Below are 144,179 nucleotides of genomic sequence, written 5' to 3'. Positions count from 1 at the left end.
TACCCGCCACCGGTAATCTAGCTTAATTACCCGCCACCTGTAACCTACCTTAATTACCCGCCATCGGTAATCTAGCTTAATTACCCGCCAACGGTAGTCTAGCTTAATTACCCGCCATCGGTAGTCTAGCTTAATTACCCGTCATCGGTAATGTAGCTTAATTACCCGCCAACGGTAATCTGGCTTAATTACCCGCCAACGGTAATCTACCTTAATTACCCGCCACCGGTAATCTAGCTTAATTACCCGCCACCGGTAATCTAGCTTAATTACCCGCCATCGGTAATCTATCTTAATTACCCGCCATCGGTAATCTAGCTTAATTACCCGCCATCGGTAGTCTAGCTTAATTACCCGTCATCGGTAATCTAGCTTAATTACCCGCCAACGGAAATCTAGCTTAATTACCCGCCAACGGTAATCTAACTTAATTACCCGCCACCGGTAATCTAGCTTAATTACCCGCCACCGGTAATCTAGCTTAATTACCCGTCATCGGTAATCTAGCTTAATTACCCGCCAACGGTAATCTAGCTTAATTACCCGCCAACGGTAATCTAGGTTAATTAACCGCCAACGGTAATCTAGCTTAATTACCCGCCAACGGTAATCTAACTTAATTACCCGCCATCGGTAATCTAGCTTAACTACCCGCCATCGGTAATCTAGCTTAATTACCCGCCATCGGTAATCTAGTTTAATTACCCGCCATCGGTAATCTAGCTTATATTACCCACCACCGGTAATCTAGCTTATTTACCCGCCATCGGTAATCTAGCTTAATTACCCGCCATCGGTAATCTAGCTTAATTACCCGCCACCGGAAATCTAGCTTAATTACCCGCCACCGGTAATCTAGCTTAATTACCCGCCACCTGTAACCTACCTTAATTACCCGCCATCGGTAATCTAGCTTAATTACCCGCCAACGGTAGTCTAGCTTAATTACCCGCCATCGGTAGTCTAGCTTAATTACCCGTCATCGGTAATCTAGCTTAATTACCCGCCAACGGTAATCTGGCTTAATTACCCGCCAACAGTAATCTACCTTAATTACCCGCCAACGGTAATCTACCTTAATTACCCGCCACCGGTAATCTAGCTTAATTACCCGCCACCGGTAATCTAGCTTAATTACCCGCCATCGGTAATCTATCTTAATTACCCGCCATCGGTAATCTAGCTTAATTACCCGCCATCGGTAGTCTAGCTTAATTACCCGTCATCGGTAATCTAGCTTAATTACCCGCCAACGGAAATCTAGCTTAATTACCCGCCAACGGTAATCTACCTTAATTCCCCGCCACCGGTAATCTAGCTTAATTACCCGCCACCGGTAATCTAGCTTAATTACCCGCCACCGGTAATCTAGCTTAATTACCCGCCATCGGTAATCTAGCTTAATTATCCGCCATCGGTAATCTAGCTTAATTACCCGCCAACGGTAATCTAGCTTAATTACCCGCCAACGGTAATCTAGCTTAATTACCCACCACCGGTAATCTAGCTTAATTACCCGCCATCGGTAACCTAGCTTAATTACCCGCCATCGGTAATCTAGCTTAATTACCCGCCACCGGAAATCTAGCTTAATTACCCGCCACCGGTAATCTAGCTTAATTACCCGCCACCTGTAACCTACCTTAATTACCCGCCATCGGTAATCTAGCTTAATTACCCTCAACGGTAGTCTAGCTTAATTACCCGCCATCGGTAGTCTAGCTTAATTACCCGTCATCGGTAATCTAGCTTAATTACCCGCCAACGGTAATCTGGCTTAATTACCCGCCAACGGTAATCTACCTTAATAACCCGCCACCGGTAATCTAGCTTAATTACCCGCCACCGGTAATCTAGCTTAATTACTAGCCATCGGTAATCTATCTTAATTACCCGCCATCGGTAATCTAGCTTAATTACCTGCCATCGGTAGTCTAGCTTAATTACCCGTCATCGGTAATCTAGCTTAATTACCCGCCAACGGAAATCTAGCTTAATTACCCGCCATCGGTAATCTAGCTTAATTATCCGCCATCGGTAATCTAGCTTAATTACCCGCCAACGGTAATCTAGCTTAATTACCCGCCAACGGTAATCTAACTTAATTACCCGCCATCGGTAATCTAGCTTAATTACCCGCCATCGGTAATCTAGCTTAATTACCCGCCATCGGTAATCTAGTTTAATTACCCGCCATCGGTAATCTAGCTTATATTACCCACCACCGGTAATCTAGCTTAATTACCCGCCATCGGTAATCTAGCTTAATTACCCGCCATCGGTAATCTAGCTTAATTACCCGCCACCGGAAATCTAGCTTAATTACCCGCCACCGGTAATCTAGCTTAATTACCCGCCACCTGTAACCTACCTTAATTACCCGCCAACGGTAATCTAGCTTAATTACCCGTCAACGGTAGTCTAGCTTAATTACCCGCCATCGGTAGTCTAGCTTAACTACCCGTCATCGGTAATCTAGCTTAATTACCCGCCAACGGTAATCTGGCTTAATTACCCGCCAACGGTAATCTACCTTAATTACCCGCCAACGGTAATCTGGCTTAATTACCCGCCAACGGTAATCTACCTTAATTACCCGCCACCGGTAATCTAGCTTAATTACCCGCCACCGGTAATCTAGCTTAATTACCCGCCATCGGCAATCTAGCTTAATTACCCGCCAACGGTAATCTAGCTTAATTACCCGCCAACGGTAATCTAGCTTAATTACCCGCCATCAGTAATCTAGCTTAATTACCCGCCATCGGTAATCTACCTTAATTACCCGCCACCGGTAATCTAGCTTAATTACCCGCCACCGGTAATCTAGCTTAATTACCCGCCATCGGTAATCTATCTTAATTACCCGCCATCGGTAATCTAGCTTAATTACCCGCCATCGGTAGTCTAGCTTAATTACCCGTCATCGGTAATCTAGCTTAATTACCCGCCAACGGAAATCTAGCTTAATTACCCGCCAACGGTAATCTACCTTAATTCCCCGCCACCGGTAATCTAGCTTAATTACCCGCCACCGGTAATCTAGCTTAATTACCCGCCACCGGTAATCTAGCTTAATTACCCGCCATCGGTAATCTAGCTTAATTATCCGCCATCGGTAATCTAGCTTAATTACCCGCCAACGGTAATCTAGCTTAATTACCCGCCAACGGTAATCTAGCTTAATTACCCACCACCGGTAATCTAGCTTAATTACCCGCCATCGGTAACCTAGCTTAATTACCCGCCATCGGTAATCTAGCTTAATTACCCGCCACCGGAAATCTAGCTTAATTACCCGCCACCGGTAATCTAGCTTAATTACCCGCCACCTGTAACCTACCTTAATTACCCGCCATCGGTAATCTAGCTTAATTACCCGCCAACGGTAGTCTAGCTTAATTACCCGCCATCGGTAGTCTAGCTTAATTACCCGTCATCGGTAATCTAGCTTAATTACCCGCCAACGGTAATCTGGCTTAATTACCCGCCAACGGTAATCTACCTTAATAACCCGCCACCGGTAATCTAGCTTAATTACCCGCCACCGGTAATCTAGCTTAAATACTAGCCATCGGTAATCTATCTTAATTACCCGCCATCGGTAATCTAGCTTAATTACCCGCCATCGGTAGTCTAGCTTAATTACCCGTCATCGGTAATCTAGCTTAATTACCCGCCAACGGAAATCTAGCTTAATTACCCGCCAACGGTAATCTACCTTAATTACCCGCCACCGGTAATCTAGCTTAATTTCCCGCCACCGGTAATCTAGCTTAATTACCCGCCACCGGTAATCTAGCTTAATTACCCGCCATCGGTAATCTAGCTTAATTATCCGCCATCGGTAATCTAGCTTAATTACCCGCCAACGGTAATCTAGCTTAATTACCCGCCAACGGTAATCTAGCTTAATTACCCGCCAACGGTAATCTAACTTAATTACCCGCCATCGGTAATCTAGCTTAATTACCCGCCATCGGTAATCTAGCTTAATTACCCGCCATCGGTAATCTAGTTTAATTACCCGCCATCGGTAATCTAGCTTATATTACCCACCACCGGTAATCTAGCTTAATTACCCGCCATCGGTAATCTAGCTTAATTACCCGCCATCGGTAATCTAGCTTAATTACCCGCCACCGGAAATCTAGCTTAATTACCCGCCACCGGTAATCTAGCTTAATTACCCGCCACCTGTAACCTACCTTAATTACCCGCCAACGGTAATCTAGCTTAATTACCCGTCAACGGTAGTCTAGCTTAATTACCCGCCATCGGTAGTCTAGCTTAACTACCCGTCATCGGTAATCTAGCTTAATTACCCGCCAACGGTAATCTGGCTTAATTACCCGCCAACGGTAATCTACCTTAATTACCCGCCAACGGTAATCTGGCTTAATTACCCGCCAACGGTAATCTACCTTAATTACCCGCCACCGGTAATCTAGCTTAATTACCCGCCACCGGTAATCTAGCTTAATTACCCGCCATCGGCAATCTAGCTTAATTACCCGCCAACGGTAATCTAGCTTAATTACCCGCCAACGGTAATCTAGCTTAATTACCCGCCATCAGTAATCTAGCTTAATTACCCGCCATCGGTAATCTAGTTTAATTACCCGCCATCGGTAATCTAGCTTATATTACCCACCACCGGTAATCTAGCTTAATTACCCGCCATCTTTAATCTAGCTTAATTACCCGCCATCGGTAATCTAGCTTAATTACCTGCCATCGGTAATCTAGCTTAATTACCCGCCACCGGAAATCTAGCTTAATTACCCGCCACCGGTAATCTAGCTTAATTACCCGCCACCTGTAACCTACCTTAATTACCCGCCATCGGTAATCTAGCTTAATTACCCGCCAACGGTAGTCTAGCTTAATTACCCGCCATCGGTAGTCTAGCTTAATTACCCGTTATCGGTAATCTAGCTTAATTACCCGCCAACGGTAATCTAGCTTAATTACCCGCCAACGGTAATCTAACTTAATTACCCGCCACCGGTAATCTAGCTTAATTACCCGCCACCGGTAATCTAGCTTAATTACCCGCCATCGGTAATCTATCTTAATTACCCGCCATCGGTAATCTAGCTTAATTACCCGCCATCGGTAGTCTAGCTTAATTACCCGTCATCGGTAATCTACCTTAATTACCCGCCAACGGAAATCTAGCTTAATTATCCGCCATCGGAAATCTAGCTTAATTACCCGCCAACGGTAATCTAGCTTAATTACCCGCCAACGGTAATCTAACTTAATTACCCGCCACCGGTAATCTAGCTTAATTACCCGCCACCGGTAATCTAGCTTAATTACCCGCCAACGATAATCTAGCTTAATTACCCGCCATCGGTAATCTAGCTTAATTACCCGCCACCGGAAATCTAGCTTAATTACCCGCCACCGGTAATCTAGCTTAATTACCCGCCACCTGTAATCTAGCTTAATTACCCGCCATCGGTAATCTAGCTTAATTACCCGCCAACGGTAGTCTAGCTTAATTACCCGCCATCGGTAGTCTAGCTTAATTACCCGTTATCGGTAATCTAGCTTAATTACCCGCCAACGGTAATCTAGCTTAATTACCCGCCATCGGTAATCTAGCTTAATTACCCGCCACCGGAAATCTAGCTTAATTACCCGCCATCGGTAATCTAGCTTAATTACCCGCCACCTGTAACCTACCTTAATTACCCGCCAACGGTAATCTAGCTTAATTACCCGTCAACGGTAGTCTAGCTTAATTACCCGCCATCGGTAGTCTAGCTTAACTACCCGTCATCGGTAATCTAGCTTAATTACCCGCCAACGGTAATCTGGCTTAATTACCCGCCAACGGTAATCTACCTTAATTACCCGCCAACGGTAATCTGGCTTAATTACCCGCCAACGGTAATCTACCTTAATTACCCGCCACCGGTAATCTAGCTTAATTACCCGCCACCGGTAATCTAGCTTAATTACCCGCCATCGGCAATCTAGCTTAATTACCCGCCAACGGTAATCTAGCTTAATTACCCGCCAACGGTAATCTAGCTTAATTACCCGCCATCAGTAATCTAGCTTAATTACCCGCCATCGGTAATCTAGTTTAATTACCCGCCATCGGTAATCTAGCTTATATTACCCACCACCGGTAATCTAGCTTAATTACCCGCCATCGGTAATCTAGCTTAATTACCCGCCATCGGTAATCTAGCTTAATTACCTGCCATCGGTAATCTAGCTTAATTACCCGCCACCGGAAATCTAGCTTAATTACCCGCCACCGGTAATCTAGCTTAATTACCCGCCACCTGTAACCTACCTTAATTACCCGCCATCGGTAATCTAGCTTAATTACCCGCCAACGGTAGTCTAGCTTAATTACCCGCCATCGGTAGTCTAGCTTAATTACCCGTTATCGGTAATCTAGCTTAATTACCCGCCAACGGTAATCTAGCTTAATTACCCGCCAACGGTAATCTAACTTAATTACCCGCCACCGGTAATCTAGCTTAATTACCCGCCACCGGTAATCTAGCTTAATTACCCGCCATCGGTAATCTATCTTAATTACCCGCCATCGGTAATCTAGCTTAATTACCCGCCATCGGTAGTCTAGCTTAATTACCCGTCATCGGTAATCTAGCTTAATTACCCGCCAACGGAAATCTAGCTTAATTACCCGCCAACGGTAATCTACCTTAATTACCCGCCACCGGTAATCTAGCTTAATTACCCGCCACCGGTAATCTAGCTTAATTACCCACCACCGGTAATCTAGCTTAATTACCCGCCATCGGTAATCTAGCTTAATTATCCGCCATCGGTAATCTAGCTTAATTACCCGCCAACGGTAATCTAGCTTAATTACCCGCCAACGGTAATCTAGCTTAATTACCCGCCAACGGTAATCTAACTTAATTACCCGCCACCGGTAATCTAGCTTAATTACCCGCCACCGGTAATCTAGCTTAATTACCCGCCAACGATAATCTAGCTTAATTACCCGCCATCGGTAATCTAGCTTAATTACCCGCCACCGGAAATCTAGCTTAATTACCCGCCACCGGTAATCTAGCTTAATTACCCGCCACCTGTAATCTAGCTTAATTACCCGCCATCGGTAATCTAGCTTAATTACCCGCCAACGGTAGTCTAGCTTAATTACCCGCCATCGGTAGTCTAGCTTAATTACCCGTTATCGGTAATCTAGCTTAATTACCCGCCAACGGTAATCTGGCTTAATTTACCGCCAACGGTAATCTAGCTTAATTACCCGCCAACGGTAGTCTAGCTTAATTACCCGCCATCGGTAGTCTAGCTTAATTACCCGTCATCGGTAATCTAGCTTAATTACCCGCCAACGGTAATCTGGCTTAATTACCCACCAACGGTAATCTAGCTTAATTACCCGCCACCGGTAATCTAGCTTAATTACCCGCCATCGGTAATCTAGCTTAATTACCCGCCATCGGTAATCTAGCTTAATTACCCGCCATCGGTAATCTAGCTTAATTACCCGCCATCGGTAATCTAGTTTAATTACCCGCCATCGGTAATCTAGCTTATATTACCCACCACCGGTAATCTAGCTTAATTACCCGCCAACGGTAATCTAGCTTAATTACCCGCCAACGGTAATCTAGCTTAATTACCCGCCACCTGTAATCTAGCTTAATTACCCGCCATCGGCAATCTAGCTTAATTACCCGCCAACGGTAATCTAGCTTAATTACCCGCCAACGGTAATCTAGCTTAATTACCCGCCACCTGTAATCTAGCTTAATTACCCGCCACCTGTAATCTAGCTTAATTACCCGCCACCGGTAATCTAGCTTAATTACTTGTCACCGGTAATCTAGCTTAATTACCCGCCACCGGTAATCTAGCTTAATTACCCGCCATCGGTAATCTAGCTTGATTACCCGCCATCGGTAGTCTAGCTTAATTACCCGCCATCGGTAGTCTAGCTTAACTACCCGTCATCGGTAATCTAGCTTAATTACCCGCCAACGGTAATCTGGCTTAATTACCCGCCAACGGTAATCTACCTTAATTACCCGCCAACGGTAATCTGGCTTAATTACCCGCCAACGGTAATCTACCTTAATTACCCGCCACCGGTAATCTAGCTTAATTACCCGCCACCGGTAATCTAGCTTAATTACCCGCCATCGGCAATCTAGCTTAATTACCCGCCAACGGTAATCTAGCTTAATTACCCGCCAACGGTAATCTAGCTTAATTACCCGCCATCAGTAATCTAGCTTAATTACCCGCCATCGGTAATCTAGTTTAATTACCCGCCATCGGTAATCTAGCTTATATTACCCACCACCGGTAATCTAGCTTAATTACCCGCCACCGGTAATCTAGCTTAATTACCCGCCACCGGTAATCTAGCTTAATTACCCGCCAACGGTAGTCTAGCTTAATTACCCGCCATCGGTAGTCTAGCTTAATTACCCGTTATCGGTAATCTAGCTTAATTACCCGCCAACGGTAATCTAGCTTAATTACCCGCCAACGGTAATCTAACTTAATTACCCGCCACCGGTAATCTAGCTTAATTACCCGCCACCGGTAATCTAGCTTAATTAAACGCCATCGGTAATCTATCTTAATTACCCGCCATCGGTAATCTAGCTTAATTACCCGCCATCGGTAGTCTAGCTTAATTACCCGTCATCGGTAATCTAGCTTAATTACCCGCCAACGGAAATCTAGCTTAATTACCCGCCAACGGTAATCTACCTTAATTACCCGCCACCGGTAATCTAGCTTAATTACCCGCCACCGGTAATCTAGCTTAATTACCCACCACCGGTAATCTAGCTTAATTACCCGCCATCGGTAATCTAGCTTAATTATCCGCCATCGGTAATCTAGCTTAATTACCCGCCAACGGTAATCTAGCTTAATTACCCTCCAACGGTAATCTAGCTTAATTACCCGCCAACGGTAAACTAACTTAATTACCCGCCACCGGTAATCTAGCTTAATTACCCGCCACCGGTAATCTAGCTTAATTACCCGCCAACGATAATCTAGCTTAATTACCCGCCATCGGTAATCTAGCTTAATTACCCGCCACCGGAAATCTAGCTTAATTACCCGCCACCGGTAATCTAGCTTAATTACCCGCCACCTGTAATCTAGCTTAATTACCCGCCATCGGTAATCTAGCTTAATTACCCGCCAACGGTAGTCTAGCTTAATTACCCGCCATCGGTAGTCTAGCTTAATTACCCGTTATCGGTAATCTAGCTTAATTACCCGCCAACGGTAATCTGGCTTAATTTACCGCCAACGGTAATCTAGCTTAATTACCCGCCAACGGTAGTCTAGCTTAATTACCCGCCATCGGTAGTCTAGCTTAATTACCCGTCATCGGTAATCTAGCTTAATTACCCGCCAACGGTAATCTGGCTTAATTACCCACCAACGGTAATCTAGCTTAATTACCCGCCACCGGTAATCTAGCTTAATTACCCGCCACCGGTAATCTAGCTTAATTACCGGCCATCGGTAATCTAGCTTAATTACCCGCCATCGGTAATCTAGCTTAATTACCCGCCATCGGTAATCTAGTTTAATTACCCGCCATCGGTAATCTAGCTTATATTACCCACCACCGGTAATCTAGCTTAATTACCCGCCAACGGTAATCTAGCTTAATTACCCGCCAACGGTAATCTAGCTTAATTACCCGCCACCTGTAATCTAGCTTAATTACCCGCCATCGGCAATCTAGCTTAATTACCCGCCAACGGTAATCTAGCTTAATTACCCGCCAACGGTAATCTAGCTTAATTACCCGCCACCTGTAATCTAGCTTAATTACCCGCCACCTGTAATCTAGCTTAATTACCCGCCACCGGTAATCTAGCTTAATTACTCGTCACCGGTAATCTAGCTTAATTACCCGCCACCGGTAATCTAGCTTAATTACCCGCCATCGGTAATCTAGCTTGATTACCCGCCATCGGTAGTCTAGCTTAATTACCCGCCATCGGTAGTCTAGCTTAACTACCCGTCATCGGTAATCTAGCTTAATTACCCGCCAACGGTAATCTGGCTTAATTACCCGCCAACGGTAATCTACCTTAATTACCCGCCAACGGTAATCTGGCTTAATTACCCGCCAACGGTAATCTACCTTAATTACCCGCCACCGGTAATCTAGCTTAATTACCCGCCACCGGTAATCTAGCTTAATTACCCGCCATCGGCAATCTAGCTTAATTACCCGCCAACGGTAATCTAGCTTAATTACCCGCCAACGGTAATCTAGCTTAATTACCCGCCATCAGTAATCTAGCTTAATTACCCGCCATCGGTAATCTAGTTTAATTACCCGCCATCGGTAATCTAGCTTATATTACCCACCACCGGTAATCTAGCTTAATTACCCGCCATCGGTAATCTAGCTTAATTACCCGCCATCGGTAATCTAGCTTAATTACCTGCCATCGGTAATCTAGCTTAATTACCCGCCACCGGAAATCTAGCTTAATTACCCGCCACCGGTAATCTAGCTTAATTACCCGCCACCTGTAACCTACCTTAATTACCCGCCATCGGTAATCTAGCTTAATTACCCGCCAACGGTAGTCTAGCTTAATTACCCGCCATCGGTAGTCTAGCTTAATTACCCGTTATCGGTAATCTAGCTTAATTACCCGCCAACGGTAATCTAGCTTAATTACCCGCCAACGGTAATCTAACTTAATTACCCGCCACCGGTAATCTAGCTTAATTACCCGCCACCGGTAATCTAGCTTAATTACCCGCCATCGGTAATCTATCTTAATTACCCGCCATCGGTAATCTAGCTTAATTACCCGCCATCGGTAGTCTAGCTTAATTACCCGTCATCGGTAATCTAGCTTAATTACCCGCCAACGGAAATCTAGCTTAATTACCCGCCAACGGTAATCTACCTTAATTACCCGCCACCGGTAATCTAGCTTAATTACCCGCCACCGGTAATCTAGCTTAATTACCCACCACCGGTAATCTAGCTTAATTACCCGCCATCGGTAATCTAGCTTAATTATCCGCCATCGGTAATCTAGCTTAATTACCCGCCAACGGTAATCTAGCTTAATTACCCGCCAACGGTAATCTAGCTTAATTACCCGCCAACGGTAATCTAACTTAATTACCCGCCACCGGTAATCTAGCTTAATTACCCGCCACCGGTAATCTAGCTTAATTACCCGCCAACGATAATCTAGCTTAATTACCCGCCATCGGTAATCTAGCTTAATTACCCGCCACCGGAAATCTAGCTTAATTACCCGCCACCGGTAATCTAGCTTAATTACCCGCCACCTGTAATCTAGCTTAATTACCCGCCATCGGTAATCTAGCTTAATTACCCGCCAACGGTAGTCTAGCTTAATTACCCGCCATCGGTAGTCTAGCTTAATTACCCGTTATCGGTAATCTAGCTTAATTACCCGCCAACGGTAATCTGGCTTAATTTACCGCCAACGGTAATCTAGCTTAATTACCCGCCAACGGTAGTCTAGCTTAATTACCCGCCATCGGTAGTCTAGCTTAATTACCCGTCATCGGTAATCTAGCTTAATTACCCGCCAACGGTAATCTGGCTTAATTACCCACCAACGGTAATCTAGCTTAATTACCCGCCACCGGTAATCTAGCTTAATTACCCGCCACCGGTAATCTAGCTTAATTACCCGCCATCGGTAATCTAGCTTAATTACCCGCCATCGGTAATCTAGTTTAATTACCCGCCATCGGTAATCTAGCTTATATTACCCACCACCGGTAATCTAGCTTAATTACCCGCCAACGGTAATCTAGCTTAATTACCCGCCAACGGTAATCTAGCTTAATTACCCGCCACCTGTAATCTAGCTTAATTACCCGCCATCGGCAATCTAGCTTAATTACCCGCCAACGGTAATCTAGCTTAATTTCCCGCCAACGGTAATCTAGCTTAATTACCCGCCACCTGTAATCTAGCTTAATTACCCGCCACCTGTAATCTAGCTTAATTACCCGCCACCGGTAATCTAGCTTAATTACTCGTCACCGGTAATCTAGCTTAATTACCCGCCACCGGTAATCTAGCTTAATTACCCGCCATCGGTAATCTAGCTTGATTACCCGCCATCGGTAGTCTAGCTTAATTACCCGTCATCGGTAATCTAGCTTAATTACCCGCCAACGGAAATCTAGCTTAATTACCCGCCAACGGTAATCTACCTTAATTACCCGCCACCGGTAATCTAGCTTAATTACCCGCCACCGGTAATCTAGCTTAATTACCCGCCACCGGTAATCTAGCTTAATTACCCGCCATCGGTAATCTAGCTTAATTATCCGCCATCGGTAATCTAGCTTAATTACCCGCCAACGGTAATCTAGCTTAATTACCCGCCAACGGTAATCTAGCTTAATTACCCGCCAACGGTAATCTAGCTTGATTACCCGCCATCGGTAGTCTAGCTTAATTACCCGCCATCGGTAGTCTAGCTTAACTACCCGTCATCGGTAATCTAGCTTAATTACCCGCCAACGGTAATCTGGCTTAATTACCCGCCAACGGTAATCTACCTTAATTACCCGCCAACGGTAATCTGGCTTAATTACCCGCCAACGGTAATCTACCTTAATTACCCGCCACCGGTAATCTAGCTTAATTACCCGCCACCGGTAATCTAGCTTAATTACCCGCCATCGGCAATCTAGCTTAATTACCCGCCAACGGTAATCTAGCTTAATTACCCGCCAACGGTAATCTAGCTTAATTACCCGCCATCAGTAATCTAGCTTAATTACCCGCCATCGGTAATCTAGTTTAATTACCCGCCATCGGTAATCTAGCTTATATTACCCACCACCGGTAATCTAGCTTAATTACCCGCCATCGGTAATCTAGCTTAATTACCCGCCATCGGTAATCTAGCTTAATTACCTGCCATCGGTAATCTAGCTTAATTACCCGCCACCGGAAATCTAGCTTAATTACCCGCCACCGGTAATCTAGCTTAATTACCCGCCACCTGTAACCTACCTTAATTACCCGCCATCGGTAATCTAGCTTAATTACCCGCCAACGGTAGTCTAGCTTAATTACCCGCCATCGGTAGTCTAGCTTAATTACCCGTTATCGGTAATCTAGCTTAATTACCCGCCAACGGTAATCTAGCTTAATTACCCGCCAACGGTAATCTAACTTAATTACCCGCCACCGGTAATCTAGCTTAATTACCCGCCACCGGTAATCTAGCTTAATTACCCGCCATCGGTAATCTATCTTAATTACCCGCCATCGGTAATCTAGCTTAATTACCCGCCATCGGTAGTCTAGCTTAATTACCCGCCATCGGTAATCTAGCTTAATTACCCGCCAACGGTAATCTAGCTTAATTACCCGCCAACGGTAATCTAGCTTAATTACCCGCCAACGGTAATCTAACTTAATTACCCGCCACCGGTAATCTAGCTTAATTACCCGCCACCGGTAATCTAGCTTAATTACCCGCCAACGATAATCTAGCTTAATTACCCGCCATCGGTAATCTAGCTTAATTACCCGCCACCGGAAATCTAGCTTAATTACCCGCCACCGGTAATCTAGCTTAATTACCCGCCACCTGTAATCTAGCTTAATTACCCGCCATCGGTAATCTAGCTTAATTACCCGCCAACGGTAGTCTAGCTTAATTACCCGCCATCGGTAGTCTAGCTTAATTACCCGTTATCGGTAATCTAGCTTAATTACCCGCCAACGGTAATCTGGCTTAATTTACCGCCAACGGTAATCTAGCTTAATTACCCGCCAACGGTAGTCTAGCTTAATTACCCGCCATCGGTAGTCTAGCTTAATTACCCGTCATCGGTAATCTAGCTTAATTACCCGCCAACGGTAATCTGGCTTAATTACCCACCAACGGTAATCTAGCTTAATTACCCGCCACCGGTAATCTAGCTTAATTACCCGCCACCGGTAATCTAGCTTAATTACCCGCCATCGGTAATCTAGCTTAATTACCCGCCATCGGTAATCTAGTTTAATTACCCGCCATCGGTAATCTAGCTTATATTACCCACCACCGGTAATCTAGCTTAATTACCCGCCAACGGTAATCTAGCTTAATTACCCGCCAACGGTAATCTAGCTTAATTACCCGCCACCTGTAATCTAGCTTAATTACCCGCCATCGGCAATCTAGCTTAATTACCCGCCAACGGTAATCTAGCTTAATTTCCCGCCAACGGTAATCTAGCTTAATTACCCGCCACCTGTAATCTAGCTTAATTACCCGCCACCTGTAATCTAGCTTAATTACCCGCCACCGGTAATCTAGCTTAATTACTCGTCACCGGTAATCTAGCTTAATTACCCGCCACCGGTAATCTAGCTTAATTACCCGCCATCGGTAATCTAGCTTGATTACCCGCCATCGGTAGTCTAGCTTAATTACCCGTCATCGGTAATCTAGCTTAATTACCCGCCAACGGAAATCTAGCTTAATTACCCGCCAACGGTAATCTACCTTAATTACCCGCCACCGGTAATCTAGCTTAATTACCCGCCACCGGTAATCTAGCTTAATTACCCGCCACCGGTAATCTAGCTTAATTACCCGCCATCGGTAATCTAGCTTAATTATCCGCCATCGGTAATCTAGCTTAATTACCCGCCAACGGTAATCTAGCTTAATTACCCGCCAACGGTAATCTAGCTTAATTACCCGCCAACGGTAATCTAACTTAATTACCCGCCACCGGTAATCTAGCTTAATTACCCGCCAACGGTAATCTAGCTTAATTACCCGCCACCGGTAATCTAGCTTAATTACCCGCCACCGGTAATCTAGCTTAATTACCCGTCATCGGTAATCTAGCTTAATTACCCGTCATCGGTAATCTGGCTTAATTACCCGCCAACGGTAGTCTAGCTTAATTACCCGCCATCGGTAGTCTAGCTTAATTACCCGTCATCGGTAGTCTAGCTTAATTACCCGCCACCGGTAATCTAGCTTAATTACCTGCCAACGGTAATCTAGCTTAATTACCCGACAACGGTAATCTAGCTTAATTACCCGCCACCGGAAATCTAGTTTAATTACCCGCCACCGGTAATCTAGCTTAATTACCCGCCACCTGTAACCTACCTTAATTACCCGCCATCGGTAATCTATCTACCTTAATTACCCGCCACCGGTAATCTAGCTTAATTACCCGCCATCGGTAATCTAGCTTAATTACCCACCATCGGTAATCTAGCTTAATTACCCGCCATCGGTAATCTAGTTTAATTACCCGCCATCGGTAATCTAGCTTATATTACCCGCCAACGGTAATCTAGCTTAATTACCCGCCAACGGTAATCTAGCTTAATTACCCGCCACCTGTAATCTAGCTTAATTACCCGCCATCGGCAATCTAGCTTAATTACCCGCCAACGGTAATCTAGCTTAATTACCCGCCAACGGTAATCTAGCTTAATTACCCGCCACCTGTAATCTAGCTTAATTACCCGCCACCTGTAATCTAGCTTAATTACCCGCCACCGGTAATCTAGCTTAATTACTCGTCACCTGTAATCTAGCTTAATTACCCGCCAACGGTAATCTAGCTTAATTACCCGCCAACGGTAATCTAGCTTAATTACCCGCCATCGGTAATCTAGCTTAATTACCCGCCATCGGTAATCTAGTTTAATTACCCGCCATCGGTAATCTAGCTTATATTACCCACCACCGGTAATCTAGCTTAATTACCCGCCATCGGTAATCTAGCTTAATTACCCGCCATCGGTAATCTAGCTTAATTACCCGCCACCGGAAATCTAGCTTAATTACCCGCCACCGGTAATCTAGCTTAATTACCCGCCACCGGTAATCTAGCTTAATTACCCGCCACCGGTAATCTAGCTTAATTACCCGCCATCGGCAATCTAGCTTAATTACCCGCCAACGGTAATCTAGCTTAATTACCCGCCAACGGTAATCTAGCTTAATTACCCGCCATCAGTAATCTAGCTTAATTACCCGCCATCGGTAATCTAGTTTAATTACCCGCCATCGGTAATCTAGCTTATATTACCCACCACCGGTAATCTAGCTTAATTACCCGCCATCGGTAATCTAGCTTAATTACCCGCCATCGGTAATCTAGCTTAATTACCCGCCATCGGTAATCTAGCTTAATTACCCGCCACCGGAAATCTAGCTTAATTACCCGCCACCGGTAATCTAGCTTAATTACCCGCCACCTGTAACCTACCTTAATTACCCGCCATCGGTAATCTAGCTTAATTACCCGCCAACGGTAGTCTAGCTTAATTACCCGCCATCGGTAGTCTAGCTTAATTACCCGTTATCGGTAATCTAGCTTAATTACCCGCCAACGGTAATCTAGCTTAATTACCCGCCAACGGTAATCTAACTTAATTACCCGCCACCGGTAATCTAGCTTAATTACCCGTCATCGGTAATCTAGCTTAATTACCCGCCAACGGAAATCTAGCTTAATTACCCGCCAACGGTAATCTACCTTAATTACCCGCCACCGGTAATCTAGCTTAATTACCCGCCACCGGTAATCTAGCTTAATTACCCACCACCGGTAATCTAGCTTAATTACCCGCCATCGGTAATCTAGCTTAATTATCCGCCATCGGTAATCTAGCTTAATTACTCGCCAACGGTAATCTAGCTTAATTACCCGCCAACGGTAATCTAGCTTAATTACCCGTCAACGGTAATCTAACTTAATTACCCGCCACCGGTAATCTAGCTTAATTACCCGCCACCGGTAATCTAGCTTAATTACCCGCCAACGATAATCTAGCTTAATTACCCGCCATCGGTAATCTAGCTTAATTACCCGCCACCGGAAATCTAGCTTAATTACCCGCCACCGGTAATCTAGCTTAATTACCCGCCACCTGTAATCTAGCTTAATTACCCGCCATCGGTAATCTAGCTTAATTACCCGCCAACGGTAGTCTAGCTTAATTACCCGCCATCGGTAGTCTAGGTTAATTACCCGTTATCGGTAATCTAGCTTAATTACCCGCCAACGGTAATCTGGCTTAATTACCCGCCAACGGTAATCTAGCTTAATTACCCGCCAACGGTAGTCTAGCTTAATTACACGCCATCGGTAGTCTAGCTTAATTACCCGTCATCGGTAATCTAGCTTAATTACCCGCCAACGGTAATCTGGCTTAATTACCCGCCAACGGTAATCTAGCTTAATTACCCGCCACCGGTAATCTAGCTTAATTACCCGCCACCGGTAATCTAGCTTAATTACCCGCCATCGGTAATCTAGCTTAATTACCCGCCATCGGTAATCTAGCTTAATTACCCGCCATCGGTAATCTAGTTTAATTACCCGCCATCGGTAATCTAGCTTATATTACCCACCACCGGTAATCTAGCTTAATTACCCGCCAACGGTAATCTAGTTTAATTACCCGCCAACGGTAATCTAGCTTAATTACCCGCCACCGGTAATCTAGCTTAATTACCCGCCACCGGTAATCTAGCTTAATTACCCGTCATCGGTAATCTAGCTTAATTACCCGTCATCGGTAATCTGGCTTAATTACCCGCCAACGGTAGTCTAGCTTAATTACCCGCCATCGGTAGTCTAGCTTAATTACCCGTCATCGGTAGTCTAGCTTAATTACCCGCCAACGGTAATCTGGCTTAATTACCCGCCAACGGTAATCTACCTTAATTACCCGCCACCGGTAATCTAGCTTAATTACCCGCCACCGGTAATCTAGCTTAATTACGCGCCATCGGTAATCTAGCTTAATTACCCGCCATCGGTAATCTAGCTTAAATACCCGCCATCGGTAATCTAGTTTAATTACCCGCCCTCGGTAATCTAGCTTATATTACCCACCACCGGTAATCTAGCTTAATTACCCGCCAACGGTAATCTAGCTTAATTACCCGCCACCTGTAATCTAGCTTAATTACCCGCCATCGGCAATCTAGCTTAATTACCCGCCAACGGTAATCTAGCTTAATTACCCGTCAACGGTAATCTAGCTTAATTACCCGCCACCTGTAATCTAGCTTAATTACCCGCCACCTGTAATCTAGCTTAATTACCCGCCACCGGTAATCTAGCTTAATTACTCGTCACCTGTAATCTACCTTAATTACCCGCCATCGGTAATCTAGCTTAATTATCCACCATCGGTAATCTAGCTTAATTACCCGCCAACGGTAATCTAGCTTAATTACCCGCCAACGGTAATCTAGCTTAATTACCCGCCACCGGTAATCTAGCTTAATTACCCGCCACCGGTAATCTAGCTTAATTACCTGCCAACGGTAATCTAGCTTAATTACCCGACAACGGTAATCTAGCTTAATTACCCGCCACCGGAAATCTAGCTTAATTACCCGCCACCGGTAATCTAGCTTAATTACCCGCCATCGGCAATCTAGCTTAATTACCCGCCAACGGTAATCTAGCTTAATTACCCGCCAACGGTAATCTAGCTTAATTACCCGCCACCTGTAATCTAGCTTAATTACCCGCCACCTGTAATCTAGCTTAATTACCCGCCACCGGTAATCTAGCTTAATTACTCGTCACCTGTAATCTAGCTTAATTACCCGCCATCGGTAATCTAGCTTAATTATCCACCATCGGTAATCTAGCTTAATTACCCGCCAACGGTAATCTAGCTTAATTACCCGCCAACGGTAATCTAGCTTAATTACCCGCCATCGGTAATCTAGCTTAATTACCCGCCATCGGTAATCTAGTTTAATTACCCGCCATCGGTAATCTAGCTTAATTACCCGCCATCGGTAATCTAGCTTAATTACCCGCCACCGGAAATCTAGCTTAATTACCCGCCACCGGTAATCTAGCTTAATTACCCGCCACCTGTAACCTACCTTAATTACCCGCCATCGGTAATCTAGCTTAATTACCCGCCAACGGTAGTCTAGCTTAATTACCCGCCAACGGTAGTCTAGCTTAATTACCCGCCATCGGTAGTCTAGCTTAATTACCCGCCAACGGAAATCTAGCTTAATTACCCGCCAACGGTAATCTACCTTAATTACCCGCCACCGGTAATCTAGCTTAATTACCCGCCACCGGTAATCTAGCTTAATTACCCGCCACCGGTAATCTAGCTTAATTACCCGCCATCGGTAATCTAGCTTAATTATCCGCCATCGGTAATCTAGCTTAATTACCCGCCAACGGTAATCTAGCTTAATTACCCGCCACCGGTAATCTAGCTTAATTACCCGCCACCGGTAATCTAGCTTAATTACCCGTCATCGGTAATCTAGCTTAATTACCCGTCATCGGTAATCTGGCTTAATTACCCGCCAACGGTAGTCTAGCTTAATTACCCGCCATCGGTAGTCTAGCTTAATTACCCGTCATCGGTAGTCTAGCTTAATTACCCGCCAACGGTAATCTGGCTTAATTACCCGCCAACGGTAATCTACCTTAATTACCCGCCACCGGTAATCTAGCTTAATTACGCGCCATCGGTAATCTAGCTTAATTACCCGCCATCGGTAATCTAGCTTAATTACCCGCCATCGTTAATCTAGTTTAATTACCCGCCATCGGTAATCTAGCTTATATTACCCACCACCGGTAATCTAGCTTAATTACCCGCCAACGGTAATCTAGCTTAATTACCCGCCACCTGTAATCTAGCTTAATTACCCGCCATCGGCAATCTAGCTTAATTACCCGCCAACGGTAATCTAGTTTAATTACCCGTCAACGGTAATCTAGCTTAATTACCCGCCACCTGTAATCTAGCTTAATTACCCGCCACCTGTAATCTAGCTTAATTACCCGCCACCGGTAATCTAGCTTAATTACTCGTCACCTGTAATCTAGCTTAATTACCCGCCATCGGTAATCTAGCTTAATTATCCACCATCGGTAATCTAGCTTAATTACCCGCCAACGGTAATCTAGCTTAATTACCCGCCAACGGTAATCTAGCTTAATTACCCGCCACCGGTAATCTAGCTTAATTACCTGCCAACGGTAATCTAGCTTAATTACCCGACAACGGTAATCTAGCTTAATTACCCGCCACCGGAAATCTAGCTTAATTACCCGCCACCGGTAATCTAGCTTAATTACCCGCCACCTGTAACCTACCTTAATTACCCGCCATCGGTAATCTAGCTTAATTACCCGCCATCGGTAATCTAGCTTAATTACCCGCCAACGGTAGTCTAGCTTAATTACCCGCCATCGGTAGTCTAGCTTAATTACCCGTTATCGGTAATCTAGCTTAATTACCCGCCAACGGTAATCTAGCTTAATTACCCGCCAACGGTAATCTAACTTAATTACCCGCCACCGGTAATCTAGCTTAATTACCCGCCACCGGTAATCTAGCTTAATTACCCGCCATCGGTAATCTATCTTAATTACCCGCCATCGGTAATCTAGCTTAATTACCCGCCATCGGTAGTCTAGCTTAATTACCCGTCATCGGTAATCTAGCTTAATTACCCGCCAACGGAAATCTAGCTTAATTACCCGCCAACGGTAATCTACCTTAATTACCCGCCACCGGTAATCTAGCTTAATTACCCGCCACCGGTAATCTAGCTTAATTACCCACCACCGGTAATCTAGCTTAATTACCCGCCATCGGTAATCTAGCTTAATTATCCGCCATCGGTAATCTAGCTTAATTACCCGCCAACGGTAATCTAGCTTAATTACCCGCCAACGGTAATCTAGCTTAATTACCCGTCAACGGTAATCTAACTTAATTACCCGCCACCGGTAATCTAGCTTAATTACCCGCCACCGGTAATCTAGCTTAATTACCCGCCAACGATAATCTAGCTTAATTACCCGCCATCGGTAATCTAGCTTAATTACCCGCCACCGGAAATCTAGCTTAATTACCCGCCACCGGTAATCTAGCTTAATTACCCGCCACCTGTAATCTAGCTTAATTACCCGCCATCGGTAATCTAGCTTAATTACCCGCCAACGGTAGTCTAGCTTAATTACCCGCCATCGGTAGTCTAGCTTAATTACCCGTTATCGGTAATCTAGCTTAATTACCCGCCAACGGTAATCTGGCTTAATTACCCGCCAACGGTAATCTAGCTTAATTACCCGCCAACGGTAGTCTAGCTTAATTACCCGCCATCGGTAGTCTAGCTTAATTACCCGTCATCGGTAATCTAGCTTAATTACCCGCCAACGGTAATCTGGCTTAATTACCCGCCAACGGTAATCTAGCTTAATTACCCGCCACCGGTAATCTAGCTTAATTACCCGCCACCGGTAATCTAGCTTAATTACCCGCCATCGGTAATCTAGCTTAATTACCCGCCATCGGTAATCTAGCTTAATTACCCGCCATCGGTAATCTAGTTTAATTACCCGCCATCGGTAATCTAGCTTATATTACCCACCACCGGTAATCTAGCTTAATTACCCGCCAACGGTAATCTAGCTTAATTACCCGAAAACGGTAATCTAGCTTAATTACCCGCCACCTGTAATCTAGCTTAATTACCCGCCATCGGCAATCTAGCTTAATTACCCGCCAACGGTAATCTAGCTTAATTACCCGCCAACGGTAATCTAGCTTAATTACCCGCCACCTGTAATCTAGCTTAATTACCCGCCACCGGTAATCTAGCTTAATTACTCGTCACCGGTAATCTAGCTTAATTACCCGCCACCGGTAATCTAGCTTAATTACCCGCCATCGGTAATCTAGCTTGATTACCCGCCATCGGTAGTCTAGCTTAATTACCCGTCATCGGTAATCTAGCTTAATTACCCGCCAACGGAAATCTAGCTTAATTACCCGCCAACGGTAATCTACCTTAATTACCCGCCACCGGTAATCTAGCTTAATTACCCGCCACCGGTAATCTAGCTTAATTACCCGCCACCGGTAATCTAGCTTAATTACCCGCCATCGGTAATCTAGCTTAATTATCCGCCATCGGTAATCTAGCTTAATTACCCGCCAACGGTAATCTAGCTTAATTACCCGCCAACGGTAATCTAGCTTAATTACCCGCCAACGGTAATCTAACTTAATTACCCGCCACCGGTAATCTAGCTTAATTACCCGCCAACGGTAATCTAGCTTAATTACCCGCCACCGGTAATCTAGCTTAATTACCCGCCACCGGTAATCTAGCTTAATTACCCGTCATCGGTAATCTAGCTTAATTACCCGTCATCGGTAATCTGGCTTAATTACCCGCCAACGGTAGTCTAGCTTAATTACCCGCCATCGGTAGTCTAGCTTAATTACCCGTCATCGGTAGTCTAGCTTAATTACCCGCCACCGGTAATCTAGCTTAATTACCTGCCAACGGTAATCTAGCTTAATTACCCGACAACGGTAATCTAGCTTAATTACCCGCCACCGGAAATCTAGTTTAATTACCCGCCACCGGTAATCTAGCTTAATTACCCGCCACCTGTAACCTACCTTAATTACCCGCCATCGGTAATCTATCTACCTTAATTACCCGCCACCGGTAATCTAGCTTAATTACCCGCCACCGGTAATCTAGCTTAATTACCCGCCACCGGTAATCTAGCTTAATTACCCGCCATCGGTAATCTAGCTTAATTATCCGCCATCGGTAATCTAGCTTAATTACCCGCCAACGGTAATCTAGCTTAATTACCCGCCAACGGTAATCTAGCTTAATTACCCGCCAACGGTAATCTAACTTAATTACCCGCCACCGGTAATCTAGCTTAATTACCCGCCACCGGTAATCTAGCTTAATTACCCGCCAACGATAATCTAGCTTAATTACCCGCCATCGGTAATCTAGCTTAATTACCCGCCACCGGAAATCTAGCTTAATTACCCGCCACCGGTAATCTAGCTTAATTACCCGCCACCTGTAATCTAGCTTAATTACCCGCCATCGGTAATCTAGCTTAATTACCCGCCAACGGTAGTCTAGCTTAATTACCCGCCATCGGTAGTCTAGCTTAATTACCCGTTATCGGTAATCTAGCTTTATTCCCCGCCAACGGTAATCTGGCTTAATTACCCGCCGACGGTAATCTAGCTTAATTACCCGCCAACGGTAGTCTAGCTTAATTACCCGCCATCGGTAGTCTAGCTTAATTACCCGTTATCGGTAATCTAGCTTAATTACCCGCCAACGGTAATCTGGCTTAATTACCCGCCAACGGTAATCTAGCTTAATTACCCGCCAACGGTAGTCTAGCTTAATTACCCGCCATCGGTAGTCTAGCTTAATTACCCGTCATCGGTAATCTAGCTTAATTACCCGCCAACGGTAATCTGGCTTAATTACCCGCCAACGGTAATCTAGCTTAATTACCCGCCACCGGTAATCTAGCTTAATTACCCGCCACCGGTAATCTAGCTTAATTACCCGCCATCGGTAATCTAGCTTAATTACCCGCCATCGGTAATCTAGCTTAATTACCCGCCATCGGTAATCTAGTTTAATTACCCGCCATCGGTAATCTAGCTTATATTACCCACCACCGGTAATCTAGCTTAATTACCCGCCAACGGTAATCTAGCTTAATTACCCGCCAACGGTAATCTAGCTTAATTACCCGCCACCTGTAATCTAGCTTAATTACCCGCCATCGGCAATCTAGCTTAATTACCCGCCAACGGTAATCTAGCTTAATTACCCGCCAACGGTAATCTAGCTTAATTACCCGCCACCTGTAATCTAGCTTAATTACCCGCCACCTGTAATCTAGCTTAATTACCCGCCACCGGTAATCTAGCTTAATTACTCGTCACCGGTAATCTAGCTTAATTACCCGCCACCGGTAATCTAGCTTAATTACCCGCCATCGGTAATCTAGCTTGATTACCCGCCATCGGTAGTCTAGCTTAATTACCCGTCATCGGTAATCTAGCTTAATTACCCGCCAACGGAAATCTAGCTTAATTACCCGCCAACGGTAATCTACCTTAATTACCCGCCACCGGTAATCTAGCTTAATTACCCGCCACCGGTAATCTAGCTTAATTACCCGCCACCGGTAATCTAGCTTAATTACCCGCCATCGGTAATCTAGCTTAATTATCCGCCATCGGTAATCTAGCTTAATTACCCGCCAACGGTAATCTAGCTTAATTACCCGCCAACGGTAATCTAGCTTAATTACCCGCCAACGGTAATCTAACTTAATTACCCGCCACCGGTAATCTAGCTTAATTACCCGCCACCGGTAATCTAGCTTAATTACCCGCCAACGATAATCTAGCTTAATTACCCGCCATCGGTAATCTAGCTTAATTACCCGCCACCGGAAATCTAGCTTAATTACCCGCCACCGGTAATCTAGCTTAATTACCCGCCACCTGTAATCTAGCTTAATTACCCGCCATCGGTAATCTAGCTTAATTACCCGCCAACGGTAGTCTAGCTTAATTACCCGCCATCGGTAGTCTAGCTTAATTACCCGTTATCGGTAATCTAGCTTAATTCCCCGCCAACGGTAATCTGGCTTAATTACCCGCCAACGGTAATCTAGCTTAATTACCCGCCAACGGTAGTCTAGCTTAATTACCCGCCATCGGTAGTCTAGCTTAATTACCCGTTATCGGTAATCTAGCTTAATTACCCGCCAACGGTAATCTGGCTTAATTACCCGCCAACGGTAATCTAGCTTAATTACCCGCCAACGGTAGTCTAGCTTAATTACCCGCCATCGGTAGTCTAGCTTAATTACCCGTCATCGGTAATCTAGCTTAATTACCCGCCAACGGTAATCTGGCTTAATTACCCGCCAACGGTAATCTAGCTTAATTACCCGCCACCGGTAATCTAGCTTAATTACCCGCCACCGGTAATCTAGCTTAATTACCCGCCATCGGTAATCTAGCTTAATTACCCGCCATCGGTAATCTAGCTTAATTACCCGCCATCGGTAATCTAGTTTAATTACCCGCCATCGGTAATCTAGCTTATATTACCCACCACCGGTAATCTAGCTTAATTACCCGCCAACGGTAATCTAGCTTAATTACCCGCCAACGGTAATCTAGCTTAATTACCCGCCACCTGTAATCTAGCTTAATTACCCGCCATCGGCAATCTAGCTTAATTACCCGCCAACGGTAATCTAGCTTAATTACCCGCCAACGGTAATCTAGCTTAATTACCCGCCACCTGTAATCTAGCTTAATTACCCGCCACCTGTAATATAGCTTAATTACCCGCCACCGGTAATCTAGCTTAATTACTCGTCACCGGTAATCTAGCTTAATTACCCGCCACCGGTAATCTAGCTTAATTACCCGCCATCGGTAATCTAGCTTGATTACCCGCCATCGGTAGTCTAGCTTAATTACCCGTCATCGGTAATCTAGCTTAATTACCCGCCAACGGAAATCTAGCTTAATTACCCGCCAACGGTAATCTACCTTAATTACCCGCCACCGGTAATCTAGCTTAATTACCCGCCACCGGTAATCTAGCTTAATTACCCGCCACCGGTAATCTAGCTTAATTACCCGTCATCGGTAATCTAGCTTAATTACCCGTCATCGGTAATCTGGCTTAATTACCCGCCAACGGTAGTCTAGCTTAATTACCCGCCATCGGTAGTCTAGCTTAATTACCCGTCATCGGTAGTCTAGCTTAATTACCTGCCAACGGTAATCTAGCTTAATTACCCGACAACGGTAATCTAGCTTAATTACCCGCCACCGGAAATCTAGTTTAATTACCCGCCACCGGTAATCTAGCTTAATTACCCGCCACCTGTAACCTACCTTAATTACCCGCCATCGGTAATCTATCTACCTTAATTACCCGCCACCGGTAATCTAGCTTAATTACCCGCCACCGGTAATCTAGCTTAATTACCCGCCACCGGTAATCTAGCTTAATTACCCGCCATCGGTAATCTAGCTTAATTATCCGCCATCGGTAATCTAGCTTAATTACCCGCCACCTGTAACCTACCTTAATTACCCGCCATCGGTAATCTATCTACCTTAATTACCCGCCACCGGTAATCTAGCTTAATTACCCGCCACCGGTAATCTAGCTTAATTACCCGCCACCGGTAATCTAGCTTAATTACCCGCCAACGGTAATCTAGCTTAATTACCCGCCAACGGTAATCTAGCTTAATTACCCGCCAACGGTAATCTAACTTAATTACCCGCCACCGGTAATCTAGCTTAATTACCCGCCACCGGTAATCTAGCTTAATTACCCGCCAACGATAATCTAGCTTAATTACCCGCCATCGGTAATCTAGCTTAATTACCCGCCACCGGAAATCTAGCTTAATTACCCGCCACCGGTAATCTAGCTTAATTACCCGCCACCTGTAATCTAGCTTAATTACCCGCCATCGGTAATCTAGCTTAATTACCCGCCAACGGTAGTCTAGCTTAATTACCCGCCATCGGTAGTCTAGCTTAATTACCCGTTATCGGTAATCTAGCTTAATTCCCCGCCAACGGTAATCTGGCTTAATTACCCGCCAACGGTAATCTAGCTTAATTACCCGCCAACGGTAGTCTAGCTTAATTACCCGCCATCGGTAGTCTAGCTTAATTACCCGTCATCGGTAATCTAGCTTAATTACCCGCCAACGGTAATCTGGCTTAATTACCCGCCAACGGTGATCTACCTTAATTACCCGCCACCGGTAATCTAGCTTAATTACCCGCCACCGGTAATCTAGCTTAATTACCCGCCATCGGTAATCTAGCTTAATTACCCGCCATCGGTAATCTAGCTTAATTACCCGCCATCGGTAATCTAGTTTAATTACCCGCCATCAGTAATCTAGCTTATATTACCCACCACCGGTAATCTAGCTTAATTACCCGCCAACGGTAATCTAGCTTAATTACCCGCCAACGGTAATCTAGCTTAATTACCCGCCACCTGTAATCTAGCTTAATTACCCGCCATCGGCAATCTAGCTTAATTACCCGCCAACGGTAATCTAGCTTAATTACCCGCCAACGGTAATCTAGCTTAATTACCCGCCACCTGTAATCTAGCTTAATTACCCGCCACCGGTAATCTAGCTTAATTACTCGTCACCGGTAATCTAGCTTAATTACCCGCCACCGGTAATCTAGCTTAATTACCCGCCATCGGTAATCTAGCTTGATTACCCGCCATCGGTAGTCTAGCTTAATTACCCGTCATCGGTAATCTACCTTAATTACCCGCCAACGGAAATCTAGCTTAATTACCCGCCAACGGTAATCTACCTTAATTACCCGCCACCGGTAATCTAGCTTAATTACCCGCCACCGGTAATCTAGCTTAATTACCCGCCACCGGTAATCTAGCTTAATTACCCGCCATCGGTAATCTAGCTTAATTATCCGCCATCGGTAATCTAGCTTAATTACCCGCCAACGGTAATCTAGCTTAATTACCCGCCAACGGTAATCTAGCTTAATTACCCGCCAACGGTAATCTAACTTAATTACCCGCCACCGGTAATCTAGCTTAATTACCCGCCAACGGTATTCTAGCTTAATTACCCGCCACCGGTAATCTAGCTTAATTACCCGCCACCGGTAATCTAGCTTAATTACCCGTCATCGGTAATCTAGCTTAATTACCCGTCATCGGTAATCTGGCTTAATTACCCGCCAACGGTAGTCTAGCTTAATTACCCGCCATCGGTAGTCTAGCTTAATTACCCGTCATCGGTAGTCTAGCTTAATTACCCGCCAACGGTAGTCTAGCTTAATTACCCGCCATCGGTAGTCTAGCTTAATTACCCGAAAACGGTAATCTAGCTTAATTACCCGCCAACGGTAATCTAGCTTAATTACCCGCCAACGGTAATCTAACTTAATTACCCGCCACCGGTAATCTAGCTTAATTACCCGCCACCGGTAATCTAGCTTAATTACCCGCCATCGGTAATCTAGCTTAATTACCCGCCATCGGTAATCTAGCTTAATTACTCGCCATCGGTAATCTAGTTTAATTACCCGCCATCAGTAATCTAGCTTATATTACCCACCACCGGTAATCTAGCTTAATTACCCGCCAACGGTAATCTAGCTTAATTACCCGCCAACGGTAATCTAGCTTAATTACCCGCCACCTGTAATCTAGCTTAATTACCCGCCATCGGCAATCTAGCTTAATTACCCGCCAACGGTAATCTAGCTTAATTACCCGCCAACGGTAATCTAGCTTAATTACCCGCCACCTGTAATCTAGCTTAATTACCCGCCACCGGTAATCTAGCTTAATTACTCGTCACCGGTAATCTAGCTTAATTACCCGCCACCGGTAATCTAGCTTAATTACCCGCCATCGGTAATCTAGCTTGATTACCCGCCATCGGTAGTCTAGCTTAATTACCCGTCATTGGTAATCTACCTTAATTACCCGCCAACGGAAATCTAGCTTAATTACCCGCCAACGGTAATCTACCTTAATTACCCGCCACCGGTAATCTAGCTTAATTACCCGCCACCGGTAATCTAGCTTAATTACCCGCCACCGGTAATCTAGCTTAATTACCCGCCATCGGTAATCTAGCTTAATTATCCGCCATCGGTAATCTAGCTTAATTACCCGCCAACGGTAATCTAGCTTAATTACCCGCCAACGGTAATCTAGCTTAATTACCCGCCAACGGTAATCTAACTTAATTACCCGCCACCGGTAATCTAGCTTAATTACCCGCCAACGGTAATCTAGCTTAATTACCCGCCACCGGTAATCTAGCTTAATTACCCGCCACCGGTAATCTAGCTTAATTACCCGTCATCGGTAATCTAGCTTAATTACCCGTCATCGGTAATCTGGCTTAATTACCCGCCAACGGTAGTCTAGCTTAATTACCCGCCATCGGTAGTCTAGCTTAATTACCCGTCATCGGTAGTCTAGCTTAATTACCCGCCAACGGTAGTCTAGCTTAATTACCCGCCATCGGTAGTCTAGCTTAATTACCCGTTATCGGTAATCTAGCTTAATTCCCCGCCAACGGTAATCTGGCTTAATTACCCGCCAACGGTAATCTACCTTAATTACCCGCCAACGGTAGTCTAGCTTAATTACCCGCCATCGGTAGTCTAGCTTAATTACCCGTTATCGGTAATCTAGCTTAATTACCCGCCAACGGTAATCTGGCTTAATTACCCGCCAACGGTAATCTAGCTTAATTACCCGCCAACGGTAGTCTAGCTTAATTACCCGCCATCGGTAGTCTAGCTTAATTACCCGTCATCGGTAATCTAGCTTAATTACCCGCCAACGGTAATCTGGCTTAATTACCCGCCAACGGTAATCTAGCTTAATTACCCGCCACCGGTAATCTAGCTTAATTACCCGCCACCGGTAATCTAGCTTAATTACCCGCCATCGGTAATCTAGCTTAATTACCCGCCATCGGTAATCTAGCTTAATTACCCGCCATCGGTAATCTAGTTTAATTACCCGCCATCGGTAATCTAGCTTATATTACCCACCACCGGTAATCTAGCTTAATTTCCCGCCAACGGTAATCTAGCTTAATTACCCGCCAACGGTAATCTAGCTTAATTACCCGCCACCTGTAATCTAGCTTAATTACCCGCCATCGGCAATCTAGCTTAATTACCCGCCACCGGTAATCTAGCTTAATTACTCGTCACCGGTAATCTAGCTTAATTACCCGCCACCGGTAATCTAGCTTAATTACCCGCCATCGGTAATCTAGCTTGATTACCCGCCATCGGTAGTCTAGCTTAATTACCCGTCATCGGTAATCTAGCTTAATTACCCGCCAACGGAAATCTAGCTTAATTACCCGCCAACGGTAATCTACCTTAATTACCCGCCACCGGTAATCTAGCTTAATTACCCGCCACCGGTAATCTAGCTTAATTACCCGCCACCGGTAATCTAGCTTAATTACCCGCCATCGGTAATCTAGCTTAATTATCCGCCATCGGTAATCTAGCTTAATTACCCGCCAACGGTAATCTAGCTTAATTACCCGCCAACGGTAATCTAGCTTAATTACCCGCCAACGGTAATCTAACTTAATTACCCGCCACCGGTAATCTAGCTTAATTACCCGCCAACGGTAATCTAGCTTAATTACCCGCCACCGGTAATCTAGCTTAATTACCCGCCACCGGTAATCTAGCTTAATTACCCGTCATCGGTAATCTAGCTTAATTACCCGTCATCGGTAATCTGGCTTAATTACCCGCCAACGGTAGTCTAGCTTAATTACCCGCCATCGGTAGTCTAGCTTAATTACCCGTCATCGGTAGTCTAGCTTAATTACCCGCCACCGGTAATCTAGCTTAATTACCTGCCAACGGTAATCTAGCTTAATTACCCGACAACGGTAATCTAGCTTAATTACCCGCCACCGGAAATCTAGTTTAATTACCCGCCACCGGTAATCTAGCTTAATTACCCGCCACCTGTAACCTACCTTAATTACCCGCCATCGGTAATCTATCTACCTTAATTACCCGCCACCGGTAATCTAGCTTAATTACCCGCCACCGGTAATCTAGCTTAATTACCCGCCACCGGTAATCTAGCTTAATTACCCGCCATCGGTAATCTAGCTTAATTATCCGCCATCGGTAATCTAGCTTAATTACCCGCCACCTGTAACCTACCTTAATTACCCGCCATCGGTAATCTATCTACCTTAATTACCCGCCACCGGTAATCTAGCTTAATTACCCGCCACCGGTAATCTAGCTTAATTACCCGCCACCGGTAATCTAGCTTAATTACCCGCCAACGGTAATCTAGCTTAATTACCCGCCAACGGTAATCTAGCTTAATTACCCGCCAACGGTAATCTAACTTAATTACCCGCCACCGGTAATCTAGCTTAATTACCCGCCACCGGTAATCTAGCTTAATTACCCGCCAACGATAATCTAGCTTAATTACCCGCCATCGGTAATCTAGCTTAATTACCCGCCACCGGAAATCTAGCTTAATTACCCGCCACCGGTAATCTAGCTTAATTACCCGCCACCTGTAATCTAGCTTAATTACCCGCCATCGGTAATCTAGCTTAATTACCCGCCAACGGTAGTCTAGCTTAATTACCCGCCATCGGTAGTCTAGCTTAATTACCCGTTATCGGTAATCTAGCTTAATTCCCCGCTAACGGTAATCTGGCTTAATTACCCGCCAACGGTAATCTAGCTTAATTACCCGCCAACGGTAGTCTAGCTTAATTACCCGCCATCGGTAGTCTAGCTTAATTACCCGTCATCGGTAATCTAGCTTAATTACCCGCCAACGGTAATCTGGCTTAATTACCCGCCAACGGTGATCTACCTTAATTACCCGCCACCGGTAATCTAGCTTAATTACCCGCCACCGGTAATCTAGCTTAATTACCCGCCATCGGTAATCTAGCTTAATTACCCGCCATCGGTAATCTAGCTTAATTACCCGCCATCGGTAATCTAGTTTAATTACCCGCCATCAGTAATCTAGCTTATATTACCCACCACCGGTAATCTAGCTTAATTACCCGCCAACGGTAATCTAGCTTAATTACCCGCCAACGGTAATCTAGCTTAATTACCCGCCACCTGTAATCTAGCTTAATTACCCGCCATCGGCAATCTAGCTTAATTACCCGCCAACGGTAATCTAGCTTAATTACCCGCCAACGGTAATCTAGCTTAATTACCCGCCACCTGTAATCTAGCTTAATTACCCGCCACCGGTAATCTAGCTTAATTACTCGTCACCGGTAATCTAGCTTAATTACCCGCCACCGGTAATCTAGCTTAATTACCCGCCATCGGTAATCTAGCTTGATTACCCGCCATCGGTAGTCTAGCTTAATTACCCGTCATCGGTAATCTACCTTAATTACCCGCCAACGGAAATCTAGCTTAATTACCCGCCAACGGTAATCTACCTTAATTACCCGCCACCGGTAATCTAGCTTAATTACCCGCCACCGGTAATCTAGCTTAATTACCCGCCACCGGTAATCTAGCTTAATTACCCGCCATCGGTAATCTAGCTTAATTATCCGCCATCGGTAATCTAGCTTAATTACCCGCCAACGGTAATCTAGCTTAATTACCCGCCAACGGTAATCTAGCTTAATTACCCGCCAACGGTAATCTAACTTAATTACCCGCCACCGGTAATCTAGCTTAATTACCCGCCAACGGTAATCTAGCTTAATTACCCGCCACCGGTAATCTAGCTTAATTACCCGCCACCGGTAATCTAGCTTAATTACCCGTCATCGGTAATCTAGCTTAATTACCCGTCATCGGTAATCTGGCTTAATTACCCGCCAACGGTAGTCTAGCTTAATTACCCGCCATCGGTAGTCTAGCTTAATTACCCGTCATCGGTAGTCTAGCTTAATTACCCGCCAACGGTAGTCTAGCTTAATTACCCGCCATCGGTAGTCTAGCTTAATTACCCGCCAACGGTAATCTAGCTTAATTACCCGCCAACGGTAATCTAGCTTAATTACCCGCCAACGGTAATCTAACTTAATTACCCGCCACCGGTAATCTAGCTTAATTACCCGCCACCGGTAATCTAGCTTAATTACCCGCCATCGGTAATCTAGCTTAATTACCCGCCATCGGTAATCTAGCTTAATTACCCGCCATCGGTAATCTAGTTTAATTACCCGCCATCAGTAATCTAGCTTATATTACCCACCACCGGTAATCTAGCTTAATTACCCGCCAACGGTAATCTAGCTTAATTACCCGCCAACGGTAATCTAGCTTAATTACCCGCCACCTGTAATCTAGCTTAATTACCCGCCATCGGCAATCTAGCTTAATTACCCGCCAACGGTAATCTAGCTTAATTACCCGCCAACGGTAATCTAGCTTAATTACCCGCCACCTGTAATCTAGCTTAATTACCCGCCACCGGTAATCTAGCTTAATTACTCGTCACCGGTAATCTAGCTTAATTACCCGCCACCGGTAATCTAGCTTAATTACCCGCCATCGGTAATCTAGCTTGATTACCCGCCATCGGTAGTCTAGCTTAATTACCCGTCATTGGTAATCTACCTTAATTACCCGCCAACGGAAATCTAGCTTAATTACCCGCCAACGGTAATCTACCTTAATTACCCGCCACCGGTAATCTAGCTTAATTACCCGCCACCGGTAATCTAGCTTAATTACCCGCCACCGGTAATCTAGCTTAATTACCCGCCATCGGTAATCTAGCTTAATTATCCGCCATCGGTAATCTAGCTTAATTACCCGCCAACGGTAATCTAGCTTAATTACCCGCCAACGGTAATCTAGCTTAATTACCCGCCAACGGTAATCTAACTTAATTACCCGCCACCGGTAATCTAGCTTAATTACCCGCCAACGGTAATCTAGCTTAATTACCCGCCACCGGTAATCTAGCTTAATTACCCGCCACCGGTAATCTAGCTTAATTACCCGTCATCGGTAATCTAGCTTAATTACCCGTCATCGGTAATCTGGCTTAATTACCCGCCAACGGTAGTCTAGCTTAATTACCCGCCATCGGTAGTCTAGCTTAATTACCCGTCATCGGTAGTCTAGCTTAATTACCCGCCAACGGTAGTCTAGCTTAATTACCCGCCATCGGTAGTCTTGCTTAATTACCCGTTATCGGTAATCTAGCTTAATTCCCCGCCAACGGTAATCTGGCTTAATTACCCGCCAACGGTAATCTAGCTTAATTACCCGCCAACGGTAGTCTAGCTTAATTACCCGCCATCGGTAGTCTAGCTTAATTACCCGTTATCGGTAATCTAGCTTAATTACCCGCCAACGGTAATCTGGCTTAATTACCCGCCAACGGTAATCTAGCTTAATTACCCGCCAACGGTAGTCTAGCTTAATTACCCGCCATCGGTAGTCTAGCTTAATTACCCGTCATCGGTAATCTAGCTTAATTACCCGCCAACGGTAATCTGGCTTAATTACCCGCCAACGGTAATCTAGCTTAATTACCCGCCACCGGTAATCTAGCTTAATTACCCGCCACCGGTAATCTAGCTTAATTACCCGCCATCGGTAATCTAGCTTAATTACCCGCCATCGGTAATCTAGCTTAATTACCCGCCATCGGTAATCTAGTTTAATTACCCGCCATCGGTAATCTAGCTTATATTACCCACCACCGGTAATCTAGCTTAATTACCCGCCAACGGTAATCTAGCTTAATTACCCGCCAACTGTAATCTAGCTTAATTACCCGCCACCTGTAATCTAGCTTAATTACCCGCCATCGGCAATCTAGCTTAATTACCCGCCACCGGTAATCTAGCTTAATTACTCGTCACCGGTAATCTAGCTTAATTACCCGCCACCGGTAATCTAGCTTAATTACCCGCCATCGGTAATCTAGCTTGATTACCCGCCATCGGTAGTCTAGCTTAATTACCCGTCATCGGTAATCTAGCTTAATTACCCGCCAACGGAAATCTAGCTTAATTACCCGCCAACGGTAATCTACCTTAATTACCCGCCACCGGTAATCTAGCTTAATTACCCGCCACCGGTAATCTAGCTTAATTACCCGCCACCGGTAATCTAGCTTAATTACCCGCCATCGGTAATCTAGCTTAATTATCCGCCATCGGTAATCTAGCTTAATTACCCGCCAACGGTAATCTAGCTTAATTACCCGCCAACGGTAATCTAGCTTAATTACCCGCCAACGGTAATCTAACTTAATTACCCGCCACCGGTAATCTAGCTTAATTACCCGCCAACGGTAATCTAGCTTAATTACCCGCCACCGGTAATCTAGCTTAATTACCCGCCACCGGTAATCTAGCTTAATTACCCGTCATCGGTAATCTAGCTTAATTACCCGTCATCGGTAATCTGGCTTAATTACCCGCCAACGGTAGTCTAGCTTAATTACCCGCCATCGGTAGTCTAGCTTAATTACCCGTCATCGGTAGTCTAGCTTAATTACCCGCCACCGGTAATCTAGCTTAATTACCTGCCAACGGTAATCTAGCTTAATTACCCGACAACGGTAATCTAGCTTAATTACCCGCCACCGGAAATCTAGTTTAATTACCCGCCACCGGTAATCTAGCTTAATTACCCGCCACCTGTAACCTACCTTAATTACCCGCCATCGGTAATCTATCTACCTTAATTACCCGCCACCGGTAATCTAGCTTAATTACCCGCCACCGGTAATCTAGCTTAATTACCCGCCACCGGTAATCTAGCTTAATTACCCGCCATCGGTAATCTAGCTTAATTATCCGCCATCGGTAATCTAGCTTAATTACCCGCCAACGGTAATCTAGCTTAATTACCCGCCAACGGTAATCTAGCTTAATTACCCGCCAACGGTAATCTAACTTAATTACCCGCCACCGGTAATCTAGCTTAATTACCCGCCACCGGTAATCTAGCTTAATTACCCGCCAACGATAATCTAGCTTAATTACCCGCCATCGGTAATCTAGCTTAATTACCCGCCACCGGAAATCTAGCTTAATTACCCGCCACCGGTAATCTAGCTTAATTACCCGCCACCTGTAATCTAGCTTAATTACCCGCCATCGGTAATCTAGCTTAATTACCCGCCAACGGTAGTCTAGCTTAATTACCCGCCATCGGTAGTCTAGCTTAATTACCCGTTATCGGTAATCTAGCTTAATTCCCCGCCAACGGTAATCTGGCTTAATTACCCGCCAACGGTAATCTAGCTTAATTACCCGCCAACGGTAGTCTAGCTTAATTACCCGCCATCGGTAGTCTAGCTTAATTACCCGTCATCGGTAATCTAGCTTAATTACCCGCCAACGGTAATCTGGCTTAATTACCCACCAACGGTGATCTACCTTAATTACCCGCCACCGGTAATCTAGCTTAATTACCCGCCACCGGTAATCTAGCTTAATTACCCGCCATCGGTAATCTAGCTTAATTACCCGCCATCGGTAATCTAGCTTAATTACCCGCCATCGGTAATCTAGTTTAATTACCCGCCATCAGTAATCTAGCTTATATTACCCACCACCGGTAATATAGCTTAATTACCCGCCAACGGTAATCTAGCTTAATTACCCGCCAACGGTAATCTAGCTTAATTACCCGCCACCTGTAATCTAGCTTAATTACCCGCCATCGGCAATCTAGCTTAATTACCCGCCAACGGTAATCTAGCTTAATTACCCGCCAACGGTAATCTAGCTTAATTACCCGCCACCTGTAATCTAGCTTAATTACCCGCCACCGGTAATCTAGCTTAATTACTCGTCACCGGTAATCTAGCTTAATTACCCGCCACCGGTAATCTAGCTTAATTACCCGCCATCGGTAATCTAGCTTGATTACCCGCCATCGGTAGTCTAGCTTAATTACCCGTCATCGGTAATCTACCTTAATTACCCGCCAACGGAAATCTAGCTTAATTACCCGCCAACGGTAATCTACCTTAATTACCCGCCACCGGTAATCTAGCTTAATTACCCGCCACCGGTAATCTAGCTTAATTACCCGCCACCGGTAATCTAGCTTAATTACCCGCCATCGGTAATCTAGCTTAATTATCCGCCATCGGTAATCTAGCTTAATTACCCGCCAACGGTAATCTAGCTTAATTACCCGCCAACGGTAATCTAGCTTAATTACCCGCCAACGGTAATCTAACTTAATTACCCGCCACCGGTAATCTAGCTTAATTACCCGCCAACGGTAATCTAGCTTAATTACCCGCCACCGGTAATCTAGCTTAATTACCCGCCACCGGTAATCTAGCTTAATTACCCGTCATCGGTAATCTAGCTTAATTACCCGTCATCGGTAATCTGGCTTAATTACCCGCCAACGGTAGTCTAGCTTAATTACCCGCCATCGGTAGTCTAGCTTAATTACCCGTCATCGGTAGTCTAGCTTAATTACCCGCCAACGGTAGTCTAGCTTAATTACCCGCCATCGGTAGTCTAGCTTAATTACCCGCCAACGGTAATCTAGCTTAATTACCCGCCAACGGTAATCTAGTTTAATTACCCGCCAACGGTAATCTAACTTAATTACCCGCCACCGGTAATCTAGCTTAATTACCCGCCACCGGTAATCTAGCTTAATTACCCGCCATCGGTAATCTAGCTTAATTACCCGCCATCGGTAATCTAGCTTAATTACCCGCCATCGGTAATCTAGTTTAATTACCCGCCATCAGTAATCTAGCTTATATTACCCACCACCGGTAATCTAGCTTAATTACCCGCCAACGGTAATCTAGCTTAATTACCCGCCAACGGTAATCTAGCTTAATTACCCGCCACCTGTAATCTAGCTTAATTACCCGCCATCGGCAATCTAGCTTAATTACCCGCCAACGGTAATCTAGCTTAATTACCCGCCAACGGTAATCTAGCTTAATTACCCGCCACCTGTAATCTAGCTTAATTACCCGCCACCGGTAATCTAGCTTAATTACTCGTCACCGGTAATCTAGCTTAATTACCCGCCACCGGTAATCTAGCTTAATTACCCGCCATCGGTAATCTAGCTTGATTACCCGCCATCGGTAGTCTAGCTTAATTACCCGTCATCGGTAATCTACCTTAATTACCCGCCAACGGAAATCTAGCTTAATTACCCGCCAACGGTAATCTACCTTAATTACCCGCCACCGGTAATCTAGCTTAATTACCCGCCACCGGTAATCTAGCTTAATTACCCGCCACCGGTAATCTAGCTTAATTACCCGCCATCGGTAATCTAGCTTAATTATCCGCCATCGGTAATCTAGCTTAATTACCCGCCAACGGTAATCTAGCTTAATTACCCGCCAACGGTAATCTAGCTTAATTACCCGCCAACGGTAATCTAACTTAATTACCCGCCACCGGTAATCTAGCTTAATTACCCGCCAACGGTAATCTAGCTTAATTACCCGCCACCGGTAATCTAGCTTAATTACCCGCCACCGGTAATCTAGCTTAATTACCCGTCATCGGTAATCTAGCTTAATTACCCGTCATCAGTAATCTGGCTTAATTACCCGCCAACGGTAGTCTAGCTTAATTACCCGCCATCGGTAGTCTAGCTTAATTACCCGTCATCGGTAGTCTAGCTTAATTACCCGCCAACGGTAGTCTAGCTTAATTACCCGCCATCGGTAGTCTAGCTTAATTACCCGTTATCGGTAATCTAGCTTAATTCCCCGCCAACGGTAATCTGGCTTAATTACCCGCCAACGGTAATCTAGCTTAATTACCCGCCAACGGTAGTCTAGCTTAATTACCCGCCATCGGTAGTCTAGCTTAATTACCCGTTATCGGTAATCTAGCTTAATTACCCGCCAACGGTAATCTGGCTTAATTACCCGCCAACGGTAATCTAGCTTAATTACCCGCCAACGGTAGTCTAGCTTAATTACCCGCCATCGGTAGTCTAGCTTAATTACCCGTCATCGGTAATCTAGCTTAATTACCCGCCAACGGTAATCTGGCTTAATTACCCGCCAACGGTAATCTAGCTTAATTACCCGCCACCGGTAATCTAGCTTAATTACCCGCCACCGGTAATCTAGCTTAATTACCCGCCATCGGTAATCTAGCTTAATTACCCGCCATCGGTAATCTAGCTTAATTACCCGCCATCGGTAATCTAGTTTAATTACCCGCCATCGGTAATCTAGCTTATATTACCCACCACCGGTAATCTAGCTTAATTACCCGCCAACGGTAATCTAGCTTAATTACCCGCCAACGGTAATCTAGCTTAATTACCCGCCAACGGTAATCTAGCTTAATTACCCGCCAACGGTAATCTAACTTAATTACCCGCCACCGGTAATCTAGCTTAATTACCCGCCACCTGTAACCTACCTTAATTACCCGCCATCGGTAATCTATCTACCTTAATTACCCGCCACCGGTAATCTAGCTTAATTACCCGCCACCGGTAATCTAGCTTAATTACCCGCCACCGGTAATCTAGCTTAATTACCCGCCATCGGTAATCTAGCTTAATTATCCGCCATCGGTAATCTAGCTTAATTACCCGCCAACGGTAATCTAGCTTAATTACCCGCCAACGGTAATCTAGCTTAATTACCCGCCAACGGTAATCTAACTTAATTACCCGCCACCGGTAATCTAGCTTAATTACCCGCCACCGGTAATCTAGCTTAATTACCCGCCAACGATAATCTAGCTTAATTACCCGCCATCGGTAATCTAGCTTAATTACCCGCCACCGGAAATCTAGCTTAATTACCCGCCACCGGTAATCTAGCTTAATTACCCGCCACCTGTAATCTAGCTTAATTACCCGCCATCGGTAATCTAGCTTAATTACCCGCCAACGGTAGTCTAGCTTAATTACCCGCCATCGGTAGTCTAGCTTAATTACCCGTTATCGGTAATCTAGCTTAATTCCCCGCCAACGGTAATCTGGCTTAATTACCCGCCAACGGTAATCTAGCTTAATTACCCGCCAACGGTAGTCTAGCTTAATTACCCGCCATCGGTAGTCTAGCTTAATTACCCGTCATCGGTAATCTAGCTTAATTACCCGCCAACGGTAATCTGGCTTAATTACCCGCCAACGGTGATCTACCTTAATTACCCGCCACCGGTAATCTAGCTTAATTACCCGCCACCGGTAATCTAGCTTAATTACCCGCCATCGGTAATCTAGCTTAATTACCCGCCATCGGTAATCTAGCTTAATTACCCGCCATCGGTAATCTAGTTTAATTACCCGCCATCAGTAATCTAGCTTATATTACCCACCACCGGTAATCTAGCTTAATTACCTGCCAACGGTAATCTAGCTTAATTACCCGCCAACGGTAATCTAGCTTAATTACCCGCCACCTGTAATCTAGCTTAATTACCCGCCATCGGCAATCTAGCTTAATTACCCGCCAACGGTAATCTAGCTTAATTACCCGCCAACGGTAATCTAGCTTAATTACCCGCCACCTGTAATCTAGCTTAATTACCCGCCACCGGTAATCTAGCTTAATTACTCGTCACCGGTAATCTAGCTTAATTACCCGCCACCGGTAATCTAGCTTAATTACCCGCCATCGGTAATCTAGCTTGATTACCCGCCATCGGTAGTCTAGCTTAATTACCCGTCATCGGTAATCTACCTTAATTACCCGCCAACGGAAATCTAGCTTAATTACCCGCCAACGGTAATCTACCTTAATTACCCGCCACCGGTAATCTAGCTTAATTACCCGCCACCGGTAATCTAGCTTAATTACCCGCCACCGGTAATCTAGCTTAATTACCCGCCATCGGTAATCTAGCTTAATTATCCGCCATCGGTAATCTAGCTTAATTACCCGCCAACGGTAATCTAGCTTAATTACCCGCCAACGGTAATCTAGCTTAATTACCCGCCAACGGTAATCTAACTTAATTACCCGCCACCGGTAATCTAGCTTAATTACCCGCCAACGGTAATCTAGCTTAATTACCCGCCACCGGTAATCTAGCTTAATTACCCGCCACCGGTAATCTAGCTTAATTACCCGTCATCGGTAATCTAGCTTAATTACCCGTCATCGGTAATCTGGCTTAATTACCCGCCAACGGTAGTCTAGCTTAATTACCCGCCATCGGTAGTCTAGCTTAATTACCCGTCATCGGTAGTCTAGCTTAATTACCCGCCACCGGTAATCTAGCTTAATTACCTGCCAACGGTAATCTAGCTTAATTACCCGACAACGGTAATCTAGCTTAATTACCCGCCACCGGAAATCTAGTTTAATTACCCGCCACCGGTAATCTAGCTTAATTACCCGCCACCTGTAACCTACCTTAATTACCCGCCATCGGTAATCTATCTACCTTAATTACCCGCCACCGGTAATCTAGCTTAATTACCCGCCACCGGTAATCTAGCTTAATTACCCGCCACCGGTAATCTAGCTTAATTACCCGCCATCGGTAATCTAGCTTAATTATCCGCCATCGGTAATCTAGCTTAATTACCCGCCAACGGTAATCTAGCTTAATTACCCACCAACGGTAATCTAGCTTAATTACCCGCCAACGGTAATCTAACTTAATTACCCGCCACCGGTAATCTAGCTTAATTACCCGCCACCGGTAATCTAGCTTAATTACCCGCCAACGATAATCTAGCTTAATTACCCGCCATCGGTAATCTAGCTTAATTACCCGCCACCGGAAATCTAGCTTAATTACCCGCCACCGGTAATCTAGCTTAATTACCCGCCACCTGTAATCTAGCTTAATTACCCGCCATCGGTAATCTAGCTTAATTACCCGCCAACGGTAGTCTAGGTTAATTACCCGCCATCGGTAGTCTAGCTTAATTACCCGTTATCGGTAATCTAGCTTAATTCCCCGCCAACGGTAATCTGGCTTAATTACCCGCCAACGGTAATCTAGCTTAATTACCCGCCAACGGTAGTCTAGCTTAATTACCCGCCATCGGTAGTCTAGCTTAATTACCCGTCATCGGTAATCTAGCTTAATTACCCGCCAACGGTAATCTGGCTTAATTACCCGCCAACGGTGATCTACCTTAATTACCCGCCACCGGTAATCTAGCTTAATTACCCGCCACCGGTAATCTAGCTTAATTACCCGCCATCGGTAATCTAGCTTAATTACCCGCCATCGGTAATCTAGCTTAATTACCCGCCATCGGTAATCTAGTTTAATTACCCGCCATCAGTAATCTAGCTTATATTACCCACCACCGGTAATCTAGCTTAATTACCCGCCAACGGTAATCTAGCTTAATTACCCGCCAACGGTAATCTAGCTTAATTACCCGCCACCTGTAATCTAGCTTAATTACCCGCCATCGGCAATCTAGCTTAATTACCCGCCAACGGTAATCTAGCTTAATTACCCGCCAACGGTAATCTAGCTTAATTACCCGCCACCTGTAATCTAGCTTAATTACCCGCCACCTGTAATCTAGCTTAATTACCCGCCACCGGTAATCTAGCTTAATTACTCGTCACCTGTAATCTAGCTTAATTACCCGCCATCGGTAATCTAGCTTAATTATCCACCATCGGTAATCTAGCTTAATTACCCGCCAACGGTAATCTAGCTTAATTACCCGCCAACGGTAATCTAGCTTAATTACCCGCCATCGGTAATCTAGCTTAATTACCCGCCATCGGTAATCTAGTTTAATTACCCGCCATCGGTAATCTAGCTTATATTACCCACCACCGGTAATCTAGCTTAATTACCCGCCATCGGTAATCTAGCTTAATTACCCGCCATCGGTTATCTAGCTTAATTACCCGCCACCGGAAATCTAGCTTAATTACCCGCCACCGGTAATCTAGCTTAATTACCCGCCACCTGTAACCTACCTTAATTACCCGCCATCGGTAATCTAGCTTAATTACCCGCCAACGGTAGTCTAGCTTAATTACCCGCCAACGGTAGTCTAGCTTAATTACCCGCCATCGGTAGTCTAGCTTAATTACCCGCCAACGGAAATCTAGCTTAATTACCCGCCAACGGTAATCTACCTTAATTACCCGCCACCGGTAATCTAGCTTAATTACCCGCCACCGGTAATCTAGCTTAATTACCCGCCACCGGTAATCTAGCTTAATTACCCGCCATCGGTAATCTAGCTTAATTACCCGCCACCTGTAATCTAGCTTAATTACCCGCCACCTGTAATCTAGCTTAATTACCCGCCACCGGTAATCTAGCTTAATTACTCGTCACCTGTAATCTAGCTTAATTACCCGCCATCGGTAATCTAGCTTAATTATCCACCATCGGTAATCTAGCTTAATTACCCGCCAACGGTAATCTAGCTTAATTACCCGCCAACGGTAATCTAGCTTAATTACCCGCCACCGGTAATCTAGCTTAATTACCCGCCACCGGTAATCTAGCTTAATTACCTGCCAACGGTAATCTAGCTTAATTACCCGACAACGGTAATCTAGCTTAATTACCCGCCACCGGTAATCTAGCTTAATTACCTGCCAACGGTAATCTAGCTTAATTACCCGACAACGGTAATCTAGCTTAATTACCCGCCACCGGAAATCTAGCTTAATTACCCGCCACCGGTAACCTAGCTTAATTACCCGCCACCCGTAACCTACCTTAATTACCCGCCATCGGTAATCTAGCTTAATTCCCCGCCAACGGTAGTCTAGCTTAATTACCCGCCATCGGTAGTCTAGCTGAATTACCCGTCATCGGTAATCTAGCTTAATTACCCGCCAACGGTAATCTGGCTTAATTACCCGCCAACGGTAATCTAACTTAATTACCCGCCACCGGTAATCTAGCTTAATTACCCGCCACCGGTAATCTAGCTTAATTACCCGCCATCGGTAATCTATCTTAATTACCCGCCATCGGTAATCTAGCTTAATTACCCGCCATCGGTAGTCTAGCTTAATTACCCGTCATCGGTAATCTAGCTTAATTACCCGCCAACGGAAATCTAGCTTAATTACCCGCCACCGGTAATCTAGCTTAATTACCCGCCACCGGTAATCTAGCTTAATTACCCGCCACCGGTAATCTAGCTTAATTACCCGCCATCGTTAATCTAGCTTAATTACCCGCCACCGGTAATCTAGCTTAATTACGCGCCATCGGTAATCTAGCTTAATTACCCGCCATCGGTAATCTAGCTTAATTACCCGCCATCGGTAATCTAGTTTAATTACCCGCCATCGGTAATCTAGCTTATATTACCCACCACCGGTAATCTAGCTTAATTACCCGCCAACGGTAATCTAGCTTAATTACCCGCCACCTGTAATCTAGCTTAATTACCCGCCATCGGCAATCTAGCTTAATTACCCGCCAACGGTAATCTAGCTTAATTACCCGCCAACGGTAATCTAGCTTAATTACCCGCCACCTGTAATCTAGCTTAATTACCCGCCACCTGTAATCTAGCTTAATTACCCGCCACCGGTAATCTAGCTTAATTTCTCGTCACCTGTAATCTAGCTTAATTACCCGCCATCGGTAATCTAGCTTAATTATCCACCATCGGTAATCTAGCTTAATTACCCGCCAACGGTAATCTAGCTTAATTACCCGCCAACGGTAATCTAGCTTAATTACCCGCCACCGGTAATCTAGCTTAATTACCCGCCACCGGTAATCTAGCTTAATTACCTGCCAACGGTAATCTAGCTTAATTACCCGACAACGGTAATCTAGCTTAATTACCCGCCATTGGTAATCTAGCTTAATTACCCGCCACAGGTAATCTAGCTTAATTATCCGCCACCTGTAATCTAGCTTAATTACCCGCCAACGGTAATCTAGCTTAATTACCCGCCACCTGTACATGCGTAAGTTGGCTCGAAAATATAGTTCACTTATTTCTTTATTTTCATGTCGTCTGCTATAGTTTAATTCCAAGGCTTAATATAATCTAGTCATTTAGGTAGTCGGGAATCGGCACATTTGTCAAAATGTCAGATTGGAATTTAGCAAACATTTTAGAAAGCTACGAAAAGGATGACTTTTTCCTGATTGATAAAGACGGAAAACTTAAAGGTGCAATAGAATGCATGAAAAACAATATCAATATTCAACTTAACGAAACTTGAAAATTCCACGACGATTGAACCGAAAGAGGGCTAAAGAACAACCGTTAAGCCTAGTTAAGCAGCCGATTTCTCAATAGTATTCCCCACTATCCCCAGGAGCAGCTACCATCGCGAACTACTTTCCGCTTGTCACGTGACATTTACTATGACCTAATATATTTCTGATTCGATTGGTAGTTGAAAACGAGGCTCACCAACCACCCATTTGTGTCCCCCCTTGCTTCTCATTTTACACGAATACCGTTGCTAAAGGCTGGAAAGGTTTAAAGTTCTTCACTTTCTGATCTATGCTCTTTTGGTAACAACAAAGTTTCGCCGTAAAGCTCAGCGGATTCATACACCGCTTAACTCCCAAAGAAATAGTTACCCCATTTCTTAGCGCCCACGAGCATTAACTTACACACTTCCGGTTTAGCACTATTTCTATCTTGTGATTTTGAGAGCGAAAATGGCTCACGTCTGCTTCTGTCGGAACGGTGCAAATTAAGCCTTGGCTAAGAAGTTGGCTTTTAGTCGGGGTTTCTAGTTTTCTACAAATCATTTAAACGATCGTCAATGATGTTTTGTTGTGATAGGTGTGAGTGAGAATTCCGTGGTTAAATTAAAACGGTTTGGATAAATTTATTCCCAGTATCTTTAATATAAGGATTGCAACGTGTTTCTACGTCCACCATATCGCCACTTTTCTTTTCGACGGAGGTCCCAGCCAACGGAAGTTTTGGAACGAAAACCAAGGAGCATAGATGCCACTACGATATACTGTAAGGTTGTATGTCCATAAACAGGCCAATCCATTCTATGCGCAACGACATAATCTTGTTGTTCGCGATTTTTACCATTAGCTCTATGGCCAGATTCATACTCCCCCCCGAAGGGGGCTTATTATGAACTCCTGATTCCACTAAATCGGGAGTATCGCATTGTTGTCCACTTTGCTTTTTAACCACTGGCGCAATTTCGGAAAAAAATATTTAACCACGAAAATAGAGATGAGAATGACATTTTCGATCTCTAGAAATCGCTATATACAGAATTTGTGGGTGGTGTCAAAATATAAGCAGACGAAGTTTCTCAATAAAGTATGCGAGGATGGTACTAGAGGCTAAAGCTACGATCCGACGTTCTTAGTACATAAATCCGTTTTTGTATTGATTTATTAAAATTAAGCATTTTGTGATTATTTGAAACTACATGAACGATTTGTTTAGTGCATGCCAGAGAATTCTTTAACCGATTCCATCCTTACCGAATTCACCTACACCAAGCGTTAACAGGGGATGACTATCTTAGGCGTCAGTTCTTTTGTATGGCAATGCGGTTCCTCGATGAAGAAAACCCAGGTTTCCTTAGCAGGATTATGTTCTCTCACGAAGCTACATTCCATCGAGATGGAACAGTCAACCGACATAACCTTCACTATTGGTCGCAGCAAAATCCTCACTGGCTTCGGGAGCATTAGCATCAGGTGCGTTGGAAAACCAATGTGTGGGTTGGCATCATTGGCGACAGAATCATTGGGCCATTCTTTTTTGACGAGAACATCACCGGGCAACATTACTAGGAGTTTTTGCGTCAAGCATTTACTGATGCCATTAATGATTTACCATTGGCAGTAGTGAGGGATATGTGGTTCCAACAGGATGGCGCGCCACCGCACTTCGCCGTACCCGTAAGAGAGTGGCTGAATAACGAGTTCCCTAAACGATGGATTGGTAGGGGTGGACCAACGCCCTTGCCTCCATGGTCTCCTGACCTAACTCCGTTAGATTTCTTCCTTTGGGGCAACTGAACCAGATTCACCCGACGACCTTAAAGCCAGAATAGGAATCGCCATTGCCAACATCACCCCAGGAAAGCTTCGCCACGCCCGCGAATCAATGGCCAGTAGACTTGAAGAATGTCTACATCCGGAAGGTAGACACATCGAACATTTGCGCTGAAGGACATTAATTTCCTGTTTGTTGCAGGATTAATCTTGCAACATTTATGATATCTTAAAAAAACTAATTTTTCATTAACATTATTTGTATTGATTTCTTTCAAATTCTCATTTTTGTGATAATTTGAAACTACATGAACGATTTGTTTAGTGCATGCCAGAGATTTCTTTAATTTAATTGCCATGAGTCTGGAAAATGGAATACAATTAATTTCGTCATTGATCTCGAGATTTTTTATAAAATGTCCGAAAAATGTGGGCACTCTGATCTTTTCCACCCTGTATGTCAGTGTTCAAGTCCGGAGTAACCGAATTCGCCAAGACCTTTGTAGATCCTTTCGATTTTAACTTTGAACTCGGCAACTGGTTTCCGTGGGTCAGTACGAAACCGGATTTGTGTTATATAGGACAACATTCCATCCTCGAAACACTCATGGCAACACCCATTAGTCCTCGAATTTCCAAACAATGTGAGAAATCTTTGAATAATGGGTATGAAATATGTTTAAATCTCTTGATTTTGTAATATAATTATAATGCTCTTCATAAGTATGAGTCTAAAGAGTGTTTGCAACGACAATTTATTAAGAGGGGAAATTCAGACTCAGACAAAATGCGCGTAGTCCCCCGTTCCTAAAACGATACTGTGGCGTTCCACGGATACCATTGTTAGTGCTTCCCCCTCACGACAAGAGAGCGTATATTCTCACGCATGCGTTTAAGCCTCCTTGCTCTAGACTCATAAGCTTGATTATAGTTTTGAATATCCCTCGTTTCCAACAACGATCACGTGAGGCTCGCCTTTACCAACGGCTTGCGCGTCGAAGTTGCGCGCCACTGTAAGTGGTATCTGCCTCGTTTTTTACCTCCCCTCTTATGCATCATCCTTGGGGTTTGCTACCAGCAAGTTTACTTTCTGCCAGAGTATTTCTCGTAGAAGGATATCTCCAGCTATGTTGCAGATTCGACACAAACACAAACCATAGATTAGTGTATGGCATAAGGGTATGCTGCTATTCGGTTAGGTTTGTATGGAAAAACCTTTAAAGGAAGGTGGCGCAAAAGTCTCTATAACTTAAGGCTCTTTCAGACGATCCAACTTTTGGCTCAGCTCGATGGATCAAAAGTTGGCGGTATTCTCTTTTTCCTTATCAAATATCCTTTCGATTACGAACAAAATCATTTTAGTATGAATTTGGTTTAATATAATCATCACTGATAATTTTGGCCTTAAAATAAATTCTTTAACAAAAACAATTACAGTTTTTTTATATTATACAAACTTTTTTTAATTAGTATTCACATTAAAATCTTTCTAGTGCGGTTTGATGAACTTAGTGATAGTTTCGACAAAGCACTTTCAACGGTTATTTTCAGTTACAATTTTTTATTAACAAACATGATAATTTGTAGATTAAATTATAAGCATTAGTATTCGCAACAAAATCGTTCTATTAACGTCTGATTTATAAACAAACATGATAATTTGTAGATTAAATAATAAGCATTAGTATTCGCAACAAAATCGTTCTATTAACGTCTGATTGCTCAAATAACCCTTAATAATAAATTGGACCAGGCAGTTTGTAAGGTTCTTTTCACATACAATTTTTGACAAACCAAAATTATTATTTGAAGTTTAAATTTGCCTGTAAGCATTCTTTATAATTTATTTATCTGTTAATTTTAACTTATAATAAGAGTAATCAAATACTTACCATGACTAATCTTAATAGTTTCTTAAATAAATAAAATACGTTGACGTTGCAAAGCCACCTAAGTATTGTTCTAAATGCTATTAATAAATTTAAATCTAATTCCGCACGCGAAAAAGGGCGGAAAGGCACCCAGCCAGCCTGCCAGCAAGGGTCAGGCGAATACTTTTTCAACTCGAAGCGCAAAAGCAAAAACACAAATAATATCATATGAAGGTCAAGTATCATTTTTTTCCACTTGTTGATAAATAATATCAGGAGAAAATAGCATTTTCTCCTGATAATATCAATGCCAAAATTGTAAATTCAGTATTCAATCACAATATATTTAGATCTAATGGTCCAAATGTAATGAAACTTTAATGAGAGATTGATACAATGTATTATATCTAAAAATGGTTGAAAACTGTCAAATTAATTAGCTTTGTCAAAATGATAAATTAAGTACTTTCAGGCCCTTTCCAAGATTAAACATATCGCTTACACATGGCACTAAAAATCCTGTAACTAAACCAAATTACAGGCCATAAAGCTTACAACACACCTAAATGGGAATGTTCAGAAGAGCCCTTGTGTTTCTACCAAGTAAACGTTACTATGTAAACGCAACGCAATTTTAAGAGTAGAAAAATCATGATTAAGAAACTAACTGTAAGGGTGGGGGAAAAGTATCACGATATCAGTTACTGTTGGTTAAAAAACCAGGATTTACTTGAGATATAGTTTTATATTATACTTGGTTGTCAAGGAGGTCCAAGAAGAAAAAAGCTTCCTCGCAGCGGTACTATGCTTTTTCGATGACATTCTGAAGCTTCTTGCGAGGTAGACCTTACATTTTCATGCAATAATTTTTTATCAGTATCATTTGGTAACGAACGCAGAACGTTCTCATTATATGTTATTCAACTGATCAGGTTTCGCAAGACCTGCCCTTCTGCACGTTTACAAATCTAAGAATATTGGTTCAAGAGGTCTTGGTTTTATAATCTATTAACTCTCTAAAAGGCCTGTTTTGGACAAGGATGGGGATGGTTTTTTTTCTTGGAAAATGGTTGTAAGTACTGAATTGTGGTTTAAATACTGAATTTACAATTTTTACATTAGAAATTCATTTTTATTAAAATATTTATCCTATTTAATATAATAGAATAGATTGTAACACACCTCAAGGTAAAATTTCAGGACATTTGGATCAGTAGATCCGAAGATATCATCAGTTTGGCCTTGGATAATAATTTTTACACAAAAAAGCTTTAATCTTTCTTAGTATAATTAAACACATTGAAACACACGTCTCACTACAATTTAAGGTCATTTGGATCAATAGGACGAAGGAAGGATCTGGCAAAAACCAACCTCCTCCCATAAAACTTAATGTTAATTTTCGGTTCCTTTGAATTTTCTTCAAAAGTCGTGCTTATACATGTAAATCGAATTCTTTGAACTGGAGGAGTAGTTATAAGGAAAAATGGGGGTGGAATGCTCTGAGAGTTGGAATGAAGGCTAGTTATCTAAGTCAGATCTAGGCTCTATTTAGCGCCATCATGTCGGCCTAATTTTAATACATATGCCAAAGTAATTTTAAACTGTTTTGCTCATACATAAAATTTACAATTAAAAAACTAAATTTAATAGATAGTTAACAATGCATAAATATTTCTTCCAAACTGTTGCTAAAATAGTAGTGTACGTAGATGACGCTACAATAGGGAAACGCCGGTAGGTGTAACATGGACAAAGCAATACTGCATTGGTTCGTCCATGGGTGTAGGCATAGAAAAACGTCTGAAATCTGCAAGGAAGTGAGTTCGAAGATAGTTTGTGCAAATTTTGAAATTTGGTTCATAACTGTTGCGTTTACGAATGGGATGATGATATTGATATTGTTTCTTGATGTCTAGATAATTGTTTTCCTTCTGGTCAATCTGGTGAGAGAAACAAGTACATTTATTTCTGAACTCATTACTTAATGTGAAGTTGTAGTATAAGGTTTTTAATTATCATGTTAACAGTGCTTATTTTGATTGCGTTTATAAAAATAATATTGAACTTTTTTTCTTAAAGTTAGTGATCATAAGTGATGATTAGTAATTGATTACTCTTATTAGTTAAAATTAAGAGTTTCTTAAATAAATTATTATTAACGTTTATAGGTAAATTTAAACTTGAAACGATATTTTGTCTTTGGAAAATATGTAACTGAAAAGAACCCAATTAAGATTTAATTAAATAAATTATCATTATCGTTTTTAGGTAAATTTAAACTTGAAATGATAATTTTTCATTGTCAAAATTTGTTACTGAAAAGTGAAAAGAACCTTACAAAGTGCTTGTGCTTCGTAAAATTTATTATTAGGCTTATTTGAGTAATCAAACATTAATAGAAAGATTTTATTGCGAATGCCAATACTTAAAATTAAACATCAAATTATCATTTTTGATTGTCCAAAATTGTAACGCGCTTAAAGAGAAAAAATAAAATTTTAGACTTTAGCTTATCTAATCCCAAAACCTAAATTCCCAAATTAAATGTACAGGTATAGTTAACCTCAAAAATGTGTCTGTCTAGAAGCACTTGCAAATTAATTTAATTAACTTACAATATAAATATATATTTATTTAATTATTTAGAACACTTACAGAGATGGTAATATCATAAACTTGCTTAGTTACAGAGGTTTCCCTGATACACTCTCCAGAGACTACGGTATTAATTTCTTTTGGTTTACAAATCAAATATCTCTTACTTTAAAAAGGTGTTTAGTTTTTATTATATTTCAGACTTTCCAGCTCTTCCCTAACGATTGCCAACATGGCTTTCTGCCGGGAAAGAGTGTGGACACTAACCTTGCGGTTTTCATGGATTTCGTGTCAATAGTAGAGCCTTTGGCAGTATAAAATTTTTCGATCGTCATTGAAGGGAAAAAGAAAGGGAGAGGATTGTGGTGAAGTTGATATTTTTCGTTCGTCTACTGAAAAGGAAGGGAATTATGATAGGTTAAGCCATATACCCGCCCTTAAATATTCCTCTCACCCGTCGACAATAAGAGTTTCACGCTCCCCTATTTCAACATTCAAAGAAATCGAGGGAAATTTTGAAAGCAAAAGCAAGTATTTACTGACGTTCTTTTTTGAATGGTCTTAAGACACCGGGATATTACAATTATTGGGTGTTTTACCGAATTCTTTCTCTTTCAAACTCTTCCGGCCGTAAGTTCATGTTAGAAACTTATAAGATGCGAAAATTATGCGTGGGCATAAGTCTGTGTCATAAACTAAAACTTTCTGTACGTGTATTAATTGAGCGTTCAGTACGTAATGTTAGAAATTTATAAGAAGCGATAAGTATGCATCGGCTTAAGTCTATGTTGTAAACTCATCGAGGGGATAATCACTAAAACTATCTGTTCTTCGATTCGCCGGAAAATTGAAATTACGGCATAAGTAAATTAACTAAATTTATACGGGTAATAATTTCATCACCGTTTAGGGTAGCGCATCGAGGGGCTATTCACTCTGATTTTATGCACGGTAAATCATTTAAGCATTGTAAAAGATAGCGCTATTCACTCATTGGGTAAGGTATAGAGGGGTTATCCACTCATTAGGGTAGGTATAGAGGGGCTATTCACTCGTACGATGTGGCTACTATTACGAGCCCTTGGGTCGCCTTGAGGAGGGGCTTATATAGCTTTCATTCTGTAAAAAAAGCATACCATAATGGCGCTAGGGGCGGAGTTAAGCCCGAATTGCCAAGTCCCTATGAACAGGGGATTGTCGACTATCACTCGAGCACCAGAGGCGGATTTAATTAGGTATATTTCTTCTTGGTATAAAATATTGTCCTTGGTTAATATTCGTTACACTTTATTATTAGTGGTTTTCTTTTTATTTCCTTCTACACCATCCGAGTAAGTTACATATTGTGGTTATTTTCTTACTCTTTCATTACATGGATAGGAGGAGGATTTCTGTACATTGCCGCAATAGTCACCGTTTCCAATGTAAGCATTTATCCGAAAAGTGGGTCTTCATTATCAAAAATATCTTTAATTTTGGTTATGTCGATGGCGTATAGTTTTTACACATTCAATATTCAACACAAACACATGCAGTTAGTTCATGAGTTAATAATATGTTAGCTCCCTATAAGTTGCTCAGACAATTAATTTTTATACTCCAGCGTTTTCTCCCGCGCCGCCGGCTTCCCAAATATATGCGACGCTCTGCGGCCGCCACGTGAACGAAAATCTTAATTACTCTTCTTTCCGGTTTTTCCCCGAACGCGCGTGTAGTGGAAGCTAGCCAATGATATCGGAGCTATTTAAGCAGCCGAATATTTCGCTCAGTAGCCTCGGTTAAGAAAACAGTTAAGAGATCAGTGGATTGGATTTAGCTGGTTTCAAGTCACAATAACAACTCATATTTTTAGCATTCTTTATCAAGATCGGCAAATTGCATTGAGTTCCTGCATTTTTTTGCCTCAGTACTGACACAAACGCCATGATTTAATGTTAAATTGTTAAAACATAAACATTCACGACTAAAACACTACCTTTAGTAGCAGCCGACGACTCGAGGTCGAGGAGCCGTACGAGCGGGATCTTTTTTTTCGACAAGAGAGGGCGCAACATTCGGATTTTTTCCCGCGCGGGCGAAATGAGAAGAAATCGCTGGATACATTACGCCTATGCAGCCTGAGTAACTTATAGGGAGCTAACATATTATTAACTCATGGTTAGTTCCATTAATTGAGAATAGTACCGAAACCCATCCTTTTTAGCCACATCGTTTTGATGAACATCTACGATGTGGGTCTTAGTTTGACCTGTCATGTTGTTGTTGTTGTCGCTGGTGGTGGGCGGTGTCGTTGTCGTGAAAGATTTTTCGTTCATCATTGAAGGGAGAGTGGATGGGAGAGAATTGTGGTGAGGTGATATTTTCCTTTCGTGTATTTTAAGAGGAAGGGGATTATAATAGTAAGTATAACCATAATCGAGCGTTAAGTACGTAATCAGTTTAGCACACTTAAAGGTAACTCGATCATCGAGGGGTAATCACTAAATTTTTCTGTGCTGATATTAAGGGTTACATGTGTGTAATCATTTTAGCAATGTTAAGGGTTGCGCATCGAAGGGCTACTCACTCAAAATTTCTCTTTGTGTCGCACTATTACAATTATAACAAAAATAAATTTATTGAAGTAAGCATTACGGGTAATCAATTTAGCACAGTTAAAAGTAGCGCATCGAGGAGCTATTCACATAAATTTTATGTACGCCTGTTAAGTAGGGTACGATGTGGCTGTTATTACAAGCCCTTGGGTCGACTTGTTACAAATATTTTCTCCCTACTAAATTCAAATTGGCTTTGTGTCATGTTAGGCTATTTTCGAAACGGAATTAAGTTTTTCAATTCTCTCTGATGAATTTTTAGTGGTTTCCTAAAAAATTCGGAACCGTTTTCGGCGTAGTTAGCTCAGGATATGGACTCGGAGGTATAATTTGGATTGAAATTCAGACATCATTAATTAACCCTAGTAATATATTACTAAACAAAACCTCGTCAAATCAAGGGTATATATTCTTAATTAAAACAAAATAATTTAAAACAACTAATTTAAAAACGAAAACTGTTTTCAGGTATTTTATTGATTACACACTGTTAGATCGGGTTCCAAATGTATTACGGGAGACTGCGCTTATAGTTTTCGTTTTAAGTGCATGTGGATCTATGCTTTTATTTAATAACGAAACTTCGAAGGTAATAAACTTTAATATTAATAATTGATTTGACTTAATATGACAATTCTTGATATCGTTTCAGATCAAGTCGGACACGGATAAGGACGTCGTCCAAGAGTCATTTGCAACATACTTGAGACGGAGGGAACTTTACATACTTTGGCTAATAAGTTTCTTCCTGACACTTCCGACCATTTATATTTTCGCCTACTTGAAGGTGAAATTTTTATTATTAAATAGACGTAGAAATCTTAATGACTAAATTAATTTTTTTTTTCAACTTGCACCACAGGCACCTGGCGTTGCAAGTCAGCCTATTATTAATTTTGCGGTTGCCATTTTTGAAAATGGCTTCAAATTAAAAACATAAAGCAAATATATAGAATATTATCATGTACAGTACTAAATATTAGTGAAATCAGTTGAAACGCGTGAACTTTATTCCATTAAAAAATTATATTTACATTTCTGGTCGCCATTTTCAAAGATGGCCACGGATTGGGAAAAAAACTTTGTTTTGAAAAACGTCTCGGCAAATTTTCAGCCTTCTGGGTAAAGCGGTTTGGGCTGGGCTTTCATTGTCAATCAGTCAGTTAGTTGTATTGTATATATAAATGATGAGTTACAAGAAAATCCTTTCCATTTGAAATCTATTGTTTCTCTTTGATCTTTGTTTTGATTTCTTTGCTGATGTAATAAAAAAATGCATATCCTCTTTACCTCTGTGCCCCTTGAAATATTCCCTGCACGTTCTTTCCTTTCCTCGTTCCATGGAAGGGATTCGAATGAGGCTTGTTATTAAATCTTCCTTTTAAATAGATAAATTCTTGATCTTTGTATTTTTAGTCTTTTGGTCTACACGTTTTTAATGACGATCATCGAATGACTTATCTTGTATCTTTCGCCTCAATTGGAGTGATATTGGGGAAAATTGTTATTCGCATAATTGCTGATAAAACATCCTACAAGGTGAGCACCGCTTCACATTACTAAAGCAGGAGGCTACTTGATTAACTATGTCTAATCGCAATTTTGTTTTCTTTACAGGTTGCTCTTGTTGTGATTTGATTATGTTTGGGGCCTTTCATTCAAATGCTCACATTCTGCGCATACCTTTCTTCGGTACCTTTCGTAGTGACATTTTCTTTCTGTGGTTTTGTGGCATTCTCGGCGGCCAGTAGTACTTTTGCTGTATTTCCTATGTGTGCAGTTGCACTGTTTGGTCAAGCTCATTCCGGAAAGGTTTCAGGTCTTTTATTAACTTCGCAGGTGATGTGAAACATTGTGAAAACGATTCCTTGACATTTGGTTCACAGAAATATTTAATGTTATTGCTAAATTGTATGGTTTTTAGCTTCTTGGCAGCCTTGTATCAAGCGCAATAAGCGATCCTTTGCAAGCCATATTAGGATGGAATTGGATGTTCTTTCTGCAGTTGGCGTTTTCTATTACAGGTATGTCGTTAAAATAACCAGGGTTTTTTAATTTAATAAATCGATTTACTTCGGAGTTTAGAAGTGTACGTAGACAAATTCCAAACAAATAGAGACCATTACCATATCGGTTTTGTAATTTTTCGAATAGTTTGGAATACATCGGCTATGAAATTAAATTTGGTTATTTCTCATTTCTACTAAGCTAATAAATTTCATGTTCTAGGCCATGTTGGAATAGGGATTGTGTAAAAAATTCAGTTTTTAAGGACAGCGAAGCAAAAACTCGTTTAAGATAATTTCTGGGCTTTTAACAGCGAAATAAAACTACGATTTCATTATTTATAATTTCAGTACTTTTTTACAACTGAAAGTTCAGCTTTAACGACATTAGTAGATATTATGACTATTTTCTTCAGTCAATACTACATAGTTTATCTTAAAATTGAAGACATTCAAAAACTGACCACAAAAAAGCAGGCTCGTAATAATAAACAAGAATTTCAGCTAAAAATTATTATTGAGAATATATAGAAAATGCGCCCTTACTTAATAACATACCCATTCTTTACATAACTCACTGAACTGACAACTTCCGTTTATTTTCTTTTTTTCCTGAAATTTTCAGCACTGTTCATCACCATATTCCTTCCTGGTAAAACGAAAGATACCAAATCAACCATCGAGAACTTAGAAATTCCGGAAGCCAGTGTTACGTTGAAAAAATATATTCAAAAATCCTACAGTTCCAATGATTGTACAACAGATAAAGTTAAAAGTGATAACAAGTCTGGTGGTCAAACCAGCGTAATTCCAGTCGATTGAAGAATGGTAGAATCTACTTTAAGGTCTATGATATTTATAACTGTACTTTGAATTTAAACCTCCATTTAAGAGCTCGGAAAATAATCTCAGTTTTTTTATTGAACATACACGGCGAAGTTCTTTACTTAGCAATTGAATTTTTATAGCAATTCATAATTAATAAAAAATGTCTTAGTGGACAAAGACTAGAAAAAGTAAACGATAAGAAAAGAAAATGGAATGACCGAAATAACAGATAATAAATATTTTCAGTTTAAAGATATGATTATCCTGATTCTCCCCCATTTCACCCAAAAACAGTTTCCCCAATTCCCCTTTCTCCCAAACTCATTTGTCCCAAAATATTTTTCCCCCAAAACCGAAACATTGGTTATTAATTTCCCTTACAATATCCTCTCGATCCGTGCCTTGCACTGCTTTAATAAACTCGGCGCGTAATTATGACTTTTTTTTAAATAGTACACTTAAATATTGTACTATTCTTCAGGCTGTATCAGTTTACAATTCTCTTACCAGGATAAGAAAATAATTCGAGAAAGGTTTTTATTTCGGAAGTAGATAATTGTAAACAGTTATTTTTGGAGAAGGCATATTATAATTTGAGAAAGGTTATTTTATTTCGGAAGAAGATAATTGTAAACAGTTATTTTTTGGAAAAGGCATATTATAATTTGAGAAAGGTTATTTTATTTCGGAAGAAGATAATTGGAAACAGTTATTTTTTGGAAAAGGCATATTATAATTTGAGAAAGGTTATTTTATTTCGGAAGAAGATAATTGGAAACAGTTATTTTTTGGAAAAGGCATATTATAATTTGAGAAAGGTTCTTTTATTCGGAAGAAGATAATTGTAAACATTAATGTTTTTGGAAAAGGCGTAACATTGTTAAACCATTTCCAAAATATTACTAACCTAACCTAACCTAACCTAGCCTAGCCTAACCCAACCCAAGGCTAATTTTTTCTAGGTCTTTTTTATTTCTAAAGGCTAAAATTAAATCTCAACTTATGGGCTTGGGGGAAATGGGAAAAAAAACTTTTGGGCGAAATGGGACAAAAAATCTTTTGGGCGAAATACTGCTTTTGGGTGTTATGGGATTGGGGAAAATGGGAACATACCGATTATCCTATGAAAACATTAACATGTAGAAAAATGGGCCAAGCCTCGCTCGATACTGATATAACTTGCTTGAAAATACTTAACTTCGTTTTATCACCAAAATTACATTTGCATTGTTTTTGAAAGACAGATTATTCATTCTATACGTATATCCTTTTTGTTATTAACAGTATTCGCATGTAAAATATCCGAGTATGGATAGGGGTCATTTTCAAACGTTTCTCCACCCTGGTTTCTCTTTTCGAACTATAAGCGAAACCGTTGTTTCTTTATCTTTCATCATGACTGTCATCTTAAACGTCGCTTTAGGATTCCTTGGTTCTGCGCCTGCATTTATACGGCAATGATTCCATTTGGTTTCCATTTTTTTGTGTCGACGATTCAAAATGTTTTATAAATAAATCTTTAAAATTTTGATAAATGATATTATTAAGAAAAAACCATTCGTATAATATTACGTGTTTTGAGAACTGTTTTAAAGGTTCTGGTTGAATTAATTTGGTATGACGTCGACTTGCTGTTTTATGAGGGACATTTTGTAGAGGAAACGTAAACGGACACCGACAAATGGTGGGCCGTGAATTAATTTCACTATTGGGTTTACTTTCCCCTATTAAAACGTATTGTAGTTCAAATTAAACGATACCATCCTTTAAAATATCACTAACTAGGAACTATTTCTTTCGAGGACTGCACTGGGAATCTAGCGGAAATATAAACGATGTCCCATGTATTTGCTATATAGTAAAGCTTTGACATGAACCATTTCGAATACAATGCAAAATTTCAAGATGAAACTTTTTATGCAAATGTAATTTCGGCGAAAAAAACGAAGATAAGTATTTTTTCAAATAATTGATGTTTTATAATCATGTTTTAAAACCTAAAATTTTTAATATATATATTATAATATATTTTTATATAATGTCATTTCTTCTCTTATCGTTTACTTTTTCTAGTCTTTGTCCACTAAGATATATTTTTCTACAAATATCAGCTCTTTCAGTCTTCATTTTAATTAAGATTGTTAAGAAACTGTTTTACATTTTTTAAATTTGCACTAATTAGAAACATATATAAAGGGGACCGTAACTTTTGCTCAATTAGAAAAATTGTTATTAAATGAATGAATCTATACGGTTGCAGTTGTGTTGAAATGAGAGCAATTAAATATGTGTCTTTGATATTAGCTCTGATAATTTCAGAAACTCAATAAAAAATAGTGTGTTATATATTTAACCAGAATTGATGTTAATTAATTTAACAATAAAGCGTTATAAAATAAAAAGCCTCCTCTTAAAATTCAGAACCACGACCCATAAGCGTAAGTTTGAAACAATGTTTGGTAACGTCAACTTGCGTCTAAGAAACCTTTATTCCCAATAACTTCAGAAAGTTTGACTTCTTTGAGAAGGCTTAGTAGCAGAACCGCTGAACAGCGTGTTCCATATTTAACATAAACGAAAATTAATATCATTTGATCGTTGGTATGTTGAAAATTAAGAAAACATGTTAGAGATCCATGTTAGAGAGCAATGGCTTTTACCTTTAATATAGAATTTGAATTTAAATAATGCAAATGTAAAATGTTATTAAATGAAAGAATCTATACCGTTCTGTTTGTCGTTATTTCCCTTGAAAAGTTATCGCCAACGTTTAATCTGCGAAGGTTTCATCATTAAGGTGTAAAATTTACCTCTACAGCTTATTAATATGACCCAGCTCTCACAGATAACAATGTAGTAATTGATATATCTACCAGTAAGATTAATAAATAATTTGTTTATAATTTTTTTGAACCTACCGACAGTATTCGTAATGTCTGGCATTTATCCCAAATAACAGAAGCTGGTGTTGCGTAGAACACCAACATAACGTTATTTTGACAAAGGCTTAGTGAAATTGCTTAATATAAAATATTCTGGTGATTTTTAGGATTGAAAGTAATTCTAGTAAATTTCAAAGACGTTTTTCTTACGAAAATAATAAAAGTCAGCGTGAGCTTCAACAACATGTTTTTCTAGCTTAAGGGCCTCTCACGGTGTGAATCAAGACAAAAACGACGCAAGTCCAACATAAAAAATTAGGTGTAAATTGCGTGTCTCTAACAGTGGTAAAACGCCGTAACTCCAATACCCAAAACAACGTAAGTCGAAGTATGTGTTAACAATGATAAAAATCAATACTTAAACTTAATTTTTCTTAATGAAACTATGGGAAGGCACATCCATGAACTGTTATCTTTCATTTAAGATGGTTCCCAAACGTAACAAACGAATAGTTTTCTTAGTACACGATCCCAATGGAAGGTCACTTTTCCAAAAATTCCCATATCACCTCTATGGAAAAATAGAGTATTTTTCACCAAATGTCGAATTCATTTTATGGATTCTAAAACCACCCTGATCTAATTTTTTTATAGGAAACATTTTTGCACGGATCTCTATGAAATTTTAACCACGCATTAAGGGACCAGATTTCAGTTCAGTGGAAGTTTTTCAAAGCAGTAAACATAATACGAAAAAATTTACAGCCAATCAGAAAACCATCCTTATACATTAGCGGCAGTATCAAGTCTTATCTAAGAGAGCTACCGCTCTCTCAGAATTATACAAGGAATCCACACAGCATATATCCTGTAGTATTTTTGAACGTTTCTAGGTAGATTTTGAGGGAAGAGCTAAACTAAGCATTATGTATGACAATTTTACCTCGCCTTGTGGAACCCCAGATCTAAGACATTCAAATTCCCGGTAACTGCCGTTAAGGGAAACTTGTTGATTGAGATTCCCCAAGAACGATTTGAACCAATTTATTGCATTGGGGCTAATTTTGCAATTTCGTAAACTAGAGGGCAGCGTGGCTTGTTTCTGGATTTATTCGAACAATAAAGAAAAGATTAGCGTAGACTTTTTTCGAGAGGTATTTTTGATTGAACACAACATCGACGGATTTTTTAATCATTCGGATATTTTATAGATCCTCTATAAGTTTCGTCTATGGGTCGAAAAAGACGTCAAGGTATTTTTTGGGGGGAAAATGACGCTTCTTGGCTCTGGGTGGAACCAGGAATACATATAGCTAATTGGAATCATTGTGTAGCCATTTTTTCAACGTATTTATAGGTAGAGCTGGAGACTGGACAAAACATTATGTATGACCAATTTTACCTCACGAATAATCTATCCTTCGCCTTGTGAGTGTCTAGAAACTTGCGTTGCTCCCAGGCCCGTAGCCAGAAAAGTTACACAGAGGGGGCAGTATCTTTCTGCGAGGGGGCATGGTAAATGAAAATTTTTTATAGAATAACATAAATATCAAACGCAAAATCCAGATAGTTTAAAACTTGCGTTTCGAACATTGGTCCCACACTGCAATAAAGAATCTTCAGTCCCTTTCACTTTGCCATAAAATTCATACTTACATCAGTTGTCCGAACTCTGGTACTATTGGATTGCTACTCATCCAAGATGTAGTGTAAACGATGTGTAAGTAGTCGAAGCCAATCTCGTGTTTCGAAAAGTAAAGTCCTCCTTTGTCCGCGAAGAGCTGTCTAGTTTCAGCATCAGCGGTCAAGACTTCTCCCAAGAGCCAAGTCAGGTATCTGTCTGATATGATCAGAACTTCTTCTCCAGAAATAATAGGAACGTATCCATCAAACATTATATAATCCGCAATACTTTTGAAAATGTTTTCCACATGGATCGCGTCTAGCCATTTCTGAACAACTGGATCCTTGGCGCCTAAATGCGAACCGATGACGTCAAGGAAATAGAGGACATAACATTTAAAAGAAATTTCACCAAAGCTTGAAGATATTCTAAAGTTCCACTGCCTTCGATCATAACAGGTGGAATTCCCGATTTGATCAAGTCAGAGAGAGTGTCGATGCAATCGTAACTCTCGGTCGTGAACTCGGTTCGCAAGAAACAACCCAAGAAAAAGAGAATGAAAGTAACTCCGACAAGCCACGACGAGGCAAGCAGACGACAAGTAATATGGGTTAGAACGGTGGAAATAGCTATAGAAAATATTTTCCAACTCAGCTACCACTATTGGTGGGTTGAGGTACTATCAAGTTCCTTTTAAGATAAAATCTGACGATAATGAAAGCGACAACCCCGGCCACCACCACCACTACTACTACTACTACTACTACTACTACTACTACTACTACTACTACTACTACTACTACTACTACTACTACTACTACTACTACTACTATGACGGCTCGGGTCAAACTAAGAGCCTACCGTATTCTACGATGTGGCTAAAAAGTGAGGTTCATCTTTGAATGCTTAGGCGTACATAGCCCCGACACCAAAAACGGATTTATGTAAGAAGAACGTTGAACGTAGCAAATTCACTACCCATCCTCGCATACTTTATTGAGAAACTTCGTCTGCTTATATTTTGACTCCACCCACAAATTCTGTATATAGAAAATGTCATTTTTATCTCTATTTTCGTGGTTAAATATTTTTTTCCGAAATTGCGCCAGTGGTAAAAAAGCAAAGTGGACAACAATACAATATAACTCCCGATTTAGTGGAATTAAGTTTTAAAGATAAGAATATAAATAATTGATGTTTCTTTTTTTAAGTTTCTAGTTTTTCTTTCTTTGTACTAAAATTATTATTGTAGTACAATTATAAGTTATTATTATTATTTCGCATTGTTGTACACTTTGCTTTTAACCACTGGCGTAATTTCGGAAAAAAATATTTAATAAGAATGATATTTTCGATCTCTAGAAGTTACAATATACAGAATTTGTGGGTGGAGTCAAAATATAAGCAGACGAAGTTTCTCAATAAAGTATGCGAGGTTGGTACTAGAGGCTAAAGCTACGATCCGACGTTCTTAGTGCATAAATCCGTTTTTGCCCACACTGTGGTGGTACGCTTCAACGTTCAAATTTGATCAGAACACTATTGTTCAAAATTGAACGCACGCATATTCATATTTGATCGGTGCGTAAGAGGTTAGTATATCGTGAAAATTTATGCCGAAAACGTTCAAATTTAATTGGAAAATTAAACGTTTAATATTGTATGTTTATGCAATCATTATTGAAAAACATTGGATAGTTTGATCAATCGTTCATAATAAATTGCTTACGTTCAAAATTGAGCAGTTCACCATTTAAAATTACATGGTGGAAAAGCGCATGATGAAGCATTGAAATTTTATTTTGAATAGAGAAACTTGATTTCAAATTTCGTTACTGAATGCCTTATGGTAGGCCATACTATATTAAATGTAGTCACTGATAAGGAAAAAATCTAATGTGTTTAAAGCTTGTACATCTTCTGAGGGCAGGTGAACTTCAAACACGTAAACATTTATCGTTGGTTGTGTTAAATAATAATTCAATTATATGAAGAGAGACTGTAGGCCTACTTAAGGAAAGTGTTCATTATTAAGTTCTCTCCGATTATAACGGAGTATGAATTACATTATCAAACCATGGATTTCGTATAGAAGGCTAGAAGCTTACGCTTCATGGATTATCACTAACCTTAAAACACGCACCACATTTATTCCTCGTCTGAAAAGGCGCGAACTGGTTTGTGACATGGAATTTGAGGCTAATTCAGAGGAGGAGGGTATTAGTAGCACGCACGCTGAAAGAAAAATACACACACCAAATATTGAGAACGCTCGTTGGATACCAACCTAATTATGAATAAACCATTGCTATACTATTAACGGCAGTAGATAATCATTAAATATTAATTAAATATGCATGGTCTCGGAAAATAAATAGGAAGATACTATTCCACTTGAATCTGAGAAGTTTTATTTTGGTTTCCGCACTTTTTCGCGAATTCGAAAGAGCTTAGAAAGAAAGACACGCGTATTTGATTTGATATGAAGTTTTACAAATACAAATTATTAGAAAAAATTTATTAGAATGGAAAATAACACTTTACAGCCAAGTTAAGACTTGTGTATATACAAATTCAAAAACAAGTGTTATTGCTTTTGCACAGATAAAATTTCCAAAAATGTCTTTTAAACTCCAAATTTAATTAAAAATGTGTAATTGCTACGGAAAATTAATCTATTATTTTAAAGAAAACCCCGAAGTTATAATGGAAATTGTATTATCTCATTTACTGTAATCCGGGATTCATGTAATTTGAAAAGCAGGAATAGAGAACAGGGTAATTTTTGCACGCATAAAAGTTTACTACCCCCTTCTCGGGACGTGAGCGGGTCATGAATGAAGAGGCGGGTCGTAGCGACAGAGGTAAAAAGGAACCAGGTTTTTTTCGACGTGCCCGTCAACAAGGTCATCAAAACGTAGTTTAAGTGAGCCAATGAGATGACTTAAAATTTTCGTTACGTATGAGTCGGACTAATCGTTCTCTATTCCTGCTCCTAAAATTACATGGATTACTGCTGTAATTATTACTTAATGCATTTCCGTCTCAAGACAATGTTAATATTTCAGCATTTTCTAAAATTAAAAATGAAGAATTGCGAGTGATAAAATCATTATCACACGATGTTAATCAAATTGAATCGGACTAGTTAATATTGCCATTGGGAGTCTAATTGGAAATGCATCGCATGTACAGTAATTTATTTTTTTTCTTTTACATTTGGTAGGTTTTTTATAATATTCAGTTAAAATTCAATATATAATATTGCAAGAAGAAATTGAAATTAAAAAGAAAGTATTGTTTTCTGGCAGCTTTACCTTTTCTTCAGTCCTATAACAGGTCGCTCCAATCACAGCCTGCCCTCTTTCTTGTCTCTCGTGAAAATACTGTATTCACGATGTTTCTGAGTAGCGCTTATTCTCTAGTCCAGATTTTTTTCAAGGCAGTTATTAAATACGTTTTGAACATAAACGGCGCTACATAATTTCGTTGATTTACAACTGTATGCGCGTCGGCAAGCAGAATGGGTATGCCCTTAACGTATTAGCGACTTTCTACGTTTCCTATGTTAATCCTTTTCTGTCTACCGAGCTTGCATTAGTATGGAGAGCGACGCGTGAACTGAACCATGGCTGAGATGGTCACAATTTCTATACGGTGTGGGACAGAACACTAAATACTAATGTGGATAATTTTTGAATGAAGACACTCCACTTCGTTAAAACGAACGGAGCTGAAACATATCGAAACAATTTTTAAAGAATGACAATTTGAAATTATGAAAATAAAAGGGTTAAAAAATATCAAAACTATTAATTGTCCACGGACAATGCGACGACTTAATTGTAACGTTAAAATTGATTGAATTAAATATTTATCATTATATATTTAATTTGAATTTCCGTGGAGGTAACAAACCTATTCAACCCCTAAGTCATGGTTTAGATAACGTTTGTTCAAAACAAGAAGTAGAACTTGAACGATTTTTTTTTTTGAACTCCATCCATAAATGGTTTTCTCCTTTATACCAAGAACGTATTTATGTAGGAAGAACTTGGAACGTAGCAAATTCCCTACCCATCCTCGACTACTTTGTATGTTTTGATGGGAGTGGCTTATAATTTCAAAACTCGCGCTCTCCATCTATCGGCTTTATTCTCGTGTATTTTGGGCTTTAAATATAGATATTGCATAAACTAATTAAATAATAATAATAACTTAGAAATGCACTAAAATAATATTTTTAGTACAAAGAAAGAAAAACCAGATACTTAAAGTAATATTTGATGAAACATCAATTAAATATATTCTTAACTTTAAAACTTGATTCCACTAAATCGGGAGTTATATCGCATTGTTGTCCATTTTGCTTTTTTACCAGGCGCAATTTCGAAATAAATAATTATTTAACCACGAAACTAGACGTAAAGCTATGATCCGACGTTCTTAGTACATAAATGCGTTTTTGTTTATACTTTATATTGCCCATGATACTGAATTTAGTACCGATTGAGCCATGGTTAATTTAAGGAGGTCTAATGGCTATCGCGCATTTGCTTTGTGCTCTTTATTCCCAACCAGAAACTATTAGCTCAACTATTCAAATTAATAGCAGTCGACTTGTAATTAACTGTCAAATGCTGTCATGTGGTAGACCAACAGACCACGAAATATTGGTTGCCTGAAGATTGCAAAATATTTCCTAGCGCATCTTGTCAGTTGACCAACATTCATTTTAGCCTCATACGCTGTAACGCTGCAATGAAAGCTAATGGGGCATTTTCGTCTTTAGCTCGGGTTCAGAAACAAAACGTAAAGAACCACAGGAAGGCGTCACCGAATGACCATAAAATTGTCTCACAAAAAACTAAATCTGACTGAAGTTATTATTTTTTGGATGAAATTGGAGCGTATTTAATTTCTTAAGATAATTAAAAATAATTTTCATTGGAGTGATTAAACTTTGGAAAAGTTTGATAATAAATGCTTGTGGTTCACATTTACATGCAATAATAAGGCATGAGTATTTTAGTTTTTTTTTGTCGTTTCAAAAATGCTATAAAACATTCATTATCATATATTATATTTTTATATGAAATAGTCGAAAACCTTTTTTTTTTCATTTAAACATTATACACTTTGATAAATTTATGCGGATATAAAATGTTTCAGTTTAAAATCTTCTTTTTGTAATATAGTTTTTGAAATAGGAGTATATATTTTAAGTACAGTACAGGTTTCAAAAGTATAATAATAGAGGAACCCGAAACTTATATATAAGTATTCATAAAAACATTAAACATGTACAGTTCATTAAACAAGTCAAAATCTCATGAAGGCCTATTCTTATCCATCTTTACTGTTCCGTGCATTTGACCAGAAGTGAATGCGTTTGTCTGAAGAAAAGACCAATACCTCTTCTTTTTAATTAAGTTTTATGTGTAATTTCTTCATTCTATAGAGCCTTTTCTTGGAAAACATATTTTGAACTGATCCCTGAGGAAGTGATCCTTTTCAGACAAATTTTGCATTGAAATTTCTTAAACCTAAAAAGTTTTGTGCCATTCTTTAAATAAAAGTGCTGTTTTCTAAAGCCAAGCGTTAAGTAAACATTATAATTTCAAAAAAAAATCATATTTATTTTATTTTTTGCTGTGTAACAGGCATCAACATTTAAAGGGAGGGTGAAGTTGAAACTCAAGTGATTTTTATCGAATCCTCTACTAATTATAAGATCATTCTACATAGTGAAATAACCAGGAAATACCTCCGAATGATTTTAAAATTAAAATTAGGTTCAGATTTTATGGATAATTTGAAATAAGGAACTCCGACGAAACGCGTAACGCCCTACCTTCTTGTTAACAAAATCCTCGTGGCACGCTCTATGCCGAATGAATTTAAGAGCTAGATTTGATAAAATTTGCTCGCGATATGACAATCCTGTCACGAGACGTAGAACGTGCAACGGAAATTTTGTTAACAGGAAGGCAGGGCGTTATGCGATTGCTTGGAGGTCCTTATTTCAAATTATCCTTAAAATCTGGACCTAATTTGAATTTTCAAAATCATTCGGTGACGTATCCAGGATGTTTCACTTAGCAAGATTGGTCTTGTAATAAGTAGAAGAATATATAAAGAATCATTTGATTTTTCTCTTCACCCTCCCTTTAAGAACTTTAAAATTTGTATTGCTTAAAGAACTTCCAACAAGCTTTCGTCATAAACCACTTATCGATGGTGAAATGGTTCTGCATTTCTATGCAAACTAAAGTTACTGACAGTCAACTTCCAGCATAAACTGCTTTCATTTAAAAGCTAAAATTCGCAGGGAAATTACTTGCAAGTACTAGGTACTCATGTGAAAATATTTTCCACTTTGATACCACATTGAATATTATCGGAGGCTACTATGTTTCTTAGTTTAAATGTCGTATACAGCCAAAGGCAGGGAATTCTTATTGAAGTATACTTTTTGTTTTTATGTCTATATACTTTTGCTTAGCTTTGTGGGTCAGTTAACTCAAACTCAATCCCGTCGACTTCCTAGAGACAATAGTTTAAGCTAAACTGTATCCGAGACTTGCTTTATATGTTGCCAATATCTTTAAAAAAAAACAAAACTTTTTCACGGCCATTTGCTTCTAGGATTCGATATTCTAAGCCAAGGACATTGCTAAGCTTTCTTGTGCTATACAGTTTACTTAGCTTTTATTAAATTCACTTCTGGTTTCCGATACTACTGTCAACCAATGTACAAAATTTACAATAGGAAAATGCGTATACATAAGATATTTTCAAAACACGTTACCATACCAAAAAGTATTTAAGTAAAAACATCACTCTAAAATGTACACCACATTAATATATTTCGTTATTTTTAAAAATAAAACATGGTAATATTATTGAATATTTCCCCTGACACTTTAAAACGTTTTACGTATGTGCGCACGAATTTGTGTCAATGTTTACTATTATCAGACCACTTGATGGTTTAATTACATTGTGCAAAATGCATTGCATAGATGAAGCACCAATAAACGATAAAGATTAAACTTCATAACACAAGTCGGTTTTACTACAGAAAACCACAAATATTTTATATATAGAACTATAATAGGTTTAGGCACCATTTACTAATATAAAAGACCAGTCTATTGCATCTTATAAACTAGTTTACTTTAGAACAACACCAAAATAATTAACATACTGAAAAATCACATATATAATAAATTGATAATTCAAACAATAGAATACGCTAGCTTGTCTAAATTGGTCTTGTTACCACACATTGCAATCTTGGCCGGTTTGAAAACTACAACCAATAATACTTTTGGTTCGCACATAGATTGACTCGAGTTCTGTGCCTTGTACAACCAAGTCTCTAAGACTACGGTCGTAGTGTCCATACCTGTCACGAAGGCGTTGAGCGTAAATATTACAATCCACGGAAAGATATATATTAAGATCATCATAATATATACGTGCAATATTAATCTCAACAACACAATTCGTATGATAAAATGCTTTCGCTTTCTGACTTCTGCTACTGTTCTATGTTAAATGCAACAAACAGGACCTGAAACACCTAAATTCTTTATGAAATTATACTCGAAGCGCCAAACCCTTTATACTTTGAAGTTTACTAACGGCTTGTAAGAGATAAAAAATCCGTTTTTCAATTACGGTCTCTATATAACCATAAGATTTTAAGATATGTTCCATAATTATGACACTAGCTGCACTTCGTACTGCTAGAATGAGAGCTAGTTCGAGAACGACGCTAGAATTGACTACACGTGGCTTCGGAGTCCATCTTCGTATCTAGTATGTAGACAGCACCTCACTGGGCGTCGCTTTACAAGAATCTAGTTTTCCCTACTTCCCTACATGACAAGGTCTCAGTAACCAGTGACAAGCTTATGGAACATATCTTATGAACCAAATGAATTGAACCACTCTCGCACGCCATTTATATCACTTCTGGAGTTTTAAAAATGTGTTTAAAAATTGTTCAGCTTAAATTTTAAGCCTGTATCAACTACAAGTATATAATATAGTCGTCACGTTTCTATTGCACGCATTTTTTGAGACTGTAAATCGTCTACATTATCTTTGAAATTCAAATTACTTTTTATATAGACTGATATTTCTTTTAGATAAGACCGACTTAGGGAATATCAGCACACGATCCCTAATCCATTCAATAAGGACCTGTATTTCAGAAAAATATTAACTCACAATTTTATCTATAGTAAAACAGCACAATGTGGTCAATTCAAAATCTAAAGTAAAGAATCAACTAGGAACGTTGAACATATGGAGTTCATAGCACATGAAACCCTTATTTTTCGAAAAAATACTATTACTGAATGTTGCTTACACTACAATCGTAGAACTCGTTTCTATAGTACCAGTACCCTAATATATTTATTTATAACCACTGTTAATTAATAGTCATACTTCTGGTTAGTATATTATGTCTATTACAATAAAGCTATAATTCTACAATAAAGTTAGGTTAATGTTAGACATTTACATTCAAATTTACCTATAAACACTTAATAAAATGAAAGTTTTCAATGATATTTGGATAAAGGCCTTCGTACATTAGGTGAGATTCCAGTATCATATCATAAGTACCCAGGGGTAATTATGGTACTTATGATCATATATTGTTAAGAAAACTGTAAACTTGGGTTTCTCAATGTTGTGACCATGGTTTACTTGAGTATATTGAACAACATTCAAAGGAAGGTAAAGAAATGTCATAAAGGTAACCACAAAGTGGCTTCTTTACCGCGCATTGTCTGTGGGACTAAGGTTCAGGGAAGAACCACTTGAAATTAAAATACATTATAATACATTTGAAAGACTTCAGCAGCCTGTTTTTAAAGTTTAAGAAATATTTTGCATTTTGGAAAGTTCAGTTTGTCGAGGCTCGACATTTTAAATATTTATAAATAACGTTACAAAGGGCGTGTACGGACAAACACCACTTAAAAGAAAAACAAGAAGACTGACTTCAACATAATGTACAGTTATTGGTTACGAGGATTTTACAAGGTGTGTTTTTCTAGTTTTACCTTTATAAGTTTCGGATAAAACTGGTTTAACTTAAATCTAAATAATTAGATGCCTTTTTGCCCTTTTTCTCTAATTAAAATTGTATCCTATGAAAATTATGGTCATCAGCTCCATAATAAATTATATTTGCCAGTTATGTTTTGAATAAGGCATTTTTGAGATTTATATTTTCTTTGTCAAGGCAACTTTCGCTTTTTGTACGTTTTAATGAGGGAATGATATAGTAGAAATTATTTTTAACCGACAAATCTTAAAACGCTGATCACAGCCATGGTATGACAAAGGTTCAGTTCAGAATTTTTTTGGTTGTGAAATTTTAATTTGCAAAACCAAACTTCAGCAACTTTACACGAGAAGCCTTACTCCGTTCATAATTTACAAGTTTGTAATAAACTGGACAAAACCGTTGTCATGTGATGGGTGATGTCGATTTTTAACTTTTACATATAAAAACATCTGGACCCAATGTTTCAAATAAACCTTTTACCTTGGGTTCCTTACAATTCCTTTGGAATCTTGGAAAACTCATTTAAGGTTAGGTTAGGGTAGAATTAGTGACTTTAAATTAACAAAGCTAATCAATATAAATATATTTTGGATTAAGGAACAACTGGGAGAAGTGTATCTTTAAAAACCGAGACGGATTATTGTGGAATTAGATTGGGACAAAAACGTGGACAAATCTGTCGCAAGAAACTTTTTTATGGATTGTCAGTTTGGAATATTAAATAATTTCAAAAAGGAAAGCCACTTTTAAATACTTCCCAATGATTATTTGACACAATAGCTTTGTCACCCATAACAATTGCTATTACTCTTAAACGAATCTAACTTAGTTTCCTCCTAATGGGAAAACTAACCAGAAGTATTTTGGCACTTTTTGAGTTATTTGTATGAGTTAATCTTTTAGAAGGCTTGTTTCCCAATGTGTTTGGATGATTTTATCGATGGTGTTCAGCGGTTGCTCGGAAGTGATGATATATCTTTAATCGCCTGTAGTATTCGCTTAATGTGACCAACTTTTGTAATTCCGAGCTCCTAAAAATAAATAAAGTGTTCATGCATATGGTGTTATATGGACTTTACGTAGAGCTCGGCATTATCTATCCATTATCTTTATCCATACTCGAAAATTATCCACAGAACTCACGTGTTAAATCGTATTATGCCCATATCTTTATTTATAAGCAATCAGTTATCCACCAATTTGTGGATAATGGATAGAAAATGCCAAGCTCTAACTTTACGACAAACGCAAACTATTTAATATATAATTCTTTCGTTTTAGTTTACAATTAACGTGTTTTGAGTTCTTATCGGCTGGAATATATGCCATTACTTTTTGACTCTGCAAATAACATCTGAATCATTGCAAACTAATCCCAAGATTTTATAATTGGCTAGTCACTTCTTCTAAAGAGCCTAGCCATTGTTCCCAGAATTTCACCCGGTGCTACAGTCCGGGATCAGACCCAGGATCCTATTGCTGCGAGGCGAAAGCGCTAACCGCTACACCACCCCACCTTGTGACTTGGTGTAATGTGAGTCTTGAAAACATTTTACATATGGGTAAGACGTACCTTTAAATCTCTTCTTTCTAGGTCGAGAAGTTCAGCACCGTGAATATCGTGCTTAATAAAGTTATCTTTGTACTCAAACATACGAATGGAATCCAGCCATTCAACTACTTCGGATATCCCCCACAACTGAATGGGCATTTCACTCGGAGTTCCACAGCCAGCGGCCCCTCCACAATTTCCACTGCTGGGTGATATTCCACTACACGATGGTCCTGGAACGCCACCACTGCTGTTACTGCTTCTTCTAACACTAGTTACTTGCGTTGAATCGCCACCTGAACTACTCTTAATCGTTGACTTTGACTGTTTCTTGAACTTCAACTTAAACAACACACCACGGTGCTGGGAATACTTTTTCTGATCCTATAAGACAAAAAATCCCACATACGAACATCAGGTACAAATACAACTTAAGCAAGTTGGGAAACAAAAATTAATCTCTACGAGTCGAGACTAAAGGCTATCCACCCACTTAAGATGTTTTTTTGAATAAGTAAATAAATATAATTGAAATTAATTACTTTAATCGTCAGTAATTTACCTTAATTACCAAGGTTTCGCACCATTAAGATTTCCTGTTCTTATTTTTTGTCAAGAACCCTGTAATTTAATCTTACCTCCTCTTCTGTTCCATGGAATACCACGACTCCTTGGGATTCAGAGCATTTTTTCATTTCATTTTCAACGCTGTTAAGTAAGGCAAGTAATCTGTCACTTGAAGTTGATGCACATTCCTGTCGAATACAACTTGCGTATTAGTGACAATAAAAAAAATTAATACGTACATATTAGAATACTTGCCGTTTCGTCAATCTTTTCTTGAATGAACTTGGAAGTTCCCCAGAAGAGGTTTCTAACACTTGCTACGAAATAGCTGACCTCTTGTCGAGAAACAACCTGTAAAGACTAGAAACACGAGATAAAATTCATTTCCCACTGCATGGAACATTACATTGGAGGTTGGCCTATGTGCTTATGAAAATATGGAATTTTTCAAATTAGAACGATTAATAGGTAAAGCCACTCTGTCATCTCGGCTAATTATTCGCATTCATAATAAATAAAGCACTATTATCATCGGTAATATTGCAAGTGTTTTTTATCTTAATGTTCACCCTTCAAAACCGCGAATCATTTAACGTATATTCTTAATATCCCACCACCCGGACATAAAAATTCTAAGAAAATTAGAAAAAGATTATGAGGACTATCATGCTACAACATTCACGCATGAAATAATTGAAAACACGATTAGCATGGTTGCGTTAAATTAAAAGTTGTTTTCTTAAGTAAATTAAAACACTGTAGTTCTGTTATGCTTTTCAGGAATCAAGTTCATTCAAATGAGTCCGACGTACCGTTATTGAGTTGGGTTTGAAGGTTAATTAGTTTTGTGTCTACATTTTTAATTATTTCAGGGGCAGTGCTACAAATCAATATAGATCCTAACAAGTTTCAATTGTAATTTAGTTTAAATGGAAAATAGTAAATTAGTTGATTTAGAAATAATATTATGTTATCGTGAGCTGAAATTATCGAAATTTTAAATATTTACCCCTTCTGTGACTTTACCACTCGGAAATAGCTTGTCCATGTAGTTGAGGGTCTGAAGCGCTAATGGAATGAGTTCGTGTTCAACCAGCAAGTTAGAACCAGCCATGCTTTTTAAACTATAAATATAATCATCGTCCCAACTATTACTAAATGCTGTATAATGTCGGTGCCTTACTTTTATACAATAGTAGGTTACCGAAAATATGAGAGAATATTCTTCTAGGGGATTGTTGCAGGCTTATTATACGAGAACAGCGCGCTACTTCAAAGTGCTACAAACCCGACGTTGCTCAAGGAAATCATTCACCTTAAAATACTCTAATACGTACAACCAACCTTGCTGATAAAAATTCACTAAAGCTAAAAGATCTCGGCTAGCTAGGCCTAACTGACTCACGAAGATAGCGTTATCACTCACCTAGCGGCGGAAGCTAGGCTAAATGATGAACACCCCGAAAAAGATCATTCTCGATAAAAAAACTTCTTTCGGTAATAGTTTTCTGCAATAAACTTACTTTTTCACAAGCGAGGCAGTCACGTGAACAAAACTGACCAAGTGTTGCAGTTCGTCTTCCGCTAGCGGCAAGGCTGGTAAGGAACGATTTGGATTGCCAGTTCTCTGACGTTCTTGCCACGTTTTCAGGTGGCTCTCTAATTGCTACAAATCATTAATAAACTATAATTTTTAACTATGTAACTTACCGCCAAACTAATATGTTACGCAAATGAGAAAAAGCTAATATATAATACAGTACATACTCTGTTACGACATAGAACTTGGGTTCTGTTTTTGTGAACTAAACAAATGTAGCCCGGAGGTTGAATCCAAGCTTCACCATCCACCTGTACTGGAACGCCTTCATCTCCCAGTATAGTTATCTTAACAGATCGGCACTGTAAAGCATTAGAGACGATTATTTTTTCAGAGGTATCATAACATTTCAAAAATACAGAAGTATCATCATGTCAATAATATCTGAAGATTTTATACGAAGGGTTTTCATCAGTGGTGTGCGAGTACTCGTTAAGTTCGAGTAACAACATATACTCGAGAAAGGTTCGAGTAGCTTTTTAACTTCACAAATACTCGACAAATTTTCGAATCCAATTGGGGCTTATAACTTTAGCAGACAATGAGCTCGTGAACATTTATTTTGAAAATAACCTGCTTAATGTTTAATTATTCTCTATCTTTTGAACTACTTTAATATTAGATAATTAAACAGTTTCTTTATTTTCAAGAAATTTGAATAATTTATTAATTATTAATACTCGACAAGTTAATATTTAAGACTAAATATAATTACTCGAAAAAAACCAAATTTCACCTATCTCGAAATAACTTTTGATACTCGGATCGGTAGTCGATATGAAATTAGTTTTGATACTCGGACTCGGCTCGAAACCAAAACAACGGGACTGGCACACCACCCGTTTTCATATCAACAATGTCGAAAACATGCTTTAAATCAAAAAATACCTGAGCTATTCTATGGTGTTGTAAATTTATAACACGAGATGCTGCCATTTGAACCGTCCCAAAAACAGCAAGAACTTCTAATATTTTATCATCGAATGTTGGTACGTAGAAAACCTTAAAATTATTAGATTATGTTTTAGATTAAGTTACACACTTTGGTACTACTAAGGATTTAAAGCAAATGTCGGCTCCTGTTAGAATGAAAGTGTTTGTATTTTGTAATATGAAATTACGTATTACATACTTCTCCTTCTTTTGGATTTCCCCAAAAATTAGATCCTCCACCGTAACTGAAAAGCAGAGTTGGTTCATATGATTTAATATACGAGTATGAAACCATCATTAATGTTATTACAAATATAATACCTTGGTATATTTAGCACGACGATACCTTGTAATGAGGGTAGCGAGATGCGGTACCCATCACACTCCAGTTGTACTTTCTGTTCTAAATTTTTGAAAGTTCTCTGAAGAAGTTCTTTTCCTCCAAGAACTCCGTACCACATTAGATTTTTAGTTCTTGATCTTTGATATTAATTACGTTATATCAGAAAGGGATAATAGAAGAAGGATGACACTCTGCATCCTCTTAGTACTTTAGTTATGTAACGTCATTCTTCCCAGGCGAAGAAATCCTTTTAGTTTGCTTTCAAGCTCATAAAGTTCAAATGGGCATAGCACCGTAAGGTGAATTTTATAATTGTTTAGCACTAAACCCAGCAATCATGACACAAACCTTGATTGTTATGACGTGGGACAAAAATCCAAAAGCGCGTCGTGCCAAATAGTTAAACGCTTATAGAGTTATGACGAGGGAACTATTTATCGCGTATGTGATTCGGTTTAGTAACCTTGCTCCAAATGTTAATTCCGATGTTGGGAAGAATGATGTTACACTTACCCCGCTTTGTGGTAAAGTTCTCTTGAAAGGAAGTGTTATGTACTTCTGGTTATTTTAAAATTACCAACCTGCACTTTTCTGGATGTTCTTCCCTTTTATTGTGGAACTCTAAAGTTATTTTTGCGTCAAGACCAATGCCGAAATAATTATTCATCACGCATTTCTCTTCAAAACCATCCCTGTTACAAAAAGGAAACTCTGTTAACACGTAGTAGATGAAGCAAGAAAGCGGCATTCTAGTTGTTTCCTACAATTATCATCGCTTTAAAAAGTTAAAATTATACTTACAAGCAAGTTTCTTCTACGTTCATAAGCGGTGAAGCTGCAGCGCAGAGTACGTCGGAGTTGGCCAACAAAACCTTTCCAATGAGACTATCTTTGTTTAAATTTGGCCACATAGGCAGTGATACCAATGGATTAATAATAGGGAAGTCTTTTTTCTCTGGATCTTCAGCCTCTGAAAGTCGCCTTTTGCTTCCCTCTTTTTGAGAAGGGTAAGGAGGAACACCCAATCCATAGGAACTTAATTGAAGGCCAATATGACCCATTTTCTTCAAAGTTGAGCCACTACTTATTCGTCTTGTGGCCTTTGGTGATTGAGGTGCCTCTGAAAAATTCAAATGAATGTAAGTACATAGAAGTATATTAAAGGAACATTATATCTTAAAAGAACGGCTTTTTTCTAAATATAAAAGGAATTAAATATTAAAATAAATAATCTCTTGCTACAAATTAGTTAGCGTTTAACTAGTCTTAAAAACGAGGACTAGTGCGACATTCGCCATTGTTTTAATGGCGTCTGCGCGTCTGCAAAATGGAACCACTTACCCCTTACCTCTCTCAGACTGAGAGAATCCAACCTATCCCGTAGGGGTAAGTGGTTCGATGTAGCAGACCCCACTAAACCAATGGCGTTGCAGCAGTCCTCGTTTTTAAGACTAATTAAATGCTAATTTTTTGTAATAAGAGATCATTTACTTTTTTATATATTTTTCCTTTTATATTTAGAAAATGGCCGTTCTTTTAAGGTATAATGTCATGTCAGACTCTGAACTTTTCCTTCATTATAAAAGGCAATATCATTTGTTTCACTGAGACGAAAAAATACCTTTAGGTTTGTGAACCGGGCTTCTTTTTTCTCCACGCTCTATTTCAGAGTCAGTAGGAACTGAGGAATGAATGTTAGGTGTAGAAGGACAGAGGATATCAGTTGTTAAGCTAATAGAAAGGCCAGTATCTGATGGAATGGGGGAAGAACAGGGCGTATATGCCGGAGATGGTGTTAATCCTAGAAATGGTCTTGGTGAAGGGCATGGTGAACTGTCAGCACTCGCACCGCCTATGATTGTTGGCAGAGTAACCTGTCATAAAGAAAGCGTATCTCGTTTCGGATATTTCGTAGTAATTGTGATTTTATAAGAATTTATTCTTAAATAGGAGATTTTTTATATCAAATGAAGGAAGAAAATATATTCTTCACTCAATAACGTCAAAGTCGACACAAGTTCAAAATTTCTTTTTCGTATATTATAGCAAAAGTGTATAGAATTAAAACAAAAAGTACACTTCATAAACAATTCCCTGCCTTTGGCTGTAGACGACACGTAAACTGAGAAACAAACTTCCCTCCTCTTAACCCACTACACGAATTAAACAATCAGGGTCCTCGGGGAAGAGCTTCTCGACGTCATCGGTATGTAGTATATGGTGCTGGCGACCCCAACGTTAATTTTCGGTACTAGAGCTAGCCTCTACTACTTAATGAGCCTATTCACGGCTTGTACGCTGTGCCACGGTCGGGAAGGTAATCTTACGCAGAGGGGGGTCGTCAATATTCCGAATTAAAGGAGGGCTCCTCATATTACACGGCGCGAGCAAGTTTCAACGAAGTTTACTTTTTGTTTTAATATCAATATACGTTTTGATAATAGCTAAAAATTTATAGCCCCTTGCAATTACGGTACATTATAAAGCGTATAGAAAGTGCATGTTCTTGAAATGTTTTCAAAAAGTAATCTTTATCTGAAATGTTTTGAAACCAAGTGATCTACCTGTAAAGTGTCTTTCAATGGAGCGCCGACGCTCTGTCCCATTGGTGTTCCCCATGGGTTCCAACATGGCAAGGCTGACGATTCATTATCATCACATGATGTTGTCTTAAATACCGGCAGAGAGTCCAACGGCGGCGTTTTCAGTGAATCCGCGGTTTCTTCGGATGGATTGTTATCAGGTTCAATGACTATATTTGGCATATTACCCGCCTGTTGTTGGTCTTCACGTTCTTGCGTTTGGGCATTCTGTTCATCCACGGCTGAAATAAATTTGCATAGAAGTATAAATGTAGAGATTTATAACTTTAGCAATATTGTAATTATAAAGCACCTTTTTCGGTATGTTCAATTATTTGTCGAACTGCTTTTTTCAAGCTGTTCGCTCTTGACATTAAGGCTTCCTTTTGAATGAATGCTGTCTGAAAATTTATGTAAAGTGTTATTTATTTGACCCTATCAATTCAATTAGCAACAGTGTCTGGCAAAAATCTTCATATGTGTAATGCCGCTTTTCTGTTTGATGGGACTGAAACCCTTTTCTTTAGATTAATAAATTCACTTTTGAACAAAGCACCATGTTTAAAGAAACCAGATTTATTTTTCTAATGTAAAGGTTTCTATCAAAAACGCCTTTGAAAATATTACACTTGAGCAGCAGTTCATAAAAAAACCCTTGGGGGGGGGGGGATATGAAATCCTGGCTTGAGTAATATTTTGACATGTGGAAAAATGTTGTAACAACGTAATGCACATCAACACATATGAGACATTTTAGTGCTCAAGTTGGCCGATAGGGACGCGGGAGGAGAGGCACTCGAGAGAGCTGTAGAAGGGACTCTCGTAGCCAGGGCCGGAAATAAGAAAAAATATTTATAGGACTTGTGTCCAGTGACCCCCCCCCCCTTTGGCTTTAAAACTTATAGGACATTGTGACACTGGAGTGTGCAATTTATCATGATATCAAAACTTCGGTTAAGTTATTGGTCAAAATATCCAGACCCCTTTGTTTTTTAAAAAAAATCATGGGACATCTTCAAATTTTTTTGGACAATGTCCAGTGTCCTGTGCTTATTTCTGGTCCTGCGTCGTAGTTCACGCGGATCTAGATAGTTTGAGGTTTAATGCAGTAGACCATTTTAATAGATTTTAGCTAATAAGAATTTAATTATACTGGTATAACTTGAACACCTAGGCCTTATTATTCAACCAACATACACAAAAAAAATTATGAGACTACCTTTTTTCTTCTACTTCTTGATTGAGAAAAAGACTTTTCCGAGTCTTTCTTCTCCTCACATTCTGGCATTAATGGACCTGAATCCTGCGTTGAATCAGGTTCTTCTGGTTCTTCTACATGAGATGCCTCAGACTCTTCTTTTAATGTCTTAAGCAGCGAGTCAAGCTTCTCATTTAGAACAGCACACTATTTGTATATTCATATTTTAGATTAATATTTTTAATTATGAAACTTAGCAATGTGTCTCGCACCTTATGAGCAATTGAGTCCTCGTCGTCTGATCCTTCCTGAGCAGCTGCTACTTTTGCAATGAAATCCTTAACGGTTTCACAAAGTACCCTGGCAATAAAAAAAATATTGCAGTTATTCTACATTTTCTTGGACGTGTTTTTTGCTAAGCGTTTTCGAATCTTTGTAAAGGAGCCATGCTTACTTGGCAGATGAAATCACAACGGAATGCTGATCGGATTGAAGTATTTTAGTTAAATGGGCCACAACAGAATCTTCGTACATTGTAATAGGGTCATACTGTAAACCAGAATAACGTATTAAATTTCAGATTAAGGTAACCAATGTGAATCGTCAAAGTAAATGCCAAGAAGTACCATGAATCTGTACAAGTACAACAATGTTGTATAGATTCATAGAAATACGGAAATCTCTTAATAAGTAGGGAAACCACACCCTCTAGCAGTAAAAGCGTCGAGTATGGTTGATGGTAAAAATACCATGAGCTTATCACGGAACTCACTTACGTTGCCTATAATATTGGCAACTTCTAATCATTTTTCTACGGAACCTATACGATGTTACTAGACATGAATGCCGGTTTGGTTTGACATACCTGTGACGACGTTTTTCTTGTAACTGGCAATGTTCCTTCATATGTCATTATGCTCCATCTAATGCAATTAAAATAGTTGTCAACTAAATTTAATGCTAATTAACGAAAAATAAAATATATCTGACCTATCCAACAATTTGGAAGTCGCCCTTTCATACTTCTCCAACAATTGAGGTAGTTGCGCATCATCGTCGCACACTGATCCCCAGCCCAGAACGCGAGCGAGATCATTACCAGTGCCCAATGGAAGGACACCGATCTGACACTGTAAATATAAATTTACCAATAATGTGAAATGGGTCATCCAATTCAATTTGAATAAAATATGAATGAAGAGTTTTGTATAACTTACTTGACTATGCAAATGGTATTTGTCTATTTCTGTTAGTACCCAACTAACGCTTCCATCACCACCACACACTAAAATTCGGAATGGGTTGAAGCTTTTGAACATTCTTATGCTATAAATGGTGTATCATTTATTGATGACTTAAAATCTACCTTTGATAGCTCTAAGAAAAATTTTACTATTTTATTACCCTAGTTCAGGTCCTCCATTCATGAGATCGAAGACCTGCGCTGGGTTTAGGAGCTGTTTGAACCTTCTGAGAAACTTCACACCTTGATTGTCACCTGATTTTGAGTTAACAAAGACCAGTAATGGGGAGCATCCGACAGGCCTTATTGCTTCCCAAGACTCGTCATTTCCAATGCTGTGCAAGGCAGTTGGAGGCACTACGGATGTCCGGCATAGCCCAAGTGGACAGTGATCGGGATATTGAGATCTGCACGAGGTATGCACCTGAAAATCATTGCAAGATATTGAATTAGGCAAATGAACTTATCATTATGGTCAGTCTACGTTTTTGCCTGAAGCTATTTAACTTTCATTACACGTGGGTATAATTTCCAATTATTCCTATTTAGTTTTGAATTTGAACTTATGACAGCTGTTTCAACCGCTTTTCTTACTCCTCATAGTATGAATTTAACCTTAACGAACCACCCGTACTGTCAAAGTTCCAATACACCGATTACGGATAACGTGTAATAATTTTAGCACGCTCAAGGGCAGGGCTTTTAATCACCTTAGTACAGTCAAAGGTACAGCGGTGTACATCGATTACACTGAGTGACTGGCCCATCGACCCATACTTAGCTATACATATGCCTGTAAAACACATACTAGAACTATGCCTACTGTAACGGTGGCCTGTGCCTGCCTTTGACCATGTTTTACTTTTTACGTTTATTTCAGTACCTATACTCTAACTCCTTGCAATTTGTGAACAGACAGACTAAGTGTTTATGTTCATTGTTAAGTGCTCAATATAAAGGAGAATTTCTCATTTAAAGGTAGAAATTGGTCATCAAACCGAATTTTAAAAGAATCCACTTAAAAGACTAAAACATTTTTAATCGAAAGATCTTAAAAAATTATGAATATAGTAATTAAAACCACGTTTCCATCTACAATATTGAAGAAGATACAAGCAATTAAGATTTCCTAATGACACTACAATGTAGGCTTCTCGGCGAAGCACTTTGGACTACCCATATTGGGTGAAATCGTTAAGTATTCACCATTGCTCTGCACCAAAGACACCTCCAGTCCTGCAACCTAAGAACGCTTCCACACGTCTTGTCGCAAACGACACATTTTCCACTAACTGGTAGGTTGCCTTCTAGCCACTGATGAGGCATAATGAGATTCTGTAACGCAAAAGACCATACCATAGTACTGGGGTATATTTTAAAAATCCATCATTGCTTTCTTACTCCGCTTTCATCTTCAATGATATATTTTCCAACAGAGGAAAGCGTTGTCCATTTACAATTATTAGCCGCTTTCACCGCACATCGTTTGTGAGCCTTGAATTTGCATACTAAATAAAAATAATACAAGGAATCTCTCTTTAAAATTTCGTCACGTAATGTTAGATTATTGAACAAAATGGCGAACTACAACGTTTCTCAAATATTAGCGTCTCATCTTTGGCATGAATAAACTGAAAGATCACTTGTAAGAGCTAGACATTTAGCACTTTGCAAGGGAAAATGCAGTCACCAGAAGCCAAAGCTTCGGATGGCATAATCTACTATCTCGAGACTTTCAACAAGTTGGAGGGAGATATGAGAATATGACATGATCAAATATATGGAAGTGGAGGGTTGAAATGAGCTTGAAGAATTCACCCTAAATAACACGCTAAGAACCAAAAGAAGTTTAATCTTGGAAAATTTGGGAATAACAGATTTGTATGTGTGCAAAGTTCGAAGTCCATCGCATTGATACGCAAGTCGGTAGAAATTACTAAATTAGTTTCCACGATTTTACCTTAATAAACTATCTATTTAAGCCAAATTAAATCTATCATATTAGCAACTTAATCCGGCTGGTTTTTTTCAGCAACTAATTATTTTATAAAACGTGATTACAAAGAACTCTCGTGTTGTCGATTAAGTATAAATATGGGTTACTAAGAAAGCTTAAGTGAAAATAAATTCGAGACATGAAAATATTGTAATGAAATTATAGATACGTAGTTCCGAGTAATAAGAGATACGTAAAATATGAAATATTAGGACACTAGATCTCAACCTATTTGGGATAACCTTTCATATTACGGAGCTGTAGTTTTATGCATGTTTAAAGAAATAAGCCCTGAGCTTTTTTTTCCTTATATTTTCTCAACAAATTGTGGAAATGCCGGATTAGGTAATAAAACATTTCAGTTTTCTGGCAATAGGGTATTGGACGAATTACGATTGAGGCAGTAGAACAATCAGTGTAGCCTATCTACAAGCTCAAACCCTATAGGGATTATTGCAAAAGCCCCAGGATAAACAATCAGCGGAATGAGAGGTTACCTTCACAGGAAAGTCCGTGAGATGTCACTCCTGACAGCGCTTCCTTGCATACGTTGCAATAAGTTGGTCGGGCGTGCGAGGCCACGTACCAGTTGTGCTGGCCTGATAAAAACTCCGCGTGATCCGCACCCTTTATTCCGAAACAAAATAACGAATCGAATATATTATAAACCTCGATTAACCCAAATATCAGTTTTGACAAAGAAAGAAGAGGACTAGAACCTCGTAGAAGTCTTTGTTGCTGACACTCTTGAGAGCAGACATCCATTCTTCCATTTCTTTGCGTGTTTCCGCGCATAAGATCAATCTTCGGAATGGCGTTATAAGCTGAAAGAAAATGTTATTAAAATCAATATTGAACGTACAAACCCAAATAGGAATCGGGATGAACAAAGACTGTTTTAAGCTTTATGGAAAGTACTATATTGAGAATATGCCATTTGCAAATACAACAAACAAATATCCGCAAAATGGTATTGAGTTCTTTACCTGAAAACTATGATTGATATTTTTTGGGCTACATTCTGCTAAACTCAGATCAGTGAGATCAACCTCTTCAAAAATCACAGACTAAAAAAAAGCAAAAATATTTACTGTTAAAAAATGAAAATTAAAAATTGTACCCTTGACGTAATTTATTTTTGAGAAAATAAATGTTGTAGGTATTATCAAAAGTGTATAGATATGAAATCCCCTTTTGGTATTAATATGATAATAGAGCATGGGGCTTAAGGGGCCGTCATTCAAAGTGAAGCTATTTGTGAGAAGATATTGGCAAGTTGTATTCAATAAAAAGTAATCATGTGAGATCATATGGGATATCTAACTACATGAAGAGTTGTCTGTCGACACATTTATTTGTATTTACTTTATGCAACCATTTTTTTGTGCCATGAATTTCAGATCGCTAAGCTTTATTATTCAATCACCGGTTCCGTTCCGAAAATGTTTAAGCCATTCAAAAGAACGAATTCAGACTTTTCAGTATACTTTCGAGAAATAAAGCTTATGTCTAGTAAGAACGCCATGTTTCTGAATACAATGCCATCTTTGAAACCAGAACTTCCTTATAAATAGAAAAGGTGGAAATTTGAGTCAGAGTCTCGTCACGTGACGGTTCAGGACTGTTTAATAAGTCAGAAACTGACATTTTCTGATTTCGAGAGGTCAGGCCATTCCAACATTTATTCATTTCAATTGTCCTACTCTAAAGCCAGATCGACAACTTAACTCCGGAATCTTTTGCACAATGCCGGAATCTCAAAATGAATAACTTCATTCTTATAGCAGTTAGAAAATAGAGATTAACCGTACGCGTCTTATGAAGGCTTTTGCCATTTAACGCGGGCGGAAGGACATTTTTCGTAAATCTTGCGCTTCCTTTTCATTTTCCTGGTCTTTAATATCTTAGATGGAAGATCCCTTAGTGACCTCGTGACCTTTAAAGAAAAGCTTCCGGATTCCTATCAAGAAAAGAGAAATGAAAGGGACAAGGAGTGAAAGCGATCGAAGACTGCTAAGGGTTAGTCCAATGGTATTGAAAAAGAAGTCAACGTAAAAATTTCGCTGAAATAACAAAAATATTTCTAATCATCTAAGAAACTTCACTTCTCAGTTAGAAATATATTAAGTCTATTGATTTTTAGAATAAAAACAACGCGTATGTACATAATTCAAAATTTTTTTAAAGTACATCACATAACCATTTACTTCATATAAGAAAAGCCGAATAAAGTCAGTATTTGCATAGAAATATTCAAATAATATGCTTTTTTCATTATAAAATACACATTTACAATCGAGGAGTTGGACGTTTTGTAAAAGCGTACGGGATTTCGAAATTCAATTGGATTTCGTCGGATTTTGTTTGATTTTAAAATTCTAAAAATCCAACGGATTTCGTCGGATTTTGTTTGATTTTAAAATTCTAAAAATCCAACGGATTTCGTCAATTTTGTTATGGATTTCGCGTTTTCTTTACTGATTTTGTGATTTCGTTACTTATTTCTAATTTTTATGGGATTTTGAAATCAGCAAAAATACTATTGACTTTTTTCGGGTTTCTGATTTTGATATTGGCTTCGGACTTCTTAAGTTAGATTTCGCGCGTAGCGTACGGGATTTCGTAAATGACCAACCCTCGTTTACCATACTTTACAATCTAGTCGTTTTGGCAGAAATACGTATTTTTTTGGAATTTTTTGTTAATTCGGTTTTAGATTTATTGCTTAACTATAGTGGAGTTGATTATTCCGTACTTGGACAAGCACGTTAAACTATAAATTTATTTCGGGGGCTATTACGAGACTCGTAATTGGTATGAATTATATTAACGTTTTTTTCAGCTCAAATTCATCTAGCACTCGGAGTAAAAAAAGATTTATATGCTGGCTTTTCTGACTAAGAACAAATAATGATACAGTTTTTATTTAAGTAAAAACTTTGGAAAATCAGATTAAATAACTAAAGGATGAATTCGCACATATCACACTGACTCGGATTACTTTCAAAATGGACATGTTTATAAATAGTAATTATGTGGTGAACAAGTAATCGTCAAGAACATTGGCCAGAATTTTACTGTTAAGTAGAGCTCGGCATTTTCTATCCATTATCCACAAATTAGTGGATAACCGATTATTTATAAACAAAGTTATGGATATAATACGACTTAACACGTAAGTTCTGTGGATAATTTTCGATTATGGATAAAGATGAAATGACGTGGGTAATCGATAGGTAATGCCGAGCTCTAAGTATGGTTTATGAATTACAATTTTTCAGAATTATTTCCAAAAATACATGGATATCCTTAAATAATGCAGGTTAAAATCTTTTTGGTGTGAACTAGGCCTTTTCCGGATAAAAGGCCACTTCCTTGACCAGAATTTGGTAGTCAAAACTGAAAGTCCCTTTATGGGCGTAATATTCTTCCTTTGAATTTCCGAAAAGGATTTGAAAATATTTACGACAGTGACCGAGCATTTCCAGGAATTATTTTTCGGTTGCATGAAGGAAATAGAGTTTACTATCAGCGCCCAGAGAATTTCACAGTGGTCGAAACGCATTTCGAAGTGAATGCATTATAAATGGACGCCTAGTTCTTTATTTATTTAAATGACGTCGCAACGCGCCACGACCGGATAACGCCATAAACTTCAAACAGGGTTATTACTTGGTGTGATTATGTAACCAGACCTAGCTTTGCGATGGTATTTTCTCTGTCTGTGTGTGTGTTTGTAGGCCCCGGGTACACGAAATGAAAGCGTTGATAGAAACCGATTAAGGCAAGATCGTCTAACACCTTGGAGTTCATGTGAAAGAAATGCGAAAGGAAGTACATTAGTGCTATGGTACGAGTTTACAGCCGTTATCCGCACGCTTGTTAAGCAAATATCCTCTTTCGGCTCTTAGAAATATTGGAAAAGGTGCGACATTGGTATTGTCAAACAATTCACCCGGTAAGATTGCGGCAACCCTCAAAATTAGGATTAATTTGATGGGCGGTTGTATCGAAGCCGATTTGTTGCAAAGCTTTTATAGGAGAAATATTATCTTTATAGACTGGTTTGTTGGGTTGGCGCGGGGGGGAGGGGGATTTCGTGCACGGTATAAAGGCCGGATTGCTGTTAATTAATTATAGTTGTCTTGCGACCATGTTGCTTGTATATGCATACTTCTCTTTGAACTCGCGGTCTGTTATGGGTCAATTAGGAGAAAACTGACCTAAATCTCTTGACAAAAAGTGCAGTTCTGTTGTCAAGGCGATTACTTAGCTTCAATATGTGGTACTGAATAATATATTATTATTATTATGGACTCTTTCGAACAACAGCGTTTAAGTGGAATTTGTACATCATATACCAATTTATGGCTAGACGAAATGACATTTTTAGCTAGTTGTGGTAGAAAGTTAATATACCCCAACCATGGTCATCTCGAATGTTACCTTAGCGAATTAGAAAACATGAATACTGTACTACAATAGCACTTTAAATCTCTATGACAAAAAGTGCAGTTCTGTTGTCAAGGGGATTAGCCTACTTAGCTTCAATATGTGGTACTGAAATATATATGTTATGAACTGGTCTCTTTCGAACCGTAGCGTTAAAATACCGGAGCGACATTTGTATATCATATGGCAATTGAAAAACAAGTCACGTAAAAAACTATTCGTATTAGCTAGTTGCGAGTGGGGGTGAAGACGGCGTGTGTTTTAAAGCAAAGCGCGGGTCCAGTGGATCCCCTACAAGTTGACTTTCCTTGCGAACTCCAGCTTTGGCTTGGCAAAGGCATTAGGCATCTGTGGGCGGGATTTATAACTGCACTTATAAATCCCGCGCACTAGACTTCGGCAAGCTAAACCCGGAGTTCAGAAGGAAAGTCAACTTTTCTTTAAAACACTCGCCCTCTTCACCAACACTCGCACCTAGCTAATACGAATAGTTTTTTACGTGACTGGTTTTTCAATTGCCATATGATATACAAATGTCGCTCCGGTATTTTAACGCTACGGTTCGAAACAGACCAGTTCATAATATATATATTTCAGTACCACATATTGAAGCTAATTAGGCTAATCCCCTTGACAACAGAACTGCACTTTTTGTCCTAGAGATTCAAAGTTGGTCTAAATGGCCTACAACAGCCTGCAAGTTCAAAAGAGAAGTAAGCATGCACGTCCAACATGATAACAAGACAAAATATAATGATAATTTGATAAGCAAATCCTTAGACATTGTACAAACTTTCCAAAATGAAGTCAGCTTAAATTCTTATTTCGGTTTTTTTTATTAATATTTTCAATGCAATTGGGGGGGGTGTATAAGGGTCCTTTTCATGGATATGATTGAGTTTCAATTTGTGATGAATCATGGAAGAAGTGATGGAAGGGATAGTAGGGTCAAATCACCTCCTTCATACTCGGGGTATTTGGCACCTATAGGGTAGGATTGACGATATGTGCCGTATTCCCTCAAACTTTGTCGCCCAGAACCTTGGCTTACAGTGCGCCAGCTATTTTTTATTACCGAAATTCTTAGGTAATGTCTAATGGCACCACTTATGAACTATGGTATATAATCAATTCACTCTCACCTTGTTAGCTTTTGCATAGTACAGTTTCCTAGGTTTAAGTTTAAAATATCTTCTTTTCCATCTCTGTTAAATAAAAATATAACACTACTGTTTATTGGATTAATATATAGATAGTATCGCATTACACATTAAACAAATTTATGCGTCTAAACCTTCCGAGGCTTAACGCTTCTTTTTTTATATGTTGATTGTAAACTTTATGACCTTGAACGCACTACCGTTATATGCCAACAAAAGTTCATAAGTTATGTTACATATGTTTGTCACTGGTTACTGATAGCTAGTCATGAAGTGAAGTAGGTGAAATATCATAGATTCTCGTAAAGTGTAGCCTAGTGAGGCACGGTCAGAGGCTTAGTACAGACTAAATGGGAAGATGGACTACAATCTAGGCTTTGTCTATGAAGGGATTTCCACACTAAGCCTATGCATTGTTTACAATACATAGAGAGGTGGTGGCTAGCCCTATGCCACAGCTAACCTACAGCGCCCTATACTAACTATTACCGTTAACCTCTGCAAGTTTTGATGGAAAGGAGAAACCGGGTTAGACCGCGGAGGAAAACTCCTTTTAACAAGCGGGGAGAGAACTTGCAAACTCTACGCAGAAGGATTTGTTCCCAGGTTTTCACCCGGTGTCACAGTCCGGGATCGAACCCGGGATCCTCTTGCTGCTACGCCACCCCACTTGTCAAAGACGAGTGTAGTCAATTCTCGCGCCGTTCTTGAACTAGCTCTCAGTCTCTAGCATTACTTATGGAACATATGTTATAAACTTATGATGCCAACTTTGGCAGTGCATATCACAAAATATTTTTTCCAATTGATCATAAATTTCTTTAAGCCGTATATTTCAACAAGAACGATATTTGGGTTTGGCTAGTTTTGCAATTTAGACAGCTTGATCCAAGTGTAAATTTTAACTAGCTGAGATTTATTATCTGACATAGATTTGCAACTATGTCTGATACAAGCTACATCTCTTCAATGATTTCTAATTTAGTGAGACATATTGTCAAAATAAATTGAAATTATCCCTTTAATTTCATCAAAATGAAAATGGAAAGTCTAGTTGCTATGAAAAGAAAATCCGGAAAGAGAATATAGGAAACCAGAAAATTATCTGCTTACTTGAAATGACGTAGTTTGTTTCATCAAATACCCTTCTTTGATACATACCTGAAATTATAAATAACATTACGTATTAGGTATTTCACCTCTACTTTCAACCAAAATTTGCGACACTTTCCATGTCAATTATTTTACCCATCCTAGACAATTATTTAACTCATTTTCGCCTAAGAATATAGTTAGAAATGCTTATTTCTTCCTTTCATTGCCCAAAAAAAAACGGTTATTGGTTCTGTACTTTTCTACCTGCCTCTGCGCTGCTGTAAAACTCGCCGGTTTTTTGAGCATTTTTAGGAGTCGGTGGTAAAGGTCTCTTACGACGTTACATTTGAATAGTGGATCCAAACTCCAATGACCATAGATATGACTTCAAACAAAAAGGATTTGAAGCCCTATCTAACATCTTTAGATCCACATACTGGATGTTTCGCCTGAACCGTACATCAAGCAGACAATATTGAGGCCGCCTTTTCAAAAATACTCTGTTATACATAATCTTCTAAATTTAAGATTTAAAGATGGGAATTTCAAATGATTTTTGAAAAAAAACTTTCAAACAATACATTTCGTTTTAGTAAACACCAAGTTTACGTTTATTCAGTGCTTTTAGTTTCCGTGCCTTAAACTAAAACATTTTGCAACAAGACGACCCAAGGGCTCGTAATAGCAGCTACATCGTACCATACTTAACAGGAGTACAGAAAATTTGAGTGAATAGCCCCTCGATGCGCCACTACCAGCACCACAACCACCACAACCCCCACCACAGGCTCGCGGGACAAACTAATAGCCTCATCGTATATCTACGATGTACGATGTGGCTAATTGTAGGACACATTTTCTATATACAACGATGCCACATGAATCAAACCCGTGTTTTGGGGTGGGTCATAGTAGAGACTGGTGCAAGTTGCAAACGGAAACCCGATGTAAAATAATAATTTTTTTAAAAAAGGTTATTGATTCCTAAATACAAAGCCAACACGGTTTTATTGTAATATTTTTTTTCCCACAACTTCGTGATTTAAGTATTCAATATAAAATAAGTATTCCTCTTTCAGGTGAAAAATTAAAATCAATAATAGAGCATTTTAAGACAACGGTAATTCGCCACGAAAAATTAAAGACTTTTTCGTATTATAATTATGTTTAACTTTTTATACCAAGAAGTGATATCTAGTTTATTAGAGAGAAGGTATAAGATGCCTAAGTATTCGCGCGCCATAGTCCCAGTCCCCTTTCAAAATACAAGGGGGGACGTAAAAGGAGGCAGGGCCTTTTCGCCTCCCTTAGTCAGAAAATACTTAATTTTCGTCATCATTCGCGTTGCGCTGACGTGAGTTTTCAAGATCCAATGAGATGCTGGTTGTAATTTAGAGGCCGGGATTAGTACGTTTGGACTGGAGATAAAACTGGAAATGTGGCGAATTTATACCTTCTCTCTAATAAACTAGATATCACTTCTTGTTTATATTCGAAGCTCAATCCGAAGTCGAAAATTAATGAAAATATATGCCTGTTAATAACGGATAAATTAGATTTGTTGTTAATGAGTACTATAATGGTGATTTCTAAAGCTACAAACTCACATGCAGGCTCAATTTAGTAGAGATATTTAAATGGTTTTAAAATATAATAAAATCACTGTAAAAGATTTCCTGCATCCAATCGTTTCCAGCCACTACTTTAGATCCAGTAATTCACGCAAAGCAATTCTCTTTCTTTCTACACAATTGAGTATTTTTTAAAGTAACCCTTCGAGAGATTTTAGTTACGGCCTAATGTATAACCGGTTAATGGGATATATTATGAACGTATGCAACTATGCAACTTAAGTCATTTGAAATATATCTTTGTGCTATGGTTGAAGTAACACTTAATTGGCCCTTAGTATGAAGTAGAGTCGTACTTTTTTATCTTTTAATATTTCCGTACTAGGAGTGAAGAACGTTAGGTCAAAAAATAACCGCCAACTCTAATACTTTTAATTTGCTCCTAACTCAAATTTAACAGAAAAACTGGATACGAAAGTTAACGAAACCATTCAGAACTAACCAGCGACTCTCTTTTAAGGACGGACAGTGGATTTTGTACTTTTTCTTTGACGATGGACCTACTTTGAAGGTCCCAGAAACTCAAGGAATACAATGGGTACTGCATATTAGCCAATAAATTTCAGAATTGCATCTAAATATGAACTCAACCAAATTTAACCTTCATACTAGCTATAGTAGGTTTCCTACTGTGCACTGCATTTCAGACATTCAGAGGACCTGCATTTCAGTCAAGCCCGTGTAGGGCATATTATTATTTTGATAGTATTTTATTATGTACATGTAATCTTCGTTGACATTAAAGAGTAAGTGCCATAATTTTCGTCATCCACACACTTCAAATACGAAAAAAATCCTTGAAAAATCTAGTTTATTATTATATGTTTACTTTTGTATTTGGTTTCGTTTTATAAAATTGCAATCAAAGTTTTGTGTTTGGAAAAGGCCTAGTTAAAATTTTGTTTCACTTGTGACGTAGTAAGGAGAAATTTTCTTTCTTGATGTAGCTCACGTGACGCCTGTTAGTGTCTCAGCGCCGCGTTTAGCCTATTTGTATTCAGATTCGAGCGGCAGGAGTCTCGGGCGCTCGCGCTTGGCTTTTCCGTGAGATGCCGTGAGTGAAGTAGCAAGGAGAAAAACCCGCCAAATATCTTCTCTGCAAATTTGCTTTTGCCCCCAAATTTCAGGTTTTTGAAGTGTTTTTTCTGTATTTTCCCTCATATTTAAAAATTTATTAAGCATATTTTTGAAATCAGAAGAGTTTAAACTCTCAAAAAGTAAGGTTTGGGTTTTCTTTAGATTTGAGATAATTTTTAAATTAGTTCGCTATTCCTTTAAGCGTAATTTCATAAGGGAACATCTGTCTTTTAATATTTTTCAGAATGCTTACCCATTTTATTTGAAAATTTGGTTATTCATTTTAACAAACTAATAATAATGGATTCCACCCTTACGTGTAGTATGAGAATTAACTAACATAGTTTCGAGGAGTTATATGTGAAAAATAACCTAGGTAAATAGCGAGAAGTGAAAAACTTCAGGTTTTTAATAAAGCATTTAATAATAAGATAAAAAATGTTATGGGTAAAAATTCCTTTCACTCGAGAAACGAAAACGCGAAATCAAAATCGGGAACGAGAGCGCTTAGAAGAGAAAAAAGTTAAAATCTTATCCAATCGATAATGCATTGCACAGATTGCGAGACTAGAAAAGAGCGTTGCTAACGATTCCAGGAATGACCGCATTTTGGAATAAGCTGAAGACAAAATGAAAATTCCCAGTATAAAATACAGGACGGAAATAGTCAGATTTACCGGTGACTTACATCGTTCTGACCACCTCAATTTCAATATACCTAGGAATAAATTGGCTACACCCTAATACACCATTACCACCTTCTTATGATGTCATTTCCGCCGTCTATTCAGAATAGCGATCGACTTTTAGCTGACAAAAAAAGAAATCCATTTGCTATCTTAATTCTTATATTCTCAAGTGATAACGAATAGAAAGATTTGCTTTGTAAAATAAAGTTTAAACCTTTTTCAAAATTATTTAGGCCTATAGGCCTACACATTGTGTAATATCATAAATATATGATCTACCATTAAGTTTCTACATCTGGATAGGATCCATAGAGGACACGTTTGTCCCCTGCTGCCTATAATTCTCCTCAAGGCTCTCATCCAACCCGGTATTGAATTATATAAGACCTTACCGTCGTGAACTCTTAAGTATGAATAACGAAAACAGAACAAAAATCATCTTCTCGATTACCAGCGAGGTTTTATTTCTGTATTCCCCCCCCCAATCGTCCATACAAGCTAAAGCTCACTTAAAGACCCTAAAAAAAAATTCAGAAGTGTCCGACCACACAGATAGAGAGGTACCCCGCCCCATCCCGACGGTTTAGAGATAAAGATTAAGAGATTAAGATGGATACTTCAAGAGGATAATGGCTTATGTTAGTATTTATACCACGGTCGATAAAATGGTTTAAAATCATTTTGTGTTTTCATTTACTGTGTTTCATGCGTCTCTGTGCTTTCAATACATACTGGCGAGCTCTAGGCTACTTTTGCCTGGTACTAATTAAATGATCCAAAAAATTTGTTAGTTGCAGTAACTTAATCATAAATAAAATTAAATTAAAACCTAAGTAAATCAGTTGAGTTAAACCTCACCGAACCGAACGCTTATAATGGATTTTTTTTTAATGGAGTTTTTTAAAGTGCAGAAAGCCTTACCGTTTTCTTTTTAATCGTAATCCTAAGAAAAGAAATGAAAGTATAAACACTGCATTGAAATTTAATACATTCAAATAGGCCGAAACCAAAATTAAATATTGATTTTGTTCTTTTACATTTTCGTTTTTATTTTTTATTCCCACCGTCTTCAGTACACCATCCTCCTTACTACTAAATGCTAAAATTCATCATAACGAAAGTATTTTTATTTACGCCTTCTCTTCGACGAGATTTTACGTTTCCCGCCACGGGAAGGGGGTCGTGGACTTTGACGCGGGCAAAAGTTACCGAGTTCTCTATTTCTGCTTTTAAAATTACAAGAATCCCTGACAGAACTAAATCCAACACTCTTATTGCGTAGTTTATTTTATAAAACATAGTGTTTCTAAGGGTGGTTATCATTTGGATAAAAGTATTCACACTTTTGATGAAAAGCTGGAAACTTTCCCATAGATATAACTTCACAATTTCTTTTCCACATTGGCTTTTTGTTACTGCCGACATAATAAAGCTATGCGTTTGTTAGATTTGGAAAGTAAATTAAATCGAAAAATTTTTACACCTGACACTAAACATGTCTTTTAATAAGTACGATTAAATATATTAATAATTTTAGGAAAATGAAAACGTATCCTCGATCAATGTTATACGTTACGCTGATTAATTATGAAATTTCATTATAAAATATATTTCACTGAAGGAGATAAGGAGAAAAAACTAAGAAAAACCATTTTTTCATACAATTGAGGTTTGTATAATCATATCATTAAAACTGAAAATTTTAATATCTATACTTCAGGCATTCAATTTTCTACACTTATCTTTTACTTCTTCTCGTCTTTCTCTATAAAGACAGTTTTTTTCTTAATAAGGCAATTGCTTTAATACAACGAACAGTTCATAACACTTGGCAAACTCTTCAAAACATTGTTATCTCCTCCACTCAGCATAATTTCTATATTGGTGACATTACACCAAAGTTTGAAAGTTAGAAGTTTACGACGGTTTACGAAAAAGTTGAAAAAATAAAAATCTCTACTGCTAAAAGGACTTCATGAAATCATTAACAGCCATGCACGAGTGAATTAAAAATAAATATGCTTAATAAAGAAAGAAAAATGTTTGTTTACGCTCGAAACTAAACTATTAATCTCTTTGAATTTTCTATGATAATAAAAGTGGCGAAATGAAAACAAAAAAAAAACGAAAGGAAAGGCATCGACTGTTTTTATGTCATTCTAGATGGAACACGTCAAAGGTCTACGTAGGTAATAAAAGGCGGGTCATGGCCAACAAAAGAGTAGAATCTTCTTACGTGACGATAATAGTTGGCCAGAGAACATAATGGCAGTATCTTTAATAAGAGCAATGAAAACAATGACGAAAGGGTGTGGCTCGTCCTACTTATACAGTCTAAACCCCATCACCGAAAATAGTAAATGTTTAATTTCTCTAAATGTCCTTCTTCTCAGTTATTTTCTTTTGATTTTCGTTAGCACGTTTCACTTGTGATAAAATTAACCCGTTCTGTACAATTGAGTATTTTTCTTATGAGAACTTTGACTCTGATATCAACTCGATGTTGCAAATATACCACTGTTAAAATGTAAGAGTTTATTAAGCAAGTTATTCTCTCTTGATTTTAGTTTGCACGTTTGACTTGTGGTAAAATTAATCCGTTCTATGTCATTGAACATTTTTCTAATAAGAAATTTGACTCTGCTATCCACCATATGTTGCAAACAACATAGCACTGTAAAAAATGTAATAATTCATTAAGTATTAGTTTGACAATATTTGTTATTGGTATCTCTACACTGAGACTAGATAATACGAATCTTTTTAAAATTAATGTTGCTAATTTTTCCAGTGTTCCAACGATGAGATATTTGGGAACAAAGGACATATTAAAAATATTGGCAAGCACTCAGCATCTTCATAAAACATGGAAAGCTACTTCATTAAGTTGGATTAATGAAAGCAATACTTTAGGGGCGTACGTCGTCCCCATTTCATTATCAGAGGCTCTCCGCACAACGATAGGAACCTTCACATTTAATTATCTCAGCGAGACGCTCTTGTCCTAATATTCGGATCGTATAGAGGATTATTCCATACTCGATGTGGATAATGTCATCTCAAAGTTTCTACACACGTGCCACCACTTTTATGGAAAACTATTTCGAATCCATGCATGGCATTTACGACTGTTTTCCTTGGTTTAATAACAAATTTGACTTTTCAGATTCATTAAAATCGTATTAAAACTTCAATATTGGTTGCTAGTTATTATTAGAATCTACGATACCGAATAATCAGGATATTTTACGGTCACGGTTTCAGTATCGATTTTTGCAGCCGTAACTTAAGAAAGACTTAAACTAAAGTCCTTTAATTTTGGTTTCCCAAACACAGACATTTGGTAATATTTACAATACACAATAAGTTTGGTAAGAAAGAAAAATTTATATCGATCATCGACACCTGAAAGAGTTCATATAAATGAGCATTGATTATTAAGTCTAAAATTACTTTGAAATGGGAAAAACGTTTTACTAAATATTGAAAAATATCTGTACATTTCTATAGCATATTGGTTTTTCAATTTCCAGTAAATCGTACAGCATTAAGATTTCCAGAAAACGACGCATCTGTCGAACGCAGCTCAGTAGATGTTGGAGTACCGGCCAATGTACACTTTTTGGCAAAAGCTTTTCGAGATTGCGAAATGGTTAGTTCATTTGTTAAAACTATGGTATATGATCTAAGATCATCAAACGCGGATGGACTGGAATCATAAGCTAAAACCACCGTTCTTGTAATGGCATCGCCTGTGGTCGCAAAAAGCGGGAGAGTCCCGAAATATTTATATACTATATATATTATATAACAATAATATACAATTTGCATGACGTCATTCACATCTACTTAGCAGACAAGAAGCACCCAGTGTTTTTATTTCGGTTAAATCCGCTGATTTCGATGTACTTTAATACGGTCTATCCCGTTAAACGATCCTGTAAAACGGATAAAATGTAGAAGAACTAATAGCTTACAGAGTAATAGATATTACTATGCTGGTGGCGTCTTCCCCCTGGCATACGAGCAGTTGTAAAAGCTTATTTGACTTCATATATTTCGTACAGACAATTGATGGAGGTTTTTTTGAAACACCGCATTTAAAAAGTTTTGCTTCATTATTTCGACCCGAGCGAATACCGCCCACGTCTAGTCTTTGTATTCAAGGAAAGTTTAGCAAAGGTCATCAAGGGTAATTCCTTTACCCTTTCCTTTTGTAATTTTGGCTTTTCAAAATCGCTAAGCTCTTTATAACTTGTATGCACTGACTGAGGGGAGACCTTATTCAGGAAAAAGGAGGCCTGCAAACCATGGGTAAAGGCGTGGGTCACACAATCGTTGTTGGAAGTGCTGGTTAAAAGGTTTCTGCAAAGAGGAGAGAGAGACGGAGAGAGAATCAGTGTAGGCAGCCGTGATCCAAGCGTGGTGAGAACGGGGGTAAATCTACGGTACGCGTCGGTGCCTGAGCACAGCTTTCTCGCGCACAATTGACGTAGGGGGGTGACAGAGACAAGACTAGTAAGTCCTCCTCCCCCCGATGCGCAAAGGGTATGCGTGTTGAAACTAAACGTACCGAAAATGGTTTTACTACCCCCCCCCTATTATCCCATTTTTTAAAGGAATTTGTAAAGCGCGTTTCTATCTCCTTCTCTCTCTCCTCTTTCGTTTCTGCGTCGACCGGGGTTTCTGGTAACCGGGGTACGACAAGTAGAGATTGCATGTATTTTGCGTAACACTGGTGCTCCCCTCTATAGAAAATTTGGTCAATAAGCACCGACGGAGATGGAATTTACTGAGTTAGATGCAATGCGCTAGATTACCGCTTTAAGGTACCTTTAAAGGGACTGAAAAGATGTCAATAGACCATTGATTTTTTTTTCGAAAATTCGTTTTTGACGTCACAACCCTCCGGTGTAAGCACAATGAAAGTCTTTCCTTCTTTTCGTGTTAAGACATTTTCCTAATTTTTGTTATTCGGCTTTATCCGGCAGGTGATACAATTGAGCCAATCATAGCGCCTTTGCTATTACTACAATCGACGGTTCTAGGAAACGCAGAGCCGGTCTCGGACTCTCGGGAGTTGAGACTGGGGATACACAGGAGCGGGCAGCCTCTGCAGGAGGCTCACAACCAATCACAAGAGAGATTATCCAGATGTGAGGAACCGCTTTACAACCACGAAATAGTTCCTCTTCGACGCGCTTTACATCAGCTGCGGACGTTAATGATTGTAAAAGAGGGAGTTGCATTTTTCAAAGAAATCCACGTTCCGCCGACTACTTCACGGTCCCTTTAAGCTCTCATAGCATCGTCATAGTCCACGCGATCCCTCTCTGCCATGGAGGACATTACGTCTTAAATCCCTCCTCGTCTTAAAAGAGAGAATGAACTGAATTGTAAAATCATTTACTCTTTCATTATTACAAGCTGTTTCTGTGGCTATCTTGTACAGATTTAGGCATAATTTTAGCAGAGATCAGAGATCGGGTGAATTTATCCTAGCATTAGAAGATGAATTTGTAGAAAAACAAATATACGAATCCAGATAGTTACGATACTTTAAAGCTTAGCTCATAGAGAACATACAAATCGGATTCGGTATGGACTATGTTGTTATTCAATTCTAAAAATTAAATGTGAATAAGCTTCTATCAGAGAAAACGTATTCGCAATATCTTGACCGCGTTCGCAGAAACCAACTCCGTTATCATCGTAAGGATTAAGATGTGCGCGACGATCAGCAAGGGTTACTAGAAACGTCTAGCTTCCCAGTGGCAAGGCTTCCACCAAAGGTTCACGCAATTGCTTGTCTCCATATCGTTTATTGTGACTCAATTGACTTATATATCCTAAATTTCCAAAAAAATTAGGATAAACGTAAACAATTGCTATGTTTAAAATGATTTTAGGAATAAAATTTCTTAAAACGATTTAACTAGATTTAAGGTAAATAAATATCATTAATATCAATTATATATATTTAATTACTTAAGAAAAGCCTCTTAATTGCGTCTAGACATACAGAGGTTTATTTTGGTTTCCCAAGTTGTTTCTATTCTTTCAATAGAGGTAAAGAAGTCGCACGCGATCAATGTTATCCACAACTACAGCCTACTTTAAAGTTCTTGCTTCAAGATCATCCCCAGTGAAGTAATTCATTAGCTAATATTAATTTTGGTCGTGGTTTTGCTAGTCATAACAAACGACGAATCCAGTAGCACTTTCAAAGTTCTCTTTGCTAACCTAAACACTGGAAGCGCAAGAAATAATAAAACTTGCGTTTATTTAGTGGCCCCTACTTCATTCGCTGCTGATCTCATATACAAAGAGTCGTGGTCGCTAACCGAGACAATTTTATTTTTAAAACGAAAATATTTGCCTTTGCATTCTGCGCAGATGCTATACTTCAAAATGAAATTGCTTGTAAATTATATACCCAAATTTAAAAAACGGATCTTTTAAAAAAATAGTCATTTTTAGCCACATCGTAGTATACGATAGGCTCTTAGTTTGACCCGAGTCGTAGTAGCTGTAGTAGTAGTAGTAGTGGCCGGGGTTCTCGCTTTCGTTATTGTTAGATTTTAGCTTAAAAGGAATTCGATAATACCTTAACTCATCCATAGGGGTAACTGAGCTCGGTTAGAGATTTTATTTTAATTAAATTTTTTCTTGGTCGCACTCGGGATTCGAACCCGGGTCGCTCACGCAGCAGTAATACACTTTACCATCCCTGAAGGGTCGGGAATGAGGGATGGCTCTATTTATTTGTGGGGTCAGATACTTCTGTATTTTAGGGGTCGGATACTTCTGAATTTGTGTTTTTTGGTCTTTATCTTTCTTTTCTTTTTATTTATGTGCTAATTAAATAGATAACGATGTAGCTACTATTAAGGCCCAGCCCTTGGGCCATCTTGTTATTTTATACGAACTCAAAGAGGTTGTTCTGTTACATATGATAATCGTTTTCGTAATCTTGGAAAATATTCAAATGGTTTCACTTTACTGGTTACTTCTAATTACTATGAAAAAACTTAACGAATTGAAGTAATACTTCCGGGTCCGCTTATAGTTAAAATATTCAAATTCTTTTCAACTAGAAGTTCATAAGATATTCTCCATAAGTTTGTCACTGGTTACTGAGAGCTTGACATGAAGTGACGTAGGTAAAACAACACAGATTATCGTAAAGCGACGCCTGGTGAGGCGCTATCAAAGGCTTAGTACAGACTAAATAGGTAGATATACTGTTAAATTAACCGAGAGCCAATTCTAGCTTATAGTTCTCGAAATAGCTATCAGTAAGTCTGTAGCATTACGAAGACAAATTCTCGTAAAGCGACGCCTGGTGAGCGGCTGTCAAAGGCTTAATACAGACTAAATAGGAAGATAGACCGCAAAACCTCGTGTATTCAATTCTCGCGTCGTTCTCAAACTAGCTCTCAGTAAGTCTCTAGCATTACTAAGTATAGCTAGTGTCATACTTATGAAACCTATTTTATAAGCTAACGCCTCATCGGATGCAACCACCCCGAAATTAACGCAATACCTACCATTTCGTTCGGAGGAACCATCCGTAAATAAATTTGAATGGGGATACAATTATCAAAATTTGAAAGGCATAAAAAAAGACTACGGCAAAAATGTCCCTTTAGATTTTTGGAGATTAGGTGGGCGTTTTAGTACTGGTTCAGCAGAATGTGCTGTAAATTCAAAATTAAATTCGAACAGACTTGAATAGCAAGAGAAATTAATGAGCAAAATTATAATTAGCTACAGTCAAAAGATTCTCTGTTGTGTTTAAGTTAAGGTTGAAGTTGCAAAACGAAATCACGTTGAGAACTTGAGACAAACTATAAAGTTACAACAAGATATTCTTATAAGAAATCAGCATGAATGTAAAAAGACAGCTACAATGTCACCATTGTGTATTCTCAAAACTTAAGGATCACACTGATTATATTATTTGACGAAACAAACAGCGAGTGGTCAACAGGGGAAAGAAATACAGGTTGCATCGGTATGATGCCGAAAAATCTCAAGAGACAATGACGATAACTTTGTGATGAATATATAAGTTTAAATAAAAGAAGCCTTAGCTACGGGAAAACAGCGGCAATGCTTCAGTGATTAAACAGTGGCAGTGAAAATGACCAGCATGGGTCTGAATCAACCCACTAATTTGATAAAGAAATCCCGCAATCACAGGGGAATGCGTTCTGTTTGGTGGGGCGAGAAATTGCATTACGAAATCAAAGCGATGCGGATAATTTTGAAAGATTTACTGAGTCAAAAGATTTTTTAAGACTACTTATTGCCTTAACTGACAAATAATAAAAATCCAGACCTATTTGGGTTCCCAAGATTTATTCTATCACAGAAACACGGACTGTGGTGCACATGACGTCACGGAGAGGTATTACACTGGACGTATCTGTGTGAGTATGTCTTTCACCGCGTTCGCAGTTGGCAAATCGGAGTAAATGTGTTCGCAGAAAGCAATTTTTTGGATTCTACTCCCATCGTTAGGATTTCGAAGCACGCGGCGATCGGCTAGGACTACGAGAAACGTCTAGCATCACAATGGAGGGCTTCCACCAAAGGTTAACGCAATAGCGGGTTATCTTCTCATTTACTGTGAATGAATGGCTTATATACCCTAAATTTAACAAAATTGTGAAAAAGGAATACGCTAGAATCCAAACATTACAATAGCTATGTTTAAAATGATTTTAGAAAAAACGTTCTTAAAACGACTAAATTAGAATTAAGGTAAATTATTGACGATTAAGATAATTAATATCCAGTAAATTTATTTAATTATTTAAGAAAAACCTCTCGCATCGGAGAGGTTTATTTTGCTTTCGCAATTTGTTCTTCATATTATAAAAATAAATTATTTTTTTCCTTTGTAAAACGTTTTAATGATTTAGCAAGAAGTCGATTAAAAATTGTTAATTCTTTCGATAGTGAAGTTTAGTGAAAATGGGCGTTTATATTCAGATTATAGGATAAGAACGACGCGCTTTTGTGAAAACTTGGTCCTTACAAACCCAATGTAGAATAGATGGATTTCTTTCAAGTTTAGAATTAAAACAAATCTGCCAAAAAAAACCATTTAATAAAACCCATCACTAAGATCTTCAGTTTTGATTAATTTTAATGGTAGAATAATTTCAATTTAAAGATAGTTTAAGATATTTCAACTTCAAAAGTATTATTTGATAATATTTATTATTTTTAACGAAACATTTTTATTGAGCAGTGACTTTTGAATGACAATTTCTTAAATGGACGCAACTACTAAAGCTAAAAAAGCCAATAAAACCTTAAAAAACCAGTGGCTGGGTTTAAAAAAAAAATAAAAGCTGGGTTTTTTAACCCTGATTTCTCTGCGTATCCATGTTTACAAAAGTGATGTGGCTAAATTATAGTAATTTCAAAGCATATGAATTTAAATTTTGTGTATGTCTCAAAGTTTCAATAACGAGTAATGATTTGATACAGGAAACGTGAAGCGTCTTCCATAACTACGCTGCCTTCATCACTCCAATGAAAGCAATCAATGAGAGACGGATGCAAGACTTACTTTGATTGAAACATTAAGAGACGAAGGATGGCTGAAACTAATCGCGGAAACTCTTTTTGTACCTTTGAATATCAAACGCAGGGAAAATTTATTCGTTTCTTTTGCCACAAGGTCAAAGGATGAAGCGTAAATGAAAAAACAAAACAAACAAACATCCAATATCACATTTTTAAAGGACGGGTGAAATGGAAACTCAAGTGACTTTTATCGATTCTTCTACTAATTACAAGACCAATCTGCATAGTAAAACATGTAAGGAATAACACCGAATGATTTTTAAATTCAAATTAGTTTGAAAATTCATTAATAATTTTAAATAAGTACCTCCGTCCAATCGCTTAAAACCCTGCCCCTTTATTAGCAAAATTCTCGTGGTCATTAGTTGCAAAACGAAATCTTGTGATAATAATATTAAATAAATCGTCATCAATTAAAAGACGTTTTATAACAATTTTTAAAAATTCCCAAGGAAGTCAGAACGCAATGGCATTGTTTACAGTTAAATACAGTACGGTTATTTTATTTTGAACATGAAATTTTTCGAGGTTTTTATGCATAGAAAGAGCGACATCTAGCGGCGATTACAAAATAAAATCTGCCAGTAACAAGAAGTGGTCTAGTTTATTAGGAAGAAGGTATAGATTCGCCACATTTCCAGCTTTATCTCCAGTCCAAGCGTAGGTCCGGAGTTAATCCTAGCCTCTAAATTACAACCAGCATCTCATTGGTTCTTGAAAACTCACGTCAGCGCGACGGGAATGACGAAAATTACGTATTTTCCGACTGGAGAGAGGCGAAATAGCCCGGCCTCTTTTTACGTCCCCCCTTGTATTTTGAAAGGGGGACTGGGACTATGGCGCGCGAATACTTAGGCATCTTACACTTTCTCCCTAATAAACTAGATATCACTTCTTGCAGTAATTTAGAATCGGCTTTGGACTTTTAAAGCCTACTGTGACCATACGTATGCGTTTAGTTGTAGTTTTCTTTCACGTGGTTTAAATATATAAGTTATTTCGAATATAGTGTACAATCATATTTTTATTTTTATCCTTGTTGTCTTTGCTTTGCATTTTAAAGCACCAAATCTCGGCTGTGGTTTAGTTTAAACAAATACTAGTAGATGCATACATAATCGAAGGGTGGAGTTGACTGGCCCTCTAAGCTTAGCAAAGGCTAGTTTTAGCTCCGCCCTCATGGACGAGTTCTGATTGACTCCTTTCTTTGTCAGTGAAAATTTAGAGATGCTACAGGAGCCGACAATTGCTTTAACCATATAATTTTAATTTCTGAGTTCCCAACAGAGGAGCCGCCTCGATTTTATAAGTATACTTCGTATGGCGCCCATAATAAACCTGTATTCCTGTATATATCCAGGCATAGTCTCATAAAGAGCAAAGGAAAAAGGGCGCGTTTTATAGGGATTTCGATTTCGTCCTTTCAGGAATGTATAATCAGGTGAGCAAGGAATACTTGTTTGTTCATCGTTTAAAACAGTAATCAATCAAAACCTTCAACACATCGATCGGTATTTCGTACAACGAGGAAAATGTTTGGGCCAAACTTTGTTTTAAACAAGTTTTCTTCAGAAGATTGTGAAACATTATACGAAAGTTTTTAAAATAGAGGATGTATGTGAGAAAGTTAAGAAAATTTTTATAAATATGACTTGATCCTATGTCCAAAGGCTTTTCAAAACTGGGATCAAATTACATCTAACTTGAGTTGCATTTGTTTGCATCATTTTTTTATTTACACAAGCTGGTATTAACAGTATTTGATAGTCTTAAGATAATTATTTAGAACTCAACTTGAAAACAAATGGTATCCTTTTTGAAAATAGGCTAAACGATATATAATTTAATCCGTGAAAATAGGCAAACCTCGTGCAAACATAAATTATTTTATGCTATATTTAACAAGTTGGGAAACCAAAATAAACCCCTTTGAGTCAAGTCGCAATTAAGAGGTTTTTCTGAAATAATTAAATAAATATAATTGAAATTATTTATTTTAATCATCATTAATTTACCTTAATTCTAGTTAAACCGTATTAAGAAACTTAATTCATATAATCATTTAAAACATAGCTATTGTTGACTTTTGAATTCTAGCGTATGCTTTTTTAACAATATTTCGAAATTTAGGGTATATGAGGCGATTAATTCCCGTAAAAGGGATAGGAAATAGCGCAATTGCATGAACCTTTGGTGGAAGCCCTGCCATTGGGAGGCTAGACATTTCTCGTAACCCTAACCAATCGCCCCGTACATCTTAACCTTAATGATGATAATGAAGTGGAAGTCAATTTTGCTTTCTGCGAACTGCGAACGCGATCCTGATATTCCGAACACGTTTGCTCCAATTTGCCAACTGCGAAAGCGGTGACTGTCACACACACAGACACGTGCAGTGTAATACCTCTCCGTGAAGTCATCGTCAAAAGGAGATGTAAAAAAAATTCCCCTTCTGCATTACATTAACGGTTTTTGTTAACCCTTGGCTAGCTGTGACGTAGCCACAAAGCAGAAAGTAGAAACTCGGTGGGTGTGACAGGGAAAAGACGTTTTGAAACACGAAATAGTAAAACTTTGCTTGTAAATTTTAGAAATATTTAATCTTGGTCAACTTTTACTGTTTTCCTACCCCATTAATGGAACGGTGTATTCCGTTTTACCCCACTGCAAGCAGGGTGAGAAATAAGGCGGTGGCACTGGGCAAATGACCAGTTTAAAAATTACTATGACCAGTTTATTTATTAAATGCCTGGGGGTCCAGTGGTCACCGTGACCACTTTTTAAATTGCCCTTCTTTAGTAAAAAAATAAATTCCCAGTAGTGGGTTATAGAAATTAATCCATTTCAGCGCAGCTCTGTCAGTATGTAGAAATATTAAATGGTCGGAAAGAATCCCCTCCTGATCAATTAAATGAGTCGATCCTTCAATTTACTGGCTCTCATCAATTTTCTCTTCGGAATATGGTTTGACGTTTTTTGTCGAAGAGTGGCACAACTTATAATTAGTGTGACGTTCACTGCAATTTCGAGGCCCATTAATCAAACATTTATTTAACACAAAAAACGTCAGAAGCACCCGCGCTTCTGGTTCCAGAACTACCATAATAATTAGCTTAGTGGTAATTATGTTATAAAAAGCGAGAATAAATTTGGCCTTTGAGACATTTTTAATCCTTTTAGATCAATAAAAAATTTACGTGAAAATATCGAAACATCTACAGGAACAGCAACTTTCAAGCGATAAAACTTTAGAATGATTTTCTATTTTAAAAAATCTCTAGATGAATCTAGAAACTGTTTTTACTAAACCTCTAGCCAACTCTAGAATGTTGGGTTAAAGAATGACTGTTTTTACTGAACCTCTAACCAACTCTAGAATGTTGGGTTAAATAATGACTGTTTTTACTGAACCTCTAACCAACTCTAGAAATGTTGGCAAAAGAATGACTGTTTGTTATAAAACCTCTAGCCCGCTCTAGAAAAATTGGGCTTACGAATGACGTTTTTTACAAAACCCCTAGACAACCCTGGAAATGTTGTGCACAATGATAAATGTTTTTTACTAAAACTTCTAACCAACTCTAGAAATGTTGGGCTAAAGAATAACTTATTTCACAAAGGCTCTAACGAACTCTAGAAACGTTGCGCATAAGAATGAATGTTTTTAATAAACCTCTAGCCAACTCTACAAATGTTCCCTAAAGAATGAATGTTTGTCACAAAACCTCTAGGCAACTCCAGAAATTTTGAGTTAAAAAAATTATTTTTTTACCAAATATTTTGCCAAATCTAGAAACGTTGGGCTAAAGAATGACTGTTTTTATATAAAAAAACTCTAGCCAAATCTAGAAACGTTGATCTTTCAAAGAATGAGTTTTTAGCAAGGCTTTTCCTATTAATTTTCAAATCAACTTACAATCCCATTTTTTAACATAGATGACGCTAAATATTGCAAAAAAAAATGTAAATGTATGTAAACGTATTTATCGTATAGTCAGTATTAAAGTTAAAATTTTGTTGTTTCTAAAGGCTATTCCTGTTTGTGGTAAATACATTAGTTACTAACCTACTAGAAACTTTAGAAAGGGTAAGTAATTATAATAAAAAAAAATAAAAACATTTTACACGCATGTATATCCGATTATTTACATACGTTACAAATAGTGATTCTAACTATTGGACTCGTTGAAAAACCATAAGTAAAACTCTTCTTTGAATAACTGGTATAAATATAGCGATAGAAATAAAGAGACATCTTTGATAGGTACAAAAAGTCTTTATCTTCCCCCACAGGGAGTAAGTAATAGTTTTTCGCTATAGCAGAACGATTTGAAAACACGAAATAAATAAATAACCCTCAATCATGACCAATCAATTGAGAAAGAAAAGACAATTTATAAGAAAATACATGTACTGTTCCCAAGCGCGACCAATAAAGGTTAGCCAAAAAATGCTTAGATTAGTTTGGCTGACACTGGCTTGAATTTCTGTCATTTTTCAAGAAGAAGAAAGTGAACAAGGTGCAGATTTGCTTCCGCAATATTTGGATTGTGAAAGAACAAAATAATTCATTTCCCAGCTAGAGTATTTCACTCATTGCCAAGCATCAGTAACAATTTCATCTCATTAGAAGAAATTTGTGGATTGATATAAACACCTGTTTGATTTCCGTGTCAAGTATACGCAAATACTCGAAATTGCTGTTACAATTTAAGAATACGCCTTTTTACTACCCATATTCAAATTATTTAAAGAAATAGCATGAATTAATTTACTAACATGAATGTCCATGTTAAGCATTCCCCTGTAGTCCACTCTCAAAAAGCGATAGGAGGAGCCAAATTTTCGCGCCACTCGTGTGACGTAAATTTTATATCCAATAGGAACCATACCGGAAATTCTTCTTCTTTCGGGCGTGCTTGTCTTACCGTTTATTATTAAGCAGACATTTCTTTGGGATACTGGTTAATCTACCTGTATCGGGTTGTCGTTTTACTCACGTAATTTAGTTGTTAACATTTAACTCATAACATGATAGTATTTTAAAATGGCAACAAAATGTAATCCTGAACTTGAACTCGTAAAAAGCATTATATCGAGTGCTTGTATCGTATTTGACGACTTGAATGTAAGAACTGTAACCGAACACGTAAGCCTTGGCCAAACTATGGAGCAATCCTTGACAACAACAAATCTTTGATAACATCAAAATTAATAAACAAAATACCAAACCACCTAAAACCACGATAAACCTATAACACGCGAGTTTCGTTGCTAAGCCTATGCCTACAGTTAAAACGCGTCGTCTGCTTTAAAGATAACAGCTGATCGCCACTTCCCGTTCGCCATATCTTTTTTTTAAATAAGCTCCTCCTACTGCCGAGTAAGAGGCGATGTATGGTAAGCCAGAAAGACATTCATGTTAGTAAATGAATTCATGGAAATAGGTATACGAAAGATAAACTACAAAGATTGGTAAAGATTAGTCCTATATGGCTAGACAGTAGTTCTAAAAATGAATTCTTCCCCAAAGACCAGAAGTGAACTGTACCTAATACGAATTACCATAATATAAAACATGTTCCATAAGTTTTAAAGTCCCTAAACTTCGAAATGCTAGAAAGTAACTGCGATCTAGTTCGAGAACGACAAGCGAGAATTGACTACACGCGGTTTTGCAGTCCATCTTCCTACTTAGACAGCGCCTCACCAGGCGTCGCTTTACGGGAATCTATGACGTTTCACCTACGTCACTTCATGACATGCTCTCATATACCAGTGACAAACTTGTGGAACATATCTTATGAACTTGTGGTCTTGCCTAGAGAGGAGTGGTGTGAGGTTTTTTGCGATATTTTGCTTTGCAAAATTTTAGACGAAACAAAAAATTGTGAAAATGTAGACATAAAATAGAGGAAATAATGTCCTTTTCATAATTTTCTACACTCAAACAAACGTACGAAATACAATGAGCCATGACATCTCTGCGATATCTTGAATTAATTAAATTCTATGTGTACTCTAACCGAGGGGTCGGTCATTCATGAATTCCCGTACGCTACCCGTGAAATCCAACTTAAGAAAAGCGAAATCAATGCTGATTTCGAAATCAAATAAAAAATCTGTAATCAGCAACGAAATCACAAAATCAGTAAAGAAATCACTAAAGCAACAAAGAAATCATAAAATCAGAAACGAAATCACAAAATCAGTAAAGAAACCGTGAAATCCATTACAAAATTCACGAAATCCAAAATCAAAAGAAATCACAAAATCCGACGAAATCACGGGAAAAATCTCAAAATCCGAGGAAATCACGCGAAAAACCCCAATATACAATGAAATCAAGGGAAATATCGCAAAATCCTTCGAAATCACGGTAAAAATAGCAAAATCCGACGGAATCACGGGAAAAATCTCAAAATTCAATGAAATTCATTGGATTTTATTGAATTCTGAAATCAAACAAAATCCGACGAAATCAAACGAAATCCCGTACACTTTTTCCAAAACGTCCGATCCGTCGACTCAAACCCATCGTAGGTCAGTGCTTACTTTACACTGTCCAGCTATGCATATAGAGCATGAGACGTCCTCGCAAGAGTTCAGTAATTGCTTACACGGGTCATAACAGGAACAACTTTCGTTCAGAATCCTCTTGCTCTAGTTTTTCATATCCTTAATACCCAAGTTTCGTAAGGAGAAACGAAACTATATAGTATATTTCTACTGCAGTAAAACCTTTGTCTTCCTTTATCAAAAACCGATCGATTTTCAACGCAACGCATGTCAGTTTTATCTCACGACATTCTCAATAGGAACACTTGCATTTAATATCTTACGATGAGAGTTTCAGTTTCCGAAAATTTAGGAAATATGCTTTAGCTGGAAATGAAGTGTCTCAGCATTCTATCCTATCTTATAAGTTTGCACGCACCATGGTCAGGAAAGAATCTTAGTGGGAACCTTTACCTCTTTCATCTCGTGAATAACGAGATTCGTGCTTGAACCTAAAGTCTAACAGGGCGTGTTTATTACCAATAAGAAAGAAATCGATATACTCTTGATGAATGTAATGAAGTTATTATTTTATTTTAATGACTAAGAAGTAATCCCGAAGTCTTTTTATTCACAAATTACCAAACTATCGCTATTCACCCTTGCTCATATATATCGCGCAAGCGTGAAACACAATTCAAAATGCTTAACCTTTTTGGTACCTTTAAACGCAATGCTTAAACTTACTATTTTAATCTCCATCCTATTAAAATAAAAAACTTCACACCACTGACAACAGAGAACAGATAGACGGGAGAGCTCCTTGCAGACGACTGGTTTCGAGAACTAAATCGGAATTATCGTTCCATTAATGGGCGGCACGTTTCTGTTGGTCGCCTCCGAGTGACGTCAGCTGTATTAACCTTTCCATGGCGATTGAAAAGCAAAGGCTCACGCAAATATCTACCCGGGATAGATTATTGCTTGAACGAAAATTGAATCTGGAGGCTCCAAATAAAGCGTTATTGAAAACGAGCCTCGCGTTTTGCTTTGATCTTGCACTTTTGCCCAAAAAAGCTTGATTGAAAACGGGCCTTAAAGTGTTAGAGACATAATTTTCGTCATCCACAAACTTAAAATGCGAAAAAAATCCTTGCAAAATCTAATTTACTATGATATGTTTACTTATTTATTTGAATTCGTAGCAATTTATAAAATTGCAATCAAAGTATTGTGTTCGGAAAAGGCCTTGTTAAAATTTTGTTTCGTCTGATGACGTAGTAAGGAGAAATTTTCTTTCTAGATGCCGCTCACATGACGCCTGTTATTGTCTCTGCGCCGCGATAAGATAAGATTCGCGCGCCATTAGTAGACTCGGGAGTCTCAGGCGCTCACGCTTGGCTTTTCCGCGAGATGCCGTGAGTGACGTACCAAGGAGAAATACCCGCCAAAAATCTTCCCCGCAAATTTGCTTTTGCCCCAAATTTGAAGTTTTCGAAGTGTTTTTTCTGTGTTTTTCCTCATATTTAAATATTTATCAAGCATATTTTTGGAATCAGAAGAGTTTAAACTCTCAAAAAAGTAAGGTTTTCTTTAGATTTGAGATCATTTCTAAACCAAGTCGCTATTCCTTTAAGTGTCTCAAAATATGGATTCAATCTGAAAAAATCGTGCGCGTAGGACGCTACAAATTTAGCGGCTTTGAAAAAAAAAAATTACAAATGTTTCTAAATCTATCTAGTGTGCTGTAGAAAGAAAGTCTGGACTATAAAATTTGTACTACCTACATAGCCAGTTATTTTAAAAGTTTTCATTGAAGCGCTAGTCAATGTAATTCGAAAGTTCTAAAGATTCCTAACAAATTTATGTAGGCGCCCTCGGAAAAAAAAGGATCGAACAATGGGATTTGTTTGATAAAATCATCAAAGTCTTTCTTGGTAGGCATCTCCTCCTAAGATGAGAATTTTCGCGCCATACACCCCATACAAAATAGAGAACAAAGACATCCTTCTCAAAGGAGCTTAGTAGGAGGTGCGTGGAAATAGATGCAAAGATAAAATAACATAGTGAAGTGGTAATCGCGTAAATCTGAAAGTCTTGATTCTTACGACATGTTTCTTATCGTGTGGCGTCGTTTTTGAAGAAAAATATAGCGTCTTTTATTGACTCCCAAAATATTTTCTGCTTTTATAATTATTAAAACGCCAAAACTTTTACAACGTCACCATATTATGAAAGTATAGAAGCACCCCGATTTGAAAAATCACAAGAAATAAAGATGCACGACACATTTTTTCATTATTCCTCATTATATAGACTACACAACGGACTAAAGAGTGCATCTATGAACCTTATACTGGCAGTGTAATATTGGAATACATGAATAGATAGAAATGATGATGAAACTACACATTTTTTCTTTACTCTCATAGGAGACAACATAACGGAATGGATCATTGAACATTATACTAGCAGTGCAATATTGTACTACATGAGTAGTTTTTCCGCTAAAATATCAAGTAATCGACTTCATTACTGACGATTAAAATAACTAATATCAATAAAATTTATTTAATTATTTAAAAAAAAATCTTAAGTGGGTAGATAGCGATCGTCTCGGAGAGGTTTAACTTGGTTTCCCAACTTGTTGTCACATCCGCAGTCTTAGTAGTCTTGTAACTGTCAAAATATAGCTAGTGGAGTAACCAAATTCTGTTTGATAAAACTAACGAACAAATTTTGCCAAGTTATTTTTCTCTAGGATTTTCTTTTTCTTTCATTAGTTTAAATGGTTTTAAACCTTTTTGCTCGGTACCCAGCTCCATACTACTACGAAGGTGTTGTGTATACTAAAACACCTTCGAGCATGTCACTTGGGATGTTAATTTTTACCATTTTGGCCTTTTCTCTTTAAAAGAACAAGCTAACCGTAACGGATTTCAACATACCAAGGGAAAGAGATGGTTTTCTTAAGTGGTTGCACTGACTAATGCATATTCATGAACTGTATTTTGTGTGTAGTGCGAGAGTAGAGCCCCTGAAGGTAGAACATTTCGAAGTCACGTCTATAGAGCTTAAAGGTTTAAAGTGTAAATTATTCACTCTATGTTTACCAAAGTAACTTTAAACACGCTTTGTCTATTTATGCAAATTAATTCACATCTTAACAAATTCGAGGTATTCACTTGTTTATATAGTAGTGCCTTAAAAGCCAAGGTATTGATTTTATCTAACGTCACTTGCCGACTCTATGCAAGGGAAACAAGTTGGAAAAACCAAAATTTTACCTCTCCGAGTCAAGAGGAGGACTACTACTACAAACTTATTAACCTAGATATAGAATTATTTCTCTTGTTTAAGTAAAAATTTACGAATTAATAAAGCAGTATTCCAAGCATAGCGAATATACAGTAAAGCAGACAACAATTTACATCCAATAAAGATATGTCTTGGACACATGGAAATCAGTCAATGGGAAAATAGAAACAGGAAATGAAGTGTATAACTTTAGAAGAGATAAAACCTTTATCTGTTTGAAAAGGACCAATTGTCTACGCCTCAACTGTAAACCCTATATTCTCATAGCTATATTTACAACTGGTTAGCAGTATAAACACAATTGGCTCGTTTCACCTCAACGATATTCTTAGTTTACCAACATGAGTGCTAACGTTAAATATCACGAAAGCTGACTTGTGGTTAGACGCAATGAAAGACAATGCGCACCATAACTAGAATGAAAACTCCGCAGTTACAACCCGATTACAATTAGCAATTTCACTGATCTAATTGCCACCATGATGCTTTCCTCTATTTTAAAATCTAAACCTTATTATTTAAAATTGTATTTAACTTTCGGCTAACTCTGAACCGTTAATGTCACGAAAATCAAAACCCAAAGTTTACTTCACCCATGGATTTATATAATACTACGTATTATGGATTTCCAACTTGGCCAAAAAGACGGCCACCAAATATGTAAGACACCGGGGGATGTGACGCTCTGGAGCTATAACCAAATTGAGTCCAGAGAGCTTAGGGCACATGTAATGGTGCATGCGGCGTCTGCTCCAAAACGTGGCGGCCACTAAATGCATACAGGGCCTTTTCAAAAGGTTTGCACAGATAATAAAATGCGTATTAATAATACAAACTATTATTCCATATGGTTGACCAATTTCAAAGGGTTTGCAGGCAGATGACCAAAACGCATTCCTATGCCCATATTTCAAACGGTTTGAAAGTAACCAAAATACTAAAACGCATAACAGCAAACTAGAAAGTCTCGAAACGCTAAATGCTAACTATTAAGCGGGATAAGAAGGAAATAAACCATTTTGACACTTTGACAGAATACAAACAAGAGATTAGCATATGTTATTTATAATAATACTTGATAAATTTCGAAGCTGTGCACCTTCAATTAGCAGTGTAAACTTAAAAATAGGGTGGTGCAAGTTTTTCTAACTATTACACTTGTCGATATAAATTGGTGAAAATTCAGGATATTTATTTTCTTCCAAATTTTCAAATCCATATATTAAGGTACTTTTAATATTGCAATTTTACTATTTCTACCAAAAACGTTGCTATTTCTTACTCGCACAGCCCTATTCCTGTGCACTCTGGCACACAGATGAACGGACGCATCCGACTACCATTCTAAGATCACGGTTATAGAATACTGACGGTATGCATTTTAGTGGCCGCCAATTTGGCATTTCGAGCATGCGCAGTGAGAAAAATGAAACAAACTTCCGTCCCAATTTAGAGGGCCGAGAGGGAGGGAAGAGGAATCAAATTGTCTGCTTTCTCTCCGCAACGCGCGCCAGAGAGAAATGCCTTGTGGAAGGTACGAGTTGGAAATCCATAATACGTAGTATTTATATAAATCCATGCTTCACCTCAGGTCTCAATTATTTTGTTTCGCCTTACTTACATCGGTAGTATATTAAGGTTTCAAATCTTAGTTATGGATAAGAACAGCGCAATTGCGTGAACCGTTAATGTCTCTTCATCACAGACACGAAAATCAAAACCCATAGTTCAATTCACCACAGGTATCATTATTTACTGTTAGGTTGACCAAGCCTACTACAGGTAATGTTTGATTTACCCGACAGAGTCTAGGCCTTAGCTTTCTTCTTGTAATCAGTATAGCAAGGATTATTCTATAAACAGAAGTAATATAGCTTAAGTTATATAAACAGCCATTTCAAATAATAATATTAAAAATATCCTTGGAATATCAAATCATAACAGAGCTTTATAGCTACAAAACTACTAAAGGCATCGGAATTACGAAAAATATTTCAATTTAAATATTTTATGTTATGAAAAAAAAATATTAAGGTTTTGTAGCATTTCTTTAGGATGGGAGTAGTAGCCAGTGATTGTTTTCTGCGAACACTTGTGCTCTTATTTGTCAACGCTGTGACAGACACACAAACACACATAGAAACGTCCCGTTTAACACCTCTCCGTGACGTCATCGTCATTCGGAGAGGTAAAATCTCTCTAAAAACCAGGAAGCTTTAGCGTTTCCTAAAGGTTTATAGCAGAAGGGAATAAGAGAGAAGGGACGCACTTTATATCTCCATAATGCTTTACACTCGTAACAACAGTCTTACCAACCTCAAATCATCTACCCTTCACTGATTGGCTATCTAACTTCTGCCTTAGCTGTGACGTCACATATGAAAGTGACGTCTCGGTTGACGAATAAAAAGTAGTTTTGTTTACAACTTTACATTGAAGGAGATAAAATGGCCGAATTTCATGTTGATAAACGAAATCAAGCAGTGCAATTAATTTAGATACACGGGTATTGAAAACATACCAAAATCAGATAATTTGTAGGTAATAAATAGATGAAAACTAATTATTCGGAATTAATATTAAAAAATACAAATTAGTTTCAATAAAATACATACTTGAGGTTATAATTACACAAGAACGAAACATCGACAGCCCTAAGCCTTTGGGGAATGAAAATCTAGCAGACAAATGGGCCGATACCGCGGAGAACTTAAAGAACTATTTTTGCAGTAAATTGGTTAAAAGCTGTGTACTTGCGCAAAGTTTTCGCGGTTTTCTTGAGGTTGGTCGGACTCTCGTTACCAAAGCAAGCTCTAATGTCTCCCTTCTCTCTTATTCCCTTCTGTTTATAGATTATAAACTTAACCATCTACAGACAAAATTGTAGTTTTTACTCCAAGACAAAGGAGAGCCACCTGCTTGCTCTCGTCACGTCAATGGCAGCTTTAATGTAGAAGCTATATTAAAAAGAAATTCCATCTAAAGACAGTTGCCAGGTGAAATATTGAAAATTCTAGGACCAAATAGGAACCTTAAAGGAAAAGTACGATTAACAAAACATTATACCTTAAAAGAACGGCCTTTTTTCAAATATAAAATTAAATGATCTCTTATTACAAAATAATTAGCATTTAATTACTCTTAAAAACGAGGACTACTGTGGCGCCATTGGTTTATTTTTTGTTTTATATTTAGAAAAAGGCCGTTCTTTTAAGACATAATGTTATATTAAGTGACCTTTCCTTTAATCAATTAGGCCTTCCCCTTTCATCTCTTCACAGCAGATGTACCGGCTCTACTCTGTACGGCTTCGAAATTTTTGAAGTTTAGGTGGCCAATTATTACGAAAAGGGGTGCTACAGGCCAACGCGTATAGCTTACAAAGCTTATGGAAACGATTTACTAACGTAAGCACGAGCTTTTGCATGTGGTACAAGCTTAGAAAATTACACAGAACGCTTATTTTATTCGGTGATACTTGTAATTTTGAAATAAGTTCAATCAAATCTCGTTATAAACCTTATAATGGTCCAAACGTACTTAAGTACCTGCCAACATCGGCAAGTAAATGGGAATGCGGAAAAAATAGTTCCCCGTGTTACCTTTATAATTTCTTGATATCATGGTGGCAGATAAATAAGGCAATTGCGTGTTTTCTAATTATTTTAGATTATACTATCCTAAAGCTAGATTCGAAAATAACCAGCGGAAATCACGCAGCCGATGGTAGAAATTTTAACTTACGCCGGTGTCCGGCGGTGGACCGTTCACACTACGACTGAATTTTTTAGTTTGGCAGAAGATATTTTTGGGTCACGTGACAGATTTGAGTATTTTCCACAACATTTATTTCGCACTCTGAATTGGTATCTTTGTCCCCTTGTCGCTTAGATCATAGTACAAAAAGGGATTATTTCCCACCTCCTTAATAAAGTCTTCCTTATTAACATCTAATCGAGTAATCAAATTTCACATCATCCGTTTTTTTTAAAAAAAGTACTACTAGGTGTATTTGGAAAACGATTAATCGTTTTGAAAGGAATATTCGTTTGGTAAAACCGAAGAGTCGAATTTTCGAGTACTCGATTTTGAAGAAACAGTACTGGAATAGACTTTGATTCGGTTGATAAATCACTATTCGCCTGATTAGATAGAGTCCTAGTGGTAGCAGTAGCACCGTAGCATAAGTTTATAAGATATGTTCCATAAGCATGACATTACCTACACGTCGTACTGCTAGAGACTTACTGACAGCTAGTTCGAGAACGACACGAGAATTGACTACACTTGGTTTGCAGTCCATCTTCATATTTAATCTGTACTAGGCCTTTGACAGCGCTTCACCAGACGTCGCTTTACGAGAATCTTTGACGTTTCACTTACGCCACTTCATGACAAGCTCTCAGTAACCAGTGATAAAGATATGGTGGTAGTAAATTATAAGAAAGCCTTTTAAGCTTCGCGGCCATCATGAAAATGGCGGATAGGAATGTGAAAACCTATATGGAGTAACGTGGAATAGTTTCAACTTCTATCATTAATATGTGGTATACGTGTGAATATATTGCTTTCTTTTCGAACTAATTCATTCCCGATGATAAATCTCATTTTCGAGCTTAATATAATCAAGTATTACTAGAAAGAAATTAGGGGTATATATTTTTCCACGAAATTCCCGCTTATAGTATCATGAAAAAGTACTTGTTTCTGGAAGTTAATGATAATGATACAATTACAATTTGTCAATGTAAATTTTGTGTTTATTGAACTTAGCGAATTCTCGACTAAATTTTACTTAATTGGGATACTAAACATGGTCTGATATATTTTCAAATGCTTATACATCTACTTATATCTGGTTTATTTAACTTAACGAAAAACATAAACTTATGTTTCTGGCATACATTTTGATAAATTATAAACAAAATTTAGTAAAGAAAAAAAATTAAAATTAGGGGAGGCCGGTAATATTTGATATTGATTTCCCGTCAAAAGATAGCTGGCATTTCTCTCAGAATCCACTGGACTTTTCGACGTTGGTGGCTTTAAGTGCAAACCACACAATTGGAAAGGAAAAAACCTATCAGCAACTTTAAAATAAGAAAAATCTTCATAAGACCCAGTTTTTCCCAAGAAGGTGACGTTAAAATACTTTTCAGTTAGTTTTGCGCGTCAGTAAAAACCAAAGGAAATGATCGGTTTCTTGTATAATAGGCTTCTGTAAATTTCGTTATAGATTTAGCTTGTAATCGAAGCCTTCCACTCAAGGCGTTTATCGTTTTACACTAGCGCGATGCCGATTAGATTACGCTGAACAAGGAACAAATATTAAGAGAAACTAAGCATCAAACAAAAAGAAACGGAAAGTGCACCAGATGGTTAGTTTTTTAGACCGATAGGAAATAATTCCAACTAACTAGCTCTTAATGTCAAAAGTTCATAAGTTGTTCCATAAGTATGACACTTTCTGTACTTCGTGATGCAACTGAGAGCTAGGTCGAGAACGACGAGAGAATTGAATACACGCCGTTTTTCAGTCCATCTTCCTAAGCCTTTGATAGCGCATCACTAGGCGTCACTTTAAGAGAATCTATGACGTTTCACCCACGTCACTTCATGACAAGCTCTCAGTAACCAGTTAAAAAGTTATGGAACATATCTTATGAACTTATGTTAGTATTTATAATTCCATTTATCAAATAGGAGCAAGTGCACACATCGTTGCTCAGGTATTCTTAACAAGAATAATTTATACATTCAACGCTCGCGTTAGTAACTAATAAAACAGATATTACTATTAAATAGCCTTGTCTTGATCAAATTTATTGTAGGGCCAGGTTTCTACTGGGATTTATGGTGTAACGCTGTAAAAAGCATAGAATTCTCTTTTGTTTCTCAAAGTAAAGTGCCATCCTTCCTAATGTTTTATATATCTGAGAAAGTAGTTCGTTTATTTGCATGACTGTTTGAATGTATGTTCTTCATGCACTGTCGCAACTCGTTAACAAATTGCATAAAATTGCATGCTCGATACTATTAACACTATTGGGAGGTTTTAAGAATTCGTTTGGGGAAAGATCCTCAATGATGGGTTCGCAAACCCCTAACCATTAAGCCTTTAAAGAAGCACCGCTTTATTGAAAATAAAGTTGAATAAAGAAATTCTTAAAAACAACACCATGTCGTGTGGTATTTAGTGTATACATAGGAACCTCTAAAGAGAGGGTGAAGTGGAAAAAAAGTGATTTTTTTATCGAATCTTCTACATATTATAAGGCCAGTCTGCATAGTGAAACATTCAGGATATACCTCCGCGTGATTTTAAAATTCAAATTAGGTTCAGATTTTATGGATAATTTGAAATAAGGACCTCCGACCAATCGCGTAACACCCTGTCTTCTTGTTAACTAAATTGTCGTTTGCAAGCTCCATGCCGAATGCAATTTAGCGCGAGATTTGATAAAAGTTGCTCGCGATGTGACAATCGTGGCGCGATTTCCTTGATTATCCCCAACACCCTCCCTTAACGGTACTCCCTTCAAAAACACGATAAGCGCTAGAAAGGTTTATAAAGACAACTGCCTGATTTTTGTCGCGGCAAACTTGGCATATTCTACCGTAGCTACTATAGCTCAGGGCCGGAAATAAGCACAGGACACTGGACATTATCCAATAAAATTTTTAAATGTCCAATAATTTTTCTAAAAACTAGGGACCCACTGGACATTTTGACCAATATATTTTTCCGAGCTTTTGATACCTTGACTATGAAAATGCGACACTATTTTTGCACACTCCATTGGACAATGTCCTATAAATTTTCCAGTCAAAAGGGGCGCCACTAGACACGTGTCCTATAAGAAATTTTAAGTTGAGAGTCTGAACACATATAAGACCGAAAAAGGTTGTACAGGTTCAGAAAATATTCTACGAGGTCCAACTTTTGAGAGTGTAGGGCCGCGAAGCAAACTTCGACGATCGCAAGCAAATAAAATTCTTGGTCTACGCTCTGCACATATTAAACAATGAACTCTCTAGACTTAATTGATTTAACATTCAATGATGACACACAAACCAGCACACTTTCGAAATATTTAGTGGATGCATTCATACAAATTTTACAAGGGAAATTCAAGAGTCATGCACATTTAGCAGATTAGAAAGTGTTTCACTACAAAGTGTAAAGCGGTTATAAAAAAATATACTTAGTAACCCTCGGTGAAGGATTGGATGTGACTGAAAAAACAAGATTCTGGGAGCATATGAAAACGATTTTCAAATAATTATCTCTGGAATTTTTCATTTGCAGTCTAGGTTGAGAAACTACACTTTTTTGTGTCGTCGCCGGACTAAAATCAATGACTATTATCATAAGTTTATCATGCCTCTAAGTAGAGAAATGGCTGCTACTTTTATGGCAATAGTGTTTGTCTGGCTCCCTTTAATGAAACCCTATACTCTCTCCGTATCATTTATCACCTCAACTTCAATAAAAAAAATTGACCTGCCTAGCCTTGCGTTTCTTTTATCCCTTTTAGAATGTTTCAGGACTGAAACCGCCTCTATCTCACGAGAGAGAGAGGGATTTGGGGTTGCTTAAGTAAAATTCGTCCCCCCCCTCTCAATGCCTGCCTATACGAAACGTAAAAATTTCCTTCATTCCATTGGATGATTTTTTCATGGGACCCATTTAGTAATCGTCTCGATCGCTTGGTGGCTGCACTGCGACAGAAATTTCAAAATTTTTTCTCTTCAGATCTTAGCGCTATAAGAGTTCTGACGTCACAGTAGCCTGCGGAAGATGCCCAGTTGTAACCCATATTTGTGTACTTAGAGGCATGATAAACTTATGCTATTATGTAGCTAGGCTTGCATAGACAGGAATTTCCTATGAAGCCGCTCTCTCCAGCAACAACAAGTTTTATGAATATTAAATGGTTGAAATCACTTCATTTGGATGTCAATATGTAAACTTCATCGAGTTTCACCTCGTTCTTGTATCTATCTACCTTGTTCTGAATCTATTTAGACTTTAGTTTTTATTTACCCAAGTTCTGATATTACTGATATCTATAGTGCTTCATAACTATATTACATAATCACCAAAACGTTTACATTATATCTTTACTATACATTCGTTCTTATCTAATATTAAAGGGACTATAAAAAATCGGTGAACCGTTAAAATTTCTCTAAAGTCACAGCTGATGTAAAAACGTCAAAGAGGCATTATTTTGCGGTTATAAAGCGGTTCCTCACATCTGGTTATTTTCCCGGAAAGAAGGAAAGACTTTCGTTTTGCTTCCCCCGGATGGTTGTGACGTCAATAACGACTATTTCAAAAAAAAAAAAATTCAACGGTCTGCCGACCTCTTTACAGACCCTTTAAACATATAAAATTAAAATAGTTTGTGCCATATACATTTTGAGAATTTGTCGTGTCACATTGAGGAGAGCGTATATGGGTTGACTGGAGTCTCTATCATTTTTTTTTCTCCACGCCCCCACCCTGAATAACCAGAGAGCGAAAGCCGATTTGACCTACTTCAAACGATAGTGAACGTAAAACCACAATTATATTATTTTACTGTAGCACTCTTATAAAACTTAAAACTAACAACAGCCTAAACTATCATTTCTGCAATAGCATACTGAACTTCGTAATGCAAAAATTACGTTAATATTACTTAAAATTATACCTTGATGATTATCTATATCTATATAAATCAAATGATTCACCGACTGACTGATAATCAACGCCCAGCCCAAACCGCCATAGAAGGCTGAAAATTGGCAGGAACGTTACTTTTAAGTAGTAGGCACGTACTAAGAAAGATTTTTCAAATCCGCCGCCATCTTAAAAATGGCGCCCAGAAATGTAATAAAATCTTCTCTATGCAACAAAGTCCGCGCGTTTCAACCGATTTCGCAAATATTTAGTACACTGGTTTCCTTTAACCTATAGACGGGCTGAATGATCTTTTGGGTTCGATATGTTGCCATCTTTTTAAATGGCGGCCGAAAACTTAAAAACCCTTCCTTATGGAATAATGTCCGCATGAAAAGTAATAAAAATGCCCCGACGGGCTGACGGGCAACGCCGAGTGCCTTCGATCCTAGGGTGCTACAAAAATATTAGTCATCAGAAAAATCTACCAACTCTTTATAACATTTTGATGGAAGTTCTTATTACACGCGAGCCACGCCGCGGGTAACAAGCTAGTAGAAACACAATATCTTTAAATAATTACCTTCGGACCAGACCTCTAATCAAGATAACTTGTCGAGACTAAACTGGACCTCAAGTACTTACCTGTTAACTCTATTCTAATCGACAATTACTTGGAAGCTTATTCTATTTTAGATCTCAAGTAATTAAAGCACAGACCACTACGATTTATTTAAGAAGGCTCTCAAGTACTTAAGCCGGTTTTAGACTTGTACCTCGAGTAACGTGCATGTACTGGTACCTCAATTTCCAGGCTGGAGCACATCAAATATTAGAAACCAACTAAAATTTAGACAAGCCTATCTATAGGGGTAAAAAAGCTTTGGGAAACATGATAGCCAATGCACGTATAGTTAGCACGAGAATGATCTTGCGTTAATGACTGAAACAATGATACCATTAGCAGCGTATAAAAATATAGAGTACACAGTTAAGCACAGATCCGTTATCTTCCATTACCACTGAGGAAATAGGACGTGTGTCAGTTTTTTTCAGTTAAAGGGGGGATCACTATCCCCCCTTTAACTGAAAAAATTATAGGACATTGTCCACTGGAGTGTGTAAAAATAGTGTTCCATCTTCATAGTCGAGATACCAAAGCTTCGAAAAACGTTATTGGTCAATATCTTTTTAAAATAAAATTATTTGACATTTTAAAATTGTCCTGTGCTTATTTCCGGCCATGCAACGCAGTTGAGGGGGGAGCTTTGAGTAAGTGTGACTAATAGCGTATTCCATTTACCAATCTGGGCCCAGTTCTCTTAAAAATTTTGAGTGTTTATAGATTTTTGTTTTCCAGCTACAGAGCATATTCATAAGTACGCATGCGCGGGTAGAGCAAAAATTTGAAGTATAACACATGGAACTTTTAGACCATTATCCAGGCGAAAAAAATAAGAATTCGATAATAATTTCCCAAGGTAATTACCATTTTCGTAATTTACCCGTGAAAATCGTAAATTACAGTTACCCTGGTAAATTATCGTGTAAATGACTATGACGATTTGACTTACAGGGGACAGATGCGTTTTTGTTAAGAAATTAATTGTCGTTACTTATTGTTACAATGAAAAGAGCTTAGTCAAAAATGTAGTTCTTTCCCTTACGTAATTTGTAAACCGGCATGAAATAAACCGCATAGTCTATAATACAAAATATTCCCCACCCAAAATATTTACTATTATTGTTTGGATACTTTTTATTTCCTATTTATTTGATGTGTAAGTGTATATACGCGTATGGCGCGATTGAAGGAAGTAAAAGCCCTTATATCAAAGGGGGGGGGGTAGGAAAAAAATTAAATGCAGCTGGCCGGAAAAAAAATAGAAAAGAGATAGAGAACATGCTTGGGGAAACCGCATACTGTTTATTAAAAGGGTTATTATTATACAGGGTGGAAACCTTAGCCGGAGAAAAATCTAAGTACTTCTAACGCGCATAGGCGTAGAGTTTCGTAAATGTTTGGTGGGGCCCGGCCCAACCGGCCTGGACCAATACATAGATAGCATCATGCATGATGCATGCATGTGATGTATATAAATTCCTAACGAATATTAAGTAATAAATTTATATATACTACCAGGGATAATTTATTTTTTTAAGACAGAATGGGTAACAGGGTTATTCGGGTACGCGTCCAAGTCCACGACCCTTTTACCCGTGACGAAGGGGTATGAATGAAGAGGCGTTGTATGTATATCCGGGTACAATAAACGTTGTCTGCCCCTTCGTCTGCCAAGTTGAAATGGGCTCGGATTGTAATTTTTGAAAGAACATTGTTTTAAAGCTGAAGTTACACAAGACATAGGGCTTGCAACTGAAAAAAAAACGGGGAAGACCCAAAAAAATTAAAAGTGAGTTAGAATTGAGTAAAAGTCTTCATAGATATTACAACACGAACAAGTTTTAACCAAACACTAAGCTCACAAAACTCCTGGCCATTCACTAAGCCTTGGTTAACCTCATCAAATTCGTTTACAAAATCATGACGATAGTAGACATGATTGGCTTAAGAAAGAATTAGCGAAAACTTTTCACCCTTACAGATGTACTCCAAATCCAAAACACCGGCACCAAATTCACTAACTACCTTCTTAATTGCTATTAAAAACAATTCCCGAATAATTTCCGGAGCATCGCTTTTAGACGGCTCCATTTTGAACCCCTGTGGAGACGCTTATCTGTACAACGCAAGTGGGGTCGTAGTCATAGCGACAGAGGTAAACAGGAATTACGTATTTTTGGCCCTCCTTGTCAGCAACGTCACCAATACGTAGTTTTAGTGAGCCAATAAGAAAATTGAATTTTTTGGTTACGTCTTGAAGGAAGGGGCTATATACTCGGCTATGAGTTGGACTGAAGTAAAGGCCAAACGTTGTGCATTCCGTCTTAAAAAAATAAATTTATCCCTGATACTACATTATATAGTATATTTATTAAGTATATCTATGTACTATGTTTTCCTCTAAAGATAATCTAGGCCGTTTTAAAACAAATTTATCCGTATTTGCGCATTAAAATGCGAATGTATAAATCCTTACAAAAATTTCGAGACGACTTTAAAAACTCGGGAAATTCACCAACTTAAGAAACCATGAGAGTGACTTAACCCATAAGACTAATTTATACTTGTGCCTCGAAATTTTTTTAAATTCTTTATCTACTCCATGGAGTTGGCCAGCGCCGCGCCTTACCAGGGATACTAGATGTTTAAAGATGGATGATCAGCTAGAGCCGTTTCACGTACGTTCAGACGAGACTGCGGCAGAGGGGTTTTCAACGGGGATCTATAACTTACGCCGTCTTGCCCCATTTTTTGCGTTCCACCGGACCTAAGCCGTTCCACAGCGCGCCTATTTCACTCAGATTTCGCATCCTCCCGAAATCATCCTTGATTTGGCATTGAATTGAACTAAAATCTAGAAGTCCGGCAGACTGTACTGCGCATGACACGCTGATAACTCTGTCGTAATTTCCGTCTCCCTTCGAATCCCTCTTAAAGCATCTAGTATCCCTGACCTTACATCCGTCGTAATATTCCAAAAGCGGATTATGCTTCACACATAAAGTACGTAAGTCCCACTTTTCCATAGCTTTGGCCATATATTTCATGACATTCCCGAAGTAAAAACTAAACAGACGAACAAAAAAGCTTTTAACCAATCATAAGTCCCCTAACCGTAGATAGCCTCTTTAATGCCAGACCAATTGGCGACGGCTATTACTATTTTCTTGCATGGGACCTCGACTCGACCTCGCCGGCGACATAACCGGGAAGCTTGAAAGGCAAATTTGCGGTATCTTTCGTTAGTCTTTATATTATATTCAACGTTTTAAAGCTCAAGTTTCGAAAATTTTCCAGTCATTTAATAAGTCTTCAACTAAATATTATAAGAATTTTTATAATTTCAACAGAAAAATAGCTCTGCGAATAATAGTAGACTCGAAAACTAACTAAGCCTCGGCTAGGTATCGGCGGTATCCCGATTCCCGAGCCTCCAGCGGCTGGGCTCGACGTAGCCGCGAGAACAGAAAAAAATCCTCGTAAAAAACAGATACACGGCGTCTTAAATAGTCTAAGCAAAAGCTACCCAGATTGATAAGATCTTCGTGCCTTACTCCCAAATAATCTTTGGTATTGTGTATAGTTTTAACTAAAGAATATTCAGTCTTTATAGTAGTTCCCTAATTTATGTACCTGGTAAAGCGGAAGGATCGCAAGGATCCGAAGGAGCCGCCCTACCGAAATATATTCCTCCGCATAAGGGAGGTTTTTTCCCAGGAGCTTGGAGAACATCGTGTAGCTCCTCCAGGCACAATGGCACATGTTACGTACTTCATGTCTAAAGCCTAATCGGCTTCAGACTATACTAGACAAGAGCATGCTAAAAACGCGTTATTTTCAGAAGACCAGTTGCACTTTTCAATCCCATCCCTCATTCCTTCCATTATTTGTGTCAACGGTCAACGAAATTGTTGTAGTATCTAAATTTATTTGACGTGAAAACAATGAAAACCAGCCAATCTGGTTAGGATGGGCTGCCAGCCGCTGCTGCCTTGACCGGTCAATTCACTTTTTCAACGAAATGGAAAAAAATCTCTTAGAAACTACACTTTTTAGCCACATCGTATGATATACATCTACGATGTGGACATTAGTATGACCTGCGCTGTTGGCGGTGGCATTGTAGGAGTATCTCTGTACTGCCTTCTTTGTACTGCCTTTGGTAGTATAAAATTTTTCTTTCCTAATTTAACGGAGAGTCAATGGAGCTGATGGGATAGGATTGTGGTGAGGTGATATATTTCGTTCGTCATTGAAGTAAGAGTGAATATGAGATGATTAAGCATTGCATTAAATTTAACTAGTAAGGTTAAGCATTGTTTGGTTCACATTTGCTCTATGTTTCAAGCGAGAGAGAGGATTATGATATAGCCTTAAATCTCCCTTTAAAATTCCTATCACCCGTCGACAAGTATTTCACGCTTTCAATCCCACTCCCCTATTTCAACATTCAAAGAAATCGTGGGGAATTTTAAAAGCAAAAGCTTCTCAGAAACGGGTTATTACAATTATAACATAGGTAAATTTCCAGTTTTCTGTTTATCTCGCACTATTACAAATATAACAGAAGTAAATTTCAAATTCTCTGTTTATGTCGCACTATTTCAATTATAACAAAAGTGAATTTATTGAAGTAAGAATAATTAAGTAGATACCGATGTGGCTACTATTATGATTAGCCCTTGGGTCGTCTTGTTTACATTTTACAGAACAAAGTAAAACTATTCTGTTCGGAAAACACTGCTCTGTAGTGGTTTTAATGGTTTTTTGCAGTCATTTAAACGCAAAAATTATTTTTATGAGGTCACTATCTTCATGATTTCGGTATTATGGATGACAAATTTTTGGAGGGGCCCGTGGCCACTTCTAAAATTTTTGGGGGGGCTCGGGCCCCACGGGCCTATAGAACTCTACGCCTATGCTAACGCGTTGGTGTTGTGCACGGATAATTTGTACGGGGTGTATATACGCTAGTAGAGAAATTAAATGAGTACTACTATGGCACGTTCACACTTACAATTTGAAGCGTTGGCAAAGCTCAGTGAGAACAAAACTCATAATCGAGGCACATTCTAAGCTATGTTCACATTTGCATGGGAATGGGTTATAAGTGTATGCTTAATTACTTTTGAAACCCTCTGCATTACCAGTTTCAACCGATATCTATAGATTCAGAATTCGGTTCACACTTTAAGTCTCAGACCACGGCCGGAAATAAGCACAGGACACGGGACAATGTCCAATAAAATTTTAAAATGTCCCGTAATTCATTTAAAAACTAAAGGGGTTACTGGACATTTTGACCAATATATTTTTCGAAGTTTTGATAGCTTGACTATGATGATGCGACGCTATTTTTTGCACGATCCAGTGGACAATGTCCTATAAACTTTCCAGTCAATTGGGGTGTCGCTGGACACATGTCCTATAAGAAACTTAATTTATTTCCGGTCCTGCTGCTAGCACTATCCTTAAGTGTATGCTCATCCCAGGCAAAAATATCTTAAAAACGAGAAACTATCATCGAAAACCAGTTTCAAGTAGGTTCTCTAAACAATTTCAATAAATAGATTATAATTTTAAATTTTTTCAAGCGGATCTTCTTAAGCCTTTTTATTCGCTTCCAACTGGTTTTCAACTGCAAGTGTGAACATGGCTATATTGAAACTTGAACCGAGTTTTGGATGGACGTTTCTGGTATTCACCTGCATTAGTAGACAGTACTAACGGAAGTACTGGCATACAGCGTTAATAGGAACGTCTTAAAATGTAATCCGATTCTAATGAAATCGCTTTTGTAGCTCGTTTAATAATGTGTTACGAGCAAATGCTTTCTAAGTCGGAATATCAATTAATTTAGTTCATTTTTTCCCATTTCAGGTAAATTAATTTCGGTACTAGGATCTGTAAATTCCGATGTATGTCCGCGTTAGGAGAACTATCAAGTCTGGTTTACAGCGAAGGTATATTATGTGCCGGTATTTCCTTGATATTAAAATATGCCTAAACCAGCGAAGGTATATTATGTGCCGGTATTTCCTTGATATTAAAATATGCGTAACCGACGAATTTAATCTTAACCAAATAGCATAAGTTTATAAGTAGATATGTTCCATAAGTATGCCACTTCCTATACTTCTAGAGGCTTACAGCTCGAGCTACTGCGAGAACGACGGACTTGACTACACTCGGATAATTTTGCAGTCCATCATATTATTTAATCTATGTACTAAGCATTTGACAGCGCCTCACCAGGCGTCGCTTTACCACAATCTATCACGTTTCACCTACGTCACTTCATGACAAGCTCTCAGTTAACAGTGTCAAACTTGTGAAACATATCTTATGCTAATACTATATGAACAAGTGCAAAAATCATTTTGCAATACTCCGTGTGGTTTCCGATGTGCTAAGGTTGAACAGCACCCAACAACGATCTAAGGCGATACAGTGTCTCGCACACGTCATAAAGTTACGAAGAGTGCCACATAAACTTGAGAAATGCCTGCACAATTCAGTACACGCGAAATACAGTGACCACGACACTTTAAGTTGTCATTTCTAATTTAGCATACATTTTTTCTCTTTCCGTATATCGCAGAAAATCAACACAATCAGAAATAAACCCTTGCAGTAACTAATTTCAGAATTTCTTTGCCAAAAAACGGAATCCATCAACTTACTGGTCCATTTAAGGTGTTCCCGATATCTATGTAATTTCGAAAATAACCTCACCGTAAGGAATCATCTCTTGGTGAGAGAAGGCTATCTATACATGTATATATATGTAAACGAAAACTGGTGGTTCAGGGACCATAAATACCTCTATGGGACTATCAAAGAACATGAAATTCTTCATTTCATGGACGAGTTTAAAAATGATTCTACACTTCTACTAATCCTTATAGGATACGTTTCACAACTACTTTTAAAATCCGAGCTTTACACTGCACACGATTTTTGAACAATCTAAGCTGCCAATTTTACCAGTCCCCTTTACGATTGAATTATCCATGAAATCGCGTGCACTGCCCTTGTACGTTCACACTAACTAAATAACTGGTTATCAACCTATAACTCCGTTCGTTATTACATAAAAACACGGAGTAAAAACGAACTAAATAACAGGGTATCAGCCTATAACTCCGTGTGGTTATTACATAACCACACAGAGTAATAAAATTAAAACCAGTACAGTTTAATTGTGGTTTCATTTTCCTCCTAAAATTAGGCGAGATATTTAAGAAAATAAACCTAATTGACTATTAAAAATCTTAAATTGAGCTGGTTAACTTTTATTACTATTCCACTAACCGCTAAACTCAAGAAAAATACTTCTCAATCATAGCTTTTCGCTGACGAAATAAATTATTTGAATACTTCAATCTTGTCTTACTATCTGATAATGTAAATAAGCTCGACATATTTATTTTCTATGTAGAAGTAAAATCGTTAAAAATCACATGCCATGGACAGTAACATTCGATTCACATAACACATTCTCAAAAATAGTCTTTAATTACCGGAAAATAGCATTAAATGTTATTTAAATAACGCATATGAAAAACAAATTAGACATTTAAGTCTTTAAGCTGTCAGACAACGTTTCCCCAATTAACCAATTTGAGACACTAAAAATAATAGTAATTATGGTGTATATAATTAAAAATTAGCTAAGCTAAGGGTTTGTATGTAGTATTTTTATTCGCATATAGTTTCGAAGATTATTATTTTACTTTCAAAAAGTACTGGTTTGTGAAGACAATACAAGTTTCGTGGAGAAACCGGCTTTACCACTTCAACAACCATACTTAAGATTTGCATATAATTTTTAGCAAAGGCATGGAGTGGGTCGACAAAATATTAGAAAAACAAGTTTTAATTCTGCACTTTAATAATATCGAGAAGAAAAATACAACTATTAAAGCTACAAATTCAAATTGTCATTTTGACAACCGGGCTATACCTTTTCCAGTAGCAAATTTAGTATTTCACGGATGACACATAAAATTTAAATAAGAAACTTAAAAGACTAATGCTAATTTAATAAAGGGGTGAAGCGTAAATCACTTTAATTAGTACTTCGGTGCTACCACCCCTTTTTTATTGCACCCTGTATTTGTATTGTATTTTTAGTCTCTTAATAAAACGAGTTTCTAGCCACTGATTTTAAAGGCATGACTAAATAGCACCCAAGAATACTTCAGCGAATGGATTTTTCACATTGACACACACTGAAAATTTTTATAAAACCACGGAACAACGCCTTAGAAGTTAGAACCAGAGTAAGCCTAGGTGAATTAAATATCAATAATAAAGGAGGGAAATTTGTCCGGCGGGCCGCGTTTGACAGAAGCCGTCTCTCATCGGCGGGGAGCCAATACATTTCGCGAGGTTATATTGGTACTGTTCTCTTAAAGAGGCAGCGATAAAAATCGTACTTACGCCGTTTTTAATGGCTTTGCTAGTAGAAACCCTCCGGTGGAATGCTTTAGAGGATTCGGTTTCTCCTTCACTCTCCGAAGATTCGTCCGTGGCGGGATCCGATCCACATTTTTCGGCCAAGCTGCCTGCCATCCCGACACGACCCGCGGCGGCCGCCATCTTCCTTAATAATGATTTTAATGAGAACCCGAAAAATCTATCGGCGAGTGAGTGTGTCTCTGGCATCGTACTAGCTGCCATCTAGCGAGGAGTGCCACGATTATTGAGCGAGTTTCCTCTTGAATTTCCTTCTTTATCTCTCAGCTTAGAGTGAAGTGGAGATTGGCTGAATCCCGGCGGAAAACAGGATGATTGTAGTAGTTAAATTTCGTAATATAATTCTAGGCAGATAAAGTATTTGGTTTACATTTTTTTTAAAAACTATTGATTTTTTTTACGCTTCTGTCACAACAATATCATGGATGAAACCATGGCAATATCCTAAAAGAAGAACGTTTGATAAAAATTTATTGAATACTAATTAAAGCGTCATCTATATATTTTTCCCATCCATGCCATGTTCCAGCTTTAATAGATCCATGCATAAGTTCATAAGATATGTTTCCTAAGTTTGTCACTAGTTATTGAGAGGTTATCATGAAGTGACGTAGGTGAAACGCCTTTAGAGGTACAGACTAAACACACCCTTTCGACGAGCCTAAGAGGCAAAGGCACGGGGGTAAAACTTTGCCATCCATCTCGCTTTTTAGCACCTGCGCTGTAGACGTTTTGGATCTTAGAGTGCGCAAACACCGCACTGGAGCAACCCCCTTGTATCTCCCGATACTAAGGGTTTCCCACCCCCCTTTTCCCGGTGAAAGGGTGTATAGGAAGATAGACTTTAGTCAATTCTCGCTTGTCGTTCTCGAACTAGCTCTCCGTAAATCTCTAGCATTTCTAGTATAGGTAGTGTCATACTTATGGAACATATGCTATAAACTTACGATATACGTTAATAAAGATGGTTTATATTTTAGCAAGTACGAAGGAAATAATGATCCTTTAGAATAAGATATAAGTTTCGTTTAAATATAATAATAATGCTTTAATTAAAATGATTGACGAAAAGGCGACTCTGCTCTAAGATTCTCTATTAATAAATTGAAATTAGATTTATTATTTACTATACAAACATAGTGTCTTGATAAAGTTGCAGTTCAAATTCCCGTTATTATATAATATTTTTCTAAAGATAATACCGTTTGGAATTAAGTTTCTTTAATGTTTCCTCGATTTAAGTTGATTCTTTTTCTGCTAAGGCTTGAATAACGAGTTACTTTCTCATAGAACTTAAATAAAATTAACACTTATGTTGTAAAACCAAAATTTTACCTGTCGGAGTCGAGAGGGAATACCACTACCTCATATTTACCAGAATATGCAATGATTTCTATTTATTGATAGGTAATGGCAGGACTTAAAAGTAAAATACTGAATTATTCAAGCGTTATAAAAGGTTACCATTACGTCAAGGAGTGGTATTACACCGTACGTGGGTCTCTGAGTTTAGCCGTGAACGTGTTCGCAGTTTGCATATCGGAGCAAAGGTGTTGCAATTTCTGGACCCAAGTTATATAGATTTTCCAAAAATTTAGAAAATATATATCGCACTACGCCAGCTATCCCACCGAAGTCCTAGCCACATCGTATGATGAATATATACGATGTGGGTCTTAGCTTGACCTGGCCTGTTGTTGTTGTCGGTGGGGGTGGCGGCGTCGTTGTCGTGAAAGAGTACCACAGTTGACAGTATAAAATTTTTCACGTCCTAAAATGCACTCTCATGTTTAGGAATGTAGTGGTTCAGTAAAAAAAGATCAAATCGTTATACGCTCACGGTTAGACGCGAGAGAAAACAAATTTTCCCCCAAGCTTTATTTCATATAAAAATACAACGAAACGCTCGCGAGTCGTAGTGGCTCGATGCCTATCGGCTCGGCTCGGCTCGACCTTAAAAATGCTCGCTCGTTAATTATTCGGGCCGCCAAATTGTCGGCTTGGCTCGAACTCGGCTCGCTCGTCACTAGCCCGACCTGGCTCGAGCTCGTGAACAGTAAGACTTCACTTTACAAACTACTTGATCGAATTTAAAAATACTTTTTGTTATCATATAGGTAGAACCTTTCACTTGGTCTTCATAACTTTTTAACCGGGTACCCCATGGGTATGATTATTTAACCACAAAGGTATAAAGAACCAAAAAATAATTTCTTAGGGAAGTTTTGCATGGAAAAATATTGTCCATATAAGTTTGTTAAGTTTTTAACTATTGAGTAGATTACGGCATAAAACAGAATTGATAAACAAATTAAAAATTATCCAAATTTTTTAAGCCAACCTGATCTTGTGCTTTGATGACGGCGTCTTAATTTTGGTTATCTATATCCATATAAATCAAAGTCTTGACTGACTGACTGACTGATAATCAACGCCCAACCCAACCCGCTTGCCCTAGAAGGCTGAAAATTTGTAGGAACGTTCCTCATAAGTAGTAGGCGCTACTTATGAGGTACTAAGAACGATTTTTTCCATCCGCCGCCATCTTAAAAAGTGGCGCCCAGAAATGTAAAAGATCTTCTCTATGCAAAGTCTGCGCGTTTCAACTGATTTCTCAAAAATTTAGTACACTGGTTTCCTTTAACCTATAGACGGGCTGAATGGTCTTTTAGGTTCGATTTGTTGCCATCTTTTTAAATGGCGGCCAAAACTAAAAACCCCTTCTTTATGGACGGGCTGACGGGCGACGCCGAGTGCCTTCGCTCCTAGGGTGCTACAAAAATATAAGTCATCAGTAAAACCTACCCATTCTTCATATAATTTTGATGGAAGTTCTTATTACACGCGAGCGACGCCGCGGGTAACAGCTAGTGTCTCATAATTTAGAGTATTCCCCAGTTACGCCTTGCCCACAAACTCTTAATTACAATCGACGGGGCCCCACGGTTTTTAGCCACATCGTATGATGAACATCTACGATGTGGGTCTTAGTTTGACCTGGCCTGTTGGTGGTGGTGGCGGCGTCGTGAAAGGGAACTGCCTTAGACAGTATAAAATTTTTCGGGAGAGTGAATGGGAGAGAATTGTGGTGAGGTGATATTTTTCGTTCGTGTATTTTAAAAGGAGGGAAATTATGATAGTTAGGTTAAGCCATATACCCTCCCTTAAAAATTCCTCTTACAAGTCGACAACAAGACGACCCAAGGACTCGTAATAGTAGCCACATCGTACGAGTGAATAGCCCCTCTATACCTACCCTAATGAGTGGATAACCCCTCTATACTTTACCCTAATGAGTGAATAACCCCTTTATACCTTACCCTAATGAGTGAATAACGCTATCTTTTACAATGCTTAAATGATTTACCGTGCATAAAATCAGACTGAATAGCCCCTCGATTCCCAACCCTAAACAGTGATAAAAACTTCTGCCCGGTCGGTAAAAATTTATTTAATATGCTTTTGCCTCTCCAGCCGCGAAGTTACATCTCCTGGCCTCGGATAAGATCATGACTCCTAGTTGAAGAGATAGAGAAAGAGAGATAAGGGGACCGTGCCTGCGACAAACCTCTCTCTCCGAGTATAGCGCTTTATTCGAGATCGTTTCTTAACAAGCGCTGTTAGGCGAGGCTGGATAGTACTGGCCTGACAAGTGAAAGGTCCGCGGTTCGATTCTCCAGGAGGAAGAAAAGTTAGAAAAATAATGTCTTCCCTGTATTAAGTTTGAAACTCCACCTGTGAACTGTAACGTTAACTAAAAAGAAAATATTTTCTCTCGACGTTCAAAAATGACGAACGAAAAATTTGATACTGCCAAAGGCAGGACTTGACACCCCTACTACTACTACTACTACTACAACAGGGCAGGTCAAACTAAGAGCCTCATCGTAGATGTACATCATACGATGTGGCTAATAAGAGTTTCACGCTCCCCTATTTTAACATTCAAAGAAATCGAGGGAAATTTTGAAAGCAAAAGCAAGTATTTACTGACGTTCTTTTTAGAATGGTCTTAAGGCACCGGGATATTACAATTATTGGGTGTTTTACCGAATTCTTTCTCTTTCAAACTCTTCTGACCATAATTTCATGTTTGAAATTTATAAGAAGCGATAAGTGTGCATCGGCATAAGTCTATGTTGTAAACTCATCGAGGGGATAATCACTAAAACTATCTGTTCTTCGATTCGCCAGAATATTACAATTACGGCATAAGTAAATTTATACGGGTAATAATTCTATCGCCGTTTAGGGTAGGGCATCGAGGGGCTATTCACTCTGATTTTATGCACGGTAAATTATTTAAGCATTGTAAAAGATAGCGCTATTCACTCATTAGGGTAAGGTTTAGAGGGGTTATCCACTCATTAGGGTAGGGTATAGAGGGGCTATTCACTCGTACGATGTGGCTACTATTACGAGCCCTTGGGTCGCCTTGTTTAATTTTTTATTGTACGTACTAAAATTGCAACCTATCGAGAAAACACAGCATACTAAATTGGTTAAAAATACATTCTCGCCACAGAATTTTATAGGATTTGCTTTTATCTACCAAGTCTTTCAAGGGGAATCTGATTCTGATGTGCTCTTGTTTTTAATTAAATTATAATTTTATTAGAAAGTATTTGTTGAGTTTTAATGTAAAGCACAAAGGATGATATGACCCTTCGCCATACGGGTGTTAATTTTAACCCTCACGGGACACAATGAATTGATTGCTTTCCGTGTTCCCTTGGTAGTAGGAACAGGTATCTTTCCTTTCAACCGAATTCCCAATGGACTGAAATCCCATTCGACCGAATATCCCGCAATGATTTTAGATTTCCAGCCCAATGGCTATTCTAGAGGGCCGGTAGGCCCTTCTAGATAAGATCCCACACCCTCCCGTAATGTTAAATGAAAATTCACAGATTTTCGCCGATTTTCCCATAGGAATAACATGGGGTTTTTGGTGCTCCTGTACATCGAATCATTTAAAAACTAAAGCGAAGTTACGTTTCGGAATACTTTCAAATTAACAAGTAACTATTCAAGGTGTGCCTTTTTCAAGTTTCATCAAAATTAATTAAGTCTAAGTATGTTAATTTAATTAAAAATGTAAGTACCTCAAAAGATTATTCTACAGCAGACGACGCTAATTGTTCATTGCTCTACAGTAGACGACGCTAATTTGCCATTTCACCGCCTTGAAACTTTAACTTGATATTTTTCAATAAATATAACACTATATTTATTAAAAATTTCTCTGGCGGGTCTATTTTTCGTTTAATTATGTGTCTCGGTTTAAATTCTATACTTAAGATACCTTTTTAATTTATATTTTAAATGTTAGTTTCGACCAAGGCTTAAGTTGCCTTACTTAGGCCATGGATTTATAATAGAAGCTTACGCTTCATGGATATTTCACTGTAGCCTTCAGTAAGGCATAAGGATAGATGGATCAGTGTTGGAAATAAGGATTTTTTTAAAACTGGACCTGTGGCCTAGGTATTTTAATTAAAATAACTGGCCACGGTGCCACTCACTGTAAACGTACAAGGGCAGTGAACGCAATGTCATGGATAATTGTAATCGTAGAGTGGACTGTAAAAGATACGGATTTGATAGTTTAAAAATCGTGGCAGGATGTTGGTTTTGAAGTTGACTATTAAGCTCTGGTTCTAAAACGAATTGTGAGCCGTATCTTATAAGAATTAGTAGAAGTGTAGAACCATTTTTAACCTCGTCCTAGAAGTGAAAAATTTCGCATTTCAGGCAAAAAATTATTTTATAATAGATTAATACAAATGCAGACTGAAGGAACAGATATTATATAAAAAAGGACTTGGTTTGCCCAAGCCTGAAAAACAAAACGATAAGAGTTTTTTCCAGTTGACTGAAGCGCGGATATTTTATTTTTCTATATAATTTTAAAGACAATCCGTATTTTACTACTCTTTAGAATTTAATTCAATCTCCTGATTTTACTGCTTATGGATTTATTACCTATAAATTAAATGAAATAAAAAATTACTTATCTCAGATTTTTCAACAATTCCATTTTCGTAAAATTTTATCATGTAAAATCTGAGATAAGTAATTTTTTATTTCAATTAATTTATAGGAAATAAATCCATTAGCAGTAAAATCAGGAGATTGAATTAAATTCTAAAGAGTAGTAAAATACGGATTGTCTTTAAAATTATATAGAAAAATAAAATATCCGCGCTTCAGTCAACTGGAAAAAACTCTTATCGTTTTGTTTTTCAGGCTTGGGCAAACCAAGTCCTTTTTTATATAATATTCCCGATGGACCGAAATCCCAATCGTCCGAATATGCCCCTAAAAATACATCATTATAACTTGAAACACTGTAGCCGTCAGCGATTCGGTGGTGTAGTGGATACGATGTTGGACTGCGAAGCGATAGATTGTTGATTCGAATCTCCGAAAGGTATGTTAATAATATTAAAAGTAAATGTTTCGTGATACTAATTAAAACGCTCACTTTCATTCCTTTCAAGGCAAGAGATTAATAAACAAATTGTGCTTAAAATGAAGTACAGTCTTAATGGTAGTTCCATCAATGTCTTTAAGTTTTTTTAAAATTTTAATATTTTGGTTTCGGGAGGGTTAGGTTAGGTTAGGTTCGGTTCGTTTAGGTTAGGTTAGGGTAGGTTAGGTTAGCTTAGGTAAGGTTAGGTTAGCTTAGGTAAGGTTAGGTTAGGTTTGGTTCCAATAATTCGTTGACACCTTTTCCAAAATATTCTCCCTTTAAATAACTACCACCTTTTCCAAAACATTCTCCTATTAATTAGCTGCCACCTTTTCCAAAATATTCTTCTATTAATTAGCTGCCACATTTTCCAAAATATTCTCCTATTAATTAGCTGCCACCTTTTCCAAAAGATTTTCCTATTAATTAGCTGCCACCTTTTCCAAAACATTCTCCTACCAATTAGCTGCCACCTTTTCCAAAATATTCTCCAATTAATTATCTGACATCTTTTCCAAAATATTTCTATTATTGCTAATAAATTGTTCGTGGTAAGAGGCGGGCTTTTAATAATAAATAATCTTTTTACCTCCAAACAAGGTTGGGTTGGGTTAGGTTAGGTTAGGTTAGGCTAGGGTAGGTGAGGTTCACCGTAATTAAAACGTAGTTAAAATAAGTGCAGTAATACATTTTTAACTCACATTTATTTTAACAATAATAAGTTGTGAAATTAAAAATATATTTAATGCAAAACCACACAGTATGTCTTTTTCCAGTTCAATAGAATTTCGGTCCAATGTGACTATAATAAAATCGCACCTTTTGGCTACGTTCGGTCGAATGGGACACCACAAAAAAGCCCTTCTGTCGAATGGGAATTCGGTTCAATGGGACCAAAGCGTAGGAGCATATAGCTGTCAAACTTTAAATCGTGTACTACACAGGAGTGGTAACGTATAATTAATTTAAACGATTTCCGCTCCATTAAAATTTACGTCATGATTTCACTTAAAGTAGAGCATAAAGCTTGATTATAGAAGTACATCAATGCGCTACAAGAGGTCGCTGTTTTCTTACATCTCAGGCAATCAATAAAGATAGTGTAGTTTTCCTTTCTGACTGAAAGAGAGGTTTGAAGCACTGCTTGAAGCAGGCTTGGAAATAAGGTTTATTTCTGAACTAGTCCTCCGGACCAGTGACCCCTGATGTCTTAAATATGAAACTGGTCCCGGGACCAGTGACCCTTCCCCTATTTATTTTTCTACTGGTCCCAGGACTTTTGGTCGTTCTCTCTTCTAAAAAAATCTCTCTCGGCTTAGGGTTGTATACACAACTGGAGTCCTGGAGTCGAAATTTATGTTAAAATGAAAATAATTAAAGAGGTCCCATATCAATTTTTAATAAAAGAAGAAATTAATAAACTTGTCATTGGGACCAGTGACCCTCACGTTTTGAATAAAAAAAGTGGTACGAGCTATTAATAAACTGGTTTTTGACCTGTAAACCTGTCTTATTTCCTAGCCTGGCTTGAAGATGCTTTTGAACTGAAGAAAAAACGTGGCTTTACCGTCTTTGAGTGATGTTATGTTTTTTACCTCTCAGAGTGACGTATGTCACAGAGAGACTCTAATTGCGACGTATCTTTCTGTGTGTCTGCCTGTCTGTTGTTACACCCCAGGGGATCGGATTCGGAGGTTGCAAATCGGAGCAAACGTGTTCTCAATTTTCGAACCGCATACACAGTTCACGGAATATAGAAAATTGTATTTCACGTTAGTCTTTTGACACACTTATACTGGCCACTATTTCTTTATCTACCATCGCCAATTTATGTTCTTTGTCCATCCCACTTGTCTGTCCTTACTATATCCTCCTAACACCACCAGTTTCTGATCTTTTCCCACTCCACTTGGACACCAGTCTGTACTTATTGGCTTCTAAAGACCACTATCTTCTGGTCTTTGTCCATTCCATATGGACACCAGTCTGTACATGCTGGCTTCTAAACACCACAATCTTATTGTTCTTGTCCATCCCTCGTGAACACCAGCCTGTACTTACTGGCTTCTAAACACCACTATCTTCTGGTCTTTGTCCATCACAAATGTATACCAGTCTGTCACATTGGCTCCTACTCCATCAGCATAGTTGAGCGACGATCGGCTAGCGTTACGAGAACGAATAGCCTCCGAATAGCGGGGCTTATTACACTAGTGCACCGCTATGGAAATATAGGGGATAATATTGATGCTTACACAAATAGTGACACGAGAGACACTCATAAGAAGTAAAAAAGACGAACCAAGGGCTGGGCTCGTAATCGTAGCCACATCGTACAGTACTAAACAGGCGTACAGAATATTTGAGTGAATAGCTCCTACCTTTAACGATTTTAAAATGAATACTTCAATTTTTTAACCACTGCTATACTTATAATAGTGTAACATGAACGGAAAACGTGAGTGAATAGCCCCACGAAGCGTATCCTTTAACTGTGGTAAAACGAAATACCCGTAAATACCCCTTAAAAAGTACAGAAAATCAGAGTGAATAGCCTCGATGCCCTAACAAAAATAAAAAAATATAACCCTTAATCCTTACTTCAATAAATTTACTTATGTTATAATTGTCGTATCCACGGGGCCACAAGCTAGTATTTTCTTTTAAAATTCTTCTCGATTTGTGGAGAAATACACGTAACTTCTAATCATAAACACCACCTTAAGACCATTCTAAAATAACGTCGGTGGCCAATATTTGCTTTTGATTTTTAAAACCTTTTCTTTGAAATTTGAAATACGGGTCGGGATTGAAAGTGTCAAAGCCTTATTTATTGTCGACGGGTGACAGGAAATTTAAAGAGAGTATTAAACCTTCCATTTAAACTATAGCAATACCATAATGTCCATAATCCGCTCTCTCACTTTAAAAATATCAAGTAAACATAAAACGAAAGTTACAATTCCGAACCTTACTAGTACAATTAAATGCAATGCTTGAATTTACTATTATAATCAACATACTCATAAAATACACTAACGAAAAATATCACTTAACCACAATTCACTCTCCCTTCAATGGCGAGCGAAAAATATTATACTGCCAAAAGTGGTACTCTTTCACGACAACGACGCCGTCACCCCCACCGACAAAAACAACAGGCCAGGTCAAACTAAGACCCACATCGTAGATGTTCATCATAGGATGTGGCTAAAAAGAATCTTAAAAGCTCCCCAATTCATGTAGGGTGAAAAACAGAAATTAGGTATAGATACAAATGTTCAACTTCACCAGTGTACGTCCATTTACTGAAAAATACGAAATTTTTGAGAGGCAGCATGTTGAATTACGCTGTGTAGCGCGGGATTACTAGGCCTTTTAAAGTTAGGGACGTTTTAAGCCTGTCGCGCACAAAATAAAAGTTCTCTACAGATAACATAACATAAAAATTAAAGTTTATTTACATAAAGAGAAACTCTGAGATACATCTTTGTAACCTCTCGGTTCCGTGGTCAAAAGTGATCTACCTTTCCTCAGCCCTCTCTTTTGGGGGCTCTAGAAAGGATTAACAAAGGCATGTTTACGTCGAAACGTGGAGCCAATCCCCTACTGGGGTTTATTTACAAAACCCAAAAAATACTCTTCGCTCTCCTTTTTGGGTTTATTTTATAAGGAGGTTCGCGAGACTGATAAGGTTTGTGATTTTGCACGTGATGCGTACCCTTTTGAATGACCTTTGAACCCTTGCGTTCAACGAGAACATAATTAACGTCGGATGACCGACGTAAGATCTCATACGGTCCGTCATAGCGTTCCGACTGTTTCTTCGTGACTAGTGCTTAAAATTATGAACTGTTTCTTCTTTTATGACATCTGATTGCGATATCTTTCCCAAAAAATCGTCAACAGTTCATTGAACGTCGTATTTACTTTCAGTTATTAAATCTGATCCGATAGGGTGATAATTTTCATCCGACATAGCGCTATCTGAACGATCTCTAATCTTATATCTGTTCAGATATCTTTATAATGTTACAGATATCCGTGTTTAACTTTATACACTGCTTATATATACAACCATTCCAGTACACATGAAAACCTTGAATTATCTAGTAAAGACAGAGATACAGAGATTCATGTAATTTTAGAAGCGGGAATAGAGAACAGGGTACTTTTTGCGTACGTCAAAGTCCACGACACCCTTCCTCGAGATGGGGGGGGGGTATGAAAGAAGAGGCTGGTCATTGTGACCAGGGGCGTTCCGAAGGGACAAGGTTTTGGGGGGGAGCCCACCAAATTTTGCCAACTTGAAACCAAAAATTTGCCAAGCGACACGTTGTAATGTAGTATCATGTTACTCTGTATCGTAAAATAGTTTTGGAATGAAAATCCCTGACTAAATTTATCAAATTTCCCCGACTAAATTTATCAAATTTCCCCGACTAAATTTATCAAATTTCCCCGACTAAATTTATCAAATTTCCCCGACTAAATTTATCAAATTTCCCCGACTAAATTCATCAAACTTCCCCGACGAAATTCATCAAACTTCCCCGACGAAATTCATCAAACTTCCCTGACGAAATTCATCAAGTTTCCATGATCAAATTCATCAATTTTCCCTTACCATTTGCAATAACTCACATGGCGAACATAGACTTTGAAACTAGTTGTATAAAATTGTTGAAATTATAGGATAATAATTTACTAGTAAGTGAAAAAGTGAATAATTATTTTAAAAATAGTGAACCGAAAGTAACTAAAAGTTACTAATTGAAGATACTTAAAAGAGCTGGCTCGGGTAAAATCTTACTATGTTGCCAACACTCTTTCAAAGCAAATCACTTCACTGATTTCCTTAATTCGGACTTCTGTTCGTAATTAAAGACTTTATAAAAGTGTGTCTTCTAATGAACCACCGTCTATAAGTTGATATAATGAGATCAAATGCTCCCTCGTACAATGAATATTGTAAATTGACTTGAATCATTTTGACAAGAGACGTTATTGTTATAGATATAAGAATACTATTTTGTTTGAATAGAATCCCATTTTGTTTGAATAGAATCCCATTAAAGTTATATTCGGAGCGAGCGATTTTTCGGCTCTGCTCAAATCTCTGAATCCGGTCACTATGATACTGTTTTCCAGAATTTCAATTTCACTCCAAAATATTTTTCCCTGACATTTCCCTGGCCTTTTAGGTCCATTTTCAATTTCCCTGAGCTTCATTTTGCCAAGTGAGCGTCAATTTGCCAACTCGACAAAATTTTAGGGGGGGAGCCTCCCCCCTGTCCCCCCCAAGGGATCGCCCCTGATTGTGACGGAAGTAAAAAGCAACGATGTATTTTTGGCCGTCACCGTCAGCAACGTCATCAAAACATAGTTTAGTGAGCCAATAAGATAATTTAAAATTTTTGTTACGAGTTGAAGAGATTGGATCTTCAATCCAGCTAATAAAATTACACGGATCCCTGGTCAAGACTAGTCACTGTGTTTTGATAAATCATAGGCATCCTCTCGTGTGAAAAGATCTTTCTATCTTATTTAATAGGTGGAATAAATTACAATCGCGAACAGTGTTGTGATTTTGAATAAATTGGTGCCACACGAATAATTGCCCGCTTCTAGGGACTAATCTCACCTCGTACCTAGTGATGTGAAAATAACGTAGATTTAAAAATCGGTAATTTACCCCGTAAATTACTGATTCAGATTTTGGTAAAACCAAAATTACAGTTCATCACTAAATTTGGTAATTTATATTTTACTTGTTTGTACAGTAAATTAAATTTCAACGAAGTTGAATTTTGAGCACAGTATAAGCTGATTTACATGATTTTGTGGCTTCTGCTACCAAGACGGCAGCCGTGGCATTTATAATCAGATCTTTATCTAACTATTTTTAGTGCTGGCTGGTTCCTGGCAAGTCCATTTGGAAGTAAATACAGTAATAGTTAATCATTGAATATAAAATGACCTTTTACGCGTAATGAGCCCTTGTTCAAAATTAAAGAGCACTAGCATGTGCGTGTGACTACTTGGTCCGGCTTTTAAGTAAACACTACTTAAGTGACTAACAATATGAGGATGTGTGAACCACTATTTTAAGCTAGAACAGCCGCATGAACGAAAGGGGTATAGAGGAAAAGGGGACTCCGAAGTAAGAAAGGACATTGTTTTATTCTCTGGAAGGTTAGTACACTTGGTTTCACTCCCAGAGCTCAAAAATTTTAAAAATGTCTGATAATTCATATCATAATAAAATTACGGAAATTTGGAAAATTACCACCGGTAATTTACCGACTCACATCTCTACTAGTACCAAGTCAATTGTTTGGGAAAATAAACTGAACTGTTTTCCTCGACATCCAACTTCCAACAAATATACAATTTGTCTGGATTTTTTTTAAGTATATGCGTTATGAATACATTTGAAGAGCAGTGGCGTCGCTAGGCCTTTTTTGGGGGGGCTATAATAATCCGTAAACCCTACCAAAAAATTGCTGTTAGCAACCTAATATTCTGTAGCAATATATAAAAAAATTATAATGATAGATTCGTTAACTTTCATCTCTGCACAGATGAATTTCAATATCAAGCAATACAATTTTGAAGAAAAGAACAGATGAAGACAAGTAAAATGTTTCATATTCTTTCGAAGAGAGTCCCACTAGTGTGGACTAAAAGCTAACCAAAACTAAAAATAAACTTAAGACGAGTGAAATTCCTTCATAATCGGTACCGTAGTTTTTATCAATAAAAGGTTGTATATCTTTAAAATACGAATAATTTCACGTTGACACAAATTTACGGATAGTTTTAAAGGTCTACACATTTTCCAATGAACCCATTATGCAATTTTTTTTATAAATTTCTTATAATAACTAGTTTGCCCAGATTTAGCCCCCTCCCCCCAAATTTCAAACCCTAGCGACGCTACTGTTGAAGCGTATAAATTCTTAAAAGATATTAATCCGAAACTACGACCGATGCCACAGATATCTGTTTTAAATGTCTACAATCTCGTTTTTATCTCAGATATGATTTGATCCGAATGTGTATCACAAAAAGGCATCTGATCTGAAGTGAAAATGGCTCTCAACTGTTTAACTGATAGCTGAAGTCAACCAAAGATATTTGATCTGTTCGGATCACAAATCAGATAACTGTGTTCGGTTTAAAGCACTAGCAAAAGGTAATTTTGGTAATTCTTCATCCCACTTTTGGTGGTGATCTTCTACATAGGAGGCTATCATGGGCTTTATGGTGCGGTTCTCCCTTTCGGTGGGGTTAGATTGGGGGTGGTAAGTTGCAGTAATGAACTTTAACCCCCCAGTCATAGCAAACTTCCAAGAAGTAGTCGGAATTGAACTGACTTCCGTTGTCTACTATCACAGTTAAAAATAATGGTGTTCAAAGGGTTTATATAGGGCTTATGATTTTCTCAGCAACCACTAAGGGTTTTACAGCACCAATTAAATGGTTTAGAAGGGTTGTCTTCAAAAACAGCAAACCATTACTGGTTTAAAACAACTTTGATAAACCGTTTCTGGTTTATAATAAGAAATGCCAGGGATCTGTGAAAAAAATTGGTTTCAATGTAGTCCCTAATTGTAGTTTAGTATTATTTGTATGAAATTCAGTATTAGTTTATAATAAGGCACTTGTGCATGGTGAAATTGGTGTTTTTTAGGTAGTATTAAGTAAATGCTCGTATTTTAATCAATATTCATGGGTAATTTAGTAGTATTCGAATGAAAAAAACGGTAGTAATATTTCTATGAAAAATCAGATTTTCGTGCTCATTAAATGTTCTAAACCTAATACAAACTCTGATTCTTCCACCTATACAACTAAAATAACTTAGCATAAGCCTATCTTTTTCAGGATCTACCATAGAATAACCTAGCATAAGTCTATCTTTTTCGACATTTACTAAGAATAAACCTAGCAAAAACCTATGTTTCAAGATATACTATAGCATAAGCCTAAGATTTAGACACGTGACGTCATTAAAACGCGTCTGGACGTGTTTACCTATAAATAAAAAGCCGATGGGGGTGAATTCCATTCAATATGCTTTAGCCACGCCCCCTTTTAAGGTCCTAAGCCACCTGGTATGTAGCCAATAAAGGACAATAAAAAAAAGATAAGCATCAGTCAATATACCCTCAGGCTAATTATCAACCCCGCACTCTCAAGAAAACCGAGAAAATGCACTCGTTAGACTATGGGCATGAATGTTATGCCGTTTTCGGGGTGAATGGATACGAGCCAAGCCTACTTTTGACAAAAAAGGATGGAACCATTATGAGTGTCCAAAAGGGAATTTTGTAAACTATAGAGAGTCATTTCACTTCCGAACTCTGGAGAGAAAGGTTGTTGACAAGGTTTGTAAGAAATCATGTGTTACGGTATATGTAATTCTTTTTTGGTTAAAATGTCGCTTAAAATGTGTGCTAAATAGAAAATATACGAAACACACTGTAAAAAATAAGCGTGCTTTTGGCATTCAAAAATGATAGCGACCGTTCAATTTTGAACAAGCCTCTATTGACGCGTTCACATTTAACCAGAGA

At 38.6% G+C, this 144,179-nt stretch overlaps 2 protein-coding genes across 3 annotated transcripts; one reads left to right on the top strand and one right to left on the bottom strand.

Moving 5' to 3' along the window:
* Positions 1-51,056: 51,056 nt before the first annotated feature.
* Positions 51,057-58,934, top strand: LOC149584724 (uncharacterized). 2 transcript variants are annotated; one of them, XM_089863707.1, is made up of 9 exons: positions 51,059-52,018; positions 52,081-52,207; positions 53,640-53,779; positions 53,846-53,966; positions 54,030-54,164; positions 54,794-54,916; positions 54,995-55,216; positions 55,302-55,401; positions 56,009-58,934. In XM_089863707.1, the coding sequence occupies exons 1-7, from the start codon at positions 51,924-51,926 to the stop codon at positions 55,013-55,015; spliced, it is 762 nt and encodes a 253-aa protein (XP_089719833.1). In that variant the 5' UTR covers positions 51,059-51,923; the 3' UTR covers positions 55,016-55,216; positions 55,302-55,401; positions 56,009-58,934. The 2 variants fall into 2 exon arrangements, with proteins under 2 accessions (XP_089719834.1, XP_089719833.1); XM_089863708.1 differs by lacking the exons at positions 54,794-54,916; positions 54,995-55,216; positions 55,302-55,401; positions 56,009-58,934 and adding an exon at positions 54,240-54,738 and having other exon boundaries at positions 51,057-52,018.
* A 4,286-nt stretch (positions 58,935-63,220) lies between these two features.
* LOC149584723 (diacylglycerol kinase delta) lies at positions 63,221-129,435 on the bottom strand. Its single transcript, XM_089863628.1, has 30 exons — positions 129,087-129,435; positions 88,551-88,598; positions 87,420-87,482; positions 82,812-82,892; positions 82,545-82,649; positions 82,323-82,452; positions 81,231-81,337; positions 81,036-81,164; positions 79,991-80,253; positions 79,804-79,912; positions 79,577-79,716; positions 79,452-79,509; positions 79,041-79,135; positions 78,859-78,946; positions 78,608-78,793; positions 77,702-77,789; positions 77,371-77,630; positions 76,428-76,680; positions 75,608-75,926; positions 75,388-75,498; positions 74,785-74,943; positions 74,663-74,708; positions 74,419-74,532; positions 73,698-73,832; positions 73,454-73,596; positions 72,940-73,054; positions 72,186-72,290; positions 72,002-72,118; positions 71,385-71,747; positions 63,221-70,842 (listed from the first exon to the last, which is right to left on the bottom strand). Exons 1-30 carry the CDS (start codon positions 129,324-129,326, stop codon positions 70,759-70,761), a joined length of 4,254 nt encoding a protein of 1,417 aa, XP_089719754.1. The 5' UTR covers positions 129,327-129,435; the 3' UTR covers positions 63,221-70,758.
* Between the last annotated feature and the right edge of the window lie 14,744 nt (positions 129,436-144,179).

Source organism: Phalangium opilio, unplaced genomic scaffold (assembly GCF_054372755.1).
Source record: "Phalangium opilio isolate 3A_F unplaced genomic scaffold, DU_Popi_V2 ptg001170l_1, whole genome shotgun sequence".
Taxonomy (NCBI): domain Eukaryota; kingdom Metazoa; phylum Arthropoda; class Arachnida; order Opiliones; family Phalangiidae; genus Phalangium; species Phalangium opilio.
This window is presented reverse-complemented; position numbering and strand designations above follow the sequence as displayed.

What these genes read in the sequence shown, in the direction of transcription:
- LOC149584724 (XM_089863707.1), top strand. Translation starts at nt 51,924, where the DNA reads ATGGCGCTAGGGGCGGAGTTAAGCCCGAATTGCCAAGTCCCTATGAAC. An exon ending in CCAGAGGCGGATTTAATTAG is followed by an intron (nt 52,019 to 52,080) that starts GTATATTTCTTC and finishes CTTTATTATTAG; the next exon opens with TGGTTTTCTTTTTATTTCCT. An exon ending in CAATAGTCACCGTTTCCAAT is followed by an intron (nt 52,208 to 53,639) that starts GTAAGCATTTAT and finishes ATGAATTTTTAG; the next exon opens with TGGTTTCCTAAAAAATTCGG.
- LOC149584723 (XM_089863628.1), bottom strand. Translation starts at nt 129,326, where the DNA reads ATGGCAGCTAGTACGATGCCAGAGACACACTCACTCGCCGATAGATTT. An exon ending in AATGGAGGACCTGAACTAGG is followed by an intron (nt 79,913 to 79,990) that starts GTAATAAAATAG and finishes CACCATTTATAG; the next exon opens with CATAAGAATGTTCAAAAGCT. An exon ending in AAGTTCTATGTCGTAACAGA is followed by an intron (nt 73,597 to 73,697) that starts GTATGTACTGTA and finishes AATGATTTGTAG; the next exon opens with CAATTAGAGAGCCACCTGAA.